The sequence below is a fragment of the Aedes albopictus genome, chromosome 2, assembly GCF_035046485.1.
Source record: "Aedes albopictus strain Foshan chromosome 2, AalbF5, whole genome shotgun sequence".
Taxonomy (NCBI): Eukaryota; Metazoa; Arthropoda; class Insecta; order Diptera; family Culicidae; genus Aedes; species Aedes albopictus.
The window spans coordinates 60,165,450-60,287,297 of NC_085137.1; the positions used below are offsets into that span (position 1 = coordinate 60,165,450).

General features: G+C 39.4%; 1 protein-coding gene across 3 annotated transcripts; it reads right to left on the bottom strand.

Annotated features, from left to right (window-relative positions):
- Positions 1-16,506: 16,506 nt before the first annotated feature.
- On the bottom strand, positions 16,507-115,114 carry LOC109421651 (myosin-VIIa). 3 transcript variants are annotated; one of them, XM_019696171.3, is made up of 11 exons: positions 114,939-115,114; positions 103,551-103,905; positions 48,139-48,185; positions 32,857-33,117; positions 28,664-32,793; positions 28,338-28,601; positions 28,140-28,279; positions 26,665-27,883; positions 18,071-18,217; positions 17,655-17,775; positions 16,507-17,596 (listed from the first exon to the last, which is right to left on the bottom strand). In XM_019696171.3, exons 3-11 carry the CDS (start codon positions 48,154-48,156, stop codon positions 17,390-17,392), a joined length of 6,507 nt encoding a protein of 2,168 aa, XP_019551716.1. In that variant the 5' UTR covers positions 48,157-48,185; positions 103,551-103,905; positions 114,939-115,114; the 3' UTR covers positions 16,507-17,389. The 3 variants fall into 3 exon arrangements, with proteins under 3 accessions (XP_019551716.1, XP_019551712.1, XP_062705716.1); XM_019696167.3 differs by lacking the exon at positions 114,939-115,114 and adding an exon at positions 104,201-104,610; XM_062849732.1 differs by lacking the exon at positions 114,939-115,114 and adding an exon at positions 104,201-104,610 and having other exon boundaries at positions 103,551-103,990.
- Between the last annotated feature and the right edge of the window lie 6,734 nt (positions 115,115-121,848).

Sequence of the window (121,848 nt, forward strand, 5' to 3'; positions counted from 1 at the left end):
TATTTTCACTGAGAAACAAAACTAGACCATAACTCCCGATTAAACTTCCAACCACCACGAAACTTGTGTATAGTAATCAATTGGAATACTTACCATCTGTTCCATTTGATCATTTAGTTGAATTTTATGTTTGATATTAGAAATTGATTATTTTACTATGTTCAAGAAAATACTCATGACAGGGAATCGAATGAAAAAAGAGAGGCATTCAACTGACAATGAATGTGGCGAAACAAGAATGAGAAAATGAGAATGTCTATTTTCATTTTGAGTCTTCGAATTTTTTACACTCTGCTTTGGAGTGTTTTCTGGAGGAATTCCCGGAATATTTCTTGTAGGAATTCCTGGAGTATTTTCCGGATTAATTCCTAGAGAAATTCCTATGGTTATTCCTGGAGGAATTCCTGAAGGATTTACTGAAGTACTTGCTGGACGAATTTCCGGAATATATCCTGGAGGTATTCCTGGACGGATTCTTGGAGAAATTCTTAGCAGAAGTTTTGGAGGAATACCTGGAGAAATTTGCTGGAGGAATTCTTGGAGAAGTTCCTGTTGGGATTCTTGAAGGAATTCTGGGAAGAAGTCTCGGAGCAGTTCCTGGAGAATTACCTGAAAGAATTCTCGGAGGAATCCCTGGGGTTGAAAAAATCCTTGGATATATTCCTGGCGAAATACCTGAAGGGATTCTGGGCAGTAGTCTTAAAAGAACCCCTGTTGAAATTCTTGGGGAAGGCCATGCAGGATTTTTCAGTGGAATTACTTAAGGGATTCTTGAAATAATTCTAGGCAGATGTCTTGGAGGAATTCCTGGATGAATTCTTGGAGATATTCCTTGGGGAATTCTTAGAGGACTTCCTGGTGGAGTTCCAAGAAGAATTTATTAAGAAATACCTGAAAGAGATCCTGGAGGAATTCCTGCAGTAATTCCAGAATGAGTTTCTTGAGGAATTTCGGGAGGAACTTTTGGCGTTATTCCTCAACAGTTTTCGGAAGTATTTCTGAGGAAATCCCTGAAGGAATTCTCGGAAGAATTCTTAGAGCTATGTCAGGAGTTTTTTTTTTTTTTGAGGAATTACTAAACGTTTCCTGAAGGAGCCTAGAGGTGTTCATGGAAGAATTTGGGGAGGAATTTTTTATAAACTTTCCAAAAAAATCCCTGGAAGCATTCCTGAAAAAGTTCCTGAAAAATTTATTCACGAATTCCTAGAGGAATTTCTGGAGATATGCCTGAAAATAATCTCGCATGAACTTCTGGAGTAGGCTGATACAAATTATATTTTGACTTTTTGTCTCCCCCCCCTTCAAAAAATTTTGGCTGGATTTTGCATTTTGAGGGGGCAAATGAAAAAATATTTATCAAAATTTCGGGGTTTGGTGACAATTCTTTAACAAATCCGATGAGTTTTAAATATTTTTCAGATTAAATGCTTTATTATTTTTATCCCTCCCTCGACCAGCCAAAGAGTGGTGGGACAAAAAGTGAAATAAATATTTGTAACGGCCTAAGTTTCGGACAATTTACCGGAGGTTTCGGGAGAAATTCTTTGAGGATTTTCTAGAGACATTGCTTGAGAGCTTCTTCGAAAAAACCATAGACGAATTCTTGGAGGAACTCCTGGAGAAACTTTTGGAGGAATTTCTGGAGGAATGTTTGGAGAATTTCTAAGCAGAAGTCTATCAGGGATTTCTGGAGAAAATGTTGGAGGAATACCTACAGGGATTCTTTGAGGAATTCTTGGTAGAATTTTTAGAGTGATATCTGGAGAAATTTTTGAAGAAATTCCTGCTGGAATTCTTGAAGGAATTCTTGGAGAAATTCCTGGAGGGATTCTTGTAGGAATTTCTGGTAGAATACTTAGAGGAACTCCTGGAAGAATTTTCGAGGAATTTCTTGAAAAATTCCTGGAAGAATTCTTCCACGATTTCTTTGAGGAATATCTGGGAAGATTATTTGTGGAATTCTTGGCGAAAGTGTTGGTAGAATTCCTGAAGGATTTTTTGGAGGAGCTACACCGATAAAGTAAAGAGATTCAGTAGAGCATAGGAGCTTGAAGGTCTTTATTCCAGATCAATTTAAATGACCTATATCACCAAGTGAATGTTGCTTAGTTATCAGAATTGCACTCCGAGGCTCTAAGAGTAGCGTAGATTATATTCTACGAGCATTCGGTACAATAAAAATATCATAGGCGAAAATTCCCAATTTTAGCGTGACGTACTTAATGAATGCTCCCTTATAACACACATATGCTGTGGATCCGAATAGTTACGTGGTTTAAAACAGTCTTAATTAGTGTTCTACATAGGAGAATTACTGCAGTGTCGAACCCTGTATGTAAGTGTACAATCCCTATCAACACTCTTCCGTATAACTATCGAACCCCCGCCTGGTAGAAAGCTCTAAGAAAAGATCCCATCATCGGTTATGGATTAAGACCACGCATCGTGACCCGGGTGGGAAAAAGTCACCCAGTCAGACAGACAGATATGTATGCCTGCTGCACCGCCGCCGGTTGGAGAATGGAAAACTCTGACAAGGCCTTTTCTCTCCACGCAAAGGCGAGCCTCTTTGGGCACAGGAGACCCATCACACTGAACGCATCTTGAACAAGCGTTGATAGACACAATTCTACATGTCCCATTCACGGTGCTCTGATTTTCGCGGGAATTTTCCCTCCTTCGTCTGCGGCTCCGAGAACCGAAGACATTGCATATTTTAAGGTACAATCAGCTAACAGAGAAAACTGAGACGAGGAGGGGGTTTTAAAAGGCATTGAATGCGGTACATAACAAGAAAGAGCACAAGGTGATAATCATAATGAATTGGAAAACAAAAGCAACTTATCTGGTCGGGTGGGTGAGGGAAAGTGGGAGGACAATCTGCGCGGCGCGCTGAGTGCCCCGAGTGAACTGAATCGGAACGCGATCACTGGATTCACCTGTGAGCAAGAGGGGGAGATCCAAGGTGCTCTGGATTAAATTATTTTTTATTATGCGTGGGAAATGATCTCGTTTTTTTTTTACTGTTGCTTCCTTTTTCTTCACAGCGCTTTTCTTTCGGACCTCTCGCTGGGTGAAGTTTCCCATGGAGGGGATCTTCAGTTATAATTTTTCGAAAAAATATTGGCGTTATGTAAATCACAGTTTCATGATAATTCTTGCTTTAGCCAGTTTCTCATTGTTCTTGCGTGTCGCGTTTTTACCCCGCTTGGCTCTACCTATTTTCTCGCTCGACAGTTTCCTTTCGCTCATTTCTTTTCCCGATGGCATCGCTTTCCTGTGTCTCTTCCGTCTTCGGTGCTCTTCTTCTTCGACTTCAATGGGTGGGAAGCGTAAGAGATGGTACCGACACTGATACCACCGGGACGGAGGAACCCACCTCAAGAAGTTACTTCCGACCGCGATTGCACGATGGATGGCAGTAGATCGCTGGATCGGAGCGAGGTAAGTTCTAGTTCCGCACAAGTCGGAATCCGGATGGGCGAGCCTGGAGCTGAATCATCACCGAGAAATTAGGCTAACTCGGTGTAATTGGATAACAAGGAGGAAGTTGTGGTCATTTCGATAAAGATTTTCCGGATGTGAAGTGAAAAGCGTACGCTGGTGTGATATTGTAACAGTGCAACAACAGTGGTGAAGGATATCGGCATACGACTAGAGCTAATTGGAGAGTTCCTGAATAGTGTTGTGAACCTTCATGAAATCTTTGATTAGGTCTGGTCGTGGCGGTTTTCAGCATATTGAACTCTAGTTAGGTGAATTACAAATGAAAATATAATATAATAAATTGTTAGTGTATGGATGAATACAGAGTCAAACTGATCTCATTATAATCGCTACGTTGGAGTGCCTGAGTTTTACAGATACACGTATTTCGACTACTACCTCAGTGTAAATTGTCCTTTGAAGAAGTCATCGCATTCACCCCGCGTAACTATTTGGAGCCTGAAATTTTCCAAGCGTTATTGTACTGTTTTGCTAACGTACACAGAAAAAAAATATGTAATTAAAATTCAACGAGAAATCATGCACATAAAGGGAATGCTAGAATTAGTGCACTTTAACATGGGATGTAATGTAAAATTACATTACCTTCATGTAAATTTCCGCCAACCATCGCGTAAACCATCATGGACACCACCCGATTACGCGACTATTAGCGGAAATTTACACGAACGTAACGTAATTTTACATGATATCTCATGTAAATATGCACTAACTCTAGCATTCCCTTTATGTGCATGATTTTTCGCTGAATTTTACATGATTATTTTTTTCTGTGTATTTCTGAAGTTTCGTTGCCTGAAAACATAAAAATGACAAAAGATGGTGAATGATATTTTTCTCGGATGTTCTTGGTCATCCAAACTGTCATTGACTTTACATCATGAAGTCAACGCGTGTAATAGTAACATTTTACATCATACAAGGCTGTGAAATGTAACCAATCATGTCCTGTGACTCGTCTGAAAGCTTATCAAACATTTAAATATCAATGGCGATGTTCCAGGTCATCCAAACTATTATTATTGGATCTACAGCGACAGGAGTTTATTTTTTGGTTGCATAGAGTTATGCTACACGATCGATTAGGCTTATAGGAGCTCATAAAATATTAACAGATACTATGGGTAGTACGGAATATTCAAGATCATCCTAACTGTTCTGCTATTCCAAATATGAGATCAACAGCAGTATAAAAAAAAATCTACTTTGAGTTACGCAACATTACCAACCGTAAGTACTGTATCTCCTGGCAGCTCAAGAGACAATGACATATTTACAATATTTCCAGCAGAATCAGAAACTTTTTAAAGCTTCAGAACTAGAAGGTGAAGACAATAATACTCCCATTATATAATCCTGCAAGGGGTCTCCAGTATGTCTTATAGACAAGGCTTTGGATCGCCAATACGGAAACGGCAAGTTTGATTTTTCTTGACTTCCCTGGGCATATAGTATACAATTGCGGTTGCCTCACATGATACAAATTCATAGAAGGTCTGGCAAAGAAAGCCCTTAAATGATAACAGTGGATGTGTACAAATAAAACAGAAGTCTCTCCAGGTATTTTCTTGAGATTTTCTTCAGGAATATCTCTAGGAATTCTTCAGAAATTTATCCTAGGAACCCAGGGGTCTCTTTTCAAATTTCTCAAAAATATTCTTCAAAGATTTCTACACTGGAAGCTCCATTTAGGTGATGAGTCTGTGGTGCACATATAGAATTTTCACCTGAATGGAATCATTTTATTACTTGGATTGATGTCAAGAGTTCAAAGGAGTTTAAGGAGAGTGGGTGGCTAAGAGAAGTTTCAGAGGGGATTCAGGGGGCTTCCTAAGGAGTTTTAGGAATATTTCAGAAGTGCTGCAAGGCGTTTCGAAGGGGCTTCATAAGGTTTCAGGGAGATTATCGGGGACTGCAGAAGAGCTTCAGAGTGGTTTCGGAGAGGTTTCAAGGCCCCCAGAGAAGGTCTGTGGGGGAGTTTCAGGAGGCTTCATAGTGTTGCATAGGGGTCTAAGAAGGCTTTAAGGCTACTTTTGAAGCGTTTAAAACTATACCAGTTGGTTTTGGAGGGGCTTCACAAACTCTCAGGTGAGCTTCAGGGATTTTCAGAGTGATTTCAGAGGTGTTTTAAAACATATCAAACATCAAAGCTTTCAGATGAGCTTCAAGGAGGTCTCTGGGAAGTTTCAGGGGCAAACAATGCATATGAATGGTTTTTAAGGCATTTTGGAGCTTTTTGAGGGTTTCACAGACTGTCAAGTGAGCTTAAGCTGAATAATTATTCATAAACTACGTAGACTCTTAAGGGTGGAGGAAGTGGGGTTGTGTTTGGTCTAAATCTACGCACTACACAAATTACGAAAATTTTGTATGGACAAATGTCTACGAGGGAGGAGGAGGGTGAAGGCTGAGATGGTCAAAAAAAAAAGTCTACGTAGTTTATGGACAGGGTCTAAAGAGATTTGTTGAACATTTCCTTTGAGATTTCATCCAGAAACTCCTTCACAACTTGATCTAGATATTGGATAATAATTGCCCTAGAAATTTCTTCAGGAATTTTTTTTGAAAGATCCCTCTAACAGTTTCTTTGAAGTCTTCCTACAGAAACTTCTTCAATTAACTCTCCAAATCAGTTTTTTTTCTGGTATTCTTTCACAGTTTTGTCTGGAGATTCTACAAGTAGTTCGTTGGAAAAAAAAAATCCATGAATGTCTTCAGGGATTCTTCAGAGATTCTTCTAACATTCCTTCTCAGATTCATCTATAGGTACCCGGAATTCCATCAAATATGCAAGCAGGGATTTATCTAGAGATTTCTCCAAAAATAACACCAGGTATTAGTTCAGAGATTCCTACAGCGACTCCTGTTTCCGGAATATACTTATGTATTCCTGCAGGATCACTCCAAGAACCCTTCCTGCTAATTCTTCCAAGGATCCCGTCAGAGATTTCTCTAGAAATTCATCCAGAGATTTATTCAAGTTGTCCTCCGGATATTTCTCCAAAGATTTCTCCCGAGAGTCCACAACAGATTAAATGTATTTGTATTTATTCAGTAAAACATGCACTGCTGCATAATTGTCCCATATTAATAGGGATTACCATAAAACATGGGACAATAGTTGTACACGGCAGTAGACGGAACTACAAATCAACTCAAACTTAAGTTGGTTTGGTGCGATCTCGGTATTCTGTGGAATTACTCAAATTTGCGCCAAACAGCGATAGTGGTGAGTAAGTAGTTGCCTTTTTTAACGCAAATTTGGATTAAGTCAAGATATCACAAATTTGGATTCTTTCACGGAGCAGCATCGGATGTGTCGGTGCTTTTGTCATTTTTCATGTCTTTATTATCGAGGCTTTCAGCCCAAGGCTGGTTCGTCTCCATCTTCTGTCATTGTTTTCGACAACAGACTCTGATAGAAATTTAGTGAAGGATCCCTTCAGTGATTCATTCAGTAATTTATCAATGAATTTCAACGGAATTTATACAGATTCCTTTACGAATTCCAGAAATTGCCAATTCATCCAGATATTTCTCTAGAGAATCTTCAAGGGACTTTTCCAGGAATGTTACTAGAGATTTCTCCAAACTTTCAGTGTGGATATTGCTCCAGGAATTCAAATTGTCCATGTGAATTTTTCAGGAACTAATCCAATAATTCATTCTGGAGTTCTTTTGGGCTTTTGGCTTTTTATCAGAAATTCTTTCTGTGATTCTATTGTTTTTTTTTCTCTCAAATTCCTCTTGAGATCCTTTTAAGAAATGCTTCAATTTCTTCATAAACTCTTCCAACAAACACTTTTGAACTCATTTAGAGAATATTTCAGAAATTCATAAATTGTTTATCGTTTTTCAAGGAATTTCTCCAATGATTACTCTAGATAGTTTCCATGAAGTTCCTCATGTGTTACGTCAGGGTCCTCCAGCCGTCTCCCCACATATTCCCCCAAGAATTCTGTGAGGAAGAGGCGCTTCGTATGGCCTTGAAATGAATTGTTCTTCAGCTATCTCTACCAATATTTAAGCTGCATTTGCTTCTTGATATTTGTGAATGGTGATACTGTCATCAATAGCAGTTTATACTATCTCCTATCAATCATGTTACATGAAAACTACATTACAAAAAAAATAAGTCCCCCAAAACTTACTAAAATAATTAATAGATAACTAATCACTGAGGTTTTCGATTAGAATGCAATAATCAACAAAATTGAAATTGGTTGGTAGAACGTTTTTCCATAGTAACTGCATTGAGCATATGCGTACAGACTCGAGTTTTAACCAAATGAACCCACGCTTTTGAAAGATGGAGGTATAAAATCTGATTACGAATCGAATAAACGGTCTGGAGTAGTTTAGTTTTTAAACCTGACCCAGTCAGTTTTTTGGAATTAAGTTTTTTCGGTCCCCTCTAGTGTCCATAATAACAGCTGTGCAAAATTTACGTCCCCATATTCCACATTACCATAGATATTGGTATGATACATAGTTTGGAAAACGTACTTTTTGCTGATGATGAATTTGGGGTTGTTAGTGGAAGTAAGTAAAAAGAAAACCAGGTTATGAACTGTTCCTTTTAATTCCACTAAAAATTTGCATCCTTTGACAGATACGTATTTTGACCTCAACTGTTAGGTCGTCTTCAGTGTCTTGTGATTTACTCGACTTTTTTAAAAGTACTTTTCGCATTTATTTTATAATTGATTTCAATTTGTCTAGAACCATATAACTAATGATGTTAAATTATAGCGTAGGATAGGAATTTTGTAGAAAACCGGAAAGTGATCTGATGCTTGTGGAAAAATATAGCTTTAGTGAGATTGATCAGTACGTTGTTACTTTTATCACGAGTATCGCATCCATTTGCGATCTTCGACAAAGTTTTTTGGCACATCCAAGGCAATGTTTATTCATCATCAGTTACACGTTACATAGTTCAATAAAATTTCAAGCCCCTTATGAGAAAGGATAAACAGTTGTTTTGTAATATAAATAATATAGATCAAAAAAGCTTCGTGCCGGTTGATACATTCAAATTTTATTTTTCTCATGCAACATTGCCTCACAATAATGTATATACTTGGCTATATTTTGTTACCACTAAACCTGAACTAAAAAAAGCGACGAACGGCCATCATAACGCTCGTACAACCTTACGCATGAGCTACCACGCGTGGCGAAACTCCTCCCACTTATTGTGCTTCCGCGAGTAAATTTTCCCACCTAGGTATTTCTATTATTGCACTACTCAATTCACCTCTGCTACCTTTACCACTCAACGAGCTCAACAAACTACCATGACGCTCCATCGCATCGTCGGCTTCTCGTCGAAGAAAAACCTCTGATTGGGGAAGAAGCTACACACTCGCATCTAGGTAGGTATGTATGTCTTAATCACAGTTCGCGAGCTAAGTGATTGCGATGCAAGAAGAAATGAACAACACTCAGCTCAACAGAGGAGAAGAGGTACCTTTAAATAAGAACAATCGAGCTAAATAATGTGGCAAGATTTTCACACACTGATTGCATTTCACAAACGATTGCTGAATAGCAGTGGCAATTCAATGAAACCACCCGCCCGTTCGTTCGTTCGTTCGGGGCAATTGAGTAACCTCTCGGGGGTTGTGGCGATGATGGGGCTTCCAGGTTATGAGTTCATATAGGAAGGAATGATGACGAAGGTAGGTATCTTTCAGCCAAGGGGGCTTTGACGATGGTGTGTTATCTCCGAACGAAATATTTTTTATATTTTTTAGTACTTTTGAATTGGTGAATTGCCAGGTTCATTTTCAATCAACTAAATGAAAATGATTATATTTTGGTGCTGCTTCAGGCAAACTGGTGAGCATGACCATCACCCATGTAACAATCCCATTGCTGATTGATTTTGTATAATTTTTATAAGTGTTTTATTACAGCGTTTTATTAAGAGTTAATTTCAGCATTGAAGCTGCAAACATGAATGCTGCTATCAATAATTGGTGTATTCGTCGAATTTGACTTTCCTCCCCAACAACAGCAATAGCCAAAACTCGAGTTGACTATGAGACACTGAAAACGACCTTACAGTTGAGGTCGAAATATGTATCAGTCAAAAGAGGCAAATACTTAGTGGAATTAGAAGTAACAGTATTCAACCCGATTTTCTTTTACTTTCAAAACTCGCAGTTTTATGACCATTATTATAAAACCATTAATGAAAAGTTTTGTAGTATACATACTTGAAGCTATCCATAAAGTGTTTCATGGTGGCTTGTCAGTCTTGATAAAAGTAAAACAGTAAAAGTAAAAGTAAACACCGCATCCAGCTCATTTTAAAAGCTTTACCTGATAATACGGTATGTGAAAAACTTGTGCGGCTAGACCAGCTCTACAAGAAAGTCACAGAAAACCGTTTTTTTTTCGAATATTTAAGATAAATGTCACGGACTACCTTCGAAAAATGCCAATGATATGCATGATATTCTTGTTAGTTAACATTGGTGTGTATCTGAATTGATCCATTGAAACAAAACGTAGATAATCGAATTTTTCTAATGATTTTGGATCACCCTAACAGTAAAAAATACACAATTATAGTTAATTTAAATACATACTAATGCATGATTTAAGAACTCCCAAATTAAAAGTTAAATTAAAATCTACGTTCAAAAACACATCATGATAGCTTATCCCAAGTAGCAAAATTAATTTTATAATGCTTTTGAAGAATTCTTCAACACCTGTTCTTTAAAACCAAACATAAACCAATTTGATCTGCATAACGACATCAACTCAACCATAAACCCCTTATAAGACTAAAGAGGCCCATCCTAAGACGCTCTTGGAGAGTTGATTTTAAGATTCTCTTAAAACTTGTTGTACTTCCCAAGAAGTACAAGGCGAATTGCTCTCTCCTTGTAGAGCTCTTCAAGTGCACAATAAAACGCTAATAAATTTGTCAGCTTCTGTCACTGCTGCAGCTTTTTTCTTGGAAGATAAATTAAATTGAATCAGAAAAAGCACAATGAATATGATACATAATTATATTCGAGATAGAGTTCTTACTCAAATTGGGAATATTTCCGTAGTGTAACAAGGTGGTCTACTGCCAATGAAAATTCATCGTCTATATGTTGCAAGATACTTCCAAAAAATGCAACGTGCTTCGAAAGTAATGCAGAAATAAAATATTTAAAATTATTATTCCAAGTCATGGGAGCATTGTTGATGAGTTTTTTCAACATGGCTTCCATTGAAATCCAGCGAGACGTCATTAATTATCATTGGTTTTAATCAGCTTCACCATAAAATCGTCTTAAACTCCTTTCAACTCAAGCAAGAGTTAAAAGCGTAGCCCAAGAGTACTGAGATTTATAACGTTTTTGGCAAAGGTTTATATGCAAACTCCGCCGAGAACGTCATAAATCTTGTAAGCGAAATGGTAAACAAACAAATTATCGCACCGCGGTGAAATGAGAGCCAGCAATTAAAATAGGCCGCCTCGTCCGGTAGACTTTACAGCAGCCCGGTTCCGTCGACAGGCCACCTTTCCCGAAAACCGACCTCGATGCGGTAGAGTGCATTTTCCTCCGGTCAGCTTTTCCAACAGGTAAGTAGTTATTTATTTTCACAATGTCCATCATGGCCTGCGGGCTGATGAATAAATCACCGATTGCACGGGAATCGATGTCCTGGATGACCAAATAAACATCTTTGCGGATGCTGCAATCGGAGGAATTTAGCACTGTGCCGCGTCAAGGTCGGTTATCAGGATGGGTGCTCTTGATTGGCAGCGGTAATAGATCGATGAAAATCAAAATCGAATGCTTGAGTTTTTTTTATTTTTCACTGTTCTAAATCAAAACCAGTTGCTCTAGCTCAAAAAAGATCATTTCAAGATTACTACAAGAGCCTTTTAAAACTGACATTAAGTTCAACAGTTCTTGTTGTGTTTATAGTTTTATGCAATGAGTCGAAAGTATTCTTGGAGATGTTCTCAAAACGACATATTGATGAAGAATAGTTGTGCTCAGGTAAAACTACGATAAGATTAACTAGAATACGTAATGCTTTGATAAAACCGTTATAAAAATATATAAAACCAAATAGAATCAAGATTATTGTTACTTGGGATATTATCCATTGCTTTTTACATGCTTCCCATAGCCAGCAGATTTCAAAATTTTGAACCACTCTAATGTAGTAAAATCAAAATATATGAAAAGTTCCATATCAGAAACAGATTGAGGGCACTAAAATCATCATAACCTGTGAATTTTGGCCAATTCGGATAACATTTGAGGATTTGTCCGACCTTTGTATAGAGGCCCGCCACTGTGCTATCGACCGGTGGCACTTGTTCAGAGTTTCATGTCGAGAGATCGTTATTTATTAGATTTTTCGTGTCTCGTCTCACAAGCTCCTACTGTGCCATAATGTGTTTTCAGAAAATTGGAATTTATTTACTTGGTTCAATCACCGCATAACTTTATCATATTTTTTTTTATCTATGACTTTAACACTATTCGAAGTAGTATTCGTCCAACTAGGGTCTGGGACTATTTGGGTAAAGGGAAACTATGTTGGGCACTTGCTGCTATAACTCAGTCAATTACAAACCAATTGACTTGAATTTTCGTACCTGACTAGATACTGTACGTATTTCACCCTATCCCAAAAATCAAGTCAATTGGTTTGAAATTGACTGAGTTATAGTAGCAAATGCCCAAAATAGCCCCCCCCCCTGCCAAAATGGTGCCAGACCCTTCTATTCTTTAGCCGTTCAAGACCACGATGTTAGGCCAGAGGATCGTCGTTCGGATTGTGTTGTTCAAAAATGGCCCTATGTTAATTTGAATTAACGGTTTCAATTCAGATTGATATCTCCTCCTGGACTTTACTTACATGCCATGCCATCGATTCAATTAAGTAGGATTAGGAAGTTGACGATCTTTCAATCACGACGAAGACTCAAATTTTGGTAAGTAGGGTATCGGGATGCTTCGTTGGTATAGTCCCCTCGTTCGTCCTATCTTAACGTTAGCCAAAAACAAATACGCATAACTGGCGATCGGAAAAGCTATGCGACAAACAATTGTAACATTTCGTTTCAATTTTAACACTTTCGAGCATTAAAATTGAATGAAAATGTCACTTTGTTTAGCTTTTGTAGATGCCATGATCCTTCGGCTTAGTGGGTAGTACACATGATCATAAATGGCATGATTTTGCGACATTTCGAATTGACTTATCGATAACTGAATATTTGGTACAACGGTCAAAGACGCTATTTTGAACTTGTATATTTGTTTTCAACGAATAATAACTATTTTACAAATTAAATGTGGGCCGAATATTGAGGACATTTTTTTTTTTCACTATGTACTAAAATCTCGGCCCATCAGTAAAGTAACGTCAACAACACCGAAAAAGTGACGTCAACAACATTGCTTGCCATGAATCAGAAAGAACGAATAGGAAAAAAAGATTTTGTGTGCGGTGACTGTAAAAATATAACACTTACTAAATTAAGAAAGAACTTTAGTTTAAGTGATTTATTTATAGTTATGTGAAAATTTGGCTCCGAAAATGTAATTTAAAAGCAAGATTGGTGAACAAACAGTGATAATACTTCAGCAGAAATATTAAAAAATGAGAGAAAAAGTGGTTTTAGCGCTTGGAAACGTTGGTCAACGTTGTATCCACTAATAGGCCAATTTTTGTACCGTAAACCAACGTTGCATACCATCGCATCGACCCTTTTCAACGTAATTAAGTAAGTTCTTGAATATTTACGCTAGTTTACTTCCAATTGAAGAAACATGCACCGCCTAGAGCACGTGATAGGGTCAACACATAATTTCTAGTGCTATTAATTCACGAGTTATAGTCAAAATTGCCATAGGTCAAGGAATGGTACATATACCCTACTTACTTGATACTTAATGAGCTACAACCAGTCGCCCTGAACGTTCAGAGTCCTCAGGTAATCCTCAGCTGCTTGAAGCCAACGTTTGTGTGGCCTTCCACGAAGCCGAGGGCCCCTTGCCGGTTCTTCACTGAATATGATTTTAGCATGTTGTTCCTCCGGCACACCAGCTACGATCCCAGCCCACCACAGAAGCTTGTCATGTTTTATTAGATTCACTTTATTCTTCTTTTTATGTATGTACATACTTGGTACAAATCGTAGTTCATGCGATGCCGCCAGACAGTGTTGCAAAAATTCTTCTCATTCATTTGAACAGTAATCAATAAATCTTTTGAGTCGTTTTTGCTCCTAGTCATGTTTTAAACGATTTCATTCAATCAGAGCATATTTCAAATGAGAAGCGAATCTTGAATCAATTGAATGGATTGGCACTCAAATGACTAGCTGAACACGAAACACAAAAAACCTTGCGGATTTCCACCAGATTACAAAATTATCGTATTTCGGATCAAAGTCAAGTACGTCACGAACGATTACACATTTAATTTGCAATCCGTATACTTGAATTCGATCCGTCAAGCGTCATACAGACTTAATCTTTGCGCTGAATTGAGAAATGTTATTCTTCTGTAGTTTGCGCAGTCGATGCCTTTTCTTGCATCCTTGCATCTACTTTAGTCATCTAATGGCAGACTTTATTGGCACCTTGTCTAGCGTTGGAGGTACCAAAGCCTGCCCGTCGTCGTCGTGTCGGGTTCTGTCTGTCGCTCTTCCATTTCCACCGTTCAACAATACCTCGAAGTGCTCTCTCCTCCTGGCAGCCACCATTGTTTCGTCTGTCAGCAAGTTTCCATCACGGTTATTGCACATGGCGGGAAATGTGCTGATTTTCTCCGCACGTTATCGACAGTTTCATAAAACCTCCTCATATCATTCTGTTCCATACTCTCTTCCAATTTCCTCATGTTTTTTTTTTCCTTTTTGCGATGGATTCATTTTTCGGCTACTCTTGCTTCCTTATATCACTCCTTGCTCTGCCGAGTCCTCGACACCAGCATCCGGCTTCTGGCATCGTTTTCTCGTTCGTTACCCTCTGGCACTCCTCGTCGAACAACCCGTTTCTACGTTGTCTTTGAGCAGTGCTCATCACCTCCCGCGCCGCCGAACTCGAAGCTTCACGGATAGACTCCCCCAAAATATTGAGATTATCGTTGGTCTCATTTATCCGCTTGTTCAGCTTCTGGTGATAGTCAACTACCGTACCGTACGCTGAAAAAAGCTGGATGTTGAAACGTTCCTAGAGTCTGGCATGGTTGATAATCAAGCTCCAATCTTACCAACTACGATGCAATATAGTGATCTGAGTCCATATTGGGACCCCTAAACATTAGTAAGTACAATATGCATAAACAGATAAATAAATTCAGATATTATCGTGTATGCTGTATTTTTTTTTTCATTCTCTTAAAGATTATCCGAAATCCTTGAAAATTATACTCTTGTATTACACTAAAAGCTCTCTTGTATTACACTAGAACCATTTTAGTCGGGTTGCTATCCAACATCCTAATGACGTGACCTGTCCGCCGTAGCCTCCCAATTTTCATTCGCTTTCTCCAAGTCCCGTCTGCACTCCGCCGTAGATGGTACGCAACACCTTTCGTTCGAAAACTCCAAGGGCGCGTTGGTCCTCTGCACGTAGGGTCCATGTTTCGTGCCCATAGAGGACGACCGGTCTAATCAGCGTTTTGTAGATAGCTAACTTCGTGTTACGGTGAACTTTATTCGATCGTAGAGTTCTGCGGAGTCCAAAGTAAGCACGATTTCCTGCCACAATGCACCTCTGAATTTCTCTGCTGGTGTCGTTGTCGTCGGTTACCAGTGAGCCCAAGTACACGAATTCTTCAACCGCCTCGATTTCATCACCGTCGATATAAATTCGGGGTGGCGGGCGCGGTGATTCCTCCCTGGAGCCCTTTGCAATCATATACTATGTCTTCGACACATTAATGACTAATCCGATTCGCCTGGCTTCACTTTTTAGTCGGATGTACGTTTCCGCCATCGTCTTAAATTTACGAGCTTTAATATCAATATCATCAGCGAAACTAAGCAGCTGAACGGACTTCGTGAAAATCATCCCACTCGTATTTAACCCCGCTCTCCTTATTACACATTCTAACGCAATGTTGAACAGCAAGCACGAAAGAACATCACCTTGCCGTAACCCTCTGCGAGATTCGAAGGGACTCGAGAGTGTCCCTGATACTCGAACTACGCACATCACTCGATCCATCGACGCCTTGTTTAATCGTATCAGTTTATCCGGGAATCCGTATTCGTGCATAATCTACCATAGCTGTTCTCGATCGATTGTATCATACGTGGATTTGAAATCGATGAACAAGTGATGTGTGGGCACGTTGTATTTGCGGCATTTCTGCAACACCTAGCGGATGGCGAACATTTCGTCCGTTGTAGCGCGTTCACCCATGAATCCAGCCTGATATTGTCCCACAAACGATGACATTCTACAGAAATTTGATTTGGTATTTTTGGTATTTAGTAGTGAATTAAAATTCAACCATCGCGCAACAATAACGACAATGTCGCAACCTGAATTTGTTGCGACATTCTACATTCTATCCAATGCGACATAGGTTTGTCCCAACTTGAGAAAAAAAGTGGATAAAGATCATGCAGCACGAGTTTAGAGATTTTTAGGTCTTGCATTGTGATTTTCGAGCGGTAACTTCGAGTCGGTAAACACTACAACGCTGCTGGAGATGTATCATCAAAAAGTTCCGATTTTGGGTTGGTGTAATTGATTATAGTGCGCAACAAATTCAGCTTTCGTTTTGTCTGCAACAAAAATTTTCGGGATCATGTCATTATCTGTTACCAGTTGGGATAACGAGTAATCGCTGCGCCTTCTTTGTTGCTTGTTTTGTGCCTCTTTTGTCTGATAATTTTCTTCACTGGTATTTAGGTAAAAATTACCAAACGCGATTAGCTGTATAGGAGTCGGCAACGCGACCTCTGTTATTCCTGGGTAGGGCTTCACAAGAAAAAAGAGTGTACTCTACATTTTCAATGTATGATTGTTTATTGATCATTTATCGATAATAGTTACGAAGTTATGAATAACAAAATACTAATAAAATTACAAAAATATATTATCCTATCTTAGACAAAAAAAAAAACACCTTGACTCCTTCTTAATCCAACTGCCTCTCAATCGTTCTCTCCCTGTTATTCGCTCTATCATCGCTTGATCCACTCATAAACTCACATTAGCAACAACGGTCAGTTGGCACGGAAGGAGCTGAAATTTTGACGACTATCTTTTTTTTTCTCATAATTGCTGCACCGCCTTTAGAACCTAAACCTAAAACAATAAGCTTGAGACTGCCGACTTTACAGAACCAACACAGAAAATTAACTCTACATTTGAAGCGGGACAGATAAACTGTGAAAGGTGAATAAATAATAGCATTGTGTGGTTTGCGACTAAACTGATACGGAAAGAAGTGATGGCTTTAGCTTTTATGGAAGGAAAATTGTAAGATTTTATGAGAATTCTTGTCACAAAACTGATACCTAGCAGGAACTTCAAAACGGTTCCACGATATTCATTTTTCATTTTAGCTTCTCAAGTCAAGCTGTGACAAAATATGCTCTAATATCAATTTAGGGACGAAAAGAAAGTGATTCTCATTTACAGTTATGCAATTAAATTACCAATTGTTTCTAACAGTTCTAGTTAAATATTTTTACGCCTTTGCATGCTAAAACAAAAAGCAAAGCTCAAAACAAAATAAATACTCATAAGCCTTTAACGAAAGAATCGTTAAATTTTAAAACAAAAAAAAAAGATTGTGTTGCACTTAAACGTCTAACCAAATTCTGAGCTGCTTGCTTTGCGGCTGCTTCATCGATTGATTGAGGCTATCCACCGGAGTTCTCCTACTTAATCCTAATTGTTCGCTGTTTGTTCATATTGGTTAGCATCAGGGATATGTACGAGGTGAGTAGATCGTCCATCTTGTATCCCAGCGATGTTTCGCACAGCAGCTTCGAGCCACGCACCAGGTTTCCGATGGTCATATGGAAGTAGGTATTACCCGAAGACCAGTTGGAGATACGGGTGAATGGATGGGTCACCAGAATGTCCTGCAAAAGAGAAGGGCGTGAATTTGTACATATTGAGGGAGAAATTTATGCACATTACCTTTGAGCTTGGATGGATCAAACTGACGCCATGCTTGTTGATGGCAATCAAAAGCATTTCCGGATAGTTGGGTTCCGTGGTTTGTTTTACTTCGAAGAATGCCGAACCAAATGTGGGCCATCTGAAAATGTTATAAAATTCGTATGAGAAATCAATTAACATTCCCAGTAATGCATTAATTGCAGGGCCGGATCTATGGGGGGGGGGGGCGTGTGGGGCCCGAGCCCCACATTTTAGGGCCCCCCACAAAAACCTTTTTTAATTGCTAACATTAGCTTTATTTTTCATATTGCTCAAGTATTGTTTGAAGATAAGGAAAAACATTTTTGGTCATCTCTCCGAGGGGCCTCCACATCCGCTCAGGCCCCGAGCCCCCACAATCCTTAATCCGGGCCTGATTCAATGGTTGAACTTACCTGTATACAATTTTCAGGAAGGTGACCTTAGCATCTTCGGGAGACATTCCGGCGTCCTGGTTGTACGCTGCCACAATGGATCGTTTCCAGTCGTTGGTTGTTTGTAGTTTGATAAGATCTGATGGGACCAATTCTCGCAACATTTGCCTGAAACGTATGTTGGTCAAATTAATAAAACATAAACTCTGACACACTGACTTCGACTGATCTTGAACAAGTTTTTTTTTATGGAAAAAAGCGGAGGTATCTTCAAGTTTGTAGTGACATCTCAAAGTTGCGGTCAATGTTCACATAAATTTATTAATGATGGGATAAGCTGAGAATTTCAGTTATGCAATAGATTCAGATTTGTAATCGATAGTTTTAAACACATTAAAAAACGCAATTTCATGATAAGATTTAAATTTGTGGCTTAAATCAAGATGGCAGCTAAAAAATCCATATCTAGGCTAGGGGTAGGGTGAGGCGATGCAAGATGGGTCACCTAAGCATGTATCATCATAACTTTGTAAATACAAATTGTTTCGGTTTGTATTCATCCACTACTCTTCAATACATTAGTTTAGTTGGTAACGCATTGTCCATTTAGAATCCGGACGCATGGCACATTTTCTAGCGGCGCTCTGGATGATCACAATCATCATTCTTTTACAGCAGTCTGATTAGAGACTAGTCCTCTTTTAATGGTGAAACTTTCATCGATTTTCTTGCAACGAGTGAAAAGTTATTTCAGATTGAAGACAAGAGAAGGAAAATAATCTTGCACAAACACGTTGAAAATTTAGCGTGTTCAGATACGACAGTCGCGAAAAATGTTGTTATCTCCAAAACCATTAGGGAAGTTGAACCATCTCGGCAGGCTCCTATTTTGGGCACTTTTCTGCTATAACTCAGCCAATTTTGAACCTATTAACTCAATTTTTGGAACGCTATTAGATACGTATTGTACCTAGCCGTGTACAAATTACAAGTCAATTGGAATTGACTGAGTTATAACGAAGAGTGCATAAAATACCGGCCACTGCCCAAGTGGCTCGCTACCCTATGTGTTTTGTGTACAGATGTTGTTAATCGTGCCATAAGGAAGTGTCCTCGGAAGATTGAAGTTTGGGTTCATAGATTAATCTGCCTGAAATTCGAAGATTTGGCAAGAAATTCGAACTCTGGGGATCGTTTTTTGATAACGACCGCGCAGTTGCGGATTCATAATCACTTCCTTTGGAGCGCTATCTTGTCCGTGTTGGTTACAGTTCTTATAGCGCCCACCGTCGATCGACTCTTTTAGAAGCCGAATTGGTTATCCGAGAGCCCAAATTTTGACACGATCACACGAACTTATAACATTACCATTTTTTGCAAAATAAGGGACGGCCTATTGGACATTGATGTCTATTTGACCTAGGAGAGCGGGACTTTCGATGCGTCCCTGCAGAGTGTCTGATATTAGTAAAGCTCTGGCAGTATCTCTACGGGTGGACAGCGGTTCCAAGCGAATCAGCTGACAGCGGCTTTCAGAACTTGGTAAACGATATGGATTGTTCCAAGGCAAACGTCGAAGAGCGTACCTCAAAAACAGTCGTTGGACAGACTCGATCCGGGTTCCAAACAACCGAGCAGTACTCTAGTATGGATCGAGATAGGACACAGTAGAATGATTTAAGGCAATAGACATCCGTGAACTCTTTAGCAGTTCTGAATATGAACCCCAGTACACTCGAAGCTTTCCCGACGATGTAGCAATGCAATGTTTGCTCCTATCAGAGACTTTACACGCCAACGACTTGTGTCCTTGCTCGAAGCACTTGAAGTACGCCTCTGGCACCTCATAGATGCTGAGCGGGCACACCGACCATCCCACTCTAATCTTGCCGACTGCAGTCGCCTAGAAGAAAGAATCCTAGGCTTCCTCCTTGCGGTGTAGCTGAAGTATAGTCAAAACAAAACAGCCATCAACGATGCAGCCGAGAATACCATCGGGAACGCGGAACAACGGAATGAGTCAACGGAATGATTTGTTCGACGAGGAATAGAGATTTTGAGAGAGGAGAAACAGAAACAAAACAGTAGAATATTTCTGGAGTAAAAATGTCACTTGGAAGAGGCAGAGGGCGAGGAAATAGAACTGCTGTGCCAAGAAACATGTAAATTCTATTCTAGCAGAAGCTGAACGCATCGGCAACGTTTTCGAACCGAGAACTGAAATTTGCAGGGATTGCAGCACCTGAATGGCGTGAAGAATGTAGGCATGGGAGGCCAAGGCAACGGAGGAAACGGCTACGGTAGTACAGCAGTGGAAGGAAATAATCCAACTTCCAAGCTGAAAAAAGGTGAGGATATTATTCACTATCTCAAAGCCAACTAAACAGCTTGTATGGATGGTATCACCCCTGAACTCATCAAGATGGGCCCAGAAAAATTAATCAGTCCAAGCAACACGACTTGTTTCAAAGCCAGTAACATCAACCTTAGTGTTATTTATTCACTGTCCGTATTATTGGACGATAAAACACATTTGCTTCTTCTTAGAAACCCAAAATGCGCAGATTCTGAATCGTTATGCAACTTGAATGAGAGGGAATGTTAAAAAATGCGAAAAAGATTTTGTCCAAACTCGAGCCATGGGCACCAGGAGTATTAACTACTCACCTTTCATACTACACTGAACGCTCTGTGAGAGAATTGCTGCTCAACGTACCATAAAAGCTACTGAAGTTACTTGTTACTTGATTGCACCTTCTTGTGACAAAGTTAGAGAACTGTTAAACTGAAAAGACGCGCAAGTTTCTCGCAACACATTTGGAAGATAATATGAACAAACAAATCAGAGTTAGATGTTGCATGACTGTAACATAGCACATTTAATGTAAGGGAACTGTTTTATCACTTATGAGGAATATGTAAACTCCACCTCCACGAATCGTTGTCAAACACGAGGTATTCGGAGATTTCTATGATACAAAACCGAAACTTTACGAAATTCGGAGTTTAAATGCAACTTAATTGCCAAGATGGAAGTTGCGTGTGCTTTCAGTGCAACTCATTTAAACCGAATCATAGAGCCACATTTTGGATGATGTTGCAGGTGCTGCTTGAGCTTGGGATACATATAACAAATGACATTGTCAAGAGCACAAATCTGAAGGACCGAATGTCGGTTGGCGCTGAAAAGTTGATCGATTGGTTACCCGCTGCACAGTGAGAAAAATCGACCCAAAAAACGGATCTTTTAACGCCGCTGGTTTCGGTACGTGAAGTTGACCATTTCTGACGTAAAAAAATACGAGAAATCGATTGGTGCTAATTTCATTCACCGCACGGCACGGGAAGTGGTCCATTTTGCCCCATTTCACCCTTTTTTCATACAAAAATAAAAACAAAATGTACTTTCAAACAACTAACACGACTGTAGATCATTGAAAATAGCTGCAGGTGTAATTAGAAGTTCATAGGAATCATAAGAATACATGAAAGATCCTTTTAAATGCTTATTTTGCCCTATATGCCCCAACAACTGTCACATATTCACAATTTTTCCTAATTATGAATAGATTTTTAATGTTACTGACTTAAAGTTGATTTGTTTGGCATAAACAAAAAGCGGTAGATCGTTTATCACCAGAATAATCTTCGGGAGTTGTCCAATTTGCCCCATTTTGCCCTATTTTCATGGAAAAATGAGATTTATAATGTTTTTATGAAAAACAAATACTGCTATGGAACGTTGAAATTAGTTTTAGGTGCAATTGGAAGCTAACAGTTATCATGCGTATAAATAAAAGATATTTTCCCTATTTTACCCTACATGCCCCTAAAACTGTTGAATAATAACATATTTTGTATGATTATGTAATGTCGCTGGATGCAAAACATGAAGCGCTGGATCATTTTTGATTTATACAAATGCGGTTTATCGATTAATACTACAATCATTCTCGGAATGGTATATATATAGCTGTCCATTTTACCCCAATTTGTCATGATTTTCTCATGTAGTGAATAAATCAATTTGCCCTGATTTTTTGTCAAGTAATGAATAAATTAATTTCCCTTATGAGCATTGGTACTGAAACCAATCTTATCAAAAAGACATATATTTGAATTTTTCTATAATTTCAGCTTTTGATGGGGAACTAAGGGCATAATAAGCATTTTATAAAATATGTCAACTATGCGCTAAACTGATTAAATGGGGCGTCTCAAAGCAAATTATATATATTTTGGATGCCCTATTTAATCAGTCGTGTGCATATTTAGGCATATGGGCTACAAATTAAGATTAGGATTAGTGCTTATTATACCCTGTATTCCCCACCAAAGTCATATGTTTTAACTGTCCTTTCGATTACATTGATTTCAGTAACAAAAGTTCATCAGTTTGGACATAAGCAAAGGGGGGAAATCAATTCATTCATGAGGCGACAACAAATCAGGGCAAATTGGGGTAAAATGGACAGCTATTTGTACCCTCCCGTGAATGATTCTAAACCTTATTGATAAACCATATTTGTATATATAAAAAATGATCTAGGATTTCATGGATTGTAACCAGTAACATTACAAAATAATAGAAAAAAAATGTTATCATCCAGCAGTTTTAGGGGCATGTAGGGCAAAATAAGGAAAATATCTTTCATTTATGCGCATGATAGCTGTTAGCTTCATATTGCAACTAAAATAATTTCAACGTTCCATTATAGTATCTGTTTCTAATAAATGCATTTTAAATCTCATTTTTCTATGATAATAGGGCAAAATGGGGCAAATTGGACAACTACTGAAAATGATTCTGGTGATAACAGATCTAGCGCTTCTTGTTTATGTAAAAAAAAGAAAATCAAATCAGTAACATTAAAAATCCATTCATAATCATGTAAAAATCACAATTTCCAGCAGTTGTTGGGGCATATGGGGCAATATAAGCATTTAAAAGGATCTTTCATATATTGCCCGTTGCGAAGATTTATAGATTCCGACGCAAATAAATGATTAGGCTCATTTTCAGCGTAGATGCATTATAAATGTTTGTTTACAATGCAAAACTATCACCAACTGTGTACTTCACAACGCAGCGTAAAATATTCACCAGGATGCGGTCTGTTTTTATATCTGTGGGCCCACGCGAGAAAAAAACACGCAATTAATTTTCGCGCAGGAGTCTAAACAGGTGGAATCTCCGCAATATGTTTATGATTTCTATTAACCTCTAATTACACCTGCAGCTATTTTCAATGATCTACAGTCGTGTTAGTTGTTTGAAAGTACATTTTAATTCTCTTTTTGTATGAAAAAAGGGCAAAATGGGGCAAAATGAACCACTTCCCGTGCCGTGCGGTGAATGAATTTAGCACCAATCGATTTCTCGTACTTTTTTACGTCAGAAATGGTCAACTTCACGTACCGAAACCAGCGGCGTTAAAAGATCCGTTTTTTGGGTCGATTTTTCCCACTGTGCGCTGGTGGTGACCAATGATCAACCTTTCTTCGCAATCGCAACCCGTCATTTGGTTCTTCAGATTTGTGCTCTTGAAATTTTGAAGTGTGGCTTCGTACCTTAAGGCGTACCTTAAGGCGCGTAAGTGAGCATGCTTCGAAAATCTGCCAGGCAACCAACACGACCCTTTGGAGTGATGCTTGAAGAGTAGTCATGGCCAACATGGTCATGGTCTGTAGAAGATTGTGGAAACGTTGTTCACGCGCTATAATGTAAGACCGTGGGTTCCCGTACCCTATAGCCAAACCAGCCAAAGCGATATCGCCATGGTGGCGAACGACGAGCTCATTGCAATAGCGAAGTCGCTTGAGTGGAACATGGTTCCGGGTCCGGAAGGTATCCCGACAGTAGCCATAAAGACGGCCATTAAGGTGGCCGGTCGGCATACAGACCTATCTGCCTTCTGCATGCCGCCGGGGAAATGTTAGAACGGATCATTCTGTTGGTGCTAATGACTCTGGGCTCTCGGATAGCCAGTTCGGCTTCCGTAAGGGTCAATCGACGGAGGACGCTGTAACCAAAACGACCGAGATAGCGCTCCAAAGGAAGCGATGGGGAATACGCTATTGCGCGGTCGTCCGCTGGGCGTGAAAAATGCGTTCAACAGCGTCAGCTGGGCCTCTATCGAGTGCGCCATACATCACCTAGGAGTCCCGGTTAGCCTATGCCGGATACTGGCGAGCTACATCCGAAATAGGGTGCTAATCTATGACATCGATGAAGGCGAGAGGAGCTACAACAGCACCGCAGGGGTACCTCAGAATTCCTTCCTGAGTCCGATACGTTGTATATGATGGCGTTTTGAGGCCCACACTTCCAACGAGCGTAAAGCTGATCGGCTTTACCGATGACATTACGCTCGTGATATACGGCGAGTGAAAATGGAAATGACAGCAGCGCACGCATAGTGGAAAACTGGATGAAGTCGAGGCAGCTGGCACTCGCGCACCAAAAACGAAAGTGCTGGTAGTAAACACCCGTCTATCATCGATTGCAAGATAGTTCGGGGGCAATATGCAATTCATGGGTGATCGAGCTACAAAGGACCAGGTGTTCGCCATCCGCCAGGTGTTGCAGAAATGCCGCGAATACAACGTGCCCACACAACACTTATTCGTCGCTTTTAAATCGGTGTATGATACAATCGATTGGAATAAGCTTTGATAGATACCGGGATAAACTGATACGATTGATCAAGGCGACGATGGATCGAGTGATGTGCGTAGTTCGAGTATCAGGGACACTCTCGAGTCCCTTCGAATCTCGCAGAGAGTTACGGCGAAGTGATGGTCTTTCGTGCTTACTGCTTCACATTGTCTTAAACGGTGTAATAAGGAGAGCGGAAATAAACACGAGTGGTACAATTTTCACGAAGTCCGTTCAGCTACTTGTTTTCGCCGATGATATCGGTATTATAGTTTGAGACGATGCCGGAAACGCACATCCGGTTTAAGGATGAAGCTAGGCGAATCTGATTAGTCATTAACTCTCCTAAGACAAAGTCAAAGACAAAGAACATGATGGCAGAGAGCTCTAGGGAAGAATTCACGCGCCCGTCAACCTGAATTTCTATCGACGGTGATGGAATCGAGGCGCTTGAAGAATTCGTGTACTTGGGTTTACTGTCGACCAGACCACCGACAACGACACCAGCGAAGAAATCCAAAGATGCATTGTGGCAGGAAATCGAGCTTACTTTAGACTCCTTTGAAATCCAACTTTGGACATGATCGAAAAGTTCTGGTCGAACAAAGTTGGCCGTCACATGTAGTTAACTATCTATACAAAACGCTGATTAGACCGGTAGACCTCTATGGGCAGTGCATTGGGCATGGACTCTAGAGTGGGTCATCGTTTATATGGAAAAGTGAAAAATTCAATGGTATCCCATCAGATCAAAGCTTATCTGATCCTATTTCAGGACCCAAATAAGTGTGAAAAATTTGGGCACGATCGGTTATGTCTACGTTTTGCGCATCGCGTTTGAAGTTTGTATGGGGTTTTACATGGGAAAACACACTTTTTTGCATTTCTCTCATAACAAGCTCGAATTTTTCTAAAACCGTGTAACCGTTAAAGTGAAAACATAGCCTAGGGTGTCCTGAAAAACTTTGTCGAAGACCGCGAAGTGATCTGATGCTTATGAAAAAAGTTATAGCGTTGGCATTGCTTGGCGAAACATCATGGTTTTGTTGCTCTTGTTATTCCTTTACATGTTAAAACTTAAACACATGCATGCGGTTCGTTGGTTATAACTATTTTCACAAGCATCGGATCGCTTTGTGGTCTTCAACAAAGTTCTTCGGAACATCCTAGGCTATCATTTTACAGTATCGGTTGAAAAGTTTCATACAAACTTTTTCAACTTATGGCTAAAATGCAAAAAAGCATGTTTTCCCTTACAAAATCCAAAACAAATTTCATTTGCAATGCGCAAAATGTAGACGCAACCGATCGTGCTCAAATTTTGCACAGATACTCAGGACCCGAAACGGAACCAAAAAAGCTTTGATCTGAGAAAACGCTTCCGATGGCCCACACTGGACTCTAGTGCAGATGACCAACGCAACCTTGGAGTTTTCGAATGGAGCGTGTTGTGTACCATATACGGTGGAATGTAGATTGAAGACGGAACTTGGAGAAGCTGCTGAGAGACCAGCCATCGTCTACACCGCGTAAATCGGGAGGGTACGGTGGGCGGGTAACGTCATCAGGATGTCGGATAGCAACCCGATTAAAATGGATCTCGAGAGCCATCTGACCGGTACAAGAAGACCTGCTGTGCAGTGAGCTAGGTGGGTCGATCTAGTGGAGGACGATTTGCGGACCCTTCGTAGAGAGCGAAACTGGAGACGCACGACCATGGACCGAGTGGAATTGAGACGGCTTCTATGTACAGCATAGGACACTCAGGCCTTAGTCAGAGTGGTAAAGTAAGGTAAGTGAGATATTACATTGCATCGCAATAGTGTACACCATAAATCGCATAAGATAACGCTTTAAGTTGTAAGGCGTTATTATTGTTCTGTAAATGCTCTTATCGCTTCCACTTTATGTAAAAAAAACAACAGAATATTTAACTTCACATCCAAACTTTACTTACGGTATCGCTTGCAGCTCCTGTTTGCTCTCCCCAAATCGCACTCGATACACCAACGCCGCCAACTTCACGGCTTCCTCCTTCGAGCACTTGTGATAGCCCCGCAGCAACTTGGGCAGCTCCTGATGGTAGTGGAATATCAGATCCGCATTCTTATCCTTCCCGGGCACCGTATTGGTCCACAATTTCTTCATGAAGAACACCTGGTACGTGAACTGTGGATTCGTACCGTCCCGCGTCGGTCGTGCTTTCTTGATCCAATCGGTCAGATGACGCACAAAATCGAAGAAAAAGTCTCCTTCTGGCACTGATATCACCTTGTCGGCTATTTTTACAAACAAGCTAAAACCTTCACTGGACCGCAGGTTCAGCCGCTGTGAAATGTTCTGGCAGAAATCTTTCGCTCGCGTCGACGAATCCACCTCAAACGCTTCGTCGGTGTCGTCAGGGAAGTACACTTTGTGGAATATCTGGGTCGTTTTGTGCTGGATGGCTTCCACTTCGACCTGGTGCGGTGGATACTTTCGTTGACCATTCCGGATGGTTTTCTGCAGGCGGTGGAGCGAATCCTGTGATATGGGATGGCGACGTGTTCGGAGAAACACGGTTAGTTCTTTTAGTAGTTGTTGACTGCAGGCGAATAAGCCCGTTGATAGCCACATCAGTTCCCAACCACGTTCTTCCGACATTCGGTTACGGTTGTCTGTAAGTTGCTTCATCAGCTGGCAGTAGATTTCATCGCGGAGAATTTCATGCTTGAGGGGACCATCGAAGATGTGATCGGTGACTTCGTTGCCAATTCGTGGTCGTTTCGATGGCAGATCTCCCATGTACTTCATGATGGCAATGAACGCTAGGCATGCTTCTTCGGCCAGTTCTTCCTTTGCCAGAAGCTTTTTCAGGAGGGGTTGTTTGAGCGGTTCCCTGGAGTAGCGCCATAGTTCGTCACCTCCGCGTTTTGAGCTGAGGGTACTGAGCGCCTTGGACATGGTGCGTTTTGGGGGCGGTCTAAAGTGGTCCAACGAATAGTCAGCTAGTGTGTGCGGGTGCTCGCGGGTCTCGGTACCACCGTTTGAGTGGATCGAGTTCAGGCGCTTTCCGTGATGTGCGTCTTCAACACTGAACAGGGCCAGAATATCCGGTGGAGGTTTGGTGAGTGAAGGCAGGACGTAGACGATTTCTGCAGGGAAGTCTCCTCGCTCCTGTGTGCGTTCACAACAGCCTGTAAAAATAGTTAGATATGCATTAGTAGAATAATCAGTTTTCACAACGAGAAATTAATTTCAGGAATTCTGTCAGAAATTGGTCAGAAATTTCAACCAAAATTGCACCAATTGTATTCTATTTTGAATTCTTCAACAATATCTACAAAAATGTCCTGTATTTTCTTCAACAACTAATAAAAAACAGCTGTTTATTTCCTTTTTTGTAAATTGTATCTTGAATGGCGTACTGTTTTTTTCTTTCTACACACTTACCGATACACCAACCGGAGTTAAGGACACTTTCGCCGGTACTTTCGTCCTCCAAGATGATCAAATCACCTTTCAGGAATGATAGAAAACTGGTTCCCTCGCCTGGGGCTTTGTAATCCTGCAGTGCTATCACAAACTTTGAGCTACAATAGAACAGCAATGTTAAACTTATCATCCTCGCAAAACTTATCACAATTTTACCGTTTTTTCAGACCCTCCAAAAAGTACACTACCAAATCTCGGATATCTTCCGCATTCGGACTTTGGAAGGTGAACTCTTCATTGCGCACCGTAGACAGGGAGAAGGTCTGCGTGAATACCTTGTTCGTCTTTTGACTCGAAACGGCCGTGATCTCTGGGAAGGATAGTTCCAGTAGCACTTGTTCCTGATCATCGACTACGTAGACACCGGTCCAGTTGACTGCGATGATGACGTCGTTCTTGGGCAGATTTGGGCCGGAATTACTGATGATATAAAAAAGAACATCAATAACGATTACAATTATCGAATCTTCAAATAATCTTACCGATACGCTTCGTAGAATCTCGAGAACAGCAGAGGCCACTTGTACTTTGCGTAACTGACGACGTCCTCCTTTACCTTCAAAGCCGCCGCCTTGTCCTTCAGGTAGTAGCTTTTCTTGTACGCCTGCAGTACGAGTGCAGCCCAACGATCGATTGCCTTCTCTATGCCGGTCAAACAGTAATCGGGAATAAAGTTCGGCAGCAAGGTATATAACCGGTCCATGGACATGTCCGTATTGTACTCAATGTAGTACTGCTGCGCCGCGATCATCGCCAGATCTTCTTCCTTATCGCAACGGTATTCACCGAACTTGACTCCTCGAACCACCTGCTGGTAAATCAGATTCGTTGCGACCTGATCTTCGATGGGGTTATGCCACGGAGCGAAGATTTCCTTCCGGAAGAACAACCGCCACGGAGCGTTCCGTTCCTGAGCACCTTGCTCCTTGGCGTACTGTTCGCACTGTGAGATTGCATCCATTACGTGGTCTCCTCCGCTTCCGAGGGAAGATACTTTGTCGAATAGTGCGATGTACAGCGAGAAACCAAATTGATCTTTGAGGGCGATCTTGTCGGACAGCTGATTACATAACTCTCTCGCCGTAGTAGCTGAATCGGCCAGCAGGGTTTTCGTGTTGCCGTCCATGAAGGTGATGGGAAGCATGATGGGTTTTTTGGACTTGGTGGCTTGAAGTTCCAGCCAGGATGGGGGTTGATTTCGGGTTCCGTTGTTGAAGGTACGCTTCAAGCGTTCCTCACAGTACGGGGCGTACCCGGGAGGACCTTCTCGGATGAACGAACGCAGGTAGTTGACGAATTTCTCCGAAGGGGCAAAGCATCCAACGCAGAGGGAAAGTAGGATCCAGCCTCTGGCGTGAGAGGACTTCGAGGGGTTATTCGTAAGTTGCTTGCAGATTTGGCAGTAGATTTCATCGCGAAGCTCTGCTCGAAGGATACCATGGCCTATGATGAAATGAAGCTTTTCTAGATTTGACGTTGGTCGAGATTCCAGCCACGATTGGTAGCTATCAGCGGTGTATTCTTCATCTTGGAGACGACGTCGAACATCTTCTCCAAGCTTGTTTTTACGTTTCAGTGTTAACGATACGAGTTTGTGCCGAATGGAACGAGGTTTTTGCTTGAGGAACGCTTCCGGATCAAGTCCCATCATTTGAGCTTCTTGGAATTCTTTACTTCGGATGAAATTACGACCTAGAGTAGCAGTGACTTTCGACATAACCGAAGTGTTGTCTCGATCCATAGTGTGGTAGCGGGGCTCTGGTAGATCTCCGGTGAACCGAAGTATTGTTATCCATAGAGCTTGTGCGGCTAGTTGGTCACCTTGAGTATGCAGAGGTAAGAGCGGGTGCTTCAACGGTTTCCGAGAGTAGAAATGAGTGATGTTGCCCTGGAAGTACGTTGCAGCAAACTTTTGGAACTTAAACTCGGAAAGATCTTCCTCGTCTTCGGAAATTGTGTGGATTGGTCCAATAATATCTTCATGATTGTCTTGATTCACTGGCAGATCGTTGAACACCGACGTCTCGCGACCACCGTGCGGAGTTGGAGCTTCACTACTAGAATCTGGAAGGAAGTCGAACATTGCCTCCACCAGCTTGCTATCATCTACAGGTTCATCTGCTTTCCTGGCTGCGTCGTTGATGATATTCTTCTTGACCTCAACCCGACGCCGTTCTTCCAGCTCCTGCTCAATTTCTTTCCGCTCGATCTCATTCAACCGATCCCTATAGTGCTGCTCTGCAATTTCCTTCGCACGTTTGTTACCTTGATGCTTCAACTCCTCTTCCTCCATTCGCCTCAACCGCAAAGCCTCGTGGTGTCGTCGATACTCCAACTTCAACTTCTGATACCTGTTCACAGCTATCATTCTTCGCACGTGTGACTGTATCTTTATCACGGCCCACATCTTCAAACCATATTCTCGACGTACCAAGTATCCACGAATTCTCGCTTGCAGTCGTACAATGTGCCCGCGCAAGTGTCGGAAACGATGACTCAGAACTCGTGATCGAATCAGCGCCTGTAACCTCATGTAACCGATCTTCATCTTCTTGTAGCGCTGCCTTTGTGCGTAACCCTTCCAGAACTTCTGGATTGTGATGGCCGCTTGTCTCATACGCAGGAACCGTCTTCGGTAAACCCATCCTCGAATCGAGCGTTGTAGGATGAGAATCTTTCTCGTGAGTACACGGTCTCGTTCCTGTTCTAGGAAAAGATCGTGGGCGTCCTTCAGAAACACTTTGGTGTGACCCAGTTGGTAATCTGAACGACCCAGTACGGAAGCGCAAATTTTGGACGTTGCTAACCGGCAGTCGGTTCTGTGCGCTGGTGGAATGCCACTAATGAGGAAGCGGTACCGCTCAACGAAGTCTTTGAATTTGTGCCTGATTGGATACCCGGCACGTCGGATACGGATGGTTTCCATCATACCAGAGTATCGCAGCTGTCGACAACACAATGCCCGATCGAACATCATCGGTTTCTTCAGCTCATTTGGCTTGATACACCTGATGAAGAATGGTTGACACGAACTTAGGGTCTTCATGAGAGAATCTAAACTCTTCTTGAACTGAGTCGAGAGTGTTGGAGTTCGTTTCCGAGTCTCCGCACCCATACCGATGTCCTCGGCGAACACCATCTGTAGGAATCTGTTGGTTGAGCTTGAAATGAGTTGCAGCAAGTCGGCGCTGAACGTATCGCGATTCTTCTCTAGGAAACCTCGAGTGTCGTAGAACACCACTCCTGCGAAGTGGTTCAAACCGAAGCTAGTATTGATGTCCGATTTGGGTTTCAGGTAGTTTCGATGAGTTCCATGCGTTTTGTGCAATTTCGCCAGCATTGTTTGATCTGTTCCCTTGGGGAACTTTGACTCCTCATCGATTAGGGCCATAATGTTCAGTTGCTTAATAGCAATCAGATCCAAAGCATCCTGATTATCTACGAACTCGATATGCTGCCAGTTAATACTCTCATGGTTGTATTCCTCCTGCTCTAATTTGAAAATGTGTCGCACGAAGAACTGTTGCAGATTTTCGTTGGCAAAGTTGATGCAAAACTGCTCAAAACTGTTGTGTTTGAAGTTCTCGAAACCGAAAATGTCCAGCACGCCGATTGCACTTCTGGTCGATGACTTTGGCTTGTAGATGGCAGAGTTGATCTTTTTGACAATCAGGACGAACAACCGACCGTAGATACCCTTCACAAAGGCATCCCGTACGTCCATTGATTGATCCCGGGAGAGCGTAGACACTACCGTTTCACCATGGGCGAACAAGGTCTTTCGAGTTAATGCATCGATGAATGGCTGAAATGGAACCTCCAATAGATTCGCTACTCGTTCCACGTTGATGTGTTCGGGAATTTCTGTCGCATCCAAATTGTCAATTACGGTTGCTCGGTACGTGATGTTTCCTGTGTGAAGTAGTGCAGCCAACAGCTTCAGAATCTCCCAAATTTCATGATCAGAGAAGCAGAGCACCTTCATTGCTGATCGAATATCCGCAAATTCAGCTGCGTCGTTCCTGCCGTCGCATTTGATGCATCCTCCACCAGTCAAGTACCGATAATCGGAGGCGTGTCCAAGATTGAGCTTTCGTTTTTCGTCGGAGGACAGTCCAGCCAGCAAACAATAGAAGATATGATAATTTCGCTCTTCAGCGTTTTGCGATACTATTCGAGATTTTTCCAAGAGGTACTGTTCGATTTCCGCTCCCTCAATTACTCCTGAGTTGTTGAAGTGGATATCTATGTATTTGCCAAACCGAGAGGAGTTATCGTTCCTCACAGTCTTTGCGTTACCGAACGCTTCGAGAATGGGATTCGCCTCGAGAATCTGCTGCTCAATCCAGGAGTGTTTCCCACTGATGGCTGCCAAATACTGGAGAATGAGCTTCGTGCTTTCCGTCTTACCGGCTCCGGATTCTCCTGAGATTACGATACACTGATCCTGTCCATAGCGACGCATGTTCGCGTACGAGTTGTCACCTATGGCAAAGATGTGCGGCGGCAGCTCACCAATCTTGCGCTCCTTGTACAACTTGATTTGATCAGCAGTGTAGATCGGTAGAATCTGGTAGGGATTCACCGCTACCAGGATGGACCCAGTGTATGTCTGCAAAAAAATGGACCATGATTACTCAAATTTTCATTCCATCAGCATCCCACACCCTCTTACATAGATCAAATTGTCATTGTAGCGGATCAACAGGTTGCGCAGTATTCCGGCCTCGTGCAGGTCCCCCAGCGAGATCATGTCTTCCACGCCCTGCACGGACGACGCGTGCATGGCTTTGATGCGCCGCTCGGGCGTAAGCCACAGCTCGTTGCCGTCGTCATCTCGGACCTGGATCCGGCGACCCTCGGCCGAGATGACCCGAGCCCCGATGGCCACATCAAACTCACGTCCGGACACGGGCTCGATCCATATGTAATCACCCTGGGAAAAAAGGAAATGGAAGTATGCATGAGGTTGGATTATTATTAGTATTTAAAAAGGAAATTCCTATCTTTTAAGTTCTGAGAGGCCTTTCATCAACCACGTAGATTAAATTTCGTAGCTTGTGGCAATTTCAGATAGATAACCCTCCGGATCTGAATGCTTTCGTTTGTAAATTCAAGAAACAGAACTTGCAAACTTGAACCCAGGCGTATTTCAACGCATTCTTATGGAATTAAAATACCTATCACGCATGGCATGGAAGGCAAAAGTTTTAGTTTGCGAAGAATATTCAACTTGCTTCATAGGTCTCAAACAATGATGGCAAACTTCAAGATGAATTACTATTGAACTATTACAAAAGCAAGTTATCAACGTGAATACATAGAATGGGCGATGTGATCGGAAATTACAATAGAGCCTTGTAAGAGAGCTCTTGTAAGAGATCTTGTAAGCTCGTATTCCAGAATAGTTTGATCAAGAATATTATGGCGCCAGCACCAAACCGAATAGCGACGTTTTAACTAGCGACACTTTTCGACTAGCGACACTTTTTTTCAGTACCGGGTGTGGTGCGCTGTGTGCGTTCAATGATGCACTTTCATATGCGTCACTTCCGATGTATGATGTAAACAACTCAACATTAGCAAAAATAGTTTTGTCAAAAAAGTTTATTTGGCTTCCAATGAAATCCATAATATCTAGTTAATTGATGCACCGTTAAGGTTCTAGTTGTGCTATGAGAATAATTGAGTTACATAGCCTGTTGCCTCCTATGTTTTCGTAGAACAATCAAAACGCGCTTGTAAGCAATAAGGGAGTATCTGAACGAAGTGCATCCTGGGAACTGTTGTCCTTCTAATTTTAGCTGCCTTTTGAGGACTGTAGTCTGTTCATCAACGAGATCTGGCCCAAACAGCGTCTGTTATGGCATCCAGCGGCTGAATATGAAAGGCTCCTCCTCCTCCGGAAGCTATTTATGAGGTGGCAACCCCACTACGGTGTGGAGGTTTACGATCTGTTAAAGCGCGAAATAACGAAGAAGAATTAGAACCTGGAATGTGCTTATGCTAGCCCAGCAGGATGAACTGGCTCAACCAGCTATAATTAGGTATGCAGTATGCAGCTTGAGATTCGAACTGCGTGAAGTTCGTTGGCCGAACTTTGGAGAACAAGGATGGCAACAGATTAATCTCTGCTATACTCTAACCACGATCCACCAACGGTTCGATGAAATAGGTACTCATGTCAACACCGGTCTGACTGTATGCGATGATTGGCGGGTTATCAAGCTGCTGTGCATCGTTCTCAAAGTCCTCTGTGAATTGATCCCAAACCGGGTGCAGGAGAAGATTGATGCAACTTTTCGATGGCTGTAGGCAAGATTCTATGCCGGAAGATCTTCTATGGACCATATTGTCATGTCCCGTTGGCAGCTCTAAGGTGCAAGGGTGTCCCTGAGAAAATCATTAATCTCATTGAAATGCAGCTCTGGGCATTTTCGTACAGATTACTGCACAACGGTGTCTTGTCTGATCCTAGGGCAAGGATGTGTACTATCACCGCACTACTCTAGGTGCATGGATCAAGAAAGCGAGGGCTGCTTTTACGAGTACCAGTGAAACCTGGTGTGTATCAGTGGAGAGCACAAAATGGCTCTCTGCGCCACCATGCTGAAAGTAGTCAGGGGATTCAAGATTAGGGTGACTTTGGGTATTATCGGCAGGGTTGTTCTCTTCGTCATGAGGGGTTTTTATCGGTCAAATTGCTTGTAATTCGGTCGTATAATTCAGCTTGGTTGCGAAAGTGTTGACGCCAACTTTGAGTTCAACAGGTTTCAGAAAACCCCCCAAGACGAAGAGAACAAAACGGCCAATTATACATAAGTTCCTCTATCTCAATATTGCCAGAACATTGTCCAGTAAAACTTTGGTCAGCTGTTCAATCTTTGAACAGCATAATACATGATTTTAATACAAAATCTTGCCCAGAAGACATACTCTACAGCGTACTACTGAACATCGAAGTACACCCAAACCTCCATGTAGGTAAAATCTATTAGATCCCTTCATTGAGGTAACGTTATTCGGCATTGTTTGAAGAAAAAAAAAACCGAATTAGGAGTTGAGGGGCGTTTATAGGGTTGAAAGTTTAACACCCTGAAGATTCATTTTCATTTATTTAGTTAACATCAAATTCATGATAATACTGAATCAACAATTTGCCGCCATAATACTCGATTTGCAGCTGCAGCTCTCCAACGTCGGTCACGTCCAACACTCGCCAGATCACGCTCTACCTGGTCCTCCCATCGTGCTCTCTGCGCTCCACGCCTTCTTGTACCAACCGGATGGTTAGCAAACACCAACTTTGCAGGGTTGTTGTCCGGCATTCTTGCAACATGCCCTGCCCATCGTATCCTTCCGGCTTTGACCACTTTCTGGATGCTGGGTTCGCCGTAAAGTGCAGCGAGCTCGTGGTTCATCCTTCTCCGCCACACACCGTTCTCCTGCACGCCGCCGAAGATCGTCCTTAGCACGCGTCGCTCGAAAACTCCGAGTGCCTGCAGGTCCTCCTCGAGCATCGTCCATGTCTCGTGTCCGTAGAGAACCACCGGTCTTATTAACGTCTTGTGCATGGTACATTTGGTGCGGGGGTGAATCTTTTTTGACCGCAGTTTCTTCTGGAGCCCATAGTAGGCACGACTTCCACTGATGATGCGCCTTCGTATTTCACGGCTCACGTTATTGTCAGCCGTTAGCAAGGAACCGAGGTAGACGAATTCTTCTACCACCTCGAAAGTATCCCCGTCTATCGTAACATTGCTGCCAAGGCTTGTCCTGTCTCGCTCAGTCCCACCTACCAGCATGTACTTTGTCTTAGCCGCATTCACCACCAGTCCGACCTGTGCTGCTTCACGTTTCAGGCGGGTGTACTGTTCTGCCACCGTTCCAAATGTTCTAGCAATAATATCCATGTCATCCGCAAAACAGACAAATTGGCTGGATTTCGTGAAGATCGTACCCCGGCTGTAGAGCCCGGCTCGTCGCATAACACCTTCCAGGGCGATGTTGAATAGTAGGCAGGAAAGTCCATCACCTTGTCGTAGTCCCCGTCGAGATTCAAATGAACTGGATAGTTCACCCGAAATCCTTACGCTGTTCTGCACACCGTCCATCGTTGCTCTTATCATTCTAGTCAGCTTCCCGGGAAAGCTGTTCTCGTCCATAATTTTCCATAGCTCTGTGCGGTCGATACTGTCGTATGCCGCTTTGAAGTCGATGAACAAGTGATGCGTTGGGGCCTGGTATTCACGGCATTTCTGGAGGATTTGCCGTACGGTGAAGATCTGGTCCATTGTCGACCGGCCGTTGATGAAACCGGCTTGGTAACTTCCCACGAACTCATTTACTTTAGGTGAAAGACGACGGAAGATGATCTGGGATAGTACTTTATAGGAACACCCTGAAGATCTACTAGCGTAATCAGGGATCTAATGCTCTAAGATCATAATGCTCCAAATGACTAAAATTCATTCTTGGACAGCCCTATTTAACTATGTACTTACTATCAAGTGGTGGGTGCATTTTATGTTTGAGGACCTCCATAAACTCCTTGAACATAGGTCATCGAATCTACCAGCAACGTATTTGGTTGTCTCTAAGAGCTTTATGACTAAGGTACATACAGGTACCCTCAGGTAGCTAAGATCTATCGAGTAGTGAGTTGAAGTGCTTGACTAAAGATCATCGAATCCGCGGGAGATACTAATTGCATCTATTAGGATTATGAATGAGGTTCTGTCTCTGGTATCTTTGTTCTATCAAGTAAGTTCCATGACTGTATAAGAGTGTTCGAAAGCTCCTTGGAGTTTGGGTCATCTGATCTACAAATGTAATCAGTGATCTATTGGAGCATTATGAATGAAATTTTTGCTTGCACAGTAGGGTGTCCCAAAATAGAAAAAATGTCAAAAAGTTAACTTGTTCACCCTTAGAATGATAGATTAGAGTCTTAGAAACAATAGTTCCATACATGAAAACTCAATCAAAAAATATTGTGAGGTTGCACGCATCGATTTTATGAAAAATTTGCGATTTTTGGTATTTTTACCAAGAAAATGCTAATATGAGTTGAAAAATAAAAGAAATAAAAGTCATCAATCAAAGTAAATCATAGTTCTGGGTCCCGCAAACAAAGTTTGGAGGGTGTTTAGGTCGACAAAGCAGATTTTATATCTATGGCAAAGGTTAAAATATCAAGAAATCGCGATTTTTTTCATAAAATTTTTCGAAAATGCTCAATTTATAAGGATTTTGAATTTTTTCATGGGATTCGGGAATTCCCTTATTTTATAGCAAATTTTGTGTAGATTATTTCGGCTGAACACAGTTTTGAGCTATCTCTTTCATGAGCTGAGATATCGGTATGATAATGATAACACAATCAATGAAAAAATCGTGTTTTCTTACGTTAATCAATTTTGTTCACTAGTTTCCATGGCTACCATGCAATTAAAACAACACACAACAAATGTTTGATATAATAGTACGTGCAAGTGTACATTTTTGAAGAATATCAGGAATTATTGGGTTGCTTTGATCATTACCGATTCATACTGCATGACAGCAACAATATGTAAAGGTTTTGAGAGTTAATCATCGTTTCATATCTACATATGCTGAACATAACTTTTCACACCCGCTTTGTGAATACGAGAAGAATTTTTTTTCTTATATTTCATCTGTTGATCAGATAACAGTAGCAAGCTACCGATTCAAAACTTGTAATTTTGGTTGCAAATTATGTTTTAACAAGTAAGCTGCGCAGCAGAAAGATTTTAGCACTGACATTTCTTAGGTTAACACCTCTTGTAACATATAAGACCAGTCACTAAGTTATATTTTTTTTTTAAATAATAGTGGAATCTGAACATCCTGATTCTTTCTAAAATCCAACCCTAGCTGCAAATATGTGCGCTAATGGTTTGTTTTTAAAATCAAATTATATAATAGATCTCAATATTATGTAAAGAATCTGCTTTAGTTAAAATTCGCGAATAAAAAGAAGAAAAAATATCCTAAGATTCGTAAAAATTCCTGCATTATCATGCACATATTTAAATTTTTATGTTGATTGACTGAAACTATAAAACTATATTTTTCGTTCTAACAGTTTTTATTAGCTATTTTCTTTTCATTTAAGTTGTTTTCAATGTTAGAGCAGTAGTTCTGGTATAACTAAAAAGGACCTATATGTCAGCTTAACAAGAGTACAGTGGTTTTTCGGTTTTATAACGGTCAAAAAAATTTACCGTGATAAGTATAAACGAAACCGTGAATTTGGCGAAACGAGAAATAAATGTAATTTTTTTATCCAAAATTGTTCAGCTGCTAAATATATACATAAGTCGTAGCTTATATTTTTCAACTGTTTTGGTGGACTGGGCAATGCTGTATTGATTTTATATTGATTTCGGAATGTTTTGAAACAAGTGTGATAAAAACGAAATGAAAATCGTGATAAAATCGAACAGAAAACCGTGAATTTGGGCGAGTAGTGATTAAAACGACTAGTGATAAAACCGAAACGCCACTGTACCAACACCTATTTAAAAAGATAAACATTGTTGAGCGATCTGCACATCACTCAAAATATATCATAGAACTTCTGACATGCGATCACTTATATTATTAAAATTTCGCAACGAGTCACTTTTTGAGCCTTTCTTTGAATCAGTAAATCAATGTAAAATTATCAAAGTAACCTATTTTTTTCTAAAAATCTTCAAAAATGTGTACTTGCATAACATAACATGTCAAACACTTGCTATTTGCTTTTTTTGCATGGTAGCCATAGAAACTAGTGAACAAAAACAAATAACATAAGAAAATCCGATTTTTTCATTGATTGTGTTATCATTATTATGCCGATATCTCAACTCATGAAGGAGATAGCTCAAAACTGTCTTCAGCTGAAATAATCTACACAAAATTTGCTATAAAATAAGGGAATTGCGAATCACAGGAAAAATTTCAAAATCCTTATAAATTGAGCATTTTTTAAAAATTTGGTGAAAAAAATCGCGATTTCTTGATATTTTAACCTTTGCCAAATATATAAAAACAGCTTTTTCGACCTATACTCCCTCCAAACTTTGTTTGCTTTGATTAATGACTTTTATTCCTTTTATTTTTCAACTCATATTAGCATTTTTTTGGTAAAAATACCAAAAATCGCCCATTTTTCATAAAACCGATGCGTGCAACCTCTAAATATTTTTTGATTGAGTTTTCATGTATGGAACTATTGCTGCTAGGACCCTAATCTATCATTCTAAGGGTGAGCAAGTTAACTTTTTGACACTTTTTCTATTTTGGGACACCCTATTGCACAGCCTCTTGTAAACTATGTGTTGGTAACTGATGAGTTCATTGTCAGTTTGAGGATCTCCAAGAACTTCCATGAATATAGATCATCGGATGTACCAATGTAGTTGTTTGTCTCAAAGAGCTAAAGTTTATACTCACACAGCTCCATGTAGCTATGATCTATCAAGTTGTGAGTTTGATGGTTCTTTAAGGGTCATCAAGAACTTTCTTGAGTGAAGGTAATCGGATCTACGAGAGCTATTAGTTGTATCTACAACAATTATGAATGAGGTACATACTCAAACAGCCTCATGCATCTATGTTCTATCATGGGGTGGGTTCTATGACTGTATAGAAGTATCCGAGAACTCCCTGGGGAATAGGTCATCGGATCTACAAGCGTAATCAGTGATCTATTGGAGCATTGTGCATGAAATATATGATTATACAGCCTCATGCAACTATATGCTGGCAAGTGGTGTGTTTATTGTCTGCTTGAGCATCTCAAAGAACTTCCTTGAGTATAGGTAATCGAATCTACTGACGTATTTAGTTGTCTCTAAGAGCTTGACTCAGGTTCATACTCACACAGCCTCATGTAATTTTAACGCTTAGTAAAGTAATGTTACATACCTTTACATGTATATAATTAGGTAAAGTAAAATAACTAAAAATGTAACGCTTTGAAACACCTTTGTAATCCACCTGAAACCACCGTGAAATCCACCTGCGAGCCTCTGAAACCCCCTTAGACACCCCGAAAACCTCCTTCAACGCCCTGAAACGCATTGAAACGCCTTGAAATGCTTTGAAACGCCTCTGAAATTCCCATGAAAACTCTGTGAAACTAGCCTGGGAACCTCCGAAGCATCCTAAAATATCTCTTAAATGTCCTGAAAAGCATTCAAACGCTTCAAAACGTCTCTGAAACACATCTGAAATCATCGTGAAGCTCGCCTGAGAGCCTATAAGCCCCCTAGAACGCCTCTGCAATCTTGAAATTCATTTAGGTAAAGCACTAAATCCATTTATGTAAAAAATCTATTTAGGCAGTCCCGACTCATTACTCAAATGGAGGTTCGGGTGTAATTGTCATTAACAACTGTAAATCTAAGTTCCGCCTTCTAATGGTATTTGTGCATCTCTCCGTCACTCGAAACTAATGACTAGTATGCATGTGCAAGTTTATCCATCTACAAAGTACAACGACGTCTTATGTGCTCACGTGCGGCCGCCCGCATGACGACGAAGGCTGCGACGAAGCTCATTCGCACTGATTATGAGTTTAGCACGTAATCAGAGTATTTACATTTAGTTTGTGTGGATTTTCATTTCACAGTTTCTTTTTTGCAAGGTGCTTTGGTTGCTGTTTTTGTTATGCTTATCTGCTTATCACGTGTACAAGTGTCATGAATTTCGTTTGATTATGTCATAATGATGTAGTCGCTGCACAGACAAATAACTCTTTGTTTACTATGCAGGAGTCAGTTTTAAATGTGGAACACTTACTTTTTGCTTGTGCTTCCAAATCATTTTGGCGTTAATTATTCATTTTCATGTATACGTCATATCATGTTGAGGTAGTCATACTCTATAAGCTTGCAATGTTGAGGCCAGCAATGACCGGAAATGAGTTTAGAAAAAAAACAGGAGGTATTTAATTGTATAATAAGCATTCATTCAATGCGCATTTCTACATGTATGCATAATTATTATTACACAATTCAACTCATAGATTTAGAGAGACAGCGATGTCGTCCAGACCAACGTAATCCCCAGCAAATTCCCCAAAATAATACATTGAAGATCTAATTGTGGGACACACTTCCAATGCGTTATCCAATGGTCAAGGTTCATGTTTCTGACCATAATCTCTAAAATTACCCACCAGTTGATTGATGAAATAATTTTTGTTCCATCAATAATTGACCAATTTACCGCTGCTAATACCGTAAAATGTGCCGACAACGAGTGACAACATTTTCCACGGTGTAGATTATTTCTCACATGTTCGCAGCAACGAAGAAAAATCATTTCCTCTATAATCGCACTCGTCGTCGTCGTCGTCGCCGTCACCGCCTACCTCATTGCACTCTCGCAGACATTTAGGCAGGTACCTACCTATATCGTTCGTGTGCACAAATTGAGCATTTAAGAGTCCATATTTTTATTGGCAATCTCAAACCGCATTTAATGAACCGTTAAATTTTCGGCATTTTCCTCCGCTTTGCTGCTACTGTTTGGCTCATCTTTCCAATTCATTTTTTTTTTGTTTTTCTCCACTTGCCTCGTTTCGCCGATGGATTGATTGTGGGAGAAGCCGCCCCGATAAGATGTGAATTCCGGCTTGTTATCGCGCGTGGAGAGATGACTCTCAGCAGATTTGCTTCAATTTTCCTGTATGAGTGTAATTGAATGCCTTTCACTTTGGCGGTAGTTGGACTCGATGGTTGTTCGTCGTATTTTGTTCATGTTGAATGTGTCCCACCCAGGAAATTACTGTCAATTATCTAAGAGTAGTATCGTGTGCTGTGAATTTAGATTTAGACGTGAAGTACTAATCAGAATATCCTCCTCGAGGGTTTCATTAGTTTTGTAACTTTTAATTCCGCCCTCTAATACTTATCCTTTGACAGCAATGCGTATTTCGACTACATACCACTTGTAGCTTTTCTCGGTGTCAGTTATCCACTGTAGATAACTAACACTAAAGATGACTATAAGTGGTAGTCGAGATACACATATCTGTCAAAAGATAAACCATAGACGGTGGAATTAAGAGGTACAAAACTGATCGCACTCATTTGAAAAATGCACAGTAAAATTTGCAAATTTGACAAAGTATGATTTATAATAATGACTGCAGAGTGCAGAGCATAAATATATCCAATATTCCTGGAGTTATCACGAGTGGCTTTGGTCAGTTATTAAATCGTATGTGTTTTTCTGTGTATTCGACCTGCAGCCGTCCAGGTATTTATACAGTCCACCTTTGTTCACTAGACTTTATAAAAAAAATAACACAAAGGCAGCTGTTTTTTAAATCCCCACAATATAGGTGCAATATTCAATTGTGTACCGCTATTTTGAATTTTGAGCTCACATCTTGAACTTTCTTATCATATCTTTTAAACTATTCAAAAATATTTCCGCTCGATTTCAATATTTTTAGTGGTGCAAAACGCGCTTTGAATATTTAACTTAAAGAAGAGTAGAGAGAGTTATCTTCAAATGTAAGGACATTATTTAAAAATTAAGCTCTGCCGCGCAGACTATGATGAAATCGGAACATTACTGTGTACCCATATTGCATGGTATTTGAGCACAAAATTCCTCAAAAAAGCCACCATGTTGTATATTTGGTCGCCATCTTAAATACTCCGTTTGCTATTTTTTTGGACTCTATACGTTTTCCCCATACCAAATTGTAGGGGTGCATGATATTAGAGCCCAAAACTCCTTGAAACAATAGCTATCTTGAATTTTAGACCGCCATCCTGGATATTATAGTCGTTATTATCCCTAAACTGCATAGTTTCAGAGCGCAAAATTTCTTAAAACTGCTGTTATCTTGAGTTTTAGGCCGCCTTCTTGGATAGTTTGGTCCCCATGTCGAATATACCCAACCCATAGTATATGGTTTTAGAACCTAAAATTCCTTAACCCTTTGAAGCCGCAATTTTTCCAAGCGTTATTATGGAGTTTTTTTTACGTTTTTCTGTAGTATTGACCAACAAAATAGCATAAAAACGGTAGAATATTATGCAGAATATTTTTTCTGGATATCCTAGGTCATCCAAACTATTCTTGAGTTCCTTAAGTCTGCGGGTGTAGCGGTAACTTCTTATACAAAGCTACAATTTCTAATCTATCATCGCCAGTAAGTCTTCTGAAAGTTCAATAGACAATATCAGATCAGTCGAGATATCCTCTGAGAAGGTAACAGACAATATCAGATCAGTCCGGATATCCTAGGTCATCCAAACTGTTCTTGAGTTTAGATCCTAAAGTCTACGGATGTAACGGTAACTTCTTTCACTATACAAAGCTACGATTTGTAATCCATTATGTCCAGTAAGTCTTCTGAAAGGTCAATAGACAATATCAGATCAGTCAGGATATCCTAGGTCATCCAAATTGTTCTAGAGTTTAGATCCTAAAGACTACGGGTGCAACGGTAACTTCTTTCATTATACAAAGCTACGATTTGTAATCTATCATGCCCAGTAAGTCTTCTGAAGGTTACAGTGGTTGTTTTTATCAACTAAGCTTCATAACAGTAAGGAAGCCCATAATATCCCGAAAAATATATAACAACACTTATTATTCCTCTAACTGCTTTGGTAAGTACAGTGGATTATTAACACTACTTAACGAAGTGGCAAAAGCTATTATCACAAGTGTAGACCTGAAGCTATGGTCTACGGAGTAGTGCTGTTGTCTGGAATATCTCTAAACTATCTTGAAATGACTCACGATATGCCAGTGGGATTACGGATTACAGTCAAAAGTTCATTGTGAGAATAACTACTGTTACTATCAAGAGCTAAACTTCAGGATAGTTTGAACGATTCTCAATGTCCCAAAGTTTGATAATAATATTTAGTAGACTTCAGGTTCGTCCAGTTACCGATTATGACACGTTACTCAGTATGTCAGATATAGCTGATGTTACGAGTATAGACCTGAAGTTCTGAACTCAAAGATAGTTTGGCTGACCGGAAACAACCCCTTAGTCTCTCTAGATGACATTTGAGATTTCAAGAGCTTCACGGATCTCAGCAGATTATGCTATGCTATTATTCATGGTACACATAAAGATTTTCTTGTAGATTTGAAGGACTTCATTATAGAAAAGTTTGAACGACCCTGAATGTCCCAAAGGCGTATAATAAGCTAGTATATTTCAGATTGCTCCAGTAACTGCGGTTGAGTATGCAGCGGTACTCAGTATAACTGATATGGCTGATGTTACGAGTGTAGACCTGAAGTCCTGAACGCCAAGGTAGTTTGGCTGACCTGAATGTACCAAAAATTTATAATCAGCTAGAAGACTTCAGATTGCTCCAGTAGCTGCGGTTGATTATGCAACGTTACTCAGTATAACATATATGGCTACTGTTACGAGTGTAGACCTGAAGTTCTGAACTTCAAGGTAGTTTGGCTGACCTGGAATATCCCTACAGTGTCTACAAATGACATTTTAGATGTCCAGAACTTCACGGATCCCAGAAGGTTATGCAATGCTATTATTTGTGGCGAAAATACATGAAATTATTCTTGTAGATTTGAAGGACTTCGCTATAGGACAGTTTAAAACACCTAGAACATCCCAGAACATAAAACACGTGTTGATATTCTTGACGAAGGTTAAATGAATACATATAAACGTAACCCACATCCAAGTTCAGCTATTAGAACAACTGGTATGTCAAATATTTCGTTTTTCCAAACTTCATGGTGTTCAGGATGTTCTAGGCTATCAATGAAGTCCCAAATACAAATATTCTCATTTTTCCCTGATAGAGGACTCAATTTGCAACAACTTTGCCGAAGACTGTATTCTGTTTTATCGAATTTATACAGTCGTTTCTATGTTGGGGTCATATATGACCCCTCCGGCTCCAAAGGGTTAAGCTAGCATTTATCTCGAATTGGTGGCCGCCATCTTGCATTTTGATCCGTCATCAACTCTGGACATATTTCTCTTACCAAATATACCCAAAATGCATGATTTTAGAGGCTAAAACTTCTTATAACATCGGCCATCTTGAATTTCAAGCCACCATCTTGGATTTTGGGTCGTCATCATGTTGGATATCCCCATTTCAAATTGTAAGCCGCAATCTTTGGTTTTGAACCGCTATCTTGAATATTCTATTAACCATATCCGAACTCTGGATCTTACCAAATTAATCCATATTACATGGTTTTAGAAATTAAAGCAGCTGCTATCTTGAATTTTGCGCCGCCATATTGGATTTGGGCCGCCATCTTACATATTCTGGTCGCAATTTTTGGACTCCGAACATCTTCTCTATATCAAATATACCCATATTGCGGCTTTAGAACAGAAGGTCGAAGAACAAATGGTCGAAGGACAAAAGGTCGAATGGACAAAGGTCGAATGGACAAAAGGTCGAATGGGACAAAAGGTCAAATGAACAAAAAAAATATTAGACCATGTTACCAGCTGGTGTGTCTCGCAGTCATAAGAAAAAAAATGAGGCTTTGTTGTTGCTCATTGAGAGAACATTATATGTAGTGCTGTTTTAGAAATCATATGCATTTCAGCCACTAACATTTCCATAGGATTTTTTTTTCCTTCTTTTGTTTATAGGCTGTCAAACTCTTCAAAACTACATCTTCGATTTTAGGCCGCCATCTTGGATTTTGGGCAATTCGGCGCAATTTGATGTGTCACATGATACAATTTGCTTCAGTTTTATTTATGACCAGTTCACCCCTACTGGTCCGGATTACTAAAATGACCATAACTCCGGGAAGCCTTGACGATTCGCACCATTTTCAATAGCAAACAATGCGCTGAAAATCCGGTTTTATTAGAACTGTGATCCGTAAAATTGACCAATGGGAAGTGCCTTAAAAGTGAGTGAACTTTTTTTTGCGCACAGGCATACATACCTACACACATACATACGCACCTACAAATATCATCTCTATTCGTCGAACTGAAATGATTGGTATATGCGACTTGACTCTCCGAACCTTCTATCGAATATTCGTTTTTTGAGTGAACATACAGTCTTTCAATTCACTTTGGTGTAGGTACGAGAAAGGCAAAGAAGGCAAATTGTTTTTCTTTGTTCCAGAAATGACTCCAGGAATACTTGGGGGCCGTGCATAAGTCACATAGACTATAAGTCTGGAGAGGGGGAGGAGGATGGGGTGTTTGGCCAATATCTACACTCCACATAAATTTTATTTTTTTTATGAACAATAAGTCTACGAGGCTGAGGTGATCATTTGGACTTGCTGAGATTGTTCCAGGAATTTATGGTGAGGTTCCTTCTTGGGCTATTACTTCAACAGTTGCTGCCGAGATTTTTCCAGGGGTTTCACCAAAATTCCTATCGGAAACCCATCCGTGAACTGATTCCTTCAGAAATTTTTGCTGCTATCCATCCAGAAATTTATCAAGAAATTCTTACATTCATCGTCAAGTTTTTCTTGGAATTCTTCTGGAATCTCTTGCTGAGAATCCTTGGGAAATATTTGCTGGTACTCCTGAAGGCCTTTTCCCAGGATTTTATACAGCAACTCAATTTCTCCGATAATTCTTACTAGAGTTACTCCGTCGATTTGCCTCTTAGGATTCCTTAAAAAATTCTACCAGGGATTTAACCAGAAATTTCTCTGGACATAGCTCCGGACATACCTCTAGGAATTTCTTGAACAAAATTTCTCTGGATGTCTTCAGTTATTTTTCCAGAACTAGATCAAACAATGTATCTCAGAGGATTTCTCCAGGATTGCTTTCATATAGGGTTTTTTCTATGGGGTTTTCCCGGGTTTTGCTCGTGGAATTCCTCCAGGGCTTCCTACAGGGCTTCCTCATGGTATTCCTACATAAAATATGTCTTTCTATAGCTTGAGGAATTTCTTTTTTTTTTTTGCTAATTTTGGAATTTCATGCTCTTTCTTCTGTATCAAATATTCCACCAGAAGTTTTTTGTTTTCAGCTATTCTAACGTTCTTTTCTCCAGGAATTTGATGTGGAATCCTAGCAGTGATTTTTTTTTAGAAATTTCAATAAGAGTTCCTCTAATGATTCTTCAAGCAATTTTTCCAGGAACTTTTCAAGGAATTCCTGTACAGACGCCTGTAGGGATTTCTTCAGAATTTACTCAAACAATTTATCAGAGAGCTCCTCTAGAGGTTTCTACAGAAATTACTAACAGGAATTCTTGTAAAGTTTCGTCCAGTAATTCCTCGAAATGATTATTCACCATGAATATCATTGACATTTTTGGAAGGTAGTCCGTGACATGTATCTCAAATATTCGAAAAAGAACGGGTTTTCCGTGGCTTTCTTGTAAAACTGGTCTAACCGCACAAGTTTTTCATATACCATAATCTCAGGTTGAGCTTCTAAAAAGAGCTAGATGTGGTTGAATTTAGATATGTAGGAATGACATTTTCAGCACTGGTTCTTACTGTAAAAACAAAATATTCTAAATGTTCTGGTGATAATGTCCATGTCCTCTGCAAAGCTATCAAATTGACTGAATTTCGAGAAAATCTTAGCCCGGCAGTTCACCATGAGTCAGCTATGTATTTATTTATTCCGCAACTAAGGTCGTTACAAATAGTTTCTTCACTTTTTGTCCCACCACTCTTTGGCTGGCCGAGGGGAGGTGATTTAAAAAAAAAAGGCGAACTTGATAAAGAATTTTTAGCGAGAGTCGATATTTTGATAGATATGTTTTATCTGCCCCACCTCTCTCCCCCTAAAGGCAAATTCCAACTATTTTTTTTTTAAAGGGGGGGGGGAGATAAAAAGTCTAAATGAAATTTGTATCAGCCTAATTAACAGCTTTGACGACGACAGTAATTAACTCAAAGCTCATTTTTAAGGTAAAGTTGAATTTATCCAGATATTACAAATTAGCCGTCTTAATATACATACCCGTGTAACGATAACCATCTTGTCGCCACATTGACTTTAGTTTTGATCTGTAAAAAGACAAAATGAAGCATAATTAATATCACATCGAGTACAAAGCAAATAATAAATGTAAACAAAATTCATCCAACGAATAATCACATTCGGAAATCTTCCCTCGAAAGGCAAAGGAAACACCCTGAAACACAATCTAAAAATTACAACTCCAGCAATCAAGACAAAGGGAAAGTCGGCAGTACCTATTATTATTGTTTGGTTTCACACGACAAAAAGTGAACTGGAAACCACGAGACGAGGGCAGCTAAACGAAAGCAAACATCTAGATCGGACCCCAGGGGTGGTGGATGGGTGCCACTATCTGGGGGAGTGTCAGTGTAATCATAGCTCTTAGATCTGGCACATAAAATCAACACGGTTGGCCATAACTTTTTCCAAGCGCTGGCAGCAACGTGTCGGAATGATAGCTCATTCTAGAGGTCCCGCCTTTCTGGACACCGCGATGTTGTCACTGCGGTATTATTATACCTTCTAAAACAACAACCGGCAACCTGTTTCGATCACCCGTTTAATGGCCCTTTGAGGCTTACAGGCGCGTGAGCTGTACCTAGTGGCTACTTACTCGGTTCAACTTGAAGTATCGAGTAGAGATTGTTCCCACCGAGGAAAGGTGGAATAAAGATGTCTCAGAAATGAGTACAGTAAGTAGCATAGAGCTGCATATAATGTGTATCGTGTGAAATCGTCTGCCAGTGGTGATGAAATGAAAACAAATGGCAATAACGATCACCATAGAATATTTTATAGGGTAATGGAGGATTACTATCCCACTTGAGATCTTAAGTACGCGGAAGCCCTCTGACGTATTGTAACGCAGATAATAAAATTTTATTGATTGTAATGTTTCAAACAATCCATTGCATAGAGTATTTCTCCAGAAGTTCCTCAGGAATTCGTTCAGAAGTTCCTCGCGAATTCTTCTTTAAAGACTTTTCCCGTGACTTCCTGGAGGCATTTCCAATTCCTGGAGGAATTTCCGATGAATTTCTGGAGGGATTTCCGCGGAAATCCTGGAGGAATTTCCGGAAAACTAATTAAGGAATTCCCAAAGAGGCCCTGGAGGAATTCCAGAGGAATTTCTGGACGAATTCCAGGGCAATTTCAGGAGGAATTTCTGGATGAACTTCTGGAGGACTTCCTAGAGGAATTCAGAGGAATTCCTGAAGAATGCCTCAAGAATTTCTGAAGGTATTCCTGAAGAATTCCTGGAGGAATCCCTGAACAATTCCTGGAGGAATTTCTCAAGAACTTCTGGAGGAATTAAGAATTCCTAAAGGAATTCCTGAAGAGATACTTGAGGAATTCCTGTAAAATTCCTGGAGGAATTCCTGAACGATTCCTGGAGGAATTCCTGAACAATTCCTGAAGGAATTCCTGAAGAATTCCTGAAGAATTCCTGGAGGAATTCCTGATCAATTCGTGGAGGAATTCCTGAAGAATTCCTGGAGGACTTCCTCAAGAACTCCTGTAGGAATTAAATATTCCTGAAGGAATTCTTGAAGAATTACTGGAGGAATTCCTTAACAATTCCTGAAGAATTCCTGGAGGAATTTCTGATCAATTCCTGGAGGAATTCCTGATCAATTCCTGGAGGAATTCCTGATCAATTCCTGGAGGAATTCCTGAAGAATTCCTGGAGGAATTCCTGAAGAATTCCTGGAAGAATTCCTGAAGAATTCCTAGAGGAATTCCTGAAGAATTCCAAGAGAAATTCCTGAAGAATTCCTGGAGGAATTCCTGAAGAATTCCTGGAGGAATTCCCGGAAAGTTCCTGGAGGAATACCCGAAGAATTCCTGGAGAAATTCCCGAAGAATTCCTGGAGGAATTTCCGAAGAATTTCTGGAGGCATTTCTGAAGAATTCCTGGAGGAATTTCTGAAGAATTCCTGGAGGAATTTCTGAAGAATTCCTGAAAGAATTACTGAAGAATTCCAGGAGGAATTTCTGAAGAATTCCAGGGGGAGTTTATGAGGAATTCCAGGAGGAATTTCTGAAAAATTCCAGTAGAAATTTCTGAAGAATTCCAGGAGGAATTTCTGAAGAATTCCAGGAGGAATTTCTGAAGAATTCCAGGAGGGATTTCTGAAGAATTCCAAGGCGAATTTCTGATGAATTCCAGGAGGGATTTCTGAAGAATTTCAGGAGGAATTACTGAAGAATTCCAGGAGGAATTTCTGAAGAATTTCTGGAGGAATTTCTGAAGAATTCCAGGAGGGATTCCCAAAGAATTCCTCGATGAATTCCCAAAGAATTCCTGGAGGAATTCCCGAAGAATTCCTGGAGGAATTCCCGAAGAATTTCTGGAGGTATTCCCAAAAAATTCCTGGAGGAATTCCCAAAGAATTCCTGGAGGAATTCCCGAAAAATACCTGGAGGAATTCCCGAAGAATTCCTGGATGAATTCCCGAAAAATTCCTGGAGGAATTGCCGAAGCATTCCTGGAGAAATTCCCGAAGAATTCCTGGAGGAATTCCCGAAGAATTCCTGGAGGAATTCCCGAAGAATTCCTGGAGGAATTCCCGAAGAATTCCTGGAGGAATTCCCGAAGAATTCCTGGAGGAATTCCCGAAGAATTCCTGGAGGAATTCCCGAAGAATTCCTGGAGGAATTCCCGAAGAATTCCTGGAGGAATTGCCGAAGAATTCCTGGAGAAATTCCCGAAGAATTCCTGGAGAAATTCCCGAAGAATTCCTGGAGGAATTCCCGAAGAATTCCTGGAGAAATTCCTGAAGAATTCCTGGAGGAATTCCCGAAGAATTCCTGGAGGAATTCCTGGAGAAATTCCCGAAGAATTCCTGGAGAAATTCCCTAAGAATTCCTGGAGGAATTCCCGAAGAATTCCTGGAGGAATTCCCGAAGTATTTCTGGAGGAATTCTTGAAGAATTCTTGGAGGAATTCCCGAAGAATGCTTGGAAAAATTCTTAGAGGAATTCTGGAGGAATTCTTGAGGAATTTCTGGAGGAATTGTCGAGGAATTTCTGGAGGAATTCCCGAAGATTTCCTGGAGGAGTTTCCGAAGAATTCCTGGAGGAATTCCTGAAGAAATCCTGGAGGAATTCCCGAGGAATTCCCGGAGGAATTCCCGAAGAATTTCTGAAAGAATCCTCGAAGAATTCCTGGAGGAATACTCCAAGAATTCCTGGAGGAATTCCAGGAGGCATTCCTTGAGGAATTTCCGAGAAAATCCCTGCAACAGTCTCCGAGAAATTCCTGGAGGATTTTCCGAGAAATTACTGGAGCAATTTCCGAGAAATTCCTGGAAAATTCCTGGAAGAATTTCCGAGGAATTTCCCTGCAATACCTGGAAGATTTTGTGAAGAATTCATGGAGGACTGAAGAAATCTCCATGGAACTCCTAGAGAAGCTCCCGAGTCACTCCTCGAGGAATGTCCGAGGAACACCTGGAGGAATTTCCGAAAAACTCCTGGAGGTATTGCCTGAAAACATCTGAAAGATTCTCCGATGAACTCTTGTAGGAATTCCAGAGGCAAATCTTCAAAAGCTTAAGAACAAAGCTCTAGATTTTTGTAGAGAACTGGACAAGGTATTTGGAGTACATTGCCCAAAATTTCTAGAGCACCGTTTTTTAGAACCGCTGAACGGATTTGGATGAAAATGCATCACGCTAATTGTTTAGTGGTTGTCGACAGCGTGATGCATTTACATCCAAATCCGTTCAACGGTTCTATAAAACGGTGCTCTAGAAATTTTGAGCAATGTACTCCAAATACCTTGTCCTTAAGTTTTCGTGGAAAATGGGAGTTTTTGAAGGAAACTCTAGACAGGATATAATACGTGCTTAAACCAGTGATCTTTCAAGATAAATATGGAATATTTTAGGACAAAAATTATCAGGTTTAGAAATGTGAACGAAATTTCTAACTGCCAATAGTGAAATTGATATTTGTCGTACATGGTACGCCAGGCTCTATTCCAGTTGATACGTCACGTCAGAAAGAAGAAGAACTAACATCGTCTAATGACATCTCCATTTCTCAGCTGACACATAGAAGACATCAACCGTCTGTCTAAACGTATGGATCTCCACGAAGAAAACTCGAACCTTCGAATGCACCACACACCATCCAAACACTACAGCAGAGTCTGGCCCGTGTGGTGGTGGGTATTGTTTTGCACTGTGAAAATCCGATTACGTCGAAGCATTGTAAAGGTTCTTCGTTTACATCATGTCGGTAATTTGAGCCCGAGGCGTATACCCCGGCGGAAAAAGCCACCACATTCATATATGTAGGCAACTGTAGGTATCTACACAGTTGCAATGCAGGGGGTGCTAGCTGGCTGCTGCCGGCTGATGGGCAGTCGGCGGTTTTTTCTTCAATGCTTTCGCTACTTGAATTGACTTAGTCCAGGCGTATAGGTGCTGACTGACTGACGATCGGTGTTTCTTCGTTTTTTTGCTAGGTACTGTTGTTGTTGTTGTTGGTGTTGTGCCTTCCTATTACACGCCGTCAATTTCGCTGTGAACCGTTCATCGCATAATAGGTGGAAGTATAGTTATGTTTTTCTAACTTCCTTCTCATGTGTGCCGTGTAGTAACTGCTTAGTGGCACATAAATCTTTTGCTGATGTTGATAGAAACGTTTCATCGGTTGATCTTGAATTGAAGCGGGAGAAGAGTTAGTCATTGTAAATTATAGCTCACGTTGCAGTTAACGTAAAGCCGATCAGAGTGCTGGCTAAGTTCATCGAATCGATGTCAATACTTCAGTTGTGACATGTGAAATGACTCAAAAAAAAACAATAGAAAAAATCTAGACGTTGCCTTGTGATGTCCATGTTTCTTTTTCTCCAAATTAACAAAGTCACGGCGGTTGGATTTTTTTTTCGTCTAGCCGTCATACACCTTACAGCGTTCGTCACAGTCCCGTCGTCGGTTGAAACAACCTTGGCGGTGATGGCAACAAAGGTAGTTAAGTTGCATCATAGTTTCGAATGAAATGAGGGTTTTAATTTCAGTTAAATGGAGTTTTTTTATCCCATAAACGCCGTGGACCATTGACGATGACGGCGTGTCTTTTTTGGGATATTATGTGGCAAATGACGAGGTGTATGAAAAAAGGATAGGCTATTCTCGCTCTGATTTCCATTTTCATATTTTTTTTATTTTCATTTTTAATCATACATACATATATTCTTTTTTATGATTTACGAACAACTGAAACTCGATGGCTAGAATATTCGGTAGTTTCTTAATACTTTCAACAAGTTTCTTATTTCAGCCTAATGCTGGTCCACCTCACAGCTGAAAAGGCGTGGGTGTTCAGCATGACCGTATTGAGGGTGACGGGTTCGATTCCCGGCCGGTCCAGGAACTTTATGTAAAGAAAATTTTTCTGACTTTCTTAGCATAGAGAATCTTTGTGCCTGCCTTACGATACACACATGCAAAATGATCATTGGCAGAGGGAGCTCTCAGTAAGTAAATGTGAAGTGCTCATAGACCACTGCTGAGAAGCAGGCTTTATACCACTGGGAACGTTACACCAAGAAGAAGAAGAATAAGAAAAACGGCCTAATTTGCTAAAATACCATATTTTCTGTGGCCAAATAGATTTTTTTTCTTCAATCACCGACTCCATTTTACAGCTATTTTGTTCAATTGGCAGCTGCAATTACACTTGAGGATTTTTTTTATTACCGTACGGATTAGGGCCGAAGGGTCTCAGATTTTTATGAAACTTCATCCACAGGCTGGGCTCATGGATATATGAACAAAAAAATGAGAAAAATTCAGAGTCGCCCATTTTTCCGGAAAACTCAGGTGGAAATTATTTATTTTCCCCTGACCTACATACTTTGAAAAATCGTAACTCAAGAACGAAGCATCGCAGAAACAAAGTTTTTTTAAGAAAATTTTAGCAAATTTTCTCTGGAATCAAAAAAAATATGAACTGGAAAAAGCTTTTCACAGTTGAGAAAATTCATAAAGAAAATCCGGAAAAACTAAGCCCGAACTCGGGGAAAATTTTCAAAAAAATATTTTAAAGAAGGTTATTTTATGAGAAATTTTTGGAAAGCACTTTTTTACGTTTTTGAGTTATGGCCAATTTTGTTGAAAAATGTCCAAATGTGCAATATAAGCCTTTTCTTTGAAAAATCATAACTCAAGAACGAAGCATCGTAAAAACAAAGTTTTTTTTTAGAAAATGAAAGCAATTTTTTTAGGAATCCAAAAAAAAATGAAGTGGAAAAAGTTTTCCACACAATTTTTCAACGTTGAGAAAATTCATAGTGAAAAGCCGGAAAAACTATGCCCGAACTGGCGGAAAATTTTCAAAAAAATTTTTTTGAGAAGGTGATTTCATAAGCTTTGATCGCTGAAATTTTTGGAATGCACTTTTTTTCGTTCCTGATTTATAGTCAATTTTGTGAAAAATGACCATATAATATAGGCTTACTTAGCTTCTTCAGGATATTTTATGTCGATATTCAAACAATATTTATAGCAGTCACTATTTTAAATCAATGAATCATATCCTCTCTGCTTTTGCCACCTTCTGGATGCTAGGTTCTGCAGTTAGCTCGTGGTTCATTCTTCGTCACCGTTCTCACACAACTTTCGCAGCCTGGCCAGCCGCCAGGAGATCCAGCACCCTACCGATCGATATGCCTGCTGCATACACTTGGCAAACTCTTGAAGAAGATCATCCTGAATAGGCTGGTGAAATGCACGGAAAGCGAGAGCAAACTATCTTAGAAGCAGTTCGAATTCAGAAAAGGGAAGTAAGCTATCCAGATAGTCATTGCGAATGCGGAGAAACCGTCAAAGCAGAAGAGAATGGGTAATCGGTACTGCGCCGTAGTAACCATATACGTGCGCAGGAGGAAAGACTTCCGGTAAGGTAAGTAGAACCCATTTCAAACAAAATTTCGTAAAATAATGGTTTCTGCAAAAACGTAAAACTTTTTCCACCACGAAAAAAATATCAGAAAATACTTTGATCCATACTCTACCTGTGCTCTAAAACCGATTTTGAAAATATTGCTTCGTTATTTATTAAAAAATCAAAAGCCAAAAAGAATGAGGCAATGCTTCCCGTTTCGCCTTAAAGAAAAAGAACCACTGGAGAAATTCTTAAGAATAAAAGCCCTAATCAATCCACCTAGCGGTTATAGCGGTTATGGCGTCTTTCTCGTGCTTTTGACATGGTGATGGATATCGCACTTTCATACGTTTAGCATAAATCCATTCCACCAGAAAACATATCGTTTCTCTGGCTTTTGATGTCATCTTCCCTACCAAATATACCCATTTTCAAGGTTTTAGAGCCTAAAACTCTATTTGGAGTCGCCATCTTGGATTGTCTTTTCCATATCTAATATACCTATATTGCATGGTTTAGAGCTTAAAGCTCCATCAAACAGACGCCATTTTGAATTTGAAGCCGCTATCTAGGATTTTAGACCGCCATCTTGGATATTCTGGTCGCCATTTTTGGCTGCGGACATCTTCCCCATGCAAAAAATACCCCATATTGCATGATTTTAGAGCCTAAAACACTATTTAACAGCCCCCATCTTGAATTTGGAGCCGCAATCTTGAAAATCAGTTTACCATCTTGTGCCGAAATCGTGGAATTTCTGGTCTCTAGTGTTGATTTCCGCACAAAATTCATCAACCATGCTGAAGGTTACAAAAATCAACGCAGTTTGATGGAGCTTGGTTCAGTTTTATATACAGCCAGGTCTACCGGTAGTGGTCCAGATCGCTCAAATGGCCATAACTCCGGAACGCCTCGACCGAATCGGACCGTTTTCAATAGCAAACAATGTGGTAAAATTTCGGTTCGATTCAAGCTATAATCCGAAAAATCGGCCAGTGTGATGGGAAGTGCCTTAAACGTGAGTGAATATTTTTGTACACAGACATACATACACGAACATACACACACATACACACAGACATCATATCAAATCGTCGAACTGAGTTGATGGGTATATGTGACTTGACCCTCCAAGCATTCTATCGAAAATTCGTTTTTTGAGTGAACATATAGCCTTTCAGTACACTTTGGTGTACGAGAAAGTAAAAAAAAAATGCGAACTTAGATGGTGATGACCGCGAAGGAATCCCGCAGGAATTTCTACAGACATATTCAAAAGAAATGCACTGGAACCTCTTTTTATGCACATGGCTGGGACTGCATAAATTAAAAATGTGCATAAATTAAAAAAGGCATAAAAAGAGGGAAATTTATGCATAAATTAAGTTTGGGCTTTAACGAGGGAATCTAGTTTGCAAGACCAGTTCTTGCTCCTGGGCAATTGAAGTGGGGCTAACGGAATTTTAGAAAGAGAGCTCAAAAGAGGGGGTTCCACAGGGCTTCAGGGGCGCTTCAGGGGTTGTTTCAGGGAATTTGAGAAGCCTTTTAAGGGCGTTCTGTCAAGATTTGTTGGATTTTTAATGGCATTACGGGGTATTCCGGGGAAAAAAGAATCATTTCTTCAGAGTCATTCCAGAGAGTTTCAGGATGTTTCAAAAACATTTTAAGGGCGTTTCTTGAGGTTTTAGGGGCGTTTTATTAAACGCTGCTATTGGATTTCAGGAGCGTTTCAAGGGGTTCATGAACCCTATTAAAGGCGTTCAAAGGGGTTTCAGAGGCATTTCAAATTGGTTATGATGATTTCAAAAGCATTTCAATGGGATTACAGAGGTTTCAGGGGCGTTTCGAGGCATTTAAGGTCAGGGTCGTATCAGGAGATTTCAAGAACACCTTTGAATCAATGGGTATTTCAGGGACGTTTCAAACAATCTTGTGAAAGGGTCTCTAAAATCCTTTGAAATTTCCTGAGATGCCTCCAAGATCCCCCTTAAATCCCGTCCGACCCCATGTAACGCACCTGAGACAGTTCGAAACCCCCCAAAACTCGTATGTACCGCTTCCGTAATTCCTCTTAATCTCGCCGAAAATGCTCTGAAACTTACTGAAATGTCTCCAAATCCCCCTTAGACATCCTCGAACTCCATGTAACGCACCTGAGAGGCTTCGAAACCCCCAAAAACTCGTCCGTAACGCCTCTGAATCTCGCCGAAAATGCTCTGAAACTTACTGAAATGCCTCCAAAATCCCCTGTTGAGGCCATTAGCAAGCTACCGGGGTGTTTGCATAGTACCATACCAGCCGACAAACAAGCCCTACGCCGAGACCCAAACAAACCTCATCCGCACTACTCCGAAATGACTACACTTACCTACCTATTTTATCATTGTCATTCTATTATACACAAAGAACACGCATTGTTATGATTTACCTCTCTAAGCATTGTTTCCTTTTGTTCGAGTTTTGTATAACATTTAACACAATATTGTGTTCAACATTTCCATGCAACAATACGATAGCAGAACATTCTTTATAATAACAATAGGGGAGAGCTGATTATAAATAGGTCATCATTTATTGTACGAGTCAGTCTGAAATAAATTGTTGAAGAAGAAGTTTCTCTTTTTTTAACCCTCCGGATAGTATCCGCGACAACATCCCCCTAACACCACTTCGGACCCTATGTGTCGCACTTGAGATTCTCCGAAACCTACAAAAACGCTTTCGCAACGCCTTTGAAACCAGCCAAAAATGCTCTGAGACTTCCTAAAATGCCTCCGAAACCCCCTTAAGACCCACTTGGATCTCATATAACGCACACGATACCTTCCGGAATCCCTGAAAACGTACCTTTAACGCCTTCAAAACCCGTCGAAAATTCTCTGAAACTCTCTGCAATGCTTTCTAAAACTCCCTTAGACTACCGAACCCCCCTCCCCCTTAAGATCTCCTGGTACCCCGCTGAAACCCCTTGGGACCCCCTGAAACGCCTCTGTAACCTTCCTTGGTCTCCCCTATGAACACCCCCTGGCTGCCGTTGCAGTAGTTTCCGTCATTATTAAATATTCTTATGCACAATATTGGTTCTGAGCAGTTTTCCCTCTTTTTATGCAGGGCGTAAAAAACGTGCATAAATTAAAAGTGCATAAAAATAACATGCACAAAAAGAGGTTTTAGTGTAAAACAAATCTTTGATGCTATTTTCTGAAAAAAAGTTGGATGTATTCCTTAAAACAATCTCTTATGAAACTCATAAAATCATAAATAGAATCCATAGAAGAGTTCTTGTCAGAATCCAAGGCGGGTGTGCATGTTTGAAAAAAAAACTCACAAGTTCAAGCCGTCAGGAGGCCTGAGGTTTTACGATGATACGTGGATAAAAATTGATCAATTTAATTATGCTCATTTTTTTCTTTAAGATTACCCAGCACGTACCAGCAACGAATAAGTGTGACTTATATTTTGAACTAAATTGGTAGAAGATTGAAACAGATTTTTGGTTTAGGGAAGTTTATTTTGGCATGGCTCGTATATTGATATAACATTGAAAACTCGCAATTGGTTAGCCAAAACAGGATGCCGTTTGAACGATAAAGCTTTTGGCTGTTCACCTCAATACAGCTTAGCCGAATTGGTTGTAAATCATTTGCTTTTATCACTATGAGAACTGCATAGCTTCTACTGGCCCACTGCTTACAACAGATAGCAACTCTTGTAAGCGATACTGCCACCGTGGTAGTTATTTTTCCCCAACACCAGACACTACACGGCACTGGCTGCTGGGGTAGATAGGTTGAATCGAAATTCCGACCGCATTGGGTACGATGTGAACCAGACGATGAAATAAAAATGTAGATAATTAACTGTACGAATTGACGGTTGGATAGTAGATACTGTTACTGCTCGGTAGACCGATTGACTGACTGGCTGATGGCATCTGTTTGGCTTCCAGTCACTTCTCGTCTCGACCGAGAACCAAGAGATTAACGGTGATGAAGTGCCATAGGAGTTCAATAACAATGGTTCGTTTGGCTATCATTATGCAAATGCAGTGGGAGTTAAAAGTTCTGAAGTGTTTTCACGTGCTATGCCTCCAATGATATTCACTACACGAGGTGGTATTTTGCATTTCTCGTGAGGAATCTGTAAAAAATGTATGAATATTTCTGAGTTTACACCATCTGTAAGCCCCAAACCCTATCCATGCAACAGAACCTACTTTCAATAATTGCTCGCAGCCTAATTTGTCGAGTTATCCAACGACAAGCCACCATCGTCGTTCATCAAAATTAGGCACGTGCCTTTATAGTTGCATAATCCGAGCTCGAAGTGGAATTTGGCAGCTACATTAAGCTGCGACGATGACCATTCCAGAGCATCTTCAGAGGCGATCATGATCGCATGGGGCTACGTGTTTTGAGAACTAATGAGGGTGCTTCTATCTTCTTCGAGCACTGACTGGTTGGGCCATTCATCGTCTGAATGCAACTTGGCTTTGTGCAGCCCACATCCATGCGAAGAGAGTCGAATGAACGCATTTTAAAATAAATTAATTCATTAGCGCGTGTTATGTAGCAGCTACACAAAAGAAGACCCACGAAGAATAACATAAGTATTTAGTGTGAGCGATTGTAATAGCTGAGACGAGAAAGCATGGTCCATGCATTTCCGTATGAGCTTCGAAGCATTACATAGGAACGCATTGATGGGAGAAATAAGTGATTAATCACGTGCAGTGGAAGAAAAATCCCGAGCGTAGAAATAGTCAGACGACCGAGTAGCAAATTCTGGCTGGAACCCGATAGCGGTATGAAGGGTAATTTTCCCCGGTGGAACCAAGTCGCAGAAACGTCAATGCTTAAAAGTCTCTCTATACTGGTTGCCATTTGTTGCAATTATTAGCAATGAATAAGAAGATGTACCTACATGCACGGAACATTTTGAAGAAGACTGAAACATCGCTCCGAGTACTTCACGGCCGTATGTGGAACGTATGGAACAAATCTGTACGGCTGTTATCAGGTGAACCAAACTTACACTATAGTTGACACAGTATTATGTACTGCATCTGTACTGTGAGGTGTTCAACGATGTCGCCCACACAAATGCCCGCATTTTCACGTGGTAGCGTACAGTGTCTTACTTATGTCTATCGAGTGATAACGGTGCTGCGACAGCCATAATGTAGATAAGCTAGCTACTCGTTGATAGATAAGATGCCTCTGCTAATACCGCCGTTACCTTGCGCAAGGTCGTGTCGGAAACATAAAATAGTAATGGACTGAACCTGAATGGACGTGCAAAAAATTATGGGGTTACAGTGCAATTACTAATTCTAGGCTCCAAAATTTGTCCTATTCAAAACAAGCAAATATGGCACCGAGTTATTCAGTTCCGTTCGTTTTACGTTTTACTTTTAGGAAAAACCTAGATTGACCCATCTTGTGGTGATAGCGCCTTTCTCGTCAATTACGTACTCATGAACTTTCCATCGACGTAAGCCAAAGTGTTCTTGAGTCCTGATAATACTGGATTTGTTGTCACATACATGTGTTTGGTTCACATTTGTATCTGACCAAATCCGGCCGACGGGACACATTGCACCGGCTCCGGAGCACTACCGGTAATCTCAAATGTGGTTTGAGAAAGTTTTCTTGCCAACTTCATCAGATTATCGAAAACGCCGCGATGTGATGTATCGCATGCGTGGGGTTGGTTTATTTTTTCATCTGATCACTTCCGACGAGACTACTGGAACCGGTTCCAGAACACTACCGGTAGTCTTAAATGTGGTCTGGGTCTATTTTCTTGATAACTGTTCATTGGGCTGTCGAAAAAACGCTATTTCATATGCCGTATGCATGGGTTGGTTCACTGTTACGTGTGACCTATTCCGGCGGGACACCCGGAACCGGCTCCACGATGCTACCGATTGTCCCAAATGTGGTACTTAAGAGACTTCATTGCTTAACGTTCATTAGGTTACATAAAAAGCCGCGAGTTTATGTATCACATGGATGGGTTTGTTTCACTTTTACATTTGACCACTTCCGGTGGGGCACCCAGAACCGGTTCCGGGACACTATCGGTTGTCCCGGAATTTTTTTCTTACTGACCGTCATTAAATTATCGAAAACGCTGCTATTTGATGTACCGCATGCACGAGTTTTGTTTAATTTTACATTTCACCACCTCCGGAGGGACACCTGTACTGATTGTCCTAAATATGAACTGAGACTACAGTCGAGCTTCCTATTAGACGCTGCCACCCACTTTACGCCCACCGCAATTTCTCAGCTGTCTTGCATAGAATCCATATGTGTTTTTTAGCGCAGTTAGTGCTTACTATAGACTCATCACATACAAAAACAAAATTGATTAGGAGACATCCTGAAAAACGCGGTGGGCGTAAAGTGGGTAGCAGCGTCTAATAGGATACCCGACTGTAGTTTCTTGCTAACTGTTAATTGGATTTCCTGAAAAGCCGTGAAATGATGTGTCGCATGCACAAGTTTGGTTCATCTTTAAAATCGACCAATTTCGACGAGACACCCGGAACCAGTTCAGGAACACTACTGGTAGTCTTTGATGTGATCTGAGACTTTTTTCTAGCGAACCATTCATTAGGTCATCCAGAAAGGTGCTATTTGATGTGTTGCATGTATGAGATTGGTGTACATTTGCATTTCGCCACTTTCGGCGCGATACCCTAAACCGGTTCCGGGACACTACCTGTAGTCTAACATGTGGTCTGGGACTATTTTCTTGCTGATTTTTTTTCAGGTTATCAAAAAAGACGCTATTTTATGTGCGTCATGCAAGGGTTTTTCTATATTTAACCACTTCCAGCAAGACACCCAGAACCGGTTCCGGGACACTACTGGTTTTCTCAAATATGATATGATATTTTTTTTTATTTGTAACCTTTCATCAGGTTATGTTAAAAGCCATTTGATGAGTCGCCTGAATGGGTTTGATTCTCTTTTACATTTGGCCAGTTCCATCGGGATGCCCGGAACCGGCTACGGAATGCTACCTGTTGTCCCAAATATAGTCTGAAAATATTTTCTCGCTAATCGTTCATCAGGTTACCTAAAGAACCGCGATTTGATGTGTCGCATGCATGGGTTTGGTTAGTTTTTATATTTGACCACTTCCGGTGGGACACCAGGAACCGATTCTGGAACACTACTGTAAGTTTCAAATGTGGTCTGAGCCTACTTTATTGCCAATCTTTCATCAGGTTATTGAAAAAGCCTCGATTTGGTGTGTCGCATACATGGGATTGGTTCACTTTTATATTTGGCCACTTCCAGCGGGACACCCGGAACCAATTCTGGAACACTACCACTTGAATATTGTTCCGGCTTTTCGAACCCTCTAAGCAGAATATCCTCTTCGATTACACTCAATCGTTTGTACCTTTTAATTTCGCCTTGTTATCCTTATTCTTTGCCACGTATTTTGACTTGTAATCTTGAATAATCTTGTAATCTTGGATAATCTGGTAACTGAAAGATTACAAGTGATAGTCGAAATACGCGTATCTGTCAAAGGATAAGCGTAACAGAGTTGAATTAAAAGGTAGAAAACTGATTACACTCATTCGAAGTTCAATGAATGTTAGCATATAAACTTTTAGGAGATTCGTAAAATTGGAATATGGTGTAGAATACAAAAAACAATATTTGAAACTAGATATAGCTAATTCTGTTAATGCTTTAAATATTTCATCTAAATACTGTTCATCGCCAGTCAAGTTTCTATTTCTACGAACATTTTATAAAACTTTAAGTTGAATGAAAACTTTCGATCGTCCCATGTTTATCGACCCATCCTTGGATCTCGCTTCCCATGGTCCACTTTCGACAACTTTTTCCCCTTTTTTGCAGCCGACCCAATTCCAATGATAAACCCCCGAAAGACGTTACGCTACAATTTCGCAAATGAAGATGAATAAGCAAAGCAGGCAAATCGTGAAAGGTAAACACGCAAAATCCACCAGATGACCGACTTGCGCGTGGACAGACAGCAGGAGGCAAAATAAATAAAAAAAAGAGTAACCAACACACAGCTTCCCCCTCGGAAAATCAAAGTAAAAACATAAAACGTAAAACGATATTTACTTGGTACCGCTACGTTTGATGGGGCAATTTGCTTCATTTTCGCCCATGTTTGGATGTATGAGCTGAAATATGTGTGAGAGCTTATCTCCACTCGAACACATGCTACGTACACCCTTTTGCTTGATCCACAGAAATTGTGCTTTTCCTGTACGCTGGTATGCAGAGATTGCCTTCTCCCATAAGTCCCCATCTGTTCATATGTATTGCCTGAATAGTTTGTATGTATTCGGTTTTCAGACCCCCAATCATATGTATGGTTAGGAGCTCCCCCAGAATGGAACCGATTGGCTGAATCCCAGGCCAGCCGATCGGTGGTAGTTGTGCGTCCAAAAGAAAGCCTTACATTGCGTGTGTTTAACGTTGAACCATTCGTCATTGAAATCATCGTCATCATCAAACATTTGAAAGCAGTTTTTTCCTTCAAATCAAACATTTTTGCAACGAAAATGGATTCACTGCATTCCGCATGAGGAATGTAATACAGTGAATACATTTTCGTGGTCATTGTTTTGATTTACAATGAAAAAACTGCTTTTCTATTACCGAAAAATGGTGACGAATGCTTGAGCCTTAATAAGCGACGAACCGGCCTCGGCGAGTGGAGCTGGTGCTTGCTTGCACTGCACTGCACGATTCCGATTGCCCGGCCGGATCGGATGGTTCGATGATGGTCTGCTGAGTTAGTGACGTTGACCACTGACTGCCGAGCTGCTGCCGTGGTGGCCGGCGTGTCGAAATGGAACAAACGAGAGTCGGACGGAAACTAGTTCAAGGTGTATGTATGATGGAGACGAGATTCCACAGATGTTTTACAACTCAGCTACATCCGTAGAATGGTTGGTGAAATTATGTGTTTGGAGATTTTTCAGGTTGATCTTAGTTAACAGTCCCTTATAATCGAAAATCTATTGCATGTCTTTGTAGAGGTCGTTGCCGTTTAATTTCAGGCGGATTAGTGTAAGCGATTAGATCTAATGTCTTTCCCACGTATGATTTTGAATAAATCCCGGTAGTACAGCTTCTAAGTTCGCTATCTCCTCATTGATTTCAGAGCCGCGTGTTGGTGATGCAAACATCAACACATCTATCAACACATTCAAGTATCCTTTTTGATTTCCTGCTAAGAGCAAAATGTTGAGCTCTATTTAGAACATTTTTCATTTTTTTTATGATTTCCAGAAAAAAAATCAAGAAATGCCCATTTCAGTGCTGATAATGTCATTTCGACATATCCCTATTCAGCCACCTACAACTCATTTTAGAAGTTGAAACTGAGAATATTGTATGTATAAGAAAAACTCAAGGAAAAACTTGTGCGGTTATACCAGTTTTACAAGAAAGTCAGGGAAAACCACTCTTTTTCGAATATTTAAGGTTAATGTTATGGACTACGTTCGAAAAATGCAAATTGATATTCACCATGAGCGCTCATACCATTATCAAATCTGGACATAAAGATCAAATATTTCAGTCCTGAGCACCAATGGTGGAGTAGAGGGGCGAATTGAAAGATCTTCATCCTGGGCGATTGTCCGCCATCGCCTCGACCTGTGGCCAGATCAAATTTCTGTCGGCTTCCTTTACTTCCTCCTTGAGGTTGCGCCGCCATGAGCCTATGAATCTGCCTCTGCTCCGATGTCCTGCTAGGTTCCAATCTAACACTTGCTTGCAGATTTCGTTCCTGCCGCTGCAAAGAGCGTAACCGACCCACCTTCATTTTCGCTCCCGAATTTCTGTCGCTATCATCTTTTGATGGCATCGACGATGGAGTTCCACGTTGAAGATCCAGCTGTGAACCACCATGCACGAGTTTTATACTGAAGGTATCTATTGATGAAGACCTGCAGCCGTTGAGTGTTCTCCACTGATACACACTAAGTTTCACTGGCGTACAGCTGCACAGATTTCACGTTGGAGTTGAAAAAATCTGTTTTTCCATGTTTTTGCAAAGGCAGTCCTCGTCGTCTTAATCTGTGCACCTATGCGATCTTGGTACCACCACCACTGGCAGCCATTTGGCTTGGGCTGCAAAATGATGAGACAAGGAGCATCCAACATAGCTGTGGTCCTCCCAAGTTCCTATCCGCTTCACGAAGCTTTGTCCCTACCAGAGTTGGATTGTACTTCGCTCTGTGTTTTGAAGTATTTTAGCTTTAAATTCACCTTATTAATTATGTTAGTGATCCCCAATGTGCTGCAAAGTGAGCTGATGAATGTTTCCGATTAAAGTTTTGCCTGAAAACTTGAATCCAAGTGCAAAAGTGCAGTTTTCTATAGATAAATTATTGTCCGTCGGTTGCGTCTAGTGGATTTTGATCTAATAATCTACAGATAACTAGTGGTGGTGGAATTGCCCAGAAACAAATGTTAGATTATATGTATATATACACCAAGCGGTCTAATCAATATTGCGTTTTTCAATCTTCTTCTTCTTCTGTATAGCTCTACGTTCCCACTGGAACTTGGCCTGCCTCTCTCCAACTTAGTGTTCTTCGAGCACTTCCACAGTTATTAATTGGAGGGCTTTCTTTGCCAGCCATTGCATGAATTAGTATATTGTGAGGCAAGCACAATGATACACTATGCCCAGGGAGTCGAGAAAATTTTCCCGACCTGAACGGGAATCGAACTCGCCGTCTCCGGATTGGCGATCCAAAGCCTTAACCACTAGGCTAACTGGAGAGTACTTGCTATAACTCGATTGATCTTCCCAAGTAACAATGGTAGCTGAATAACAGCTTATTTAACTAAAAAAATTAAAATCAAGCTTAACAGCGGTTTATTCAGCTGTTGTACAGCACTAATGTTTGTTGGGTTACTACAGGTATTTCAGGCCGAACATTTCAATAAGTCCCAAGTGCAGATGAGAGGCTCTCTTTATGTCTCCTCTCTTTCGATTATAACGTGCTTGTATTAATAAATTTTATTTAACTTCTTACGTCGGAAGGTAGATTAAACAATCCTTTTCCGAACTATACATCACAAATTGTCAAAATGTCCACTGTGACATCGTTATAATAGAAAGAGAATCGGAACAAAGAGAGCCTCTCTTTTGCAGATTGGACCTTTAGATATGTTTGTCGCTATTTATTTGTAATATCACTAGAACTAACGTATCATAGTTGTGTGGAGTAGGTTATTAATCTAGTAGCTTTCGATTAGCGTGCATAGAGTCACAGCTCTATCGATGCTTTGACAACCGACTGAACACATGTTCATCCTACTGTCATCGACCGGTTGGTTCATCGTGTCGAGAAACAAGCACGACGACTCGACTCTTCCTCTTTCCTTGGCTGGACAATGGACGCGACGGACGTGGCTTACAAACACGCTACGTACTGCAACGATCTCACTCGGAATCGGCGGACACACTTCCCACAATAGTGCGATCTCATCATAAGCTATTTTCAATATTTACATCATTCTATCATTGTCGCAAAGGTTTGCTGAGAATGAGAGCCTAAAATGTATTGCAGTCACTCACAGTCGTGTGTGCTTCCATGTCAAGTGTATAGCAGTTAAACAAATTTGAACACAGGCATATATGTATTCCAATGTGAAAGTATGTCTCATTTCCTGCAGGCCAAAAGATTTATTATGAGTGACGCTGCATTAGGAGTTCGCACTTTTGTCGGTCAAAATTTTTCGCCATTGTTTCCGTACCATCCATCGAAATTAGACGCTTCTCGCGCGGTCTTCACCAGTGACATTTAACATTTAATTTCAACTTTCGTTTTTCTAGTGGGTTATGTAAACTTCAACTGTCGAATAATTTTCCAAAAATGGCTACTTGATACAAACATAAATATTATACTCTTTTCTAGAAACAGCAATCTACTCCGACGAGGAAACCCTCTTTTCAAACCGAAGAACAATGCGACCCATCATGTTGGACACTCTGGTACGCCCGGTAACAATGGAGACAACCATCCTGGCAAACACCCTGCTACTAGTGAACAATAGCAACTCGTTGTGAAACGCTCAATTGGATGATTTTAATTTCGACAAAATCCTCACGAAGCTTCAGGGTCAGACCATCTGCAGTATCGCGTGGTTTCATGCCGTTGATGATGCCAGCCTGGATTGGTTGAAAGCTTCTCTGGCCATTGTGAAAGAAACCGGAATTGTGAGTGACTTCATAACCCGGGCAGAAAAGAATTACAAAACAATTGCAAGTTTTACCATTCAAAAAGAATTACTGATTGGTAAAATTTGTCATTGGTTTGTTTGAAATAAGTGACAAAAGGGCAAAAATAATAACTGACATTGTTCGATAAAATAACTAAAGAATGTCAAATTTTGACATTACAATGGCAAACCAAGAACAAAAAAATTAAGATAGAGAATTGTAAAATATACCATTATTGAGTTATTGAAAATAGAATAATATCAAAATTAGTTATTCCCTTGTCATCCAAAAGAAGGGGAAGTTGTTTATTCCAATAACAAAATGAAAACTTGTAAGTTTTTTGGATGGAAAGTAATTGCAAACAAATATCAAAATTTAAAAGTCCCAAAAAAATGACCACGTGGTTTATGGACAGCCCCGAAGCCGAAATTTTAAGGACAATGATTTATTTCTATCATAATTTGAGCAAATTGTGAAATTTGAATGAGTGCAATCATCTTTTATGAACGTGATCGATTGTTCACATATTTTTTCTTGATGATTTGCATCGTTAAAGGTTGAAAATCAACTAAGACGAATTTTAGGTACTATAACCATAACTGGTACACTGAGCCTAATCGAATATTTGAAATTATTATTTCAGGTAACGAGAGCATTATTCATGAGTTTTCTTAACATGGCTTCCGTTGCAGTCCACGGAGATGTTATTAGTTTTCGGTGATTTTAACCAACATCATCCTAAGATCGTCTTGAATTCCTTTCAATTGAAGCAAGAGTAACAAGCGAAACTCAAAAGTACTTGGATTTATAACGTTTTTACTCAAGAGTACTCCGAAATATGATGTTCTTGATGAGGATTCATTTTTCCGAGAACGTCATAAATCTTGTATACCAAATTGTAAACAAACAAATAACATATACCGCGGTGAATTTTGGAATAAAACGAGCCGGCAATTAAAATTGGGCTCCCTCATCCATTAAATTTCATCAGCAGTCCGGTACCGCAGCCAATCGGGAGCCAACCTTGATGCGATGCAGTGCCAGGTTCCTCCGGTCAGCGTTCCCAAAAGGTAAGTTGTGTTGAGTTTCACAATGTTCATTATTGTATGCAGTTTAAAGAATTCACCACCAATTTCACGGGAATCGACGTCCTCAATAACCGAACCTACCTCTTTTTGGATCTGAAACCAGAGGACTTTGGCACTGCGCCACGCAGGGTCAGTTAGGGTCAGTTGTCGAGACGGGTGTTCCTGGTTGGCAGCGATGACGGAACGTTACCCGGAATCTGATGCTAGTGGATTTTTTTTTTAATTTTTCCTTTACCAAACTGTTGCTTTTCAAGAACAGATACTGTTGCTCAAGAATGGTTAATTGAAGATAACTAAAAGAAGCTCATAAAACTGGCATTAAGGTCAACAGTTCTTGTTGTATTTGTGGTTTTATGCACTGAATCTCAAGTATTCTCGAAGATGTTTTTAAAACCGCAGATTGATGAAGAATAGTTGTGCTCAGTAGAAGCTATTATAAGATCAATTAGACTATACAATGCTTTAATAAAACTATCATAAAAACAAATGAAACCAAATAGAACCAAGAATGTTACTTGGGGACTGCTCCAAAAAATGTAAAACAGCTGGTCATCATGGCGATCGATGAGCAATCGATTAGTGTGATCGAGCCACAATCCAATAAGGTTGTCTTTCTCCTGTCAAAAGCGTATGTTAAAGTGTATCCTAGAACTAAACAAGCCTAAATTGAAGTGTCGATAAACACAAATGATCATGATGATCTAAAATAAATAATATGTACTGAAAGTAGCTGCTTATTTTATTCGATTCCGAATATAGTTTCCATGGTAATTCCTTTGTTTTCCTCCAGTTAAAACTTCTACATAAGAACATGTTAGCATAATCAATGATCTATTGTGTTCCATAATACACAATAAGCAATGCATGTATATGATGGTACATATACTGCTATTGATGTTCTATTGTATTCAGTATTTTTGCGTACAATTATTTCACCTTTGAATGTCTTGGAAATATAATGGAAACATCATCATTTCAATAACCTTTGTGAAAGTATCGTTGGATACTATACTCCAAGTGGCACACTATTGTGAATCCAGTTATGGAAAGCTAATTAGTTTGGTTACTATTACGAGCTATGTAGCAGCACGATTCATTGCGATATGCAACTACTATGGATATAATTATTGCGATATTTGCACCCATTCAGACTCCAAGTTCACTATTATCAGAGTCGAATCTCGCACACAATTTCGCAGTGGCCAACGTACACAAGTTCGCTTGACAGTTCATGGCAGGGTCGTCAGGTGCATAACAGTTAAACCAATATGTTTGGTTAAAGTGAAATGTAGCTAGGAAATGATAATTTAATAGATTTTCAAATTATCACAGAAGTATAAACATTAATGAGAAAACCAATATAAGCTGCTTTTGCTTGTGGCTTCAAGCCTTTTCTCAGGTACGTGATGATAATAGGTGAATTCGGATGACCCCCGATTGTAGAAGCGCTAAGTGAGATAAGGTGAAAATCGTTTGCTTACATCAAAAATTCAATTTTTTGTTTTCAAAATTAACTCATATTTTGCTTTGGTGGTTGCTATTTTCCATTGGTAATGGCTTCTATTATCATCAATCTCGATGCCCACGGCGACAGACACCGGGTTGGCCAGCTAACAAAAAAAAAACGGAAGATTGCCCGCCGGAGGCATAGCAAGAGCTCCTCAAATTAATCACATAAATTGATCGTAAGTACCTACCGGATCTAAGCGCATCTGAAAGAGAATTAGATTTTCTTTCCAAAAAATGCTCGTTTGTTTCTCTACGATGCGGAATTCGATATGAAAAAGGGAAAAAAGTGCAGTTTGCCTATGCTGCGCCATGGCAAATTTTGGCGGAGTCACTCTTTCCATAGGTTTCTCATTCCTGCCACCAGATGCGGAGGAATCGTTAGCTTCCGTTGGAGTTGCCTATAGCTGTGAGTGACAAGGCACAAATCTCCCAATTAAGAGGAAAACGTGCCACTTGAGCCGACTTTCTGATACCTCCTACCTTCGGGTCAAGCGATGACAAACACCGCCAGCTAAGAATTGTGTGCTTACCCGAGCAGGAACGAATAACTGACACATAACTGCAGCATACCAAAGTCAGGTATCATACCAAGACAAGGTATTGGTCGGTTACCCAGGTATTGAAAATAACCTACTTTGGTATTTTGTAGGTATTGATAAAATACCTCATCGAGTTATTGGTTTGATATTGAGGACCCATATAGGGCCCATATAGCCGAGGCGGTAAACGCACGGGTATTCAGCATGACCATGCTGAGGGTGACGGGTTCGATTCTCGGTCGGTCCAGGATCTTTTCGTAAAGGAAATTTCCTTGACTTCCTTGGGCATAGAGTATCTTCGTGCCTGCCACACGATATACACATGCAAAATGGTCATTGGCAGAGGAAGCTCTCAGTTAAAAACTGTGGAAGTGCTCATAGAACACTAAGCTGAGAAGCAGGCTTTGTCCCAGTGACGACGTTACGCCAAGAAGAGGAGAGAGGAGGAGGATTGAGGACTGCTTGAGGTATTATTCAATTATGAAAAATCGCTATTTATATAGAAAAATCACCGATTATTATTTAGGTATTGCAATACCTGATGTCATTATTCACTAGTTATGCACAGAATACACTCCAGTTATTATTTGAGGTATTTTACCTCTTATGCAGGGCTTATTAATAACCCATACAGGTTGTAGGTATTGGGCTTTCCATACCTGAGTTTGTTATTCTTCAGCTATTTTCTCCTGCTCGGGTAGCTGGTAGTGCAAGCCTGAGGAGGTACGTCCCGAGCACCTGTTCGCCAAGGAGGTGCGGCTCAAACAGCGTCTGTTCTGGCATCCTGCAGCTGACAATGAGTATGAAATACTCCTCCACCGGAGGCTATACCTAAGGTGGCAGCCCCATCACGGTGGATAGAGGTTCTTAGTCCAACAACCTACTGTTCCTGAAGCTGAAAAAACCGTTACCGAAACCGAAAATGAAATATTACGAACTGATTCAACAGCAACGCTTTTTAGCACGAAACAACGGAGAATTGAATTGAAACTTGGGCTGGCACAACTAACCAATGAGTCATGCCATATCGCCCCCTTATTGCTAGAACTAGGTAACTCGTTTTGGAAAGTACGGGTAAAAATGGCTGGTAAAACTTATCCTGCTATAAAACAAACACTTTGTTGGTCTTAAATGAAGCATCATTATGTGTTTTTGTAGTTTCAATCGACAAACTTTTGTTTATTGTGGTGAACGTTCAGATGTAAACAAATTGCTCGCGATTTCGCAAAACCAGTTACCTAGTTCTAGCATTAAGGGGACGATATGAAGCTTGAGATCCTAGAACTGAGCGAAGTCCGTTGGTTGAACTTTGAAGTGCACAGATTGGCGTCGGGTCAAATTCTGCTATACTCTGGCCAACGAGGCGACCACGCATCTCGTCACCGTAGAGTGGCTTTCCTGTGCAGCGCTGTGCTCATGAAATGACAATCTATTAACTAGAGGAAAATTGTAGCCAGATTCAGAACGGTGTCAGGCCATTCGGCCGAAGGTCATTAGGCCGAATGGTCATTAGACCGAATGGTCATTAGGCCGAATGGTCATTAGGCCGAATGGTCATTTGGCCGAATGGTCATTAGGTCAAATGGTCATCAGGCCGAATGGTCATTGGCCTAATGGCCTTCGGCCTAATGACCCAACATCATTCAGAACACACTTTGGAAACCTTTTTCAAGTATCGGCCATGTTATCAACGCCAAGGTTTCAACGCATTATCCGTGTGAACACCGAAGCTCCATCATTGCAGTTGATAGAAACAGCCATCCGTAGCATGAACTCAAACAGGGCCTCGGGGGGTCGAACACATAACCGCCGCCAGCAGGATCAGGATCTGCCTTTTCGAAACCTCCGAGAAGACTCCCTCGTCCTACCCTTTCTGTACAACAGAGCTGCACACGTCGGTAACCTCTACAATTACTATCATTTGAAAAAGACAAATAGCTGAATTGACCGCCGATAGACAATTGTGTCATGCTGAAGTTGAAACCTTTGAACAAAAGGCTTATGTTGCAATACTGATAAGACAAATTTTCATTGACTATTTCCCATATCTAATCTATTCGCCATACCGAGAATGGATGTCATCCTTTGCATCACAATGTTTTATCTCAGAGTCTGTCAGTAACGGGGTCATAAACTTGCGGATTATGAAACATATTCCAACGATGGCTTTTCATTAGGGCCTAACTGACATGATAGATTTCTCAAAGTTTCTTTTTGTATTATCACAGGAAGCGTTTTTGTTTTCAAAAAATCTCCGGTTGAGATTGATAAGATATTCTTTCTCCTGGAATAAGCATTATAATTTGTTTTGTTATTCTCAAGTTATTAGCAGAAACATAATTGACGAAGAGGAATCGATGCAGCCTGTTAGGACCTAAAGAATAATAAGCGCCGATTTGTTTCGGAAAAAATAAACGTTGACGGAGTACCTATCTAATTAACGTTATCAACAGCACAGTCCCATTCCATTATCAATCGGCATTCTCTTCATTATCAATGCCTTCAAAAGAATTTCACTGATAAGGCTTCAACACAAGTTTGAATTTGGAATGTTTGCATTTTGTTCGTACAACCACGACGTATTTGCCTAAACCATAATCAAAACAATTCATTGATTTTACTACTGTTTGTTCCAGTCCAAAATTAAACTCCGTCATGCGCTACGTGCCACAAGGCACCAACAATTCATTGAAGTTTCGTCTCTTGATAAATTGCCTGTACACAAGACTCGACACCGCATCACAACGCTATACTACAATTAGGCAAAAGTCGTCGCTACTCTGCTTCGAAATTCTACTATTGTCAACCCGGTCGCTGGTGGCGCGGCGGTAGCGTTGCTCAATCACAAGTAATTAAGACAAAACAGAGCCAGTTTGTGAGAGTAATACCCCGGGTCCTCCAGACGTCGTCGTCGTCAAATTTCATCTGCAGCGATGTTACATAATGCTTCTTTCTTATGCGACCGCGGCTGCTGGCTGTTGTGTTGGCTGCTACTGTCATAAAACAAAAAGTAACCGCCCCGACGAGAGTGAAATAATTCACCGTGACTAAACCCACCAAATCGACGGTGTTGGTACCTAGGAGGTTTTGCAGTCTCAGACAGCCCGAAATTTCAGTTTTTTTAATGTTTACGGTGATTGAAATTCAGCGGTCAATTTCGCTTAAATAGCGATTGAATTCAGCAAATTGGCCAACAAGCCGTAGCATGAGCTTTGAACCCCACATTGCTACTAGCAGTGTCCCCTCCGATCAACACGAAACGAAATCAAAATTTGAATATCCCCGATTTCCGGTTTTATAGCTTTTCGATTCAGAAAGCGATGTCGTGGAATTTTGATATACAATGCGATGTGATCGGGAGGTAAGGGAATGCGATATGCATTCAGGGGAATTTAAGTAGGGTGCCTGTACCAGTTATCGCACTACCTAAGAAAAACTATTTCTACAAAAATAAGAAGAAGACCGACGAATGTAAACAATAAGTCAAATGATTGATTTGTTTCAATACTTTACAGGAAAAATATAAAAACGGAGCCAAAACTACTTTTAGTATTTATTACGGCGTGTGCCAATGATAGGAACCCTGTACCAGTTATGGACACATTTGTTAATTTGGGTTCCACTTCGCACTATTTACATGCATTCCTTATGGGAGTTGCCATAACTGGTACACTATGGCGAAATAGGGTGCAAGGAGGCCGAAAAGTTAAGGAAAATGATTTATTTCTACCATAATTTGGGCAAATTGTGAAGTTTGGATGATTGCAATCATCTTTTGTGATCGTGATCTGTTGTTCACGATTTTTTTCTTGTTGATTTGTATCTTTAAAGGTTGAAAATCAACTATGGCGAATTTGAGGTACTATAGCCATAACTGGTACACTGAGCCTATTGGTCATGTTTTATTCCAAGAAACTATATTTCCCATAGTTTTCGTAATAAAGGTGCTTCATCTCTCGTTTGGAGAATTGATAGCTAAAATGTCTTAATTTCCTTGCAGTATTTCTTACTTAATTTGCCAAAGAATTGTTGAAGCGTTGGAAATTGTACCTGATATTGCATACCCCTATCGCGAGTACGCACACCCAATATCCGTGTGGATTTTCGAATCGCGTTGATGAGTGTCGCGCAGACGTGCCCAGGTTTGGCATCGGAGCACGCTTCGGTGTAGGTATTTATATTGTCATTCACTTTCACTGATCGATCGTGTTTGGCATGTTTGTTATGGTGTGGTGGAAGGATGGCTCTGGGGTGGTGGACAATCCAATGCAATGGCTCCGGTCACTCCACCGGCCCTCCGGGAGTGGCCAAAGTGAAAGAGGAAATTTATGCAAACACCATTATGCATCGTTGGCACCTGCGGTGGAATGTTGCGCAGGTTTTGGGGCGTGTTCCTTCAATTAGTGTCAACGAGTGACTCTCAGCGAAAATAAACAAGCCAGGTAACGTATAAGCATTCACAAGAAAACTTTATATCAACAGTATTGCTACATTCCCCTGCTTACCGCTGAATTGTTCTAAATAAGTATTCAAACTGCTATTTGAAAAATCACAGGTCTTGCTTAGCATTTTATTAATGCCGGATTTGTTGCAAATGCTATTTTACTGCTTAGGAAAATAAGCATTACCACACATTTCGTATATTCTGGTGTGTGCAAACAAAACCGTTTCCAAAGTCTAGTGGAATAGTAGCTCTCTTATCCTATCACACGCAAAACCCTAAATCTAGGAGTTAATATTTATTTGCAAAAAAGCCTGCCGTTGTTTGTAACGCTAGTTTATTTTTTTATTACACTGGAACCTCTTTTTATGCACATGGCTGGGACTGCATAAATTAAAAATGTGCATGAATAAATAAGGCATAAAAAGAGGGAAATTTATGCATAAATAAAGTTTAGGCTTTAATTAGATAATCTAGTTCGCGAGAACAGGTCTTGCTCCTGGGCAGTTGAGGTGGGGCAAAGGGGGTTTCCCGAAAGTTCCCAGAGGGAGTTGTTTCGAGGGATTTGAGGAGCCTTTAAGGGGCTCTGTCAAGATTTTTTGGTGTTTTCATGGGATTACGGGGAATTCTGGGGTATTTCAGTAGTATTAAGTGGGTTTCAGGGGCGTTCCAAGGGGCTTTAGGGGCAATTCAAGGGATCTCAAAAACCTTTAAATGGCTTTGCAAGAGGTTCAAGGAGCGTTTGAAGGTATTTCAGAGTCTGCTCTGGAACTTCCTGAAATGCCTCGAAAATCCCCCTTAAACCCCCCGGCGACCCCATGTACCGAACCTGAGAGGCATCGAAACCCCTGAAAACTCTTCCGTAACGCTTCCGTAACGCCTCTGAATCCTCCGAAAATGCTCTGAAACGTCTTGAAATACCTCCAAAATCCCCCTTAGACCCCCGCGGACTCCATATAACGCACCTGAGAAGCTCCGAACCCCCCGTAAACTTCTCCGTAACGCTTCCATAACGTCTCTCAATCCCGCAGAAAATGCTCTGAAACGTCCTCAAATGCCTTCAAAATCCACCAGACACCCCCTAGGACCCCATGTAACGCACCTGAGAGGCCTCAAATCCCCCGAAAACTCCTCCGTAACGCTTTCATAACGCCTCTAAATCACGCCGGTCTGAAACAGTGTCGAAAAAAATCAGCACAATGATGTTCAATTTGTGCGAAAACGAACACAAGTAAACAAACACAGTTACCCATAGACGCGAGGCCGAAAATGCACATGACAAAGAAGAGACGAGACAATGAAAGCGGCGTCTTGTGGTGTCATCAACTGTAGTTGAAGTTCAGTTCAGCTGAACTTCAGCTCGACGAATTCGAATATGAATATTTCAATTTGGAATTGATTTAGTATGGTTTTAGGCATGCAAATACCGATATGTTACCTTAATTCAATGCATAATAGTTACTCTTGATGAATAATGCAAAACAACTGCTTTTTTGCTACTGAATCGTGCTTAGTTAAAACGAATCAGGTGAAATTGAAAATATTACCTTTGAGCCAGATAGCGGTCAAAAGAATTTCGAAAGCATACATTTCTGAGAATGCCACTCGGGTTGATAGTCGTCATTATCAAAATAATCAAAACTCCTCCGTAACGTCTCTCAATCCCGCAGAAAATGCTCTGAAACGTTCTGAAATGCCTTCAAAATCCCCCTTAGACCCCCTCGAACCCCATATAACGCACCTGAGAAGCTCCGCACCCCCCGAAAACTCCCCTGTAACGCTTCCGTAACGCCTCTTAATTCCGCAGAAAATGCTCTGAATCGTCCTGAAATGCCTTCAAAATCCCCCTTAAATCCCCTCGAGCCCCATGTAACGCTCCTGAGAAGCTCCGAACACTTCGAAAACTCCTCCGTAACGGTGCCGTAACGCCTCTGAATCACGCCGAAAATAATCTGAAACATCCTGCAATGCCTCAAAAAATCCTCCGAAACCAAACCCCCTAAAAACGCCTCTGAAACTAGCCTAAAATGCTCTGAGACTTCCTAAATGACTCCGAAATCCCCTTAAGTCCCACTCGGACCCCATGTAACGCATATGATGACCATCATGAATATTGTAACGTTTGTAATATAGTTAATACGTTGTAAAGTAATTTTAAGAATTTTCCATGGATTGCATTCTCCAATTCATGGAAAATTCTTCGATTGTTGCATGGAGTGTGTTACGTTTGTAAATTGTTGTGAACATTTTGTCGGTTTATTTTGTATGTTTTACTAAGGTTTGTACATTTGTCCCTGAAATTTAATGTGCATTTGTAGCGCTCCAAAAATTTCAGGAGCGATCCAGTACAAAACGCACAAGCCGTCTCCTAACACGGACATCAAATTGTAGACGGTCTTGTGTTGTTGCCCGAATCTGGATGCCCCCTTAGGATTAGAAATTCCTAGACCAAAACAAGCTATGAATGCAGCAACAGATGCTGCGAACTAAAAGGCGAATTGCCAAACAAAATACAATTCTAGGATGACTGATGGACCAAGAACAATTATGAAACCTCGTCATCCTGGATTGGGACTTCGTTATCTATTTAGATAACTGGGCACAATTAATGTTGTGTGTTGCATGTTTGTTTTTTTTTGTGCATTTGTAATGTTCCATTTTGTTTTTCGTATCTAAGTTCCCAGACGTGGGGCCCGATACGGAAAATAAAATGTGCATTTATGAGGTTCCAATGTACTATTCGTTACATTAGCGCCCAACGTGGGGCCCCACGTTGGGACAAATGTACAAACCTTAGTAAAACATACAAAATAAACCGCCAAAATGTTCACAACAATTTACAAACGTAACAATTTACAAAGTTCAGGGTATTTATTGAAAAATAATTCACTCTCATTGGAAACAAGATGATTTTTAGCCATTTCCATATGCGATACATTCCATATAATCTCCATATAAACGACCGCGGGACAAGATGGGTCCCCTTCAATTTTGAGCATATTTTTGGAGCATTTAAAAGTTATTTATTTTTTATTACAAGACTATCTCATAACTCACTTCAATCAAGCGGAAAGAACGCCCAAAATTATAACATAAAATTATTATGTTTTTTTTAGTGAAAACATCGATTTTCAGGTCGTCTTAGGACCACTCAAATCGTAAAGTTTTTTTTTATTTTCCAAATAAATTTATAAAATGTTTACTAGTAGCTCTTGTATACTCAGTAGCCTGGTACACGGTTTATATGGGAAAATACAAAAAATGGAAAAAACTCTAACTCCTGTATACTTTTTGAGTTCCATTTTGGTCCCATATCAACTGTGCAACCTGCAAAGAAAAATCGCTAGGAGTCACCCCATCCCTAAAAATAAGTCGATAAATGATTTCTGTAGAAAACTTCACGAGGAATCAGACCTCCGAAGACCGCAAACCGATACGACGCTCGTGAAAAAAGTTATTAAGTCTCACCCGATCAATAAAATGACGCGATTTTATTATTTATTGTTATCCCTTACATGTTAAACAGCGTTGGCATGCCATTCGGTTTTCAGTCAATAACTTTTTCCACATGCCTTAGATCGCTTTGCGGTCTTCGAAGGGTTGGTTCCTTATAAAATTTCCAACAGAAATCATTCATCGATTTATTATAGTCATCGATAAATATAGTTTCTCCGATCGAGCTGAAATTTTGCACAGTTGATATGGGACCAAAATGGAACTCAAAAAGTATACAGGAGTAAAATGTCTTTTGGTGTCCTACGCTAATACTCAGTATGGATATGGAGCATATATGAATGCGGAATAAATTTTATATATTGCCGTTTTTCGTTGAGAAAATGTGAATTACCTAAAAAGTGACCCATCGCGCCCCGCACTTTTTTCACGGGGCAAAATCGGTCACTTATTGAAACTGTATTACGAAAGTAAATGGACCCTACCTATACCCGTGCCGACGTATGGCGCCATTTTTACGAAAAAATAATGACTCACTATAAATGCATGTTGAAATAGAACATATTTAAGTGGAACACTACAAATGCGTAATAAACAAGGACATCACAATTGGACATATACAACACACAGAACATAAACTTAGCCCTGTTACCCTAGTGGATAACAATTTCCGATGACAGGACGACGAGGTTTCATAAATCTTGTTGGTCCATCAGTCAATCCTGTAATCGTATTTTCTCTGGCAGGTTGCCTTTTGTTCGCAGCATTAGTTTCTTTCATAGCTTGAGTTTTTGTCTAGGAATTTCTAATCCTAAGGGGGCACCCCGATTCGGGTTTCATTACTAGAGTTCCATAACTTGAAGTCTGTGCAAGGGAAAGGTTTACCTCTCTAGTACTTAATCACGGCCCGAAATGGCCTGAATGTTGGCAATTGAAATAGGGTTGCGCGCCTCTATTCTGCCAGAGCCCTAAAAATGTGCATTAATTCTAGGGGAATATTTACAAGTTAAAATAGCACATTTAACACAAAAATGAAACTTGTAATAACTGCTTGTTTAACCCTAAAAGGGATACCTGGGGTCCATTGGACCCCAGGCACCTTTCAAAGCTCGTCTTTGATGGAACACACTCAGCGAGGTGACGAAACTGAGGCCATGAAGGTATCCCTTTTAGGGTTAAAAAAGACACGGACACCGTCTTCAGCCAGAGGCTGTACAGACTGAACGAAACTTAACACTCGACAACGGACACACGGAGCATGCACCATTGGATACGGAGAAGAAACAATTACACCGCAAGGCTACGAGGCTCCACAAAACTGCTTGTTTAACGTAATATTTTGTATTTAATGAACTTTTTATCCACTATTAGCATAACTAACTAGTGTTTTTAAAAGTAGAGGACGAATACAAACCAATACGATTTGTATTTACAAATTTATGAAGATCCATGCTTAGGTGACCCATCTTGCCCCAACTCACCCTATTCCTCTAGAGATTTCTCCAAGATTTCCATCATGAATTAAGCTTGATATTCTTCCAAGGAATTCTACTAATAATTTCTCATGGAATTCTTTCTAGAATTGCTGCTGGGGTTTCTCTAGGAATTCTAACAGAGATTAATCAATCGAAAATTCATTCAGAAATTCCAATAGAAATTCTTCCAGGGACCAGGGATTGATCTAGAGGTTTTCGCAGGGATCACTACTTGGATTCCACGAGAAAGACCTCAAGAGATTTCTATCGGGAATTTCTACAGAGATCCAAAGGTTTTCGAGGGATACCTTCCGGAACACCTACATAGATTCCTTATGACGAGTTAGGAAATTTCCAGGTAATTCCTCTTATCTAAGAATTATTCTAGAATCTAAATTCTATAAATTCCTCTGACTGAAGTTAAGACTCGAAGGAGGCACTGGTATAAATCATTAAAATTTGTTATTTTAAAAAGGATGTTCAAGTATAACTTTGTTGACTCCCGAAGTAGCAGTAAGGAGCTAACTAATTTCAAGCGGGATTTCTCTGTATGTACCTGACACAAATTATCACAAAACTAAATGAACCGTATTATATATGTTCACTTTAAAACTTTTTTTCTATGATTCTCCGTGACACATCAAATTCTCAATCTAGGGTGCGTGTACCAATTATGGCACTACCTAAGGAAAGCTACCCAGGTAACCACTAAGCATTTGAATAAGCCGTGTATCAGCCCGTATTACGCATCTAAACTGCTTGCTGCCCTACATAAGCAGTTCGAATGCATAGCTGCCTTGAGTTAGCATAAGCTGTGCTGCTCAAAAGCTTTCGGCTGTTAATTAGCATTTCAACTGCTTGAAGTGGTTTCACTTGGGAGCATACAGAATGCTTTTCAACTGCTCTTTAAATGCTAGGAGCAAAAAGGTTGGGAGATATGTTACGCATTTGGCAACACATTTTGTCTCTCTCTCTCTTACAGAGCCTATGCTTCTGTTTACAAATTTGTGCATCTTTTTTGTTTCTTCATTTTCCCCTACTCATCCAAAAACACCAAAGAAAACATTACTGCAGCTGGATTGGATTGGGAACTTGTCCATCAAAAAATCATCAATTATTTATCATTTCGTCGGAGAATATGTGCCGAATAGGTGAATGCTTTGGTGGATCATAGGATTGTTTGAAAGAGGGAAAAAACAATCTTATTCCACGGATATTTAAAAGAAGGGATCGTAATGCTCTACCACAATGAAATATCTCAATGAAAACAAGTGTTGGATGTTGAATCTGAAGCTGTTATCGAGCCATTCTTTATATTGGCGATTAAATCAACGCACGCCACCGGGACAGCTTTAGCACCGTGGATCAGGAGCAACAGAATCCGAATCAGATATTATTAATCAATCTCCGGATCGTAAGTCAAACCTACATCACTACAAAAATCAGGAAAAAAGTACCACCTAGCACCGGCTGGAATATGGAAGGACGATGAAGCGGGGAAACAGGCTGAGAGAACAAGAAGCAGACGTCAATCTATTTTTGTTTTTTTTTTGCTCGACGAGGCGTTACGCTTCTTTGACATTTCGTCACGACGTTCCTGAAGGGATAGCACTAAGACAGCCCGTTATTTTGCCAAAACCTGCTGTGAGGTGGCACTATAGGCGCATATACGGCTAATTAGCATTAAACGCCTTGTCGTAAAGGCTACTATAATGCTGAAGGAATGCTATTTTAAATGCTTACTGGTTACTTGGGTATTTATACAAAAACAACGAGAAGACCAACAAATGTCATGAATAAGTTAAAAGACAGCTTAGTTCCCATACTTTACAGGAAAAATATAGAAACGGAGCCAAAACTAATTTTAGTATTGATTACAGCGTGTGCCAATGATAGGAACCCTGTACCAATTATGGTTACATTTTTTAACTTCGGATCCTTTTCGCACTATTTGCATGCATTCTTTATGGGGTTACCCATAACTGGTACACTATGGCGAAAAAGGGTGCAAGGAAGTAGAAATTTCGAGGAAAATGATTTATTTCTACCATGATTTGAGGAAAATGTGGAGTTTAAATGAGTGTGACTAACTTTTGTGAACGTGATCTGTTGTTCACAAATTTTTTCTTGTTCATTTACAGCGTTAAAGGGTGAAAATTGACTATGGCGAATAATTGATATTATATCCATAATTGGTACATTTATCCTATTTGCAAATAACAAGTCTTATAAATATACAATTTCCCACGTAACTAATTTGAATAAATATTGCTATTATGTATTTATAACGAACATTTCATCGCAAAAAATGGTGTTGGTATTCGTTTTCATTGACTAAATTGTCAGAAGTATACCTCGTTGATACTAAAAATCGCACGGAGTTGGCAACACGAATTAAAACAAAGTAACCAATTATCGTCTAATAATGTTTCTTATACTAAAGCACTATTCACTTAAAAATCCCAATATTTTCGCATCCTTAACCAATAACGCTATTTTTGTACATACATTATATACATTCCTTTCTCTTACTTGCTGCTGTTTTGATGGATCCAAAACAATATTTTAACAGATTTAAAGAGATTCAAGTTCGTCCTATAAGATGTAAGAGCTAAGCTTTTCAAGTTTTTGCTAAAGTATTGCATACAATTCACGCATCTGATCAGTGCCAAGACCAGTCCAAGTATCACACTTGCCACAGAAGAGACACGGCGGCGCAGGTTTTTGTTGCGCAGAAGTCACTGTAACATACTTCTAACCAATAAACACTTACTTGCTAGGAGTAAGTCACAGTGACTTCTGCACAACAAAAATCTGCGCCACTGTGACTCTTCTGTGACAAGTGTGCTACTTGGGAGACTACAATCATTACTCCGTAGTGGAGCGAACATAGTGTGATAACTAAAAGTGCATACATAATTTTCACGCCGAGGACCTGGAATCAAATCAGTCGGCAAACCTACAAAATTCTTAGTTATTCGCATGGGAAAGTAAAGGTACGGGTTCCGAGATTAACTAGCCTCGACAAAACATATAAAATGACCCTGTTGCCATAATATCGGCAGGAATACCTGAAATTCGGGTTTATCGATTGAACGTTTCATTTTCCACATATTATCATTAAGCTTATTAAGGCTATACGATGCAATTTCAAACCGAATTTACAATGCAACAATATTAATAAATCAAAAACATATATGCTTGAGTATTGGTTCATTAACATTTTAGCTTCTCATAAGTAGAATACAACGCTAGAAAGTAGAAAAGGAACATTAGAGGTAGTTTTAAGAAGAATGAGTCTTAGCTAGAACTGATAATTATAAATCTTTGTCGAGCCACTTCTTGGATAAGTAGGACATGATCATCGTATTCGATGGAAAAAAAACAATCATTAATCCACTCTCGAATTCTTCAATATCAATCTAGAACTGCTAGAGCATTTTGTTTTAGTCATAGATTGAGCAAAAATCTTCAACCTCACTGTCCCATCAGCTCGGTACGAAACGGTACATGATAGTTCCACACTTTACCAACTTTTCGTACCATTCATTTCTCATCGTCACGGACCAAGGGGTTCCATGAATATGCACATTTGTAGGTACAGGTATATTTGTACATACGTTTTTATATATGCTTCCCAGCCCAGCCAACCTTCCGATTCTCACCACCACTAAGTGGAGAAAAAAATGGGAAAAAGCTGGAACGTGCGCACTGGAACTCACACTCATATTGACCATAATCGCGGTGGAAAAAGAATGGAAAGTGCTGCTGGCTGACGATTGCAACAACAAACCAGACGGCGAACCCACCTCGCACGTACTTACCTACCTATGCATGGTTGTTCCATATTGGTAAATTTTTATTTACGAGTACATGATGGATAGCACTCGGGAATCGTTCCAAAATAACAACATACCGTGTATGTACCCCAACCAACCAACCAACCAACCTACCTACGTGATTATTATTGATGGGTGTGAGTCAGCTCTGGTGGTTTTGGGGGAAGGCAGAAGCTTTGCCGGACGTGTGTTATTTAGCACCGACTGATCGCGACCATAGGACACGAAGTCATGGTTCAGTATCAAGCGTTGTAGCGCGGAGGTTGAATTCATTCAAAATGACGAATGGGTTCGATGTAGGGTAATGAAAATCCACACCAAACACCCAAAGATCTTAAATAATTCGATGGAATTTTTTTTGTAAGATGTCACAAAAATGTCATTAGGTTATTTGATAATTCCACTGCTCCCGGCAAGAAATGTTTATCGACGATATCGTTATTTTACCATAACTAATCAGTTTTATGAAGGGTTTGTGTTCACGAACGGAAATTTGCACGGGAAATTGAAGAACTGGAAAATGTCATGACATTTTTTTTTCATAACATTTCCGTTACATTTTACAACCCTGTTCGTGTCTGACCACATTTGACTAGAACTTTGAAAAGGATTTCTAAATGACTAAAAAATTTTGGGAAGTTTTGTGAGATCGCTCTTATAATCAATCCTGTAAGGAACTTTTTTATCTTCGAAATAAAAAAAAATCACTGATGTTTTCAAATTTTGAAAATTGCAGGAACTTTCCTAAATAAATTAACGCTACAATTACTTCAAGTGCCTAGGCAAGGCAAGCGCTCCGCATGAAACGCTTGTAAGACACATGTAACCGCACATGTTCCGATGTGGCCACAAAGTCATGTCATTTAAATCAATTGGGATTATGCCGGTAGACAGCCAACCAGGACTAGACCAACTGTAAGGCTTCACGGCTTACCAGTGTGCACTGGGTTTTGGGCAATGAACTTCATAGGTAGTCAGCTGTCGTTCGAACGCTGGCCGTCGTCGTGTGACTGTGGGTTTTATGGGTTTCTGCTTTGCTGAAAGATTCACAGAAGTGATGCATTTTTTTTCTCATCCTCAGTAACACAGCTCAGGTGAGCTCATTCCAAAAATAGATTCGTTCAAACCTGTTCGAGCGGGCAGAGGCTTTTAGTTCCGCTAGACGGGTTAGTTGCATGAGGCATACTTTGAATTCCAACGATCCATTACAGTCATCAATCTTCAAAATTATTGCCGCGAGAAAATGATGCGCGTGAAGTCGTCCGATTTATCGCTCAATCGATAAGACTTATAAAATGACGAGTCGAAGCTTTTCTGTGCGTGATGAGAACAACATGTAGTTTTTATTACTAATGTCTCTATAGACCATTAGTCAGGTAAATTGACAAGTTGATAGTTACGCTTACAGCAACCTTGCGATTTTGAAAATTTCAATAACCTTAGCCATTTTTTTTTTGATGAAAAAATGGAAGAGTGTGTACAATACTGCCGTTCTACGCCCAATTGTCCCATGTTATATGGGAATCCCATATAACATGGGACAATTATGCATAGAACGGTAAAATAGGCCTGTCTAATTTTTAAAAATGTTTTCTGATCTGAAGTCCACCCCCATCTTTTGATCGACACAAGTTCTCTGAACAATATATGTCAACAAAATTAAAGGAAATATATATAATTATCACATCTTGTTCTTCTTATTTATGGTTCGATCATGGTAATTATCACATATGTAATCCGAAAAACCTTGAAAAGTTGATTTTTTGAAACAATTTGTTCTGGAAAATTCACAAAGAACAAATTTTCGATAAGATTTAGTGTAGTTATGATTTTTTGAAGTACCGTCGATGGGGGTGACAATGGGTCTGGGGGTGAGATTGGGTCAAAATGGAGAAACATAAAAATTGAAATAGCTCATCAACTATCGCTAATTAATGTTTAAAACTTTATAACATTTTAAAGAGGAGATGTTTATACACGCCATGGTGCAGAATAAGATGTTTAGCAATAATCGTTTTTTGTTAAATTTCTGGCCAAACTTCTATGATGAAACTACTAGTGAATCACACTGAAAAATTTTCTCCTTCGCAATGCTTCACACAAGCACCTAACCATAAATTTTCTTATAAGTGATTAGCTGTAGGTATTACCTGGTAGATGCAACGAAAAAAGTGGGCTGTCAAATCACTTTTTAATTATAAATTCGATATTTTCGACCCTATGTCTAAATATTAAGAATGGGGGTGAGATTGGGTCAAGCAAGCTATCGAGTGCACATAACCTTAACTAAAAATTCAACTTGTTATCCAGTCCCCATTTGACGTTAAAGTGGTGCCATGTTTACCGTATCTTCATAAAAGTACGCTTTCTTTCGAAAATATGTCGAAGAAGTATCAAGCGAGTGTGTTCATACGTTTAGTGCCTTAAATCATTTGTAACAATAAACCCATGCGTTTGGACAACTCCTCTAATCATCAGCTAATCTTTAGTGTACTGCAATAGCGTAAGCTCACAAAATATACTTAATAGCGTTCTTCTTCTCCACTCATTTTTGAAATTTTAGGGAAATATCGGGAAACTACCAGAGGGCAGTGGGATCCAGGAAATACCGGGGCCGGGGCTATAATACCGGTAACATAGTACAATGTCGGAAAGCGAACGAACGTCGAATTGCGGCATACTAGATTGATTATTGAGTATTTCACTTGAACTTTATAAATTAAGAGTGCCGTATAAGGATCATTCATAAAAAAGCATAAAAATACTAAAGAAAAAAGAATAAGTTTACCGTTGTGCTAGGACTCATACAAAATTTATTAAAATCCGTTTAAATGTTATTGCGGGAGAGGGTCTAATAATGTGAAATGTTGCGTAATGTAATATTTGAACGACTCTCTATCTTGAGATGGAGCGATTTGCTTTGGCAATATCGAGGCCAATTCTTAGATAGGTGATTTCGAATACTTTGACCCATTCTCACCCCCTCTAAGGAGTGAGATTGAGTCAATTTTCAATCATTTGTAGTTTAGTAAGCAATTCATATAATGTGATTATTTCTTGTTAAACTATCATTACCACATAGAAGAGTATACATACCAAATAAAAAGTTATTCCGACTTCAATTGCATTTGTTATTGAACAAACAATCTTTGCGTATCCTTTTTTGACCCATTCTCACCCCCAACGACGGTACGAAAATAGTCGAAAAAACTAAATAGATTTGATGCACCTTTTAATTTCAACGGGTTTGGCACCACAGTTGGCCACAAGCTTCCCAAGTAACCACAAGGTACTACTATGCTCCTCCGGTACTGATATTGTGCTATTAAAGAACCAACGAGCTCTATATTGGTCGACTAAACACTCTATGAGCGAAATGTAGTATTAATGACAACATAAACTTGAGTGAGTGTGTAATTTAAACTAAGCTAATACAAACTAAAATTGAGCCAGGATCATAGCACTTTTGTACGCCTTGATTGCTGACATAGACTCTTATAAAATCGACATGCTCTATATGGGCCGAGTTATAGCATCTTATGGCAAAAAGGCGAAATATGAGGCATGAATTCGTAAGCATGTCTGACCTTGGAAAAGCCTTTTAATTTCGAATTGAACGCAGTGTCTAGTTTGGTTTGTGGATAAGGCTTTGTATCGACAATCCTGAGATGGAGGATTCGAGTCCCGTTCTGGACGGGCAATTTTATAGACGTCTCTGGGCATAATGTATCATTGTGATTGCCTCACTTTTACAAATTCATGTAACGGCAGTCAAAGAGAACCCCTTTAATTAATTGCTTTGGAAATCTTCAAAGAGACATGCCAAGTACCATTGCCAGTGGGAACAGCCCTTGCTTAAAATGTATGAAAAACTAGATGAAAAACAAATTTTCGAATAATCTAAGTTTCTCACTTTTTCTTATAAGCCTTCTGACGGAGTGAATACAAATTGAACAAAATAACGATGACCTGAACTGCCGTAGTTCTGCAAAGTGACGTAAGCGACATTGATAGTTTTGACTATATCTTGCATTCTAATACAGCAGGCATACCACAGTGTTATTTTACACTAGATATTATATTTAATATACCAAAAAACATCGACATTTTGAATGGCGCTTACGTAACTTTGCAGAATTACGGCAGTGAATCGCCTAAATCAGACGTTCTGTTCGCAGAGACAGGAGGAGCAGAGGCGTGCGATGGACTCTATGATATATTCCCGAATTACATTCCGGATCATTCTTCTTCTTCTTGGCGTAACGTCCTCACTGGGACAAAGCCTGCTTCTCAGCTTAGTGTTCTATGAGCACTTCCAAGTTATTAACTGAGAGCTTCCTCTGCCAATGACCATTTTGCATGTGTATATCGTGTGGCAGGCACGAAGATACTCTATGCCCAAGGAAGTCAAGGAAATTTCCTTTACGAAAAGATCCTGGACCGACCGGGAATCGAACCCGTCACCCTCAGCATGGTCATGCTGAATACCCGTGCGTTTACCGCCTCGGCTATATGGGCCCTATTCCGGATCATATAGCTGGAAAAAGAACAAGGAACAACCCAAGTAACAATTAACAATTTTCAAACTCAAGTGGTAGACCTCTTGGAGCACCGTCAACTACCATAAGCGGGTCTCTAGATAGGCTTGTGGATAACTCATCCGGAGAAATGGAGCATTCGGTTATTCGAAGTAATGGGTAATGTTATGCCCGTTTGACATGTTGATGTAGAAGTTTGACGCGATTCTCTGGCAGAATTTCGTGTCTGACGATCCTGTGTGGGCCAAATTGTCAAGCTCCATACCATCCATCCCGAAACAAGCCAATGAATTCCAAGTGTTTCTCTAACTGGTGTTCATTCTCCAAAACATGTGAGGATTCCTGGGGTGCATGGATGTCTCTGAGATAATTGTCGGCCTCTTTCAAGCACAGTATGAGGCATATAAGTGCAGAGTATGTACCTACACAACTTGGGCAGGCCTAGACGCTCATGGTGACGTAGCCTCATGGCGACGAAAATTTGACCCTCTAGTTGCCCATTGGCGTGCTCAGAACTGAAATTAAGTAACTACCAAAAGATTGTATATCGATTGTCAAGTTCTGTTTAACTTCCTCCTCCTTAAAAGTGTTTCTCTTTAAAAGCGTACCATCAAATGGGGTAACTTGCAACACTTTTCGACTTTGAAGCAATATCATTGAAAATTTAAACGTTTGAAACATCCTGTACTGCATCGTGTACGCTAATTACCCCGACTAGAATACTATGCAGTACTTAATTTACCAAAATACGTTGCCACCTAATCACGAGTTGCGAAATACATGGTTGTTGGAAGTTTCCCTATCTGTGGAGTAACTTGCAACACAGGACATGAATCTAAGTAAGCTATCATTATACAGCACCAACATTCTAGTGTTTAGTCGTTTTGTAACATTTTGACGTAATGCATGAAAAATGTATTGAAAAGGTGTACACTAACCAATTGACATATAATTTTTCATGAAAGGGCTCATATCTATTGCAAGCGACAGTATATCGTTTGACAACAGATCTCGCATTCTTTAAAAATAAAATATATGTGGATGTCGTGACTCAGTATTCATTACAAAATGTCAACAATGATTGATGTCATTTCTTGGAAAGGTAGAGTGAATCTACTTAGAGATTCAGATTGAAGTGGTGTTTGGCAATTTCAGCCAATATAACATTATTGAAACACGCCTATTCAACTTTGTAGATTTCAAAATCGCTAATTTGGATATTCAGCTGAAATAATTTGCTCCATCTAGGTTCAGAATTGATGTTGGTGATTGTTTTAAAGCGTCCATAAACTAAATTGAACTTTTAACAACATGAAACATGAATAAAACTTCAAAATATAGTATTTCCTAACAATATTGGACGGTCACGTGCCAACAATGTAAAAAATGAGTTCTCATTTGAAAATGAACGCGCTACGTAATCAATAAATGATCTATTTCGGTTATTTCTGACAAAACTATCGTGAAATGAAGATAAATAAAGGAAGATTTTGTGAAATTGAACTGTTGCAAGTTACCCCATAATGGTTGTCGAATATAATAATGATGTTTTCCGTTACTTAGTTGAAAAGTTCATCAAACTTTTACCGTTTAGCTTAGTTTTTTTTTTCGTTGGGAACATAGTACCACTGCGATCATAAATTTGATCTATTATTGTGTCATCCTCTTTACTTTTGCGTACTGAAAAGCCTCATCACTATGGATCATCCTCAAAGCTATTGGCGTGTTTCCCATTCAGTTATTGCATTTCGTATGAAATCCAATACCTGTTTGGGATGAGAGGCTCAGATTTCCCAAGGCTCCATCAAGACCTTGTCAAGGTAACTTTTGATAAAGTGCTGCACACTCACACAATTAATGTTCAGAGCTTTCGCTCTCAAATTTACAGAAACGACATTTGTTATCTTGTAATTTCCCAATTATATTTAGGTAATATTTGCAAGCGCAGTGGCCTGTTACTAGTCCAGTGTAAATGTTTAAATCATGTTTGTTAAGGTTCATTAACCTTAGTGTTTTAGATGCATCTGGTTCAATGAATCGCTTAGATTGATGACAATCTGTAGTGTTCGACCAGATAAGTTTTATTTTTACTTTTTTTCTAAATTCTTTAGTTCTATTTTGAGGACACAAGGAGCTATTCCAAAAAATGGCCCATGACCGTTAAATTGAGTAGATGACCCTAGTTTTGCTAACTGATCAGCTTTTTTATTTCCTTCTATTTCGTAATGACCAAGAACCCAATACAGGTTAACCTTATTGCGACAGGTCAATTGCTGCAGTAGCTCGGTACATTCCCAGACAAGTATAGATGTGTACACCTTGCACTTCAAAGCATTCAGTGCTGCTTTGCAATCCGAGCAAATGCAGGGGATGGCCAAAATGTTTGGGATAGGCAACGTTTTTTCTCCCACAAAAAAAATCAACATGCTGTAACTTTTCATAGAGTGCATCAAAAAATCTCAAATTTTGACTGTTTGTCAACCTATTATATGCGCATCATTGATACAAATTTGGGCTTGATTGATGCATTTTTAGCGAAGTTAAAACCGTTCGGGTAAAACACTATTATTTAGACAACTAATTTTAGAACTGTCATATCTCGGAAACTAGTGAACCGAATTGAATGAATTTTTTAACGTTTATCAACAATATATTGATACTTAATACGACGTTATAAAATGTAATATTTTCTCACGACGAATTAAGTTATACCGGGTTGAAATTTTTACTCATATAGAGGAAAATAAGTCAAATTTGCAATACCACAAAAAAAAATTACTAAATGTGTTCTTCCTTCAATCTAAATAGGCTCTAATATATCTGATTAGAGATAACTTGAGAACAGAAGTGGAAAATCTTTGGATATCAACACTAAAATTTATTGACATTGATGTAAAAAAAATACATTTTTTCGAGAAAAACCCAAAAATGTCAATCTATGATAACTTTTTTTAAAGTTTAAAAGGTACCTATGTTTTAATAGTTTATGACGCATTTACATATTGTTAGTGTACGTTCAAAATTTCATTCAATTCAGTTCACTGGTTTCCGAGATATGACAGCTCAAAAATGAGTTGTCTAAAAAATAGTGTTTTACCCGAACGGTTCTAACTTCGCGAAAAATTTATCAATCGAGCCCAAATTAGTACCAATGATGCACATATAGTAGGTTGACAAACAGTCAAAATTTGAGATTTTTTGATGCGCTCTATGAAAAGTTATAGCATGTTGAACTTTTTTGTGAGAGAAAAAAAAGTTGCCTATCCCAAACATTTTGGCCATCCCCTGTACATATATTAGCGTTTTTGTAGTGCCTTTTGAGACAAATATCAGCACATTCTAAAATGGCATAAATTTCAGCCTGAAAAACTATCGGCCAGCTAGCTAATGATAATCAAACGTTAACTCCAGGGCCAAATATTCCAGCCCCTACATTGTTATCTTGTTTCGAACCATCCGTGAAAAAAAAACTATTGAGCCAGATCGAAAATCCGGTTCTCTGTTTACCCAATCCTGACCGGAAACATCAGGAACTCTAAAGAGATGATCAAAAAATGACGCTTCACCATGAAATTGTCATTCATAGAGAATATTGGACTTACACTAAAAGTTTTTAATATGCTCATATGTCCTTTTAGGTCACCTGCAGTGGCCATTGAGGACCTTTTGAGTCTTAGAGCACTTTGTATGAAATCGTGTAGTGGAAGAAGATTTAACATAGCGTCTAAGGCTATACATTGCCCCTGTTACTGATGCAGTAGCAAGCCTTTGAAGCTTTGGTTTACGAAATAGTAGGGCATACTAGTTTTCATTATTATAAGAAAATACTTCATATTTAGTGTATGTCATCGTGTTGCAAGTAACCCCGTTTGACGGTAACATTATTTGTGTATGACTCAGGCAGATGCTTGTAAACATTCTCTTATTTTCTGCCACTCAGATAGACAATAGAACGCACAAGTTATGGCTACTACAGACATGTGCTACCGCGTGAAACCAATCACACTACTCATTTTTTCCATTACATCTGTCATTCATCGGTTACACGCTTGCTGCTGACTGAGGTCTCACTACATTTTGCATATAACCTTCAACCGAAATGACCATATTCACGTGATGGTGAGAACAAAGCAAGTAGGTACCCGTTCATATGACATCACAATGAGTGATCTTAGTTGATTGCGTGTAGCTAGCTAGATGCAATTACCATAGTGTACATCTCGGGTCACATAATGACCACTGTACTGGGGTCTGGCTGTGGCTAATTACCATGGGACGAAGTCGCACCAACACTGACCAAGCAGTAAACATTGTTGTAGGTACGCGAGCTAAAATCAGGTCAGCAGTAGAGAGAAGAAATCGTGTCACACACGCATGCAATGTGGAACTCTCTGGCAGCCACCTGGATCAAGGTTTTATAGCAGTACTTCAGGAACCAGTTTGATGCTTACGGACGACGACGACGACGACGACAACGGCCGGTCGTTGAGTGGGAACTAAACCGGTCCCTTCCCCGAAGCTCCCGGTAGATTATTTCCTGAATGTGCCTTCATCTGGAAGGAAGAAAGCGTCCGCTCCGAAGAGCGTATCTATTTAAACCCCGCAAAGGAATGTCACCATGATCTTCGCGCAAACTAAACCTGATTGCCCAAAGTCACAAAACAGATCTCGGAGGCTTTTACTCCCAAAGATGGAAGCGTGATATGCAACGCTCAAAACGATTTCCCTTTGCTTCGGTGGCACTGGCACCAGTACCACGGGGTTCGTTTGTTTGTGGTCGGATGCTCGAATAGAGAAAGAGCGGAAAATCACCCATTGGCACTGGGTGTGATAACGGTTTCCCAGATTCCAAGGTGTTTGTACTGTGGAAACTGGAATCAAAATAAAAGCAACGAATGATGGCTCGCGCATCAGGTGGGTTGATCAAGTGGACGATGCGGTGGTTCCCGAAAGATTAGATACATCTACCATTAATCTAGCAAGTACGCCGAGGAGAGATATTAGCAGGCGTATGCTATCTTGGGCAATAATATGGATGCCAACTCGACAAAAATCACAAGACGTCGATGAAGATGACGTAGATGATGATGATGCAGCTGTAGTGGCATAAGTCAGAGAAGAGAAGGTCATCTCCCGAGTCAGAAATTGATAAATATTTCATGCTGTTGGTCGCGACACCTAGCGGTTGAAGTCACACTTTTTAAACGGAAATTTTTAAGCGTGTTGACACGAAAGAGCAAAGTATTTTGGAAGCAGGTACACCAACTCAAAAACTGATTCACAAAAAAATGTATTTAACTAGAATGTATTTCGGGGACACAGTCAAAGTTGCTTATCTCTTAAGCAGTACTGAAAAATTCATTTCGACATATCTAAATTCAATCACTTACAGCTCATTTTAGAAGCTGAACCTGAGAATATGGTATATGAAAAACTTGTGCGGCTAGACCAGTTCTGCAAGAAAGTCACGGAAAAAACGATATTTTTCGAATATTTAAGGTAAATGCCACGGACTACCTTCGAAATATGCCAATGATATTCACAGTGAATATCATTTGGCATTTTTCAAAGGTAGTCCGTGACATTTAGCTTAAATATTCGAAAAAGAGCGGTTTTTCCGTGATTTTCTTGCAGAACTGGTCTATCCGCACAAGTTTTTCATATACCATATTCTCAGGTTCAGCTTCTAAAATGAGCTGTAAGTGATTGAATTTAGATATGACGAAATGAATTTTTCAGCTCTGCTCTTAAGGCTGTTTACGGCATCATCAGCGTTTGCAGCCATGTTGGATAATAAGGCAATCAATGAGACAGATGCGATCAGCTGATTTTTTTTTGTTTACCATGTATTTTGACATCCGCTGATCGGGGTGACAGTTGAACACAAAAAAAAAATTGTTGAGCACCGACGACACTTGACGAAAGTTAAGTAGTACTCACACTGTGTTAAATTTTTGGCTGTCACCCCCATCGCGAAAAGTCGTCATGGATTGCCTTATATGTGGCTCAAAATTTCAAAGTGATAATTTTTTACCACTAGGGTAATTCGCCAATTGTTGAACGGTTAGTACCGGCATTTTGGTTTTCGTTTGTTTTTCCGTGCATAATTCCACTTTAGTTGAAAAATATCCAGTGAACGTCTAGATCTACTTATCCCTTATACTTCCCATTGAATTTGTATTCCCTTAAATTCCATTTTCTAAGAGAAAATAGAACATTTGTATGGGAAGTCTGTAACCCAAATGTTGAACGCTTCCTTAAGCTAGCTCATCCTAATGTTGGACGGTTCTCGCCAATTGTTGAACGGTTGAAGCTTTGTTCGTAATTGATGACGTATAACCCGACATCAACCTATCATTCACCTGTCTTTATTTTGGCCACCAAACCCAACATAGACACGACAGTTACCCGATGTGGGTCCAACAGTGGTCCAACATTTGATAAAAATTGACCCGACTTTGACCCAACATCCGATATTTTTTCACCCTGGCGGATTTTTTCCGGTTTTTTGTGTTTTGTGCCCAGCTAGTCCGAGCAAGTGACAATCCATTCAAATGACAAAGAATCGCACATTTGAAGAGAGCTCTAGTGGACTGAAATAGGTTTAAAGATGACTAGATACAAAAATGGCTGAAAAGATTTGATTGGAAGCGAAAACGACAGAAGAAAAGTACGCCTTTTAAAGCCCCTCTTCTGGAAACCCATGGGACCTACTCAGCCCCCAAGAACACTCATGGAACGACCCTGAAAGGGATGAGAACATCCCTGGAACGCCTTTGAAACCCCACGAAATGTACGGTTAGGTAAACTGAAAAAAAAATTCTACCAGTCATGCTAACATCGTAGGTTATGCCAGTGTTCAACAATTGGATCATGGATGCATAATGATAGTGTGATAAGAAAAATATTTTTTTCAAATTAAATTACAATGAAAATGTGATTTTAAACAATGTTAAACTGTTAATGACATCCTTCCAGTTCTTGTAACTATGGTGTGCCTTTGATATTTGTGGTCGATTTGCCCGCAAAGCTTAGTTCGTAACAGCAATTTCTTAAAATTAATCTTAAGAATTGTGCAGTTTTCGTGTCATCAGCGGTACAAAATTTTCAATCAATGTTTTGACGAAAAATATGTATAATTTTGTAACTTAATTAGAGCAATATCGTGACCCACATGTATATGCATCTACATCATACGTTTACGTTGGCTGAAAATTACTTAAGTTAGATTTATAATAAAATATTCAGAAACTGTTCAACATTTGGGTAGTGTTCAACAATTAGCGAATTACCCTAATGCGAATATTTCTATGAAAAAGTATCATCCTATATGCTCACTCGCAGTGATTGCGATGATACTTTTTCTGCTGCGTTGCTGCAGAATTGACAGTTTTTTATCACTTCAAAAACGCGAGGCAAACAATCATTGAAAAGCAAAAAGTCAATGATTCGTTTGAAAGCTTATTGATGCATCAGGACACCTTAAAACCGTAAATAGGGTACGCGATACAATTGTGGAACGAATATGTATAAAATCGTTACGATAATTAAGAAAAATTGGTAAAACACATAATAATGGTGTTATAACCGTTATAACAGCCTGCAAATGCAAAAAACATATTTGGTACGTGTACCATATTATTGCAATAGTGGTCGAAACAACAATTTCTATGCTCTCAATGAAACAAAATTTCGAAGAATAGAATAATTAATCATCGATATGACGTCACTGTACATTAATTTTGATTATACCTGAAATTATCAAAACACTTTGAACCATGCAGTTGTTTTGACGTTTATACACGATGGAAACGAAATGGGCAGAAACAAAATAATTCGAGTCGATTTTTCACGCTTAAAATTTATCACTTTTCGTGTGTTCGGTTTGTTCTGAGATGCCCTTCTCTTCTCTGCATAAGTGTTGAAAATATTAAGACAAAAAAAAACAAGTCGTGACAAAACAGCTAAATGACGCGATCATAATGATAAACACATTGATGAGCACATAGATTGAAATCATCATATGAATTGTGAGACAATTTAGTGCGGCTTCGTTCGGTGCTTCGCACAGTGGCCGAAGGCCGGACAAAACCTCAAAAATCGACTTCAATATTTTATTTTTCTAATATTTTTCTTCCATTATAGATACTTCAACTAAGAAAACCCCAAATTTTCAAGAGAATTGGTCGAAAATTGAGTCTTGTAGATTTTTTCAAAGTTGAAGTTTTATGTGCTACAATATTAGTATTTATTGTCTTCATTTTATGAGCTTCCTTCATGAGTTCGTTGTAAAAGTTAGGAAGACTTGAATAATGTGACAATATGTTTTGTGTTTTTTGGTATGAATAACCATTACATTTCAGGGATTGTTTGGAATTCAATCACAAAATTATTATGTTTTTACAATATGCAAACATATTAACTTTTATGAAATTTTGAAGAAAAACTTCGTTTTAAAGAGATCCAGTACTTGTTTAGGAAACATCAGAAAACGATGCCGTATCCCGGATCTGACGTGCAATTTTATCTAGTTTTTGGCTATATAGGTCACTGTTTGCGCATTTTTGCGCTAAGCGCGAAAAATTTTTTTTTTCTATCAGGTCACAATGGAGCCGCATGGTTGTGGAGGAAGTGATATTGTTTGAAGTTTAAATTTTATCTTAACACAGTTCAAATTGACTTCAGAATACTAACAATTTAGTGTAATTTTCATTCTTGTACGAGACTTTCACCAAGTCAGATGGTCATAAGGGGGGGGGGGGTTTGCTTGTCTGATAATGTAATAACGTAATGGCTACAGCTTTAACATTTTTTTAAATTATTTTTTTTAATAATATTTTATTTTTTGACAGAAAAACACAAGAAGGTGGGTGCTCCAGTTTAAAACAATACCCTGGACAGGAAAGAAATGATGACTAAGTATGACTAAGCCTTTATTTTCTTAGACACTACCCACATGTTGCTTCACCAGATACAACTAACTCTTTTAACCTTCAAAATAAAAGAAAAACAAAAACAACCGTGAAAACATGTAAAAATAACTACAAACCATTGCTCATTGATTTTCTTACACTGGTTGTTTCTTCGATTCATCTTAATCGTTAGAAGTGCTCAACAACCTTGGAAGTAATCTCCTCACGAACTTCTATCGAAGTTTCAATATATAGTGACACAAATTCGTCGACATCTACGTGTTTCTTTTCTACACGCACATCGCTACAGTTAAAAGCAACAATCATCTAAAAAAACATAAAAGGAATTCACTAAATGGCGTTGAACGCTACGTTAAATATTTTTCTGCGTAAACGTCGCGATCACCAAGGCAATCTTTGAATATTTTAATCGCAATTTTATGAATCGAACATTTTACGCTCTTTAGTGAACCCCCTTTCATTGTTTTTTTTTTAAACTTGAAGTTTTATTGTATGTTATTCATGCAGTTTCGTTAAACATATTTCTACTGAACGACACACAGAGTGATAAAGATTTTAAAAATATTTGCTGGAACTCTACTGTTCATAAATATGATTACCGAGCTCTGATGATCGTTTATCAAAAACTCCCTTCAATATTGCGAATATGAATTGCCAATTCTTCATATATAGGGTTGTTTCGGTTGCTTCGACAAGTGATAGCAGGGATCGATGTACCTTAAAACCCAAACTGAAACCAGATTGATAAAAAGCAGTTCAAATTTTACGCAGTTCACTATATTAGACTATCTGACCCTATAATGATTGAATTAACACACCTCCGTGCACCCACCGTAAAATGTCACGTGATCTATGGGCAGTCCCTGAGAATAGACCACGTCTTGTCAGCCAACATTGGTGTGTATCTGAATTGATCCATTGAAAGAAAATGTAGGTAAATGATTTTTTCTATTGATTTATGTAGTTTTGAAGATTTTGGACCACACTAACGGCAACAAATACACAATTATAGTTTATTTCAATACCAATACATGATTTAAGAACCCCCAAATTAAAGGGTTGATCAAAACCTACGTTCAGAAAGCACATCGTGATAGCTTAATATCGATTATTTTTACATGTTTTCCATAATCAGCAGATTTCAAAATTTTGAACCACCCTAACATAGTAAAATCAAAATATATGATAAGTTCCATATCAGAAATAGATTTAGGAAACTAAAATCATCATAACCTGTGAATTTTAGCAATTTCGGTTAACATTTGAGGTTTTGTCCGACTTTTGTATGGAGGCCCGCCACTGTGCTTCGTTCGTCATATTTGTGCCTCTAAAGTTTGTATGCAAAATTGTAATGACATTTCTTGATGTTTCGCCTTAAGTTAGAGAGGACCATGTGTCTTTTTCTTAATTTCTAGAAAAATGACTTTAAATTTTATAACTGTGAATTTTGAGTTTTTGTTTAACAAGTTTTCTTTTCCCATAAAGCTTAATAACTATACATGAAAATATCACTCGGTATGGATCGCAAAAAAAAAAAGCAAAAATAAAACCAAGCGATTTCTATGTAATTGATGTATGCATAATTGTATAAATCATTCAATCACCCACGGAGGCGAATGACTTTTTGCTAAAACCTCTTTAATAAATAAATAATAATAATAATTCAATCATTCAAGACTAATCTCTGGAGTATAACTGTCAGACTCATCTTCTGTTCAATAAATGGCACTGAACTGGTATAGCAGCTGGTAACACTTATGGATGTGAATAGTTTAAGCCTAAATGTTAAGATTCCTTTGAGATTACCAGTTTTAGCAAAGTAGACCATTGAGTGTTTAGTATAATGATGTAATACTGGCAACACTGCTCTGATACGATAAAATAAATAAATAAAACAAAAATAAATAAAAAGCTCAGTTTGAACTCGTATTTTCATTTGTAGTTCGTATTAGTATTGTTTGAGTTATGGTATTGATTCTCGAATTCATACATGATTTTCTGACTAAGGTTTCTGAAAAAAATTGAAAGAATTTTTGTAAAAATTGATTGAATTTATGGATAGTAATTCTTTTGACAAACTCCCACAGGAATCTACAGAAAAAATACTAGTAAATATTGTTGACAAATTATTGCTGACTGCTTTCAAAGTTGGGCTTTCGATACACTTCAGCTATCATACTATTATTGTGCTCGGACATTATTGTCGACATCATTTCCAAAAACCAATGTTGCTATTTTTCACTGATTACTTGCTCATCAAAGCTCATCATTTGTATTTTAATCACGCGCGGTTATGCCGTGCTCTGATCATCGATGAGCAGGAGCAAAGGTATGGGAAGAAAAACATAATGAAAAGCGCAAACGACTGTCTGTGTGAGCATCTGCTTGTGTCGCAGCGCGCTCGTTTGTTCGGCTCGGCCATACCTACCGAATGGATTGGATAGACACTGTTCGGCTCGAACGCTTGCGGTGCACACAGATAAAGCATTCCAATATACCGACACAAACGTGCACGCATACCAAGTCAATTATGCCTCGTGATGAGCATATTCTGCGATGAAAAGCGGCTTGACTGCAAGGCGTCCGCTCAGCGGCGAAAGATAATTACCAACATCGCTGATCTGTGTCAAACCCAATCGTATGCTATTCGTACTGGTAGTTGCACAGATGCTGCGGTGTAAAGAGACTTTTCGCTCGCTGTTGACAACGACTCAAGGCTACTCGCCTATGTTTTCACACAATAGCAAGGTTGCCAAAAACTACACATTTCGCGAACTTTTATCCACGAAAAGAGACACACAAACCTTAACCGTCACACTTTCATACTGTGCAATCCAATTTAATGTGAACTGTGCAATATTTTAAAAATATTTATATTGGCTTCCGAATTAAATTTCTAGTATAGTCTGCAGAAAATTTCGAACGCTTTTGTTCGTGTCATATTTTTAAGCGGAATTCATGTAAAAGTCATGAAAATATTTTAAAGACAACTTAAAGACTTATTATGGTAAGCTGGATTCTTTCAATCAGAGTTATTAAGATCTAATTAACATTTTTGGGTTAATTCACAGTCTGGTTGCAATCTCAAGTCAAACTCTAACGGAAACTTCCAGTGGAGTATTAGTGGATTTCGTGGAAATGCAAGCAGCGAATATGCTAGGAAAAAAGATCACAAGCTTTATGCCAGAAAATCATTTCATGAAGACAATTTTGTTAAAGTAACTGACAGTGTTGGGCAAGGAATTTTTTGTAAAAATTCAGAGCAATTTTTAGTGTTTTTTAAACACCATGGTTCTGACAGTAAGCCGTGTATGAGTTCACTCTCCTGATTAGTAGGTTGAGTACAAATTAAAACAAGAGAAAAATATTCAGGTATAACCTCGCAAACAACTAGCTGAAGTACATTTTATTGTCTTTTAGCAGAAAATCAAGTGATTTTTCTTCATATACATACTAATGTTTTGTACTTCATCATTCCTAGAAAGCAAAATTTCCAGTCGTGTATATGTGTTTTTATTTAAACTGTAAAAGCACAGATCTGCTTCGCAAATCACAGTCTCCGCTTGTTCACGAGTAGGTTTGTTTTTCGTCTGCGTCTACGTCTTCTCAGCTTAAATATTCACTCTGGATATACAGGGGATACGCAAAATAACTGGGACAGGTAAAATTTTCACTTTTCAAAAAATGTTCAACTCGCTGTACCTTTTCGAAAAGCGCATCAAATATTCTCAAATTTTTACTGTAAGTTCATCATAAACTAGTTGTGCATCAGTGGTTAAAATTTGGAAAAGATCGGGACTTTCTGCACGAAGTTATGATGATTCTAGAGAAGGATAATTATCCGATAGCCTACTTTGAGCTGTTATATCTCCTAATTTAATGAACCGAATGCAATGAAATTTTGATCATTTATGACTAATATAATGAACTTTGAAAAACAGTTGACTTAATTTGAGATTATTATTAAGAAAAAAAAGTTATAGCGATTTCATTTATTCTACGTTTGTTTAGTAAATTTATCTATTTTTCATATGCATCTCATTACTTTTTCAATTTTATGCCGGCTATTTGGTTGCTTTCCTTTCAAACATAAATATAATCAAGTCAATTAGAGGGAAATTATATGAACTATAATTACTATCTCGAATTTTGAAACGATGATAAAGTTTTGGATAAATTGGTGTCATATTAGAAAAATAATCTAATCGTTATAATTTTCTTTCGTGTAAAGAATTTTAAGTAAAGTCAAAAGTTTTTAATAGCTCATTATATAAGTCATACATGATCAAAATTTCATTGCATTCGGTTCATTGAATCCGGAGATATAACAGCTCAAAGTTGGCTATCGGTTAATTATTCCTTTTTCTAAAACTTTATAACTTCGTGTAGAATAGCCCGATCTTTTCCAAATTTTGACCACTGATACACAACTAGTTGATGACCTTACAGTAAAAAAATGAGAATATTTGATGCCCTTTTCGGAAAGTTACAGCTAGTTGAAATTTTTTTGATAATTGAAAATTTTACCTGTCCTTGTTATTTTGAGTATCCCCTGTAGTTTCTCTCTTAAGGTGGAATTTCTGATTGAATCCGTCGAAGTTGCGTCAAACTAATTTAAGCGGGTGCCAGTACGAATTTACAGAACCCAGCTAAAACATGATCCTTCAAGTTGATTGGAATGACACATTGATGCGGCATATGTTTATTTTAAATGTGGAACGAAAGCATAACGCTTATAGTCTCCACTGTGGCAAACTATGCAACTTCATATTATGGGTGATAGCTAGGAAAAGGTGGCATACGCTAGCTGCACCAGTTAAAACTTCTTAAACTAATAGATAGCGATTGAGCCGCATTAACTTCAACATTATTGAGAGTTCAAATTGCCTATCTATATGAATCCATGGTTATGAGATCTATCTGATTCTACATGATCTTTGTTGCCAGCTTTCCGCACTACTTTTGTGATCCAATGCTAAATAATGTCTTGCAATCATGACACAGTAAATCTTGGCTTAAAATTGAACTAGCTAGTCTGGTCTCTGATCACAACTATTTATTAGATTCTTCAGAGCCAGTGCTGTTAGCTCCCGTAGTGATCTAAACCATTTTTTATTTGTAATTTTATTGTTAACGTAACGTGAAACGGTAAGCATTGCCATTTTTAGAGTCAAGGAGTTTAAAATTATTGACAGAGTTTGAATTGAATTGAATTTGAGTTGCAAGGTTAGTGTTACCAGCAATCAAACATCAATGGGTTATAGCAGCAAGTACCCAAAATAGGTACCCTTACCCAAATGGTCTTAGACCCTGAGGAAATTATTTGTGATCCTACATTACAGAAAATAAAGCCGAACTGCCAGTTGGAACCTTTCTGAATTGCTTACTAACCATCTTAATTATAGGCAATTTGGCAAGGATCAATATAAGAATTCGGGAAAGTTCTGGCTGAAAAAACACGTTATGAGTTTAGTGTTTCAGCAATAATCCACAAAAGAACTCGCCAAGATTTTCTTAGTATTGAAGTGGCGTCGTTTTGAGTAGTTTTCAACCAACTTAAAATTACATACTTTGAAAACATTATCGGGTGCATCACGCAGCAAAAAGACGTAAAAGCCGCTATACTAGAGTATCCAAGGAAAGTTTCAGACAAATCCCCTATACGAATTATTTTAAAAGGAAAATCGAATGAACATAAATCGTTTTTTGCCCAATTGCAAACATGCAATCTTCGACCACTGTTGCTCTGGTTTTCCTCAGCCTCAAGAAAAAAGCACTTCCGAATGACACATAATGCAGTCCACGCAACAGAAGCAGCAACATCAGCAACATAGAGTGCATCGCATCACTTATTTTCACACACGCCAGGTGATCTATTCCTCTTGCACACGATCCACATTCAGCCAGCCACCACCCAGTCAGTAGCCGTGCCGTGCCATAGCCGTACAGCCAGTCGTCTAAAACCCCAATAGAGGTGTAGGTAGGTAGTGTGTGGTGTGGTGGCACACAGCGCAATAATGAGCTCATTCACTTCTTTCCGAGTCTGGTTCAGCCAGGCTCACTCGGGATGGATGGGTGGTGACTGGCAAACTAGCCTCTGCAACAACAACAACAGTATACAGAAGCAAAAATAATGTAACAGGGAAAAGTTCCACGTATGTGCCTATCTGTTTGCTTGCTTGCTTGCTGGTCTGGATCAGGTCTGTGTGGCATCCCAAGCAACGGCACCTCCGTTCACTGGTTGGCGACGTTACTGAAGACGACGAACGAAACGAACGAAGATCGTTCCTTCTTTTCCTCTATTTAGTTGGGGATCTAGAGGGCACTTGCACTACAGTAAAAAGGTGTTTCACAGCAAGAATAAATGAAATTCATAAATTCAACTTTGCCAGCAAAGCTGGAGCAAATTTGTTCGGATTCAGTAATTTTCGTTTCGCAAACTTACCGATGGGGTAGATGAGTGCGCCTGGTTCCGACGAAGTTTCGCGTAAGCGCAAGAGGGGAACTCACGAAGCGATGAAGTGCTCAAGGGTGCTCCACGACCCAGATTAGGCTGTTCGCAGTACTTGAACTGATCAGTAGTATAATCCTCCAATTGATTGCTCAGTAATCCATCAGCACACGATTGATTTGTAGTTAATTGTTGTGATCAACACTTTAAGCTTAACTTTTTCATAAACGATTTCAAACCTTCTTTTTCTTCTTCTCTCTGGTACACTCTTCGGGTATCTTGACTTTCTATACTTCAGCTCTTCTTAACTCTTTCTCCACCATTCCTGTTTCACTGTTGAACTTTATTTCTAAAGATAAAATGCCGTTAATTACACTCACACATGCAATGGATGAAACGCAGCAAAAAAAAACTAGTATTGAAACATTTTTCTCCTAATTTGAATGAATTTTCTTCTTTTTCTATTGGTGTATCTTCAACTATCACACACTTGCAATCTGTACCGTAAGATGAAAGAAATACCAAATCTGTCACATTCCAGAAAAGAACTCTACTGACTTCACTGCCATCACACTATTTGTTCACACACCATTCCCATTTTTCACTCAACCAGAAAAAAAAAAAGAAAATGGATGGAAACGTACCAGCCAGTAAGAGCTCCCCAACAGCTCGCAGCAGGAAAACCCTCCACCGCTCAGGTGTAACAACCAACAGTAACACACAGCCTGCGGTGACGATGACGATGGTGGCCGGAGATGGTGCTCCGGCTTACGTGTACGCAACGCAAGAAAGTTAAACTCAGACTGTTCGCGTCGAGCGGACGAGCCACTGAACTCCAGCCATCGCAGACGGGTGAGCCAGGCTAGTGTAGACCATCATTGTGGCTCGTACCCAGGTGTGTAGTGGAAGAGAGCGAGCTTTTTGGCGAATCGTTGTGAGTGGTTGTGCCATGGGATGGGTTGAGCTTTCAAACTCAATACCTTCAGCTCAGTGAGCTGAAGTGGGTGAGAAAACTTGATGTAATGCAAGAAGGAAAACAAAACATTGCGAAAAATGTCAGAATCGGTCGGTCGGTATCACACCAACAAGCCAAATAAAACTATATTATATGATATGCAAGATAGAAGTTGTCTAAAAGTAGGGTCTTGTACCACTTGTGGCACTTATCGCTATAACTAAGTCATTTTTTTTTTTAATTTTTTGACACGTCCAATATCTAACCCTTAACAAATATTCAAATCAAAGAGTAGGGGAGACTGGGGAGACTTGATTCCTTTTTCTTAATTTACCTGAAACTTTAGAAAAAACATAAAACCAGATCCGATTTCCGAACAAAATGGCAGGTAAACATCTATTGCAAGTTAATACACAACAGAAGGCCTTTAAATTATTGTTAAAGTTTTCAAAACTGTGTTTTTATGGAGGCATGTCTTATGAAGTATTTTTCGAAAATGGGTGACTCTTGATCCCCCTTTGCGTACATGGTTTATTTAAAGAGAAAATAATTCCAGAGTCTTCCTATTCATTTTCTTTTAGAGTTTTGTTGTATTTTCGATGAATATGGAGTGTTTGAAATTGTAAGATTTCCTTAAATTTTTAAGGATATGCCGTATTTTTAAAATGGGGAGACTTGATCCCCCTTTTCTTGGTTTGTACTAAAGTTATAATTATCTGACACATTTTATCGTTGAAAAGACTAGAATTCCAAGTAAATAGTGGCTTCCGAATAGAATTTTATTTTTCACATGTATAATGTGTGTGTAATCCTCGAGGGATCAAGTCTCCCCATTTCACTGTTGTGTATACTAAGCTGAATTAATTAAAATATGTTAACCATAGCCTTATTTGGATAAATAAGTTTAGAAGTATTTTATTTAAACTATGTGCTGTGAAATTTTGACACGATTTGGTTCAATTTTCACAAAGTTATTGAGATTTTCCGGAATCGACTAAAAGATTTCTAAAGGACTGAAAACAAACCATCAGCCGTTAAAAAATAATGCAATGTACAATCGAATTCACTTGTAGCCAAAACATAGTCGTTTGTCCAGGAGTAGTTTTAGAAAAAATATGCTAGAAGAAAAATGTTTTTGATTCCGAGCAAATATGGGGGGAACAAGTCTCCCCAGGGATCAAGTCTCCTCAGTCTCCCCTATAGAATTGACTTAGCTATAGCGGAAAGTGCCCGAATGGGTTCACTTGCGCAAATGTTTCTAGATCCTATCGTTTGTTAAATGAAGTTTGAAGAGACTATCAGTGTAGTACAAAGAGGTATCAGGTATCAGTAGGTCGGCTCCAGAGGCACGTTCTCCTCCATTTGAGAAATTTGTGCCATCGCCATGAATACGAGCCTATTCATCATTTACCTGAGGGAGAGGGAAGGGAGGAATAAGGGATGGGCGCTGTAAAAAACGCATAAAGCGTAAAGTAACCCTGTAGCTATTTGCCACAACGGGTTCAGAACAACAGAACATCCTGAAGATTCAGGCTTCTTAGGTCAGTTTCACTTAATCAAGTGTTTTTACCGAGTACTCGGAAACGCAGTTGCGTAAAAACTGGGTAGTTACATATCAAATGAATCAAAGTTCCACAGTCGGATTCTCAGTTAAGATTTACAAATAAAGCAGCCTGTTGAGGCTTGTGATGGACAAAATCATAGGAAAACCACTTTGAGTTATCTCAATTGCGTTTCTGCTACGAGATCCCTCAAAAGTGGTGGCAAAACTCCCGCATGGGGGCATCTACAAACATTGAATTTCCTAATCACTGCTTGACGTAATTCCGAGAAGAGGTGTTGGTTTTTTAGCATTTGGTAAATTCAATTGGGAATCATTGAAAGATAAATAGGACAATCCTTGCGGTTTCCAATATGGAATCGAAAGGTACGTGTTCAAAAGTATCCTGGAAATCCAAGAAAACACCCAAACTAAAAAGTTTTTGAATAGTTGCTTTTCCGATATCGTAAACAACATCGTGTAAACAAATCACTGTGGACTTTCCATTTTGGTAAGCATGTTGGTTCCCATGGACAGGCATTTTTGCCAGAAAAACATCACGGGTAAGATGCTCGACAAAGCGTTCTAATCAATTCAGAAGAAAGAGGTCAAATTGATAGAAAGGCTGCAAGCAAGCCGTTTTATCAAAACATTTTGGGGCTCGAGGCATGACACGCGGGATTGCCATTTCAAATTTACTGAAAGTGGCAAACATCGGGTCAAACACAAAATGAGGAACCATATAGGTGTTAATTAAAGCATTACATCTACATAGAAATCCCCCCTACGAAGGTAAGGTTCTTGGACCAAAGTTGTGCTTTTATGCTGAAGATTGATCTGAGCTGTCATAATCATAGCCACTACCCAAACTAGGCATGATCAAACTCTTACAATCACAACGCAAGAAAAAAGAGCTGCGATAAAAACCAATTCGGTATCGATTGAAGAACGCCAGAGATGAAGATACACAGAGGACACTGTGAAGAACGCATAATACGAAGAGCCATATAGGTTATAATCAAAGCAAAAACACAACATACTAATAATCCCACCCTTATTGAGCCTCGCAGTTGAGGCTTGTGGAGGATATCGTAGTGTCATGTGAAGTATTCTGCGAAGATCGATATCGATTCCATGCAAGATGCGTTGGATTGACATATGATGAGGGTTGCGCATTAGATTGTCCCAAAATTGCACATGGTCGAAAAGCTTGGGGGCTCACCCTGCAAATGATAGCTAAGGGTGTTAAAAACAAACTTTTGTATGACGGAAATGACGTTTAGAGGTCGCTCCGGCGAGACACTATTTTCATATTTTTTACAGCTTGATATGGATCCAAACTTGGGAAAAATAAATAACAATATGTTTTGCAGGTAATTTATTGATACTGAATTTGGAATTTACTAAAATTTGACAATTTTTGATATACTGTGCCTTTTACCCATCATAAAAAGTATCTGAACCTAATGCTAATTTAAAACAATTTCCATAAAAAGATCGGAAATTTTATGACGAAAAACTTTGCCGAAGACAGCATTGCGTTTTTTCTATCCGTTTTAGAGTTATTCACGATTTACTAATTGGTGAAATTGGGATTTTCAGGTATTTAAAAAAAATCACAAAAGAACTGCCCAAAAAAACAAAGGGTCTTGTACCATTTGGGCAGGTTTACCTATTTTGGGCACTTGCCGCTATAAGTAAGTCAATTTCAAACCGATTGATTTGAAATTTTGTATAGAGTTAGGCACGTACAATATCTAACTCTGTACAAAAATTCAAATCAATCGGTTTGAAATTGACTTACTTATAGCGGCAAGGGCCCAAAATAGGTACACCTGCCCAAATGGTACAATACCCAAAGTAAAAAATCACGTATGCCCAACAAGTTTTTGTTTTGATTGTGTTTAGGAATTCTGGTGACATCTTTCATTGAATTTTGGCTTCCGTTTACAAATCCATTTTCTTTGATATTAAAGGTACACTCTTAAAAAATTAGGAATTTACACGTGACGTAAACCATCAACGTACGTAAAGATCTCATGACTGAATGGCAAATTTGATTTAATTTTACATCCATCATATAAGTTCGAGTTGGTTGCACAAGATGTCAACAAACCTATCTGACCAGATAGGTAGAAACAGTTTTACATTTATTGTTTGTCTCAAAACTCGGTGATACAGCCGAGAGGTAAAGTACGTGCCTCTCAATCAGCGGACCAGAGTTCGAATCCCGTTCATTATTTTACTTACATATGTTTTATCTCTCGCTTTGGCTCTAGCGATTGCTAGCTCGGCTTTATTTGTGATAGAAGATGTAAATTTGTGTCAAACGGGCCGCTCCTTTTATGTGCATCCAAGTGAACTTAAATTTACATTATTTTTTCTAAGAGTGTACCTACTAGCGAGAAACTTTATCATTAGGTAACATTTTGAGATGCCTCAGTAGGCCATGGCATTTTTAACGGTTATGTACTGACAATGGTTTATACGAGCATAACACACAATCAAACGCACGGCACATTACCATATACCATTTAGAAGGTGATACATTCAGCAAAACATGCCGATTTTGATTTTCAATGATGTTGTTCAAATTGTTCAAAGACATGAATAAAACGTTCTAGTTGTCCCTATCATTTTGATCAACCTATAGGACGATAAAAATGACGTCACTTGTTTATGTCCAAAACTGTTGTTTACCAATAATAGCCTACCTTGTCTTATTGTATGCCGTGTATGTGTTATGGTAATCAAATTGTTCTAACCTTGGATAACATTACGTTAACTCACTGGTTCATCTCATCCCACCCGTTGCAATTTGCCTCGGTGTATCTTATTGTCGGTGTTGATAAGATAGTTCAAGTCAGTGAATGTCAAAAAAGACATGCTCTGTTCTTTAGCAAATATAGCTCAACATTTTATGGAGAATATCTTTAAAAAATCAATAGGCAAGCTTGTCAAGAGAGCTAGCTTTTTTTTTTAATCTTCGCTAGTTGATTTCTATATGGAGGGATAGAATAACAAAAAATAAAATAAAAAGAAAATCGCGTTAAGTACTGTTCCTTTGAATTCCACTAAGAATTTGCATCCTTTGACAGATACTTATTTCGACCTCAACTGTAAGGTCGTCTTCAGTGTCTTGTACTTGACTCGAGTCAAGTACAAGACACTGAAGACGACCTTACAGTTGAGGTCGAAATACGTATCTGTCAAAGGATGCAAATTCTTAGTGGAATTCAAAGGAACAGTACTTAACGCGATTTTCTTTTTATTTACAGATATTCCCCTAACAAGCCCAGGTTAATCATCAAAAAATAAAAATCAATTAATGGTGTCACCATAATTCCATAACTCAATCAAGACAAAAACTTGTTGAGCATTCGTAATTTTTTACTTTGGGTTCCGGGCCATTTGGCCAAACGCCATTTGGCCGAATGCCCTTTGGCCGAACGCCATTTGGCCGAAAGGGTTCCTGAATGTCAAAACTAGAAAGAATAGCCTATGATTAAAAGAAGGAAATATTTCTGATGATCATATTTGGCAGCTGGAGTGTCAAAAACTTCCTCTAAATTCTTTATTTATTTATTTATTTATTTATTTAAAAAAATTACATCATCTGACGACAAAGGTCTACATGACTAAACTAACGCAACTAAACAACAAAACAAAATGTTACAAAACTAACAAGAACATTATACAAGACTACGTAGACGAGTTTTAAAAGTTTCACAACTAACATTAAAATCAAAAAGATTATACACAGAATTAAAAATTTCACACATTGCACGTATAGGTTCCTTTTGTCCATATGTTGTCGGATGGAAAGGAAGCCTAAAAAAGGGCCTGTTTCGCAGAGCTACCGAAGTTGCATTTATGTTCAATTTTGCCATGATATTTGGAGCATCAGTTTTTCCCTAAGAGCAGCTTCGCAACGAATAAAGCGTGAATGTTTCTTCGTCTTCTGGCTAGCGATTCCATGCCCAGTAGCAAGCATCGGCTTTCATATGGAGGAAGATGAACCGGGTCCGTCCAAGGAAGGTGTCGTAGCGCGTACCTGATGAACTTCTTCTGTATTGCTTCAATTCTTGTTGTCCAAACATCAGTGTATGGACTCCATACAACAGCTGCTGTTTCCAGAATTGATCGCACAAGAGAACAGTAGAGCGCCCTAAGGCAGTAGGGATCACGAAACTCTCTTGATGACTTCATGATAAATCCCAGATTTTTATTAGCTTTTGCAATAATACTGTTGTAATGGTTGTGGAAGGTCAGCTTGTAGTCCAGAAGGACTCCAAGGTCCTTGACAACCAGTTCTCGCTTGATCAGTTCACCTTCAAGGGTGTATCCATGTAGTATTGGTGATTTCTTCCGGTTGAAACTGATAACAGAACATTTCGAAACGCTGATGTCAAGTCGATTCGCACAACACCATTCGGAGAATTTGTCAACTAGTTTCTGCAGGTTGCAACAGTCTTCAGTCGAACGTATAACAACATAAATTTTGACATCATCGGCATACACGATTTTACACCCTTTCGGAAGCACTAAGCATATATCGTTGAAGAAGATCGAGAAAAGAAGCGGTCCGATGTTGCTTCCTTGTGGAACACCTGACGTACTATGAAAGATCCACGACTCAGCGTTTCCTAGTTTTACTGAGAGTAAACGGTTGGTAAGATATGATTCTAGCCAGCGAACAAGGTTATCGGAAGCTCCAATACGTTTAAGCTTAGCTAGCAAAATGGTGTGATTAACTCGATCAAATGCAGCCTTAATGTCTGTATAAACTGTGTCGATTTGTGAGCCATTCTCTATGTGCTGCAAACAAAAGGAGCTGAATTCGACTAAGTTTGTTTCAATCGAGCGACCGGGGTAGAATCCATGTTGATCTATCGAAATATACTGCGCAACGGAACGCTGTATGGATTGGCTCACAAGAATCTCAAAAAGTTTCGAGGCAGCGCAAAGGGAAGTAATCCCACGGTAGTTGGTGACTAGATTGCGGTTTCCTTTTTTGTATACCGGGAATATGACAGATCTTTTCCAGCAGCTTGGGAAGATGCCTTGAAGAAGTGAGTGATTGATAATCATCCCCAGTGGCTTCACTAGCGAGTTGGCGCAGTTACGAATAACATTGGAAGGTATTCCGTCAGGACCAGGAGAGTTAGATGGTTTTAGTTGTCTGATGGCTGACTCTATTTCAGGCAGCGAGAAGCTAGTTATATTGATGTCACAGACGTCAGCAGGAACATGCTCAAGTGCCTCATCAATTTGCTGTTTGGTAATCTCACCAGTCGTGAATACACTAGAAAAGTGCTGGGCAAACAGATTGCAAGTTTCATCTAGGGAGGACGATGTAGATTCGCCATACACCATTTGCGCGGGAAGTCCAGATTCCTTGCGTTTCTCGTTGACAAACGACCAGAACCGTTTCGGATTAGTTTTCAAAACTCTCTGCTTTCGTAGCACATAACCTGAATAAAGGTAGCGATTGTAGCTCCGGTAACGATTACTGGCTCTCGAGAAATTTTGTTTCGTAAATTCGTTACGATTGCGGCAATATATCTTTAATGCAGAGGCTCTTTTACGTTTCAGCGTTCGAAGTCGAGAGTTAGACCAAATCGGCTTTGGCATCTTGCGTGATTTAGGCACAAACTGCGTTAGGAGATCATTTAAGCGACGGTTGAAAACTTCAACGATACTATCAACATCAGGCGCTTCCATAGTAGACCAGTCAATAGCTAGTAGAGCTGCATTAAGACCCGCATAATCAGCACGGCAAAAATCAAGCTTCCTTTCATCCAGAACTTCCTCAAAGCGCACCAATGGAGGGCAAGTCAAAGTGATCAAGAGAGGAGGGTGAAGCTGATCAATATCGACCAGCGCGTCGGGAGCGAGCATAATATCGCACTGATTAAGTGCAATACTGTTGACAAACGTCAAATCTAATGTACGATTTAAATGGTTTGTAATATGGTTGATCTGGTTCATATCCAAAATCGTCATACCATCAATAAGCGCTGTGTTTGCTGAGTTGAATGTAGAATTGTCCGTATCAATGCAAGCCGGTCCGGATGCAGTAGCTTTCCAAAGCAAACCGGATTGGTTATAATCGCCGAACACAAGAAAGAAATCCTCTGGCTTAAGCTTTTCGGAAATTTCTGAGATACTATCAACATGACGTTCAATAAGTGTAGCGGAGCTAGAGACATCTGGGGGAACATAATTCGGCCAAACGGCATTCGGCCAAACGACCATTCAGCCAAATGGCATTCGGCCAAATGGCGTTCGGCCAAACGGCATTCGGCCAAATGGCCGGACATCTTTACTTTGTATGTGTTTTTGGGAAGTTCTTATGTGACATTTTTAGAAAAATACCTAAAAATTCAAATCTCACCAAATAGTAAATTGTGAATAACTCTAAAACAGATAGAAAAAAACGCCATGCTGTCTTCGGCAAAGTTTTTCCTCATAAAATTGTCTATCTTTTTATGGAAATTGTTTTAAATTAGCATTAGGTTCAGATACTTTTTATGATGGGTAAAAGGCACAGTATATCAAAAATTGTCAAATTTTAGTAAATTCAAAAATTCAGTATCAAAAAATTACATGCAAAACATGTCGTTTATTATTTTTCCCAAGAAGTTTGGATCCATATCAAGCTGTAAAAATATAAAAATAGTGGGTATTGCCAATTTTAGTACGATAAAAAATATTTGTATGAAATTTATTACGAAAAATGGCCATTTTTCGATGCCCGTGAAAGACACATCTGGACAGCTATTGACCGACCCGGCTGACCAGTTGAAACGCTGGTTCGAGCACGTTGGAAACCTTTTTCAAGTGTCGGCCACACCACCAACACCTCAGCATGATCCGCCAAGGGTTCGACGCTTTACTCGTGTCAACCCCGAAGTGCCATCATTGCAGGAGATAGAAACAGCCATCCAGAGCATGAATTCGATCCGGGGGTCGATCGTATATCAGGCGAGATGCTCAAAGCTGACCCCGTAGTATCTGCACAACTTCTGCAACATCAGAGAAACCGCGACATTTCCGGCCGTCTGGATGCAAGGCGTAATGATGCCCAAAAAGAGTGACCTGACTGTATGCAATAATAGGGTCCTAAAATTAAAGACGAAATCTCGCTTATATTGAATTATACGATCAAGCATGGTATTCTAATTGGAATTGTACTTTACACGAACTTGAAAAACAAAGGAATAATGAGAAAATTCGAAATAAGTAAAATGGTAAATAGTTCTACTTTGACATTTGAGGTTAACCTTGTGTGACTGAGCTCGACATTTTTCGCACTGGGATTTCAAAAATGTTCCTATCTGACATACACGGTGAAAAAAAATCACTCATAATATGTGTTATAAGCTAGGGACGAGACAAAAGGCTAAAAAAATAAAAATTATATATTTTCAACTATGGTTAATAAAAACGTCAAAAAATGAGTAAATATGTACTCTTGAACAAAAAAAAAAAAACAAGAATCCCGATAGGACTTTAGGAGCCTATTGGCGGGGTATTATGTTGCTATAAGGCAATCTAGCGTTCATCACTCTTCTCTCTCAAGCAGTCACAGAGGATAGCAATTTTTTGTTTAATATTTTCATAGGGAAACGTTTCCGTATGAAAACAAACCTATCCTCCTCGGGAGCGAAACAGAGAAAGGTGATCAAACGTCAGATAGCCTTATGCATCGTTTTCTATAACCTCTGCAAAATGAACCTTAACCGGATACAGGAGAAGATTTATGTAACTCTCCAACGGCAGCAAACAGGATTCTGTGCCGGATGATCTTGTCATGCTCCGTCCGTATCATCTTGGAGCAAGTCAATGAATTCCAAGAATCTCTCTACCTGGTATTCACTATATAAAAAGCTTTCGACCTTCTTAACGCTACTGTTTCTCGTCGTTATTTATTTTACTTAAAGTTACACATAGTTAAATATTTTTTTGATAAGTAAAAAAATACTTGACCCAATTATTTTGTCTATCTCTTGTACGTATCTCCTTATTGTAGCAATTCATGGAGACGCATAGTATTTTATTGGTGTTCTTAGTACCGTTGGAACGACGAAATTGTGTTTCGGAGCACATGCAGTTTTCATAACTTGCATCCAACTTTCGACTCAACAGCACAGCACTGGTGTTATTTCCAACGTACACAATACAACACTTAACTACTTAAGGTGAAACTTCAATATAAAGCGTGTGTCTCCTTGTAAACGAAAATCCAGAAGGGTAGGAAGGAGGGATGCCAAGCAAAAAATAGAAACGTATTGTCTTTTAAGTTGTTATCGAAAAAGAATGCCACTTCGATGGATCTAAAGCCATTACTACGCATTTCTAGAACGTAACTTTTAGTTCAAGTTTTCAATAGAAAGCTCGTTAGCCATTCACCCAAACCCATCCGTCTGCTTTGCAGCACAACACGCAACATTAAGCCATAAGCGAACGCATACAGTCAGTCGTTCTCTCTCGATGCGTACAAATAAGCCGGATCACTGCTAGCTGTCGTTACTCTTACTACTGAACCCAACGACCATCGAGAGACAACCATAATCGGCACAGGTGTTTTCTCCGGTACCTGTCTAGCATCGCATCGTGCGGGCAGTGTGTATAGGTATTCGAACGATTACTCTGGCTGCTCTGTCGCACCCCTGCACTTGCTCCAGTAAAACTAACGTCAGAAAGATAGTGTGGTTTGGTCATGAAGTTCACTTTTTCTCCCGTTTTCTGTTTGCTTCACGGTTGAGCGGCTTGTCACTTCACATCCGGCCATCATCGCACGAACGCGTCACAACTAACATATAGGAATCTCCCGGTGGTCATTCTATGATACACTAGTAGCAACTCAGAAAGTGAACAATACCTTCTACACTTTACGACAACGATTGCGTGCCGCTAATTTAATGCTTCTCGCATTCTTCACACACATAATGGTGATATAGTTTTCGACCAAAACTACGGAGAGGACAACTAGAGAAAACTACCACCGGAGAAAGCACACCTTGCGCGATCGCAACAACAGGTTGAATGCAACTGGTAGCAAAACGCAACCGATACTGCGATATAAGCCGGCAGGTTCGTGCGTATAAGTCAACTGTGGCGGGTTGTTTTAAGTCGGAGGAGCTTTGGCTACTGTTGTTAATACAATGCTTATATGTACAGGTAAACGCGTTTACCTGTTGCTCACCTGACGAAACTTTGTTTGGAGCACTCTGGCGGTGAGCATCTGAAACCATATGTAAGTTCTTCGATTGAACACGTTATGGGTAACGCGTTGTTAAAATGACGATTGATATACTGATGAAGTTTCCTGGGACATGATCGTTACGACCATTGAAACTGTAACATTTTGTTACCAACAGATTCCTCTAAAGAATATCTTAAAAAATTGTAGTGATCATATGTCGAGAACTTTACCAGATTCCTTGTGAACTTATAGACTGTTTCAGAAATTATAAATACACTAACGATTGATTGCCATTTCAATTTGAGCACACTGTCCAAAAAAGTTTCTTCTACCTCTTATAGTAAACATGCTAACGAAGCAAATAATACCGATTTTGTTGATGTTTCTTGTGAAAGTTAAAAAATAGGGCTCTCTAAACTAGATGATTAAAATTTGAATTTTCACAAAGTGGTCAAAACAAGTAGCATAGTAGAAAAGAAAAAAATCTAATAAATAAAATATTTCATTTCCAAACAAAATAAAAGTTGCTGGATCGATAAGAAAAGATATTTCTCGATTGGTTAGAGTAATTTTTAATGGAATATTTGATCAAGAACCACCATAACGGGCCTTCTCAATACATTTTTTTTGTTTCAAATTTCTCAACAACACCAGTAGCAACAAACGTTAAGCAAACGAATGTCTTAATTACTGCTTACTGCATTCGTTTTTATGATATGACAAGCTTTGCCATCTGAAGGATCGAATGAAATGAAAAAAAAAAATGTTTAACTTAAATACGTTCAGGAAAGCTAAGAAACTGTAGTGTATAGTATGTAGTTCTTAACCTTAAAAAATAAGAAATATGATCTCAGAAACAATGTTGTGGAAATGCCTTCATCGACTTTTCCCAGATTTTGATCAAGGCATTCCTTGGACAACTTGTTGAGAAAGCGAATGTGATAAAAGTTTAATTAATTCTTTGTATGTAGTCATAAACAATGTAGAAATCTTTCAAAAAACACCTTTGTGCAAATGGAAATTCGGAGAATGAAGTTAATTGAACTCAACTGTTCTTCAAAATATCAAGACAATTGGAAGGAAATACAAAAATATGGAGTGCAATATGCTATATTCTGAAAGACGTTGGGAAAATCGATAGAACAGTTCATTTTATTTAATAAACAAAGTGTATTTATAATTTCTGAAACAGTCTATATTTGCAAAAGTTGTAGAGAACTTTATTTTTTATAGAGAAACTTGGCGTATTTCTGGTTCGTGTCATTGCGGAAGGAAGAGAATGTATTTTTTGTTTAATTAATCGGACCAAAAAAAAATAAAAAAAATAAAAATAAATAGAAAAAATCTTTTTTGATTGCCGACTTTCAAAAGATTAAATTTTAACCAACTAAACAACCAATGCCGTAGGTCCATCGTCAGCTTTTCAGGCGAATCCTTGACCTACATAATACATCTCTCAACCACCCACTCCGTAGTACTTATGGGAGTGTTACTGAGTCGGAGGCCTCTTATATAAGTGCTACATCAACATTTCCTTCCCCTATCCCAAGTTACGGTAAAGATGGGCGTGGCCGGGAATAATGACATTTGTGCTTTTAGTATTCTTGCATAAGATTGGAGCGAAGTAAACTCCCCAGCCTTGTTCCGAAAAGCAATCCGAGCAAGATTAGCAAAAGGTACATGAATGTTGTTAGTATCCATTCTACGAAGTATACTGTAACTATGCTAACGCTAACGCTAATTAATCGGACCAAGTATTGGTATTATTCGATCAACTCTTTACAACAACGCACGGGAACAATAATACTTAAGGAAAGCAGTAAATCAGGAGAATTTAATTTTAGCGGTATCAAGGCTACTGCATATTCTGAATTTCTCCAGAGATTCCTTTAACAAAACATTCAGCGATTTCTTCAGAAACTATTCCATATTTGAAAAGTTCTTTCAAAAATTTGTACTGGGATTACTTTGGGAATTCTCCCGAAGATTTCAATAGAAATTCCCACAGCAACTTCAAATTTCTCCAGAAATTCCACTAGGAATTCCTCCAGAAGCTTCAGAAAAAGTTGTGTAAGAAAGTTATGTATCAGTTTCTGCAGAAATTCTTCCACGGATTTCTTTAGAAAATCCTTTAGAAATTTGCCCTATTTTCGGGACTTTTCTAGATTTTTTTCCGAAAAATCCTACAAAAATTCCTTTAAGCGTTCTCTCAAACGACCTTCCAAGGTATTCTAAAATTTTCTCCGGGGTTTGCTTTGAAAATTGCTCCAATGATTTCTTTTTTTGAAAAACTGAAATTCTGTCAAAAAATCTTCTTGAGATTTCTTCAGAAATTCCTTAAGGGACACTTTTTAAAAAAAATTGTGAGATCCATTCGAGAATTTTCGGCAGGGATTCCTATAGAAATTGCCATAGGGGTTCCTTCACAAATTTTTTGAGAGTTTCTTTGAGAATATCTTCCATAGGATTTATTATAAATTCGGCTAATAATTTCTTCAGATATATCTCCAGATTTTCCTCCATAGATTTCTTTACAAACTTCTCCAGAGATTACTTTGAAAAAAAAAAACTTTCACAGATTTGTCGGTGATTCTTTCATGGACCCTTGCTGAAATCCTTCGTAGGATTCATTTAAAAAATCTTTCACAAATTCCTGAAAAAATCTCCTAGAGATTCTTAAAGAAATTCATTCAGGGACTCGATTGGAAACTCCTCGAAGATGTACTTTAAAAAATCATTCAGGAAATCCTAAAGAAATTCAGTCACAAATTTTTCTAGGGATTCATTTAGACTTTAGAATGCCCTCCATAAATTTGTCCAAGAACTCCTTAAGAAAGTCTTGCATGGATAGTAAGGTGGCCCACACTTATACGAAAAACAAAAATTTCGAAAAATGCCAAGTCTTACCTCCTAAATCAGTTGTTTTGAGCTCTCAGAAGCTACACACTCAAAACAGATTTGCGGGCTCGGCAAAAACGCGCACAGCCGTCTGCTCAGTAAAACTATCTGCTGGTATCCCAGCAAAAAGTGACATTTGTTAGCTGACTCTCAGCAAAACGATTGCCGAAGCTCAGCAATGAACTGTCAAAATTGCTGAGATCTCAGCAAAATTGTTGTTTGCTGATTACTCGGCTGTGCAAATCTCGGCAAAAGAATGGAAAAATGCTGATATCCCGGCAATCTGAATTAAGTGTGTACGTTCAAAATTTGAGCAAAATCAATTAAGCCTAAGAGGACGCTCAAAACACTTGAAGTTTGTATGGGAAAACTTGGCCAAATGTATGCAGAAATTTTATGTTTTTGAATTTTGCCGCTAGGTGCCGCTGTGAGCGTTCAATAATCAAACCCTTTGGTATTTTTGTAAGTGACATGACTATTTGCTAATCAACTGTGTCGAAGACCGCAAAGTGATCCAACGCCTACGAAAAAAGTTATACCCTAGGTAAAGTGAGGATAAACTTCATTGTTGTTTTTCCAATACATGTAAAGGAATAATAATAATGAAATCTGAATACTCCGTCTCACTTTGCCTAGGGTATAACTTTTTTACAGCCGTCGGATCACTTTGCGGTCTTCGACAAAGTTGTTTGGCATATAGTCACCTACAACAATACAAAACGGTTTATATATTGAACGCTTACAACGCCATCTAGCGGCAAAATTCGAAAACTTGAAATTTCTGCATACATTTGGCCAAGTTTTTCCATACAAACTTTAAGCGTTTTGAGCGCCAACTTAGGCTTAACCGATTTTGCTCAAATTTTGAACGTAGCTTCTGGGAGTTCAAAACAACTGATTTAGGAGGTAAGACTTGGCATTTTTTGAAATTTTTGTTTTTCATATATGTGTGGGTCACCCTAATGGATAGCTTCCAAAAATGTGGCATGGATTCCTTTAGAAAATACTTCAACAATTCCTTTACTTGCATAGATTGACCCAGGAATTCATCTACGAATTTCTTGAGATTTTTTTTCATTTAAAAAACTTTCCAAGAACTTTGTCAAAAATACTCCACGCGTTTTCACGGACACATTCTGAATCAGAAATTGCTTTATAAATACTACCTTCAGAACTCGCGCAGTTGTAAAAAGACAACATTATCAAGAAACCTTGCTAATCGTATACACCACCAGCCCGGTTTGGGATCAAACAGGCGCACCCTGAAAGGTTGAGGGAATTCCCAAAAATATGTTCCTTCAAGACATTTCTCTTCCACAAATTTCTCCAAGAATTGTTCTAAGAGAATCTTAGAAAATTCTTCAAGGATTCCTTCAGAAATTGTTCTAAAGATTCTTTCAGAGATTCTTATAAGGATACTTATGGAAAGGCTGGAAGACAATCTTGCATAGATTCTTGCAGAAATTCACACACAGATTTCATCAGAAATTCCTCTAGGATTTCCTCCAAGCGTACTCCTCCTAGAAACTTTTCTACGGATTCCTTCAGGAATTCAATCAAAGAAATTTATTAGGATTTTTATTAGGGGATTTTTTGTGGGGTCTCCAATTAGCCTAGTGGTTAAGGCTATGGATCGCCAATCCGGAGACGGCGGGTTCGATTCCCGTTCCAGTCGGGGAAATTTTCTCAAGTCCCTGGGCATAGTGTATCATTGTGCTTGCCTCACAATATACTAATTCATGCAATGGCTGGCAAAGAAAGCCCTCCAATTAATAACTGTGGAAGTGCTCAAGGAACATTAAGTTGGAGAGAAGCAGGCCAAGTTCCAGTGGGAACGTAGAGCCATACAGAAAAAGAAGAAGATTAGGGGATTTCTGCAGATTTTTTTTCCAAAAATATCTCAAATCCATCTGTGAAATTTTAAAATATTTCTTTTTTTTTCAGGAATTCATTTAGAATTTTCTTCAGATTTTTTTTAATTCCTTCTGAAATTTCTTCAGCGATACTTTCGGAAATATCATTAGAGTCTTCTTCAATATTCCTAGAATTTCTTTCAGCAGGGATTTCTTCAAATGATGTTCCATGAATTCTTTCAGAAGTTATTCCTCTAAGAATTCATCCATGAGTAGGTACCAATTAAGGAGCGCTGAAATTGGACATTTTGACTAACTAGCTCTGAATTTACCATGACAGCACTGGATATAATTTATCACACATTCTGTCAGTAATCTGCAGAAGCATTACAATTACCTTTTTATGGAATTTGCTACAAATTTCGGAAAGCAATCAGCTTAGTACACTCCAAGATACACTCAGCGAAGTAAACTACCGAAATTTATCAATCCCTTGTGAAATTTAGCCATAGCTGTAAAGTAAAGATGCCATAAGAATACCTTATGAAAATTGAACATGCTTATTATGACCTAATTACATAAGATAAACTTATGAAAAGAGCAGAAAAATCACAAAATGATGCAGACTGGAATCTATTCATGAACGTCGAGATCACTGAGCTCGTGCCCAACCCACGCGGCTATCGACGCTTGAGAATATTGTGTTGCTAAATGTGTTTAAAAGCCAAACTGTGAGTCAATTCTGCGTCATGGATCGACCTCATGAAAATCGTTCTAGGCGTTATGAATTGTTTAAAGGCCATTTCATAAGTTAGACCTTATGATAATCTTAGGTTTATTTGCCTGAGTGTAGTATAAGGCATCTACCAAAAATATCAGGAATGTATTACAATTCTCGGTGAGTATAAGAAATGTTGAAGGAAGTTTTTTAGAAAGCTTTGAAGAAATGCCTGGTGGAGGGGCAATTTGCATGCATCCGCCAAAAATGTAGTCATTGCTAAGAGATCTGTAAAATAAAATATCGCCATAGAAATACCACAATACTCCGCTCATCGTGATAAAGTGAGATTAAGGTAAATGTATAAAAATTGGTATGTCATGAGGTATGCTTTGGCGCTATTATGGGTTCTCTATAAAACAATTTATTGATATGAAGGGCTCCGCGTGTCAAAAAGCTGAAAGCCTTTGCATTATAAGTCATCATAATACAAACTACAAATTTTCAACTGATTGGATATTCAAATTCTACCATCAAAAAATGTACATAAAATTGAAATACATAAAATCGAGGGTCCATATAATCGAGGACCCACTAAAGCGAGGAATAACTGTAACGTAATTTCTAGATACTAACAAAAAATGGCATTTCGCGAATGACTTGCAGGAACCAGTAGATTCGAGGAAATGGCATTCCGAGAAGTGTCATCCCAAGCAACTTTTTTTTTTTTAGTTTTTATTTTTGTGTATTTTAGCTAAGATGCTAATTCTACACTCAGGGATCCCAAGCAACCAAAAGTTCGGATAAAATAGTATGTTTGGGCTTAATCAGCTATTCGGAGGAAGAATAGCATTCTATTCAGCTCGCTTTTTAAGTAATTAACCGAACTTGAGTTCACAAAAAGTTCACTTGTGTCGCTGAAAGGTACGCTATTCAGCTTAAAAATAATCTTCGAAAAAATGAAAAAAAGTGCGCTTAGTCCTCAAAAGTCACCACCGCACCAAATGTACCATGTACAAGACGTTAATAAGACCGGTGGTTCTCTACGGACACGAGACATGGACCATGCTCGAGGAGGACCTGCAAGCACTCGAAGTTTTCGAGCGACGGGTGCTAA

What these genes read in the sequence shown, in the direction of transcription:
- LOC109421651 (XM_019696171.3), bottom strand. An exon ending in TTGGAGGGTCTGAAAAAACG is followed by an intron (nt 28,280 to 28,337) that starts GTAAAATTGTGA and finishes GTTCTATTGTAG; the next exon opens with CTCAAAGTTTGTGATAGCAC. An exon ending in TTCCTGAAAATTGTATACAG is followed by an intron (nt 17,776 to 18,070) that starts GTAAGTTCAACC and finishes TAACATTTTCAG; the next exon opens with ATGGCCCACATTTGGTTCGG.